Below are 144179 nucleotides of genomic sequence, written 5' to 3'. Positions count from 1 at the left end.
GTAGCAATGTGAAGAAACATTGAAGAAGGATCTGGGGGTCCACGTCCATAGATCCTCCAAAGTTGTTGTGCAAGTTAACAAGGTGGCTCAGAAGGCATATAGTGTGCTGGCCTTCATTAGTCAGAAGATTGAGTTTAAGAGCCATAAGGTAATGTTGCAACTCTATAAACCTCTGGTTGGACCACACTTGGGAGTATTGTGTTTAGTTCTGGTTGACTCATTATAGGAAGGATGTAGGGGATTTAGAGGGGATGCAGAGGAGATTTACCAGGATGCTCCCTGGATTAGAGAGCATGGAAGAAAAGAGGATGATCGAGGTGTACTTAAACAATGATGAGGTATAGACAATGTCAACTGCTAGTGCTCTTTTCTCAGGGCAGAAATGGCAAATACAAAAGGACATACTTTAAAGGTGATTGGAGGATAGTATACTGTAGGTAGAAAGTCAGATGCTTCCAGGGGCTGTATCGGCAAGGTTGCAGCACTGGAGGATCATGGCAGGAAGAGTTTTTCTTCCTTCTACCCTCTGCGTTAGATGATGAGCTATCAGGACTTTGAGACTTTTTACTGTGCCATGGTTTGCTCTTTATCAGATTACGGTATTGCTTTGCACTGTTGGAACAATATGTTATAATTATGTGGTTTTTGTCAGTTAGTCTTTTATCAATTATGGTATAGTCTGCACTGTTGTAACTAAATGTTATAATTATGTGATTTTTGTCAGTCTTTTACCAATTATGGTATTGTCTGCACTGTTGCAACTAAACGTTAACTATAACTATGTGGTTTTGTGTAGGTTTTTGGTTTGTTGGGTGGTAGTGCTGGTCTCTTGACATGGTGTGCCTGGGTAGTCTTGTTTTGTCTGATGGGTTTGGAGTTCCTTTCCAGGGAACGTGCTAAGATGATAGCACGATATTGATATGCAGCAGCCCCTCCGGACTCTGGAGTGGGAATTACCAAACGTTATGTGGTTTTTCTTGTGTGGTCTGTTTTATCGCGTGCTTTTTGGTGATATCATTCCGGAGAACTTTGTCTCATTTTTTAACTGCATTGCATTTGTGGTTTCTAAATGACAATAAACTGAAACTGAACCTGAGAAGTAGCTTTTTTACACAGAGAGTGGTAGGTGCCTGGAATACCTTGTCAGGGTGGTGCAGGAGCAGATCCATTAGGGATGTTTAAGAAACCTTTATCTAGCAACGTGGAAAGTGGCCCAAGCCGTTTGGATTGGCAACATGTCTTCCACAATCACCATCAGCACAGGTGCACCACAAAGCTGAGTGCTTATCCCCCCGCTCTACTCACTTTATATGTATGACTGTGAGGCTAAGCACAGCTCCAATGCCATATTGAAGTTGAATGATTGCAGCACAGTTGTTGGACGAATGAAAGGTGGTGATGAATCAGCATATAGGAGGGAGATTAAAAATCTGGCTGAGGGGTGCCACACCAATAACCTTTCACTCAATAATAGCAAGACCAAGGAGCTAATTATTGACTTCAGGAGTTGAAACTAGAGGTCTATGAGCCAGTCCTCATCAGCAGACCAGAGACGGAGAGGGCCATCAAGTTTAAATTTGTTGGTGTTATCATTTCAGAGGATCTGTCCTGGGTCCAGCATGTAAGTGCCAGGACAATGAAGGCAAGACAATACCTCTAATGTCTTAGAAGCTTGCAAAGATTCAGCACGCCATCTAAGACTCTGACAAACTTCTATAGACATGCTATGGAGAGTATCCTGACTTGTTGCATCACAGCCTGGTATTGAGATACCAATGCCCTTGTGTGGAAAAGCCTACAGAAAGCCATTGATAGGCCTAGTCCGTCACGGCTAAAGCCATTCCCACCATCGAGCACATCTACCTGGAGCACTGTCGCAGGAAAGCAGCACCCATCATCAGGGACCTCCACCACCCAGGCCCTGCTCTCTTCTTGCTGCTGCCATCAGAAAGCAGGTACAGGAGCCTTAGGACCGTCACCACCAGGAACACCCCCCTCAACAATCAGGCCCTTGAATCAGAAGGCATAACTTCACTCAACTTCATTTGCCCTGTCACTGAACCGTTCCCACTATCTATAGACTTGCTTTCAAGCTCATGTTTTTGATATTTATTGTTTATTTATTTATTATTATTATTTTTCTTTTCATTTTGTATTTTCGCAATTTGTTGTATTTTGCTCATCGGTTATTTGTCCATCTTGTTGAGTGCGGTTTGACATTGATTCCATTGTGTTTCTTTGTATCTACTGTGAATGCCCACAAGAAAATGAATCTCAGGGTAATATATGGTGATGTAGCATGCACTTCCATAATAAAATTACTTTGAACTTTGGATGATGGAGAAATGGAGGGCCATGGGGGAGAAAAGGATCATCTTGGAGTAGGTTAAAAGGTTGGCACAACATTGTGAGCTGAAAGACTTGAATTGTGCAGTACTGTTCTGTGTTCTATGTTCTGAATGACATACTGCCATTGCTATTCATGTCCCTCTCTGAGGTGATACACCTTTCCATTGTTTGAGGCATTTCCTCGCTGGCCTTAGCCCTTCGAAGGGCCCAAAACTGTGGGTCTCACCCAATGATGCTCCACATTGGTTGCACCAAGCCTTAGCACATACCTGTACTCCTGCAAGTCTGACTTATGCCAGTGAACAACATTCCCTTATGGACATCTTACTGTGCTGGAAGACCAACAGATTTCAGGCAGACCAAAGAGCATCTTTCATTAACTGATGATCTCCAGCTTTTCATTTTATTTCAAAAATAAACTTTCATCACAATAGAACATACATAATGGAATATACTTTATTCATAATGGAAAAAAAACAATTAAAAATGAAACACAGACAAAATGCTGGAAGATCTCAGCAGATCAGGCAGTATCTATGCAGTGGAATAAACAATTATCATTTGGGCCGAGATCCTTCATCACCCAAATATCAATTTCTTACTTCCCTTCATTAGCAAGCCAGTGGCATCCTCATAGTACTTCGAGGCAAGTGGACCTGATCTTGAATCCAATTGGCCACTAGAATGCTTTCCATCCATGGTGGGTTGAGCATCGAGTCAGCAACTTAGCCTCGTGGAAAAACAGACAGAAATGCTGCCTGATGTGCCACAAGGCGAGAAAATTAACAGCATTCTGCTCCATTGATGCTGCCAAACTTGTTGATTTCCTCCAGCATTTTGTGTGTGTTTCTTAAAAGTTCCAGCATCTGCAGAATCATTTGAGTTTATAAAAACAGTGGAAAACTCTTTAGTGTTGTTTGGTCTGTACACTGTGTTGCTGATTCAATATATAGCAGTGTTAACTCATCATAAGATGGTGTGGGGTAAGCTCCCACTACCTATTAAATGCTCCCAATGGTGGGCACCTCAAATAGCCTCTGACAACCGTCCAACTCCTGGACTTCACATGTGGCTTAGCTATTAAGCCCAGTGGAACCGTTTCTACTGGCAGGAGAAAGGGCAAAGGCGGATTATTGCTGCCTTAAAACCAGTCGCTTTGGGCAGATGGGGCTCGTCAGCCATGGTTAGGAGCTCATCTAGGAGAAGGAAAACTCTGATCTCATATCTCTGCTGCCTTGTGGCTGTACTCAGTCATGGGGAAGGCTTTGGGAGTAAACCCTGAAGGAAAAGCCTGGAGCTGCAGACCATAAGGCAGTCCCGCATTGAGTTCAAAGCTGACTGGCAACTTCTGCGATGCTGCTGGTAATAAACTGCACCTTTGGGTTCATCAGCTGTGTGTGGAGAGGAGGAGCTTGCTACATAGATAACAGCTTGGTCTCCATATCATACTGCCCAGGCTTGGTACCTAGACAGATAGGATGCAATGTCCATGATCAACTCTGACAGTTGGAGACCTCAGACTCGGACTGACTCATCTACTGGTTTTTACATAGTGCTATGTCACTCAACCCCCTGGGGTTGTACACCTTTCCATTGTAAGAGGGGCTTTCCTCATCAGACACAGCCCCCTTCATGTTCAGTGGCAGAAGGACCCTAGACTCTGGTCTTCCCCACTGAGTCTTAGCACTGGCTGAACCGAGCTTCTTCGCATCCTTCAGTATCTACTCTGCAGCCTGGACTGTGGCAGTGGGCAGCATTCAAAGTTCAAAGAAAATTTATTATCAAGGTACTTATATGTCACCATATACAACTGTGAGATTCAAACTGCGGGCTTACTCAATAAATCTACAGAATAACAAACATTACTGGGTCTCGGCCAAAAACGTCGACTGTACTTCTCCCTATAGATGCTGCCTGGCCTGCTGAGTTCCACCAATACTTTGTGTGTGTTGCTTGAATTTCCAGCATCTGCAGATTTCCTCGTGTTTGCAACGAAAGGCCACCCGGCTTGGGCATTCAACCAGAGTGCACAGGCAACAAACTGTGCAAATACAAAAAGAAATAAATAATAATAATAAATAAACAATAAATATTGAGAATATGAGGTGAAGAGTCCTTGAAATGAGCCCATTGGATCTGGGAACATTTCAATGAGGGGCCAATTGGAATTTCCACAACACATCAGCTTCGTACCATCAACATAGACTCAGGAAGTTACGTTGCAGCTATTTAAAGCTCTAGTTATGCCACACCTGGAGAATTGCATTTAATTCTGGTGGCACTGTGATAGGAAGCGTATGGAGAGGGTGTGGAAGAGATTTACCAGGATGCCGTCTGGACTAAAGAGTGTGAGCGGTTGGGTAAACATGGGGTGTTTTCTCTGGAGCAGCAGAGGCTGAGGAAAGGTCTGACAGTCGTCTATAAAATTATGGGAGGCATGGACAGGATTTCTTTTACCCAAGTTTGAGATGTTTAATAAGGATGGTTTGCATTCAGTGACTTGGGAGAATTCAAAGGGGATAAGCTTTTTACACAGAGAATGATGGTAACTTGTAAGGCACTCCCAGGATGGTGTTAGCAGTGTCTTAGACATGTACATGAATGTACAGAGAAGGGAAGAATATGGACACTGTATAAGCAGAAGGGCTTCATTTACTTAGGCATTTGATTACTAACTTAATTAGTTTGGCACAACACTGTAGGCAGAAGGACCTGTACAGTCCTGTACTCTTCTATGTTTTATGCGCTAAGGTCACTGACCCATGTGTTTTCAGATGTGCCCAGGACTCTTACACAGTGCTGTTCTTGTCAATGTAGAGCAGACAGCGAGTTTGTAAATCTGGCAGCTGCAAAAGATGTTAGGGATGATGAGGGTGGTTCGCCATGTGGAGGTGTGGGACAGGTGGTCGAGAAGGAGTGCCAGGTGTGGGGAGAGGCGTGGGTGGAGACACCAGACTTCATGGTTTATTCATCATTACAGAATGTCTCTCTGGTGCTTCCTGCTCCCTCCACTCTCTCTCTTCCCCTTTACCCAACCATAATTCCCCTCTCCCTGACCTCTTCCAACTCTCAGTCCATTATAGAATCAAGTTTAATATCATTCACATATATGTCATGAAATTTGTTTTTGTCTTTGTTGTAGTAGCTGTACAGTGCAATACATAAAATTCCAACAGTGCTGAGCAAAAGTCTTAGGCAAGCTAGCCATATATATAGCTAGGCAGGTTAGGCAAGCTGGGCACAGCAGTGTAGGTGGATCTGGGGCCACTTTTGGACAACAGTGAAAGGACAGATTTCCTTCTGTGAAAAATGCTAATAAACCAAGTGGATTTTGGATTAATCAGATAGTTTCAGGGTCACCATTACTGAGAATGAATTTACTTAATATAAAGTTGATAAAGGAGGTGCTGTGAGCAAACCAGGGAGCCAACATGAAATGGATGTGGGTTCCAGGGTGGTCTATTGACTGCTGCCTGACCTATTGAGCATTGCCATCCTTTTCTTCCTACTTAAGATTTCAAACATCTAAAGGATTCATGTTTGTCTTGGTCATGAATTATATTTCCTTGTTGCTATGACACTCTGCAAATATTTCATTTTCCTTGTCATTGTGAGTGATGGGAGCACGCTTTGTGATTTACACAGAAATGAATGATAGAAGAAACTATCTGCAGAAAGGGGGCCAACTAAACCGTTGGCGATCTGACAACTCCTGGCAAAGGAAAGTAACCCATGACAATGGACAAGGAAACAGAGTCAAAATAGAAGTGGAAAACACATTTTTATACAATGCAGTCACTTCGGAACCTATCTGAGGTTGGCTTGTAGTGCATTAAGTTATAAATATACAGCAAATGTATAAATATAGAAGAGAAATGTTCAGAAGGTCTGACAGAAGGCCAGCCATGGGAGGCTGGAGGAGCCATAAAGTCTGTTCCTGTTCTTAATTCATGTTTTATAACACGGTGCTCTTGGTAAATGAAGAAAGCTAATGGCATGCTGGCTTTTATAACAAGAGGAATTGAGTATAGGAGTAAAGAGGTCCTTCTGCAGCTGTACAGGGCCCTGGTGAGACCCCACCTGGAGTATTGTGTGCAGTTTTGAGGAAGGACATTCTTGCTATTGAGGGAGTGCAGCGTAGGTTCACAAGGTTAATTCCCGAAGTGGCGGGACAGTCATGTGCTGAAAGATTGGAGTGACTGGGCTTGTATACACTGGAATTTAGAAGGATGAGAGGGGATCTGATTGAAACATATAAGATTATTAAGGGATTGGACACACTGGAGGCAGGAAGCATGTTCCCACTGACGGGTGAGTCCAGAACTAGGGGCCACAGTTTAAGAATAAGCGGTAGGCCATTTAGAAGAGAGATGTGGAAAAACTCTTTCACCCAGAGAGTGGTGGATATGTGGAATGCTCTGCCCCAGAAGGCAGTGGAGGCCAAGTCTCTGGATGCATTCAAGAGAGAGTTAGATAGAGTTCTTATAGATAGCGGGGTCAAGCGATATGGGGAGAGGGCAGGAAAGGGGTACTGATTGTGAATGATCAGCCATGATCACAGTGAATGGCGGTGCTGGCTAGAGGGGCCGAATGGCCTACTCCCGCACCTACTGTCTATTGTCTATTGTAAGCTTCTAGTTTTAATGCATATTCCCTGAACAAGATTTCCTCTCCTTGCAAATCTAAGCCATTGTCTACTCCCAGTTCAGTTAGTATGTCATAGTTCCCACTTCACACTGACAAGAATAGCTACCACAAAGTGCTTTACAGATTCCCTGGTTCATGAAAAAGAACGCAATTTTGGGCGGTTGGAACACGTTTTATAGCGTCACTTTTTGGGATCCGCTGTGAATTTCGTAAAGCCATGGTGAAAGGTTTCTCTCACTGAGTCTGTATCAGAATAGGAAATAAAATATTTCCAGATATCCATTCCTTAAGGCTTAAACCATTAGGATGAACAATTATAAGGAATTACAGTACAGTGCAAAATTCTTAGGCACATATATAGCTAGGGTGCCTAAGGCTTTTGCACGGTACTGTAGTGATAATATGCATTGCACTGTACTGTTGCCACAAAAAAAAACAAATTTCATGACATACGTGCGTGATGATAAATCTGATTTTGATATGAGTCACTGTTTTGGATTGAGATTGGGAAGGGGCCAGGGAGAAGGGTAAAAAGGTTAGGGAAAGGGGAGGGAATGGGAAGCACAAGAGCGACACTGGCTACATCAGTGCTACTTGATTTAGAGCAGTCTCTTCTAAATTTGGTTAGCACCCTGACTCGCTGTGTTATTCTTTTATATATATCAAAGATAGTGTGATTGATTACTGAACCCAGAAGGTCCTGTAAATCAGGAATATTCCCAGGGTGAATAAATGAATAGACTCACCCCATTTTTTCCTCTCTCTCTCGTTCTCTATCTTTCTTCAAATGACATCTAAGTCACAACTGAATTAAAAACAAACAACTCTGAAATTGTTAGAAACAGTGGCTGCTGTTGGTTATTTGGGGAAAGAAATAAATGTATATACTAAAGTTATTATGAACTCCATGGAGCATGTGGGGATCTTCCGATATCCAGGCATTCTTTCTTTCTTTTTTTCTTTCTTCTTTTTTTTCTATAGGGATGCTAGGGGGGAGGGGTAATATACATTTTTTTCATACTTTTATTTTGTAACTACTTGAAATACAATAAAAAAAAGTTTAAAAAAAAGAAACAGTGGCTGCCCATTCAAATATTACACACGCCATTGTTATAAAATAGAATCAAGAATTAAAGCTGAAATTTTAAAAACAAAGAGCTCTGCAATCAAAGGAAGTCCCATTTAAACCAAACATTGCACATGCCCATGTATTGCCCATAGTGCCTATGAACTATGGGTGGGGCAACATTGTTCATTATCATGACACCATTTATCTGAGGGTTCAACTGCGAGGGAAAATCAAGGGACTATTTAATACCTTTGAAAGTCCCTGGAGTCTGATCTCTCAGACATATGACAATCTTTTGCCAAGAGTTTAAAAGACAGTTTGACAACTAGATGGGCAGAAAAGATTCAGAGTGGTATTTTCTTTAAACAAAATATACTTTATTCAAAAATAAAATTATATACAATAAACCATTCAATGACTCTCAATTCTTTACAAATGTTTCCATTACGGTCTTTACATTTTCACACTTTTCGTCACCCATGTAGCACTCTGTCATTCCATATTTACATTCCCTTGTTGAGGGGTATACACCCCACCCCTGATGCACCATCAATAACTCACACTGAGACGTAAGGCGAGATATCGGCTTTTATTGACTGGAAGAAGGAACCAGGAGTGAGTGTCCATCATACTATGTCCTGGAGACTGAGGCCGAGTGTCAGGCCTCAGATCGCCTTTATACAGGGGCCTGTGGGAGGAGCCACAGGAGCAGTCAGCAGGGGGCGTGTCCAGACAGGCACATAGTTCACCACAACCCCCCTACCCCCAACTCCCGCGGGAGAAGAACCCTAGACTGTGGTCCTTCCCCACCAGGCCCTTGCGGTGGCTGCACCAAGTTTGAATGCGTCCCTCAGCACGTACTCCTGCAGCCCAGAATGTGCCAGTCTGCAGCGTTCCCCCACGGACATCTCCGCGTGCTGGTAGACCATCAAGTTTCGGGCCAACCAAAAGAGCATCCTTGGTGCCAGTAGCACCGGATGTTGGTTTTGGTGTACGTCCCCGGGAACAGCCCATAGATCAGAGAGTCCTCTATTACACAGCTGCCCAAACTCGGGCAAGCGGGTCCAGCTCACAAAGACATCTTGGCCTGCACGGGCAAGTTGGATTGAAGGGTGGTTAGCACAACACTTTACAGTACAGGCGACCCAGGTTCAATTCCCGTTGCTGCTCTGTAAGGGGTTTGTACGTTCTCCCCATGACTGCCTAGGTTTCCTCTGGGTGATTTGGTTTTCTCCCAGAATCCAAAGACGAACTGGTTGGTAGGTTACTTAGTCATTGTAAATTGTCCCGTGATTGGTCTAGGATTAAATCAGAGACTGCTGGGCGGCACTGTGCGAAGGGATGGAAGGGCCTATTCCATGCTGTCACTCAATAAGTAAATAACTCTAATAGGGATCCTGTCAGAACTGCAGTGCACAGTGGAGTCTCTCAAAGAGTCACCACTCAGAGATCGTACAGCACTTTGCAAAAGAAGATAAGACTAATAAACTTCCATTTCATTCAAAGCACCCCTGGATAATTTTGTTTTATCTGAGATACAAAGCAATAACAGGCCCTTCCAGCCCAACGAGCCTGCCTGCACGGCCCAAATATACTCAAATGACCAATCATCCTACTAACTTGGACATCTTTGGACTGTGGGAGGAAACTGGAGAACCAGGAGGAAACCCACACAGTCATGGGGAGAATGTACAAACATTCTACAGATAGAGGCGGAAATAGCTTCACTGACTTGATCGTGATAAAGGAGTTGCTATCGTTACAGGCCTTTTTGTACAGCAGACAATTAAGATGCTTTCTCCCAAAAGACATGTTCTTTACATAACAGATCGCGTTGCATGGTCTGGGATCATTTTTCCAGTTCTCTGATTTTCTCTGACCTTTTAATTTTTTTAAATCAAGTATCTTCCACTTCACATGGAACAGGGAGGTGCGGATTTTCTGTCATGACGGGGTGCTCCTGATCATTGATCAGTGTGTTTTTGCAGGAGGTTGCTGGAGAATACGGTGGAAAGAAAACAAAGAAAGCATACGGCAGTTGTGTTTAAAAGCTCCATTGCTATTGCTCTCCCAGGAACTTTAAAAAAAATCCTGAAGTGGGAAAGGCCAAGTTAAAATAATACATACATAATAAAAGACTAATATCTCAGTCCAAGCAGATTGTTGCATTCTCATCTAAATGAAAACACCAATGCTGTTGACTTTTCTATTCCACAAGGACATAACGGAAGCCCTTGATTTATTCAATAAGCAACCCACTCCGTGCAAAATGCACGTAGTCCACTCAACTGCGTGACTCAGTCCTGCTTCTCCCACTGCACTCTCACAATCGTGGTATCTTGCAATCTGATTTCTGGTTTGTTTTGAATAGCTTAACTCAGCACCGTAACACTTGCCCTGAGGGCGACTGGGAGGGAGGTCAGGGACACCAAAAGGAACCAGATAGTCATAAAAACCAGATAGTGTCATAAAAATGTACAGTACAGAAGTATGCTTTGTGGTCATCACAATATCCTGACTTTTTTTTCATTGACGCTAATCCTAATCGTCCACATTAGGTCCTTATCTTTCTACGTTTTGCCTACTTAAGTGGCTCAGGACTTGAGAGCCTGAGCTACAGGCAGAACTTGGACAGGCTAGGACTTTATTTCTTGAAACTTAGTAGACTGAGGGGTGACGTTATAGAACTGTATAAAATCTCAAGGAGCATAGATACAGTGAATGTACACACTCTTTTTCTCAAGGAAAGGGGACATAAAACTTCGGGGCACAGATTTAAGGTGAGAGGAATGAGTTAAAAGCAAACCTGTCAACTTTGTGCAGCAGATGTTGCATTTATGGAATGAGTTGTCAGAATAAGTAGTTGAGGAAAGTATAATAACACCATTTGAAAGACTAGCTCATTCCTTGGCCATATCAGAAGGCATAATAAATACATTGTCTTTGATATTGTTCCTAGCACAAACACATCAGCTGATAGTCCACAATCTAAAGACCAGATAGTTATAGAGCTGGGAGCACATTTCAAATCATAGGATTGTAATTAAGGCACAGCAGTGAGGCTGTTTGACATATCAGTTCTGTACCAGCTCTCCAGAGAAAACGTCAGTCAATCCCATTTCTTCTGTCTTTCCCTGTAGCTTTGCACACATCACAGCTCACCAAAATCCCAGCTCAATGCCTTCGGAAGACCAGTCAGTCAGCGAGTTCCACATCCAAACCCTGCCCTGAACACAAAACAATTCTCAGTTGCCCATCTGCCATTTGCCCATGGTATTTTAAATCTATGCTCCTTCGACTTTGAACTAGAGAAATATTAGCCCAGCTATACTATTCCTATTTATCAACCCCTGATCTGCAGCTTTCTTATCATTTCCCCGTGGGAATAACTTCCCTTTATTAACTCTATTTATTGCAAACTTCCATGAAGTTTTCATTCAATCTTTATTGCCAAAACCCTGATTTTTCAATTCTAACCTTGTTGATGAAACTTCTTCTTTGTGGAGATATTCTTGTAAGTACTTTCTGACCCTCCGCCAAACCACCGTATCCTTGCTGAAGTCTGTTCACCAGAGATGGCTGCCTCACTCCATCTGTGATCTACCTTTTCTCCATAACTGGGGCCACTGCTGAGGATTTGATGATAATCCCTAGCATGGGATGAGGCTGAGGAGGAGGGATGTGAGCGGAATGTATTCATGGAAATGGAGAACCAGATCATACAACATAGAACAGTATAGCACAGGAATAAGCCCTTCAGCCCACCATATTAATGCTGACCATGTTGCCAATTTAAACTAATCCCATCTGCCTGCTCACGGTCTATATCACTCCATTATGTGCCTTTTCATGTACCTGTTTAGATGCCTCTTAAATATTGCTAACATACAGTATTGTGCAAACTTTTTATGCATATATATATATATATATATATATAGCAACTGTGCCTAAGACTGTGGCACAGTACTGTAATTGTCAACGTAGAGTATAAAACGAGTTTGTAAATCTGTCCGAAGCTGGGAATGGCAAGTGTGGAGTGCCATCCAGTGGGAGGGATGTGGGACAGGTGGCAGAGGAGTGCCAGGGGCGGGTGTAGGGGGTTGGAATGGGTGCAGACTCACCCAGCCCTGAGACACCAGGCAAGGTAATTTAATTCCAAACAATTGGTTTATTGATCATTACAGAATGTCTCTCTGGTGCTTCCTGCCCCCTCCCCTCTATGTTGCACTTTTCCCAAAAATGATACCCCTCTACCTGCCCCCTTCCCACACTCAATCGGTAATAATGAAAGAATAACCTCACAGCCCACTTACCCCCTGTACCTGATCATAACAAGTTAAAACATGGAAGGCAGTGGGATCATTGCTGAGATGTGAAGACTTAATACGTTGGCCTATCCAAGCAGACAGGATTAAAAATCTGCCCATCCCCACAAGTGAACTGTGTTTAATTATTTATTCAGAGATATGGAAGAAGATGGTGCCAGCGAGCAATGCAACCAAGGGCGACATCCTCCAGATAGTTCATGAAACTATTCCTTTCACGTCTTATACCTCATCTTTTTCTTTCACATGTGGTTCTGCTACAGTTGGAGCCTGTCATGTATGTTGCGGTGGTGTTTTTTCAGGTTCATTCAGTGACCTGGTGATTTGTTGTTTCTGAGGGTGTCTCTGAGCGAAGCGTGCGGCGTTGAGGCCGTGATCAACTCCTTTTCTTGCTGATCCCAACAATCAAAGCAACCAAGATGATTGAAATCACTGAGGCGACTGCGGGAGGTGAGTGCATATTCAGCAACGTCTACCAGCTTCTCGCCGCTACTAGAGGAAAGTGCCTGTATGTGATGGTCTTTTTCCTCTCTCGCTCACTGCTCCCAAAGAAAGGTCCCTGTGTTCAAACGGTCTCCCTCTCTCCCTCGATACTGTTAAAATGGTGCCAGAGTCCTAGGTCTTGGCAAAGTTTTAATCAATGCATTTTGTGGATTGGTCTCTATAGTTCACATTACAAAGTGTTTTTGGGTTCTGGTCACCCCATTTTTTTGGGTGAATTTTAGGCAATTTTGAATCGGGGAGGCCTGTAGACAACGGATACTGAGCTTGAACTGAATATGTCTGGACTGTTTCGATTTGGTGTTTTATATTCTGTGTTTTTCACTCATTTAGTACTGTTGCCATTTGCGCAATTTGTTTTGCATTTTGGGATGCATTTGATGTTTTTCTTTGAATGGGTTCCATAGTTTTCTTTGTTTCATGGCTGTCAGTAGGAAAGACTAATCTCAGAGTTGTATACTGCATATATTCTTTGAAAATAAGTGTACAGTACTCTGAATCTTTTTGACCCTTTGCGATACAGCACGGAATAGGACCGCTGGCCCAACGAGCAGCACCATCCACCCAGCAACCCTAACCCAGTCACAGAACAAATTTACACTGAACAATTAACCTACTAACTGATACCATATCTCTTTGGAATGTGGGAGGAAACCAGAGCACCCATAGGAAATCACAAACAAGAGAAAATCTGCAGACGCTGGAAATACAAAGCAACACACACAAAATGCTGGAGGAACTCAGCAGGCCAGGCAGCATCTATGGGGAAAACTACAGTTGATGTTCTGGGCCGAGATGTCAACTGTACTTTTTTCCATAGATGCACCCATAGGAAATGCATACTCTAATGGATAAGGACGTACAAACCTCTTACAGATGGCATCAAAGTTGAACCCTGGCACCCCAAGCTGGATTCGCATCACACTAACCACTGTGGTACCCTGTTTCTTCAAGGCAAGAACACTGTAGCTCAAAGCTCAGGTGAAATTCAACAGTTAAATCGAGAAAATGAAACACAAGGAAAGCAGCCTTTCACTGAGCTGTGAACATACCAGACAAGGTTCTTAATTAGCGTGTTTGGCAGGAGCTCAAGGTTTACATTTTTGCATATCGCTCTGTCTGGTGCCCTGTACAGTATTTAACTTGGACCAGCTTACAGACTATGGGTGAGTGAACAGCCAACTTTGTATCCCATCTGCTAAAAGAGGCTTTTCAGTCATTGTGTTTAGCCAAATAAGTTTACCAATGCATAACTGTGGGGTAACTTTAAGATAAAGACTCTCCTTTTTCACTTAGGTTACCTGAATTTGAGGTCGTCCATTGGTCGTGGTCAACCATGGATGTTGCTTCTTCTCTGTCCTGTGAGGCACAAACTAGTGCAGTCTGATATGGAGAGCAAGCTGTATTCCATGTAGCAGGCCTCCCCTCTCCATAAATCAGATGATGAATCCAAAGGAATGGCAGAGACTGATAGAGTCTGGCACCGGTGGTGTCACAGTAGTTACCAGCCAACGTAGGATTGCCTTAAGCACTCCAGCTCTGGAATTTTCCTCGGGGTTTACCCCAGAAGCCTTGCCCATGAGTGAGTGTAGCCGCAAGGCAGCAGAGGTTTGACATCAGAGTTATCCTTCTCAAAGATGAGCTGCCAGCCACTGCAGACAAGCACCATTCACTCGAAGCGTCTGGTTTTAAAATACCTTTTTCCCTTCTGTCAGGAGAAATGGTTCCACTGGGCTTAGTAGCTAAGTTGCACGTGAAGGCTAAGAGTTGGACTTGGTTGTCATAGGCTATCTGAGGCGCATTTAATAGGTAGTGGGAGCTTATCCCCTCTGGCTATAACAACCTTGAGGAACCAACATGAAATGCAATCATTAAAAGATCAGACAGGGAGACTAGGGTATTTTCAATGAAATGTTCACAAGGACTGTTGAATTGCTTCCGTGGAGAAGAACTTATCACTGGGCTTTAATATATTCTGCTGCTCAATTGTAGCTCCAACTTATCCTGAAAAGTAACTGGATAAAGATTCCTCCTGGATATGCAGATGCAAAATTTGATTTTCAGAAAGCTGTCATTAAAAAAAAAGCCTTGTTAATTATTAAAGCTTGTAGCTGTTTGATGCTTCTTGAAAATTGTTGAAATATCAGTTTAAAGATCAACTTACACTTTGTACATCTCATCCTTTTCATGCATCCTCGTTGACTGTGGAGCAGAATGGAGATCTAAGCTCCAGCCCGAACTCTGACTCCTGTGCATCTCTGTCCTTGAACCCTAACCTGAGCAGTAACTTCCCTCTCTGTTCTCAAAACCAATGCATCAAATCTAAACAATTCCTAAGTCTGAGCCACGACCATGACGGAGACCACATTTTGGCGCCATCTTGACTGGAAACTGATTGTCATATCCATGTGGGGAGCTGATATAGCCATGTGGGATGGATTGATAGGAAGACCAAAGATAAAATGAAAGTCTTTTTATTTGGTATCGAGACTAGATTATAAAATGCAGTCTACTAGAAAAGATGTTTTTGTAAAGAAGCCAAGGTCCAGATTTTGCAACATAAAGCATGAAAAATTATACTGTTCTACAATAGATTTAGGGACTTCAAAAGGCATGAAAAGAATTGGCAGTACGTCAATACTTTAATGTAGGTGGAAGTTCAAAGTCGGACTGCCACGGGTTAATATTTGGAATATGCAAAATGCTGCTTTTAACTTCAGAGGTTAACATCATTTTGAAGTTCTAATTGTTCTCACTTGTCAGATCCTCCAGGCATCAGAGTGAAGAGCAACACGGGCCTCGCAAGCCATGATGAGCTGGGAGTGCAGAAGCAAAAAATTGCTTCACGATCATGGAGGTTAATCATTTATAGAAGAGATTCTGCAGATGCTGGAGATCCAGTGCAACTCACTCAAAATGCAGGAGGAACTCTGCAGGTCAGGCAAAGTTTGTGGAGAGGAATAAATAATCAACATGCCAGGCCAGCACCCTTTATCAGGACCGACCATTTGGTGATTTTCCAAAATTGAGCGTTATTTGAAATGGTTAAATAGCACCTCGGGCTAGAATGGTAGTCAAGATAAAAACTGCACTGTGGAGACTATTCCCCAAAGAAAAACTAAATAAATCAAGAAATCTTGGCATATGTACAGTCTTTGAAAATCCACCACATTATTCCACTCCTCCCTGTCGGCTGAGAAACTGGTCTGGCTTCACACTTTGTTCTTGAATTAGTAGTATTAGTGTGCCACAAATTGCTGGAAATGGGAATTCTTTACAACATGGAATGGCAAGGGGAGCATCTGCAGACACAGTAGTTCTTTTCCTTAACAAATGAAAATTATTAATACAAGGAGAGCATGAGAAGGTATGAGAAGGAAGCAAGGGCAAGAGGATGGCAGTTAAGTGAGAGGAGAGTGTGGGAGAAAACTCAAGAGAGGAAGAAAGCAAACTGAAGAAAGAAAAACAGAACAGGGAACTTAAAATAATAAGTGGAAACACACAGCTGGAAAGATTTTGAAGGTCAGGCTACATACAGGGTAGAGAAATAGAGTTAATATTTCAAAGTTAACGTTGAAAACGCTTCATCGGAACTAAGAAGGAAACAAAAGAAGCTTGTTGAGTTGTAGGGAAGGTTGGTAAGGATATGCCCCTGATACATCTGGGACTTCAAGAGTGTAAAACTGTGGCGACCATGGTCTCCAGTTTTACCTCCTCAGAGTTTTCTCTTACATCCCTCACTGCAGCTTTACAAATTTCTTTTCTTGTCACCTAAAACGTTGACAAACTTCAACAGAAGAATTGTATGGAGTAGCCTAACTAGTTGCAACACAGACTTAGGTGGAAACGCCAAAGCCCAAGAATGGAATATCTACAGTAATTGGTGGATACAGCCCAGTCCATCACAGTCAAATCCCTCCTCATCTTTGAGCATATTTACAAGAAGTTCTGCCACAAAAATCCAGCATCCATCATCCAGGACACCCACTTTGCAGTATTTATAAACAGTTGACATTTTGGACTGAGATCCTTCATTAGGTCCCAAGGTTCCTCCAGCATTGTGTGTGTGTGTGTGTGTGTGTGTGTGTGTGTGTGTGTGTGTGTGTGTGTGTGTGTGTGTGTGTGTGTGTGTGTGTGTGTGTGTGTGTGTGTGTTTGTGTGTGTGTGTGTGTGTGTGTGTGTGAGAGAGAGAGAGACACCTTGAATCTAATTAGTTCTTAAAGAGTGGACTTTATTTGAATCGTCGAGTAAGTTTGTTACGATTGACACTGCCCTCACACAAACCTGCGAAACTGCCAACATTAAGACAACACATCCCAGGCCTGGCTAGGTCATTCTTCAATAACATGTGGGGTTGTTTGTGTTTCAACACACTGGCAGTGGTGCCAGAATTTTACTGCTGTTTCTGTCATCAGATGTGAGGATGAACAATCCTTTGCATCCTGTGCAGGACATACCGTACGGACACATTGGTTTAGCTGCAATCCCACTGTAAATTTCAGTAGCTCATTTGCAGAATGCTCCCCTTATATTGAAGAAAGTGCTTCAAGAGTATGACAGACATGTGGATTTGAACCAGAAGATCATGGTGACTTCTACAAGACAGTTAAATGAAATACCTTGCAAACGTCATGGCATTTTATTCGGACAAATTGTCTGATCCTTTCCTGATTTAATAATGTTTAAAGACAGAATGTTATTTTCTATCTTATTAGAATTTATCAGTAGCTTCACTTTTTTCCTGGAGGTACAACACTTATGTATTTATGAAAGACCCTAGATTCTCAAAGTGCTTTATAACTCAGGAATTTTGAGTTGTTAGCAGTCATGGCCTCCTGTAAGAACAAGCACGATGCCCAAAACTGTAATGTGGATGACTTATACTAATACTGTTGGCCAAGGGAGGAGGAGAATAAAGTCATTGGTCTTATCCTCTATATACAGATACACAAATTAAGGACAGGGATAAGCCATTCTGTTCTTCAGGCCTTCTCTGCCATCGAACAACATGGCTGACCCAATTGATTATTCTACTCCATTTTTCTGATGAGTACTGATGAAGGATTTCAGCCCAAAATATCAACTGTTTATTCCCTTCCATAGATGCTGCTTGACTTTTTGAGTTCCTCCAGCAGTTTGGATGCATTGCTCAAGATTTTCTGGCATCTGCAGCACCCTTTGTGTGTCCATTTTGGTGTCTCTGCCAGCAGCCTTTCACCCCTTTGAAGTATCTGCCTCTGCATTAAAATATTCAAGGACTCTGCTGCCACCATCCTTCATGTTAGAAAGTTCTAAAGACTCACAATCCTTCGAGAGAATATAAAAATTACCTTGCTTCTGCCTAAGCTACATGTTCTCTTATCCTTGAACAATGACTCCTTTTTCCAGGTTTTTCCGCAAAAGAAAATGCCCCAACGATCAAGCCAATTTAGGGCAGGGGTTCCCAACCTGAGATCTATGGACACCTTGTCACCTATGGCCCAAGTGCAGAGTGAGAAACACTGAAGCAGGTTGAATGTTCACAGACTTTAATGCGCACAGTGTTAAAGGGAATAGAAAACAACAAACACTCGGCCAAACAGGACCATTAACTAAAATTCAAGTCCACACTGCGGCTGAAAAGAACAATTAAAAATGCAACGAATACCGCTAGTCTTCAGGGTCAGTTGACTCGGAAGTCCAATTTCTCAGGCAAGGTGGAATGCAAGCAGGCAGCGAAGCATTGTTGTGTCCAAGTCTCGACAAATACTACGAAGGAATGAATAGAGTTAAATACTATCACAATGAAATAATAATTAGCTGACATGTGCGTATTTACAAGCGCAATTGCCATATCTGCTGTACTGCCGAATCTGTGGTTGGTCCATGACAGAAAGAAAATTGGGAAGCTTTGACTTGGGCCTTGCATGCTTCATTCAGGTCCCAAATTCTCTTCTGAACTCCAGCAGGTACAAACCTAGTCTAAATATTTCTTCATAATAAAACCAATCCCATTCTAGGCATTAATCCATAAATCTGAATTGCTTCCAAAGCATTAACATCCCTCCTTAAGTAAAGAGACTAATAGTGCAGACAGACAACATTCCAGGTGTTCTTTTTTCCACTGTTTTGAATTCAGTTCCCCTAGAACAGAGTGATCTAGGAGTGTAAGGACATGGTTCCCTGAAAGTGGCATCTCAGGTAGACAAGGTGGTGAAGACCAGCATGGTGAAGACATGCTGGTCTTCATCAGTCAGGAAACAAGACATAGAAGTTGGTATGTTATGTTGCAGTAGTGCAAGGCATTGGTGAGGTCACATTTATAATATTGTGTTCAGTTTTTCTCACCCTGTTATAGAAAAGGTGCTATTAAGCTGGAAAGACTGCAGAAGAGATTTGCAAGGATGTTACCAGGACTCAAGATGCTGAGCAATAGAACGTGAATGGGAATCAGAATTAAAATGTTTCTATCAGCATTCTTAACTACTCAAAAAATCTGAATGCTTAATATTTTATGAATTATACACTAGACACTCAGACCACCATGCAGTCTCTCATCATTTAGACAATATGTTCATTTTTCAGTTTTCCTGTCAAATTGAATCTATTTTCTACATTATATTTTATTTTCCAAACCATTACCTATTGACTTTACTTATTTATAACCTTTGATAGACTTCTTACATAGGGTGACACTATAGCATAGCAGTTAGCGTAACACTATTACCGCTCCTGCTGTAACAATCTTGGTTCAATACCTGCTGCCATCTGTAAGGAATTTGTATGTTCTACCCATGATTGCGTGGGTTACTTCCAGGTGCTCTGGTTTCCTCCCACATTCAAAAAATGGATTGTTAGGCTAGTGAGTTGTAGGCATGCTACATCAGCATTAAAGCGTATTGATACCTTCTGGCTGCCCAGAACAATCAATGGTGATTTGATTTGATGCAAATAATCAAGTCAAGTCAAGCCAAGTCACTTTTTATTGTCACTTCAACCGTAACTGCTGGTACAGTACACAGTAAAAATGAGACAACGTTTTTCAGGACAATGGTGTTACATGACACAGTACAAAAACTACACTGAACTACATAAAAACAACACAGAAAAAAACTACACTAGACCTACCCAGTACTGCATAAAGTGCACAAAACAGTGCAGGCATTACAATAAATAATAAACAAGACAATAGGGCAGTAAGGTGTCAGTCCAGGCTCTGGGTATTGAGGAGTCTGATAGCCTGGGGAAAGAAACTATTACATAGTTTGGTCGAGAGAGCCCAAATGCTTCGGTGCCTTTTTCCAGACGGCAGGAGGGAGAAGAGTTTGTATGAGGGGTGCGTGGGGTCCTTCATAATGCTGTTTGCTTTGCGGATGCACTAATGTACTTCCCTAATGTACTTCTCTGTATGTGTCGATGTACAAAATTTAAAGTTACAAGTAAATTTAATTTCAAAGTACATATATGTCGCCAAATAGAATCCTGAGGTTCATTTTCTTGTGGGCATACTCAATAAATCCATAACAGAATAATAACCATAATAGAATCAGTGAAAGACTGCACCAACTTGGGTGGTGTTCAACCAGTGTGCAAAAGACAACTGTACAAATACAAAAAGAAAGAAATAATAACAATAAATAAATAAGCAATAAATATTGAGAACTTGAGTTGAAGAGTCCTTGAAAGTGAATCCAGAGGTGTGGAAACATTTCAAAGATGGGGCAAGTGAAGTTGAGTGAAGTTAACCCCTTTGATTCAAGAGCCTGATGGTTGAAGGTTAATAACTGTTCCTGAAGCTGGTGGTGTGAGTCCTGAGATTCCTGTAGTTCCTTCCCATTGGCAGCAGTGAGAAAAGTGCATGGCCTTGGTGATAGGTGTCCTCGATGATGGATACTGCTTTCCTGCAACAGTGCATCGTGTAGATGTGTTCAATGGTGGAGAGCGCATTAACCATGATGGACTGGGTCGTATCCACTTCTTTTTATAGGATTTTCCATTTGTGGACATTGGTGTTTCCATACCAGGCTGTGATGCAGCCAGTCAGTATACTCTCCACCACACATCGATAGAAGTTTGTCATAGTTTTAGATGTCACACTGAACTCATAAGGAGATGCCTGCTTTCTTCATAATTGAACTTACATGCTGGGCCTCGTACAGGTTCTCAAAAATGATAACACTGAGGAATTTAAAGTTGCTGACCCTTTCCACCTCTGATCCTCCACAGAGGACTGGCTCATGGACCTTTGGTTTCCTCCTCCTGAAGCCAATAATCAGCTCCTTAGTCTTGCTGACGTTGAGTTTGTTGTTGTGCACACTCATTCTGATTTTCAATCTCCCTCCTAAATGCTGATTCATCACCACTTTTGATTCGACCTACAACGGTGATGTCATCAGCAAACTTAAATATGACATTGGAGCTGCGCTTGGCCACACAGTCGCAAGTATAAAGTGAGTAGAGCAGGGGACTAAGCACACAACCTTGTGGTGCACCTGTGCTGATGGAGATTGTGGATGAGATACTGTTACCAATCCAAACTAATTGGGGTCTGCAAGTGTGGAAATCAAGGAACCAATTGCACAAGGAGGAATTGAGGCCAAGGTCTTGAAGGTATTGATTAGTTTTGAGGGGATGATAGCATTGAATACCCAGCTGTAGTCAATAAAGAACATCCTGATGTACAGTATGCATCTTTGCTGTCCAGATGTTCCAGGGTTGAGTGAAGAGCCAATGAGATGGCATCTGCTGTGGACCTGTTGCGCCAATAGAAGTGGATTAAAGTTTCTTCTCAGGCAGGAGTTGATATGTTTCATCACCATCCTCTCAAAATACTTCATCACTGTGGATGTAAGTGCCTCTGGACAATCATTATTGAGGCAGGCTACCACGTTCTCCTTAGTCACTGGTATAAGTGAAGCCTGCTTGAAGCTTGTGGGTATTTCAGACTGCCAAAGTGAGAGGTTAAGGATCTCAGTGAACACTCCAGCCAGTGGATCAACACAGGTCTTTACTACTTGGCCTGGTACTCCATCTGCTCTGGATGCTTTTCATGGGATCACCCTCCTGGAGGCTGCTCGCAGTTTGGCCTCAAAGAATGATATCGCAGGATTATCAGGGGTTGTGGGAGTTCATGGTGGCTCCTCCATGCTTTGACAGTCAAAAAGAGCACTGAAGGTATTGAGATCATTTGGAAGCAAAGCCCTGTTGTTGCCTATGTTGCTTGAATTTACTTTATAAGAGGAGATAGCATTCAAGACCTGCCACAACTGATTCAAGTCTGGTCCAGAATTGCCACTTCACCCATCTGTGATGGATTTCCAGAGATTGTACCTGGACCTCTTGTAACATTCTTGGTCACCAGACTTAAATGCCTCCGATCTGGCCCTCAGCAAGTTGTGGATCTTATAATTCATCCAGGGCTTCTGGTTGGGGAAGACTGAATGATTTTGTGGGGACACAATTGTCTTCAGCTGTTTTAATAAACTCTGTGACAACCATGATGTATTCATTCGGAACCAGCAGATGAATCCTTGAGCATGGCCTGACCCACAGACTCAAAGCTGCTCCTCTTCCTCCTGTGACCAGCTCTTTGTTGTCCTAATCTCTGGAGATTTGCTCTTTACCTTTGCCAGTGTTCAGACAGCCAAGTGATCAGATTTACCACAATGTGGCGCGGGCATGGGACAGTAGGCACTCCTTACATTAGTATAACAGTGGTGTAGTGTGTCGGGACCTCTGGTGCTATAGATTATATGCTGATGGTAACTGGGCAGGGATTCCTTCAAACAAGCCTGGTTGAAGTCTCTGATTATGATCTGAAATGCATTGGGATGGTCTGTTTCTTTTTTGGAGTCTGCATCATGCAGCATTTCAAGCTAACGTACATGCGACAAACAAAGTTAATCTCATCTAATCTAGTCTATCCTCTTCGCAATTTACTTTTCTATTTATCATTCTGTCAACATGAAATTTGACATCCATATTTTCAGCTGGCAGCTTGGCCTTAATGTCAGATGTGAAGGAAAGGATTAACAAAATATTATGTGCTCATTTCTATGAAGTCAAATTAAATGACTTGTCCAAAAGGATTGAGTTACGAAGCCAGGGCTCTAAAATTCCATGTTTATATTCCCTTGAATGTAGAAAGATTAAGGGATGAATTTATTCATGTGGTTAAGATAATTAAAGGATCTGAAATGTTAAGTAGAAGCGATTTCGAATCCAAATGATTCACAACAGGGGAGAGAGAGATCCTTTCTTGTCTGGAAGCTTGTCTTTGCCCATCACATGGTGGAAAGTGCAAATATTTCTTCAGAAATCTGGCATTGGAGCTGTTGGGGAGAGGAGTCATAAAGTATAAAGTCATAAAGTCATACAGTAACATGCCCTTCAGACCAACTTCTTACCAACAATGATATTATTTAAGCTAGTCCCATTTTCCAGTATTTGACTCTCATCCCTCTAAACCAGGGGTTCCCAACTTTCTTTGTGTCATGGACCAACACTATTGAGTAAGGAGTTCGTGGACCCCACATCGGGGACCCCTAATCTAAACATTGAAAAAACTTTTAGTTTTGTAAGTGTTGTTTCTTGCTCCAGAAGTGTATAATTTGTGTTTATTTTATTTTATTTAATTTAATAATTTAATTTTTCCTTGTGAGTGCTGCTTAAATGATGCTCTGTTCCTGCGATGCTGCTGTAAGTTTTTCATTGCACCTGTGCAGACATGTGCTTGCCTTCATGTCGATAAACATGATATGGGCTTCAGAGCTTTCCCGTCCATTTACCTGTCCAAGTGCCTTTTAAATATATTCATTGTACCTGTCTCCGCCACTCTTAAACTGATTTTTTTTTCTCATTGTGTAAGAGCCTTAGAGTTAATGATACAGTAGAAAGTATAAGGATTGCGAATGAGACAAGAGGCAATACTCCCTCACCCATTTTCTGAGTGACAGCAACTTTAGTAATCTCTTAGACCATCATTTGTGATAAACAGTAAAGCCTGCCACAATGTCTCTAGTACATAAAATGTCTTATTCTAGTGTGGCAGTAAGTACATGACAGCTCAACTGTAAGGCATATGTCAGACATCAGACTGAGTGTTTCTCTGGCCAACCCATGTCTTCTAACTATTCCATCTCTATCTGGCCTAGAGTGTGCCAGTGTATTCCAGGCAGGAAATGAGCTTAGCCAGGGGAGTTGGGTAGTTATTCTGTATATTATGATTTTTCTTAACAGTGATTTAATATCTGAAGAGCCACAACGTTTCTCCTTCACCTCCCATCCGGTGTTCCTCTGGAAAGAGGCGACATATCACAGAGGAGACGGTGAAGGTAAATGGCCACAGGTTTGTTCAGGTGACCCTTGCACTTTGGCTATTCAGTTAATAGAAACTTGCCCTTACAAGAATTCACAAACTACAACACAAACCATTGAGACACAGAATAAAATATGGTAGTGTGGAACTTATGTAAATAAAAGTAAATTAATTAACACAATGCTTATACAAGACACGCTTCTTGATGTTTGTGTTTCAAGTTATGGAAAATTATGAAGCAACAGATGATACACTCAGTAGTCAGTTTATTAGGCACACCTACTGTATACACTTGCTTGTTGATGCAAAAATACTAATCAGCCAATCATGTGGCAGCAACTCAATGCATAAAAGCATGAAGACATGGTCAAGAGGTTCAGTTGTTGTTCAGACTAAACATCAGTATGGGGCAAAATGTGACTTCGGTCATTGGTGCCAGATGGGATGCTTTAAGTACCTCAGAAAATGATGATCTTCTGAGATTGTCCCGCATAACAGCCTCCAGAACTTACAGAAAGTGGCATGAAAAGCAAAAAAAAAGTGAGCAGCAGTTTTGTGGGTTAAAATGCCTTGTTAATGAGAGAGGTTGGAGGAGAATGGCCTGACGCATTCAAGCTGACAGGAAGGCAACATCAGCTCAAATAATCATGCACTACAACCATGGTGTGCAGAAGTGCATCTCAGAATGCACAACACATCAAACCCTAAAGTGAACAGGCTGCAGAAGACCACAAACAATCAGTCAGTGGTCACTTTAGACAGACAGACAGACAGACATACTTTATTGATCCCGAGGGAAATTGGGTTTCATTACTCTCGCACCAACCAAGAATAGTGTAGAAATATAGCAATATAAAACCATAAATAATTAAATAATAATAAGTAAATTATTCTAAGTGGAAATAAGTCCAGGACCAGCCTATTGGCTCAGGGTGTCTGATACACTGAGGGAGGAGTTGTAAAGTTTGATGGCCACAGGCAGGAATGACTTCCTATGACGCTCAGTGTTGCATCTCGGTGGAATGAGTCTCTGGCTGAATGTACTCCTGTGCCTAACCAGTACATTATGGAGTGGATGGGAGACATTGTCCAAGATGGCATGCAACTTGGACAGCATCCTCTTTTCAGACACCACCGTCAGAGAGTCCAGTTCCACCCCCACAACATCACTGGCCTTACGAATGAGTTTGTTGATTCTGTTGTTGTCTGCTACCCTCAGCCTGCTGCCCCAGCACACAACAGCAAACATGATAGCACTGGCCACCGCAGACTCGTAGAACATCCTCAGCGTCGTCCGGCAGATGTTAAAGGACCTCAGTCTCCTCAGGAAGTAGAGACGACTCTGACCCTTCTTGTGGACAGCCTCAGTGTTCTTTGACCAGTCTAAGTACAGGAGGTACTTAATAAAGTGTCCACTGAGTGAGTGTATGTTGAATTGTTACTGGCAAGCCGTGCATAATGGAAGATGAACATACTGAATATTAATGTTGTCCACAGTAACGCATGAATCACCAGCTATAAGATCAGTCACATTATTTTTCATTTGGATGAAATTACTGAATAGGGGAAAGATTTAATTTCTTGAAACGCAACACCCTCTTGTGGCATGTCAAGGAATTATTTTCTCCTGACTTCCTAAGTTAGAGATGGAGAAATGTGGGCAGATGTGAAATGCCAGATGTACCAAATGAGAAAAATATCTAACAGGATCCAGCCACTATTTGGCCTCAAAGGCTATTTGGCTCCATCAAGGCATTGGCACTGACTACAACACACACAGAATTCTGGAGAAAGTCAGCAAGTCAAGCAGCATCTATGGAAATGAGTAAACATTTGAAGTTTCAGGCCAAGACTCTTCTTCAGGACTGGAAAAGGAAGTGGGTAGATGACAGAATAAAAAGGTGGCGGGCGGAGGGGAAGGAGGACAGCTGGAAGTTCATAGGTGAAGCCAAGTAGGTAGGAAAGATAAAAGGGCTGGAGAGGAAGGAATCTGATAGGAGAGAAGAGTGGACCATAGGAGAAAGGGAAGGAAGAGGGCACCCAGAGAGATGTGATAGACAGGTGAGAAGAGGAAAGAGGCTAGAATGGGGAATAGAAGAAGAGGAGAGGAGGAATGGAAAATATTTTTACTGGAAAGAGTAATTGATCATCATGCCATTCGGTTGGAGGCTACTCTGATGGAATATAAAGTGTTGCTCCTCCACCTTAAAGGTGGCCTCATCTTGGCACAAGAGGAGGCCATAGACTGACATGCTGGAATGGAAATGGGCATGGGAATTGTGCATTGGATTTATCGTTAGTCATAGAACAGTGCAGCACAAAAACAGGCCCTTGGACTCATTTAGTATGTGCTAAACTATCGATTTGCCTAGTCTCATCGATGTGCACCTGAACCATGGCCCTTCATTCCTCTCCCATCCATGTATCTATCCAAATATCTCTTAAATATTGCAATCAAACCCATATCCACCACTACCATGGGAAGTTCGTTCCACACTTGAATCCCGCTGAGTGAAGAAATTTCCCCTCATGTTCTCCTTAAATATTTCACCTTTCACCCTTAATCCGTAACCTCTAGTTCTAGTCTCACCCAACTTCAGTGGAAAAATCCTACTTACGTTTGCCCTATCTATACACTGCATAATTTTGCACAACTCTATTAAATCTCCCCTCATTGTAATAAGGGAATTATGTCATAACCTATTCAGCCTTTCCCTATGACTAATTTTCTCAAGTCCTGGTAACATCCTTATAAAATTTCTCTGCACTCTTTCAATCTTATTGATATGTTTCCTGTAGGTAGGTGGCCAGAACTGAATTCAATACTCCAAATTAAGGCTCACCAGTGTCTTCTACAACTTCATCATAATGACCCAAGACTTGGAGGACATTATAGAGAGGGATTGAACATTGTGTGCCACATCGTATGACGTATACGATCATGTTCCTTTAATGACCATGATTGTTCGAGGCAAATTCTTCTACAGAAATGTTTTGCGTTTGCCTCCTTCTGTGCAGTGCCTTTACAAGACAGGTGACCCCAGCCATTATCAATATTCTTCAGACATTGCCTGCCTGGTGTCAGTGGTCCTATAAACCAAGATTTGTGATATGCACCACCTGCTCCCATGGTTTCACATGACCCTGATCGGGGGCTAAGCAGGTGCTACACCTTGTTCAAGCATGACCTTGAAGGGCAAAGGGAAACAGCATCTTCCACTTCCTTTGGTAGAGATGTACCTCCACTCTGCCAGATATATTGAAAAGGGTTGTCGGCTTGCAAGTCAGACGAATCGTTCCGTAAGAGGAAAAATAATAACAGAATGTAGAATATGGTGCTGCAGTACAGAGAAAGAGCAGTGCAGGTAGGGAACATCATTGTAAGAGCCATGATGAAGTAAAGAGAGATGAGGAGTTCTTTATTATAGAAGAGGTTTGTTCAAGAATCTTACAGCAGCATGGAAGCTGTCCTTGAGACTGGCAGTATGTGCTTTCAAGAATTGGGTAACTTCTACGTGATGAGTGGGGGGGGGGGGGGGCAGGAGAAGAGAGCCTGACTAGAGTTGGAAATGTCACTCTGTTGGCATCTTCTCCGAGGCAGCCAGAGTGTAAACAGAGCCAGGGGCAGAATACTACACCTCAAATACGGGCCTTGGAGTCTAAATTGTTCAGCTGAACAACTAATTCACCACACAAACCATCTAGTTCATTGTGCCATTGCAGCTGTTTGTACAAACACCCCCTTTTTGATTTACTCAACAAGTCTGACAGAGAGAATGAGGCAAGTATGATGTTCAAGGTCGGAGACCTTTCATCAGATTTCTGCGTTCTTCTAATGTTGTCAATTCTTGCGCTGTATGAAGTACCCAGAGAGCAAAATCACAGAGGAAATAGATTTGGCTAAATTAAGTCCACTGTGTTTTGGAAAAAGATAGTGAAAATGCTAAAGATTGAAATAAATAAGAAACCTATCAGTGTCAAATACGATATTGCAATTTCCCTTTGCAAGCTTTTTTGGTTAGTATCAGTATTTGCTGTTTTGATTAATATCTCTTTGCTCTAATTCTTTTTGCTGGCCTTTACTATTGAAGACTATTAACTCTTTTGCCACTGCTCCCACCCCAACCATAAAAACACTGCAATTCTCTCAGTAATCTTGCAATGTTCCTCCTGTAATATAACCTTCCAGTGGAAAAGATCCATTTCTCATCTGACTTAATTGGACCCATGTGAAATGTCCTTATTAAGTTTGATATCAAACCTTTGTCTAGATCAGCATATTTATTCCCCTTATACGTTGAAATCTCATTTAAAATTACAGAGCGGCCTTACGCTTTAGGAGGAATATTGCACAGGAATTGAAATCTGAGCTGCTGTTTTATTTTTAATGAAAGACCAACAATCATTTTTGTGGCACCCTTGTGGACATAGAGGGAAGTTCTTCAGATAGCCAAGTAATAATTGGCATTCTCAGCTGTCTACTCAAACACTGCTGGCTGGTACAACGGTAGAACCACTGAGCAACATACTTAGTAGCCACTTCATTAAGTACACCTGCTCACTAAAGCAATTATCTATTCGGCCAATCATGTGGCAGTACCTCAATGCATAAGAGCATGCAGGCACGGTCAAGAGACTCAGTTGTTGTTCAGACCAAATACCAGAATGGGGAGGAAATGTGATCTAAGTGACTTTGAATGTACAATGCCTATTGGTGCCAGATGGGGTGGTTTGAGTGTCTCAGAAACTGGGATTCCTTGGATTTTCACCCACTACAGTCTCTAGAATTTACAGAGAATGGTGTAAAAGTAAACAACTAGTGAGTGGCAATTCTGTGGATGAAATGCCTTTTAATGAGAGAGGTCAGAAGAGAATTGCCAGGCTAATTCAAGCTGACAGAAAGACAACAGTAATACAAATAACCACGTGTTACAGCAGTGGCGTGCAGAAGAGCATCTCTGAATGCACGGTATGTCAAATCTTGAAGTGGATGTGCGACAGCAGCAAAAGCCCATGAACATGCATGCAGTGGCCACTTTATTAGGTACTGATGTTATTGTTTGTATTTGTGTCTTTTGCGCATTGGGCGGCAACCTTGCTGTTTCTTTAGCGTATTTGCTTCTTATGAGTTACTAGAATGACATTCAGGTCAGCACAGATGGAAAGCAAGGAGTCAGCTGGATTTGAACCCGGGACCATTTGCCTTGAAGTCTGGTGCAGATGCCACTACATCAATGGCCAATTAGGTACACGAGGTACCTAATAAAGTGGCCACTGAGTGTAAATACTAAAGCTCCTTGGGCAATAAGGAACTCACTTGGTAAATATTAGATGTGTAGTCTGCTATTAATACACTGTTAATGCAGGCTTTGGATTTCAGTTTAATTAAATCATCAATTATTCATTTTCAGAAATGTAATACAGTATTTACAGGTGAATTATTGGCCAACTAAATTAGAAGACTAATGAGCAAACATACAATGCAGTAGAAATACAACTTGAATTTTTCTGTGATGTTTGGGGATGGAATTTAGGTTCCGGGTGAAGGTGGGCGGGGTAAAGATTTATCAATAACTGCAGACTTTCTGTCATTGAAATAGAATTTCAGCTGAAACTAAAAGCTGAAACTTAAGACCTAACTTTTGTAACGATTCCAGAAAGAGGTAACTATCTGTATTTTTGAATAAGGTCACCATAAGATATAGGAGCAAATTAGGCCATTTGGCCCATCGAGACTGCTCCACCAGTTCATCATGGCTGAGCTAATTTTCCTCTCAGCCCTAATCTTCTGTTTTCCCACCATATCCCTTCATGCCCTAACCAGTCAAGAATCTTTCAATTTCTGCCTTAAATCTACATAAAGACTTGACAACCACGGCTGCCTGTGGCAAAGAATGCCACAGATTCATGACGCTCTGGATAAAGATATTCCTCCTCATCTCCTTTCTAAAAGGATTCCCCTCTATTCTGAGGCTGATTCTTCTTGTCTTGAATTCTTCCACCATAGGAAACATCTTCTCCACATCTGCTCTATCAAGGCCCTTTACCATTCAACAGTTTTCAATGAAGTCACCCCTCATTCTTCGAATTCTAGTTAATACAGGTCCAGAGCTGTTAAACACTCTTCATATGACCAGCTGGAATTGTGGAAACATTTTCATGAACCCGCTCCAGTTTCAGCACATCCTTTCTCAGATAAGGGGCCCAAAACTGCTCACAATTCTTCAAGTAAGGCCTCACCAATGCTTTATAAATTCTCAGTATTACAGCCTTGATCTTACATTCCAGTTCTCTTGAAATGAATGCTAACATCACATTTGCCTTCCTCGCCATAGGCTCAAACTGCAAATTAACCTTTAGGGAATCTTGCACAAGGAATCCCAAGTCCCTTTGACCCTCTGTTTTCTCTCCATTTAGAGTATAGTCTACCCTTTCATTTCTTCTACCAAAGTGCATGACCATACACTTCCCAACACTGTATTCCATCTGCCACTTTTTTGTCTGTTCTAATCTATGTCCTTCTGTAGCCTCTCTACTTCCCCAAAACTATCTGCCCCTCCACCTATCTTCATATTCATCCAAATCATATAATGTCACTTACCCTTTGTTCTTCTAAACACCAAAGAAAACAAACATAAACTGTCTAACTTACATTATAGGACAACTCTCTTACCTCCATTGTTACTCTATCTTTCATTATGAAACACTCCGGTTCCATCAGCTGTGTGAGACTAGGGAAGACAATCTCCAGCCCCCGCCAAAACGTGGGAGATAGAAGCGCAAGCCCACCAAAACCCTTTGTTTGTGTGGATGCTGTGTGATTTGTTACCTGTTACAAACCAGTACCATGAAATAATAGACAGTACGCCACATACAATTAAATGGTTTAGCGTTATAGTTCTTAATTTGACTATAGGGTTAGTAAAGAAAAAACAAAAAAAAGAAAAGGGCCCATTTTAATGAAACAGTCTAACGTGCACAAGTTGGAGCTCATGGTTTGCCCTTCGCCGATCCTCCTTCGATCTCCCCGGGCTTCGTCGAATCATGGCCCTGCTGCGGGTCGAGTTCTACTACCTCTTCTCTCAGGTATCTTCTCTCTCCACCCGCTGCCAAACAAAAGACCCAGATCACACCGGTGTCCGGCACACGGCACAAAAACACACTCCCGTCATTGGACGGCTCACATTCCAAAGCACCCGTTATCTCCAACCAAAACCCAAACACTGCTGCTACAGAAAGACCATTACGTTAGCGGTGAAACCTTTCCCAGGGTGTTACAATTCAGTTACAGAACCAAAACCATTTGCAGTATTCCAGGTGTGGCCTCTGAGATTATTTCCGTTTGGATGATGGGGGAAGGGAGTAAGCATTGGGTAATCTTAAATCATTCTGAATTATCCAGGGCAGCACAGTAGTGCAGGAGTTAGCACAATGGTTTACAGTACCATCTGTAGGATTGGGGTTCAATTCCAACCGCTGTCTGTACGAAATTTGTACATTCTCCCCGTGACCACATAGGTTTCCTTCCCACATTCCAAAGATGTACAAGTTAGGGTTAGTGATTTGTGGGCATTCAATGTTGGCACCAGAAACATGGTGACATTTGTGGACTGCCCAGCACAATCCTTGCTGACTTGATTTGACACAAACAATGAACTTCACTGTTCATAGCTAGTCACATTAGTGGAGGCGTGGTAAAAGTGAAGGGGTTAAACTATGTATTTATGCCTAATTTTGCGGCAGTTCGTAGCTAGGGACCACTTAGGTTATATCTTGCTGACTGGTGGGATAATGCTCAATAATGCTTAATTGTATGTTTGCTAGTTGCTAATAAAGAATTGAAATAAGGAATTCGAATCTTTGGAGCCATTATTAGAGCTGTAGGATTTCCACATTGTGAGGAGTTTGTAAGTTCTCCCCATGACTATGTGGGTTTCCGTCAAATACTCTAGTCTCCTCGCACATTACAGAGGTTGTAGGTTAATCGGTCACATGGGCTCATTGGGCTGGAAGGTTCTGTGCCAACGGATCCACTATCCGAGGGCAGGACAGCACAGGAGAAGGCCCTTTGGCTCCTAATGTCTGTGATGCCAAATTGCCTGCGTATGTTTTTTCCCTCTCCATTCCCTGCCTTTTCACAAGTCTGCTAAACACTTCTAACATTGCCATTGAGCCTGCTCCACAACATCCCCTGGCAGCATGTTCTGGGCACCTAGGTAAAAACAAACAGTGCGTACACCTCCTTTAAACATTCTCCCCTCTCCATAAAGCTATGCCCTATGGTATTTGACATTTCTACTGCAAGAGAAAGACTTTTAAAACTTCTATCGTGGTGCTGCCCAGCCTCTGACTCTCCAGAGAAAACAATCCAAATTTCTCCACCATCCCTTTAAAGCTAATACTCTCTAATCCAGGCAGCTTTGAGGTTGACCCTCTTCTTCATTCCCTCCAAGGCCTCCACATCCTTCCTGGAATATGACAACCCAGATCTGCACACGAATGTGGCATGACTGAAGTTTTATACAGATGCAAAATTACTTGCTAAGTTTTATATTCACTGCCCTGACCACTGAAGGTGAGCATGCCTTGTTCTTTCATTACCACATAACTGACCGTGTTGCCACTTTCAAGGAACTATAAACTTGAACTCCGATCTCCCTTTGTATATTATGCCCCTAAGGGATATATACTTTCCTGTGTACTTTCCTCTTGGAGAGAGAAAACTCCGATTTCAAACCTCAGCTGCCTTATGGCTATACCCGCTCACAGGAAAGGCTTTGGGAGTAAACCCCGAGGAAAAGTCCGGAGTCGGAGTCCCAAAGGCGGCTGACTGCCGTACCCAGCTCTGGCACTGTAACTCCTTCGATGCTGCTGGCACCAAACTGTACCGACTTTCGTCGTTCCTTTGGACCTGTCGTCAGCACGGAGAGGGGGACCCGCTGCATGGGCAACAGACGGATCTCCGTATCAACCCTGCCCTGGCTTACGCCCTGGAGAAGCCACTCCCAGTGACTACCAGAGGCGCTGTACCCACGGACGACCATGACCGACGTAGGCCACGCTTTCCCCTAACAGTTATCAGGTGCAAAACCTTACGCCTATGCAGATTAAACTCCATTAACCATTTTTTCCCATTCATAATCCCTACTAATCTACATGCCTTAGAATCTCTGTGTTAAACCTAATCTTCCTTGGACATCAGTTTTTAAATATTGCACAAATATACAGACAATCCAACCTATGCAATGATTTTGACCTTGTAAGACAGAGAAGTACACTCAGAAGAATTTTATTTTGTCATTAAAGTGGTGTTGCTTTTCTAAGCTGCAATACGTTTCCACATCAGTCAACTATTGCATGCCTGGGTCATATTTCATCTGGTTTTGTTGTGATAATGGGCATTCTTGGCAGATGACTGAATATAGCTTACTCTTGGGAAATAAACCAGCATGACTTTTTAAAGTCAAAGGCCTTTGGTAATCTACATCCAAATAACAAAGGAGATTGGAAAGCATTATATTTGAGCAGTTTTATTCACTGTTCATAAGGTTAGCACTGCAATTAATCTCTCCTGACTTTGTGGTTGCAGTCTCTGAAGAGCTGGCTGCAGTCTTTTTAAAGCAGAAGTTGTGGTACTTTTGTAACCCTCTCTCAGGAACCATACAAACTGTTTATCACAGGCAACACCCTCCCCACTACTGAGCATGTTTACAAGGAACATTGCCACAGGCAAATGGCGTCCACCATCAACAACCCCCACCATCCAGGCCATGAACCCTTCTCGCAGCTACCATTGCACAGGAGTTACAGGAGCCTGAGATCCCACACCACCAGGTTCAGGAACAGTTATTACCCTACAACTATCAGGCTCCTGAACCAGCATGAAAATACTTCACTCACCTGAAATCTGAGCTGATTCCACAACCTGCAGTCTCACTTTCGAGGACTCTACAACCCATGTTCTCAGTATTTTTTACTTGCACAATTTGACTCCTTCTGTACAAGCATTAGTGATTTGTCAGTCTTTGTTTATGTATACTTTTCCATAAACTCTGTTGTGTTTCTCCACTTTCCTGTAAATGCCTGCAAGAAAACAAATCTCACGTAGTATATGGTGACATAGGCATACTTCAATAATAAATTTAGTTAGAAATTTGAAGTTTTTGAATTTTGATTGTTGCAGGGACTGGATAACCATCTTTAGATGTACCGATAAACATTGCAGAATGTGTCGTCATCATATTTACCACCAGAAGTCTAAAAAACCTCATCATAGTGTTCTCCTATAAAAGTCATGATAGTTGAGTCCACAGAAATTGTTGTTGGCTCTTCAGCACTGCTAGAACAACATAGTCTCACCCACATATGCCTTCACATACAGTATCTCCTCTGGGTACAGCTTTATTTGCTGAGTATTTATCTGTTTCTATTTTAGATTAACCTGGTCACGCTGTTATTCCTCTCTGCACCTTGTGGTGTATTAGGTGGCAACCTTGTCGATTCTTTAGCGTTTTGACTGCTTTTTACGAGGCCGAGTTGCCAGCTCAATGCTCAAACCAGCCAGGATGGAAATCTTGCGAGGAGCAGGCCGGATTCGAACCTGAAACCACTCGCCTCAAAGTCTGGTGCTGATGCCTTTACATCTCCAGCTGGCGACCGAGTCACATTCGCTTTCAGTTAAGCACAGGAGTGAGCCATCTCCAGCATGCATGGGCATTCAATGAGATTACGACTGATTACAGTTCACAGACTGCAGTTCTTTGCAGTTAATCTAATGGACCAGGATTCTAATGCCTGGACCATTCATTCTGTGATTCCAGTTCAAATCCCACCATCACTGAAACTGCCTCGATGGTAGAAATGAACCATCAATGCAAACGTAGAATAACACAGTGTGGAAACAGGCCCTATGTTCCAACTTATCCGTGTTGACCGAATGTCCATCAAGAATGTTCAAATTGCCTGCACTTGGCTCATAACCCTCTCAACCTTTTCCTATCCATGTCCCTGTCCAAATGTCTTTTAAAGGTGGAGGGGCAGGTAGTGCTGAAGAAGCAGGGAGGCTACAGAGGACTTGGACAGATTCAGACAAAGGGCAAATAAGTGGCATATTTAATACGATATCAGGAAGTGTACGGTCATGCACTTCGGTAGAATGAAACAAAACTGTAGACTATTTTGTAAGTGGAGAGAAAATTGAAAAAATCTGAGGTGCAAAGGGACTTGGGAGTCCTCATGCAGAATTTCCTGAAGGTTAATTTGTAGGTTGAGTCAGTGGTGAGGAAGGCAAATGCAATGATAGTGTTTGTTTCGAGAGGACTAGAATATATAAGCAAGGATGCAATGTTGAGGCTTAAAGTGGCACCAGTGAGGCCTTATTTGGAGCACTGTGACCCAGCTTTGGGTCCCTTATCGAAGAAAGGACATGCTGGTATTGGAGAGGGTTCAAAGGAGGCTCACAAAATTGATTCTGGGTTTTTGAAGGCTTATCATATGAGGAGTGTTTGGTCTTGTGGTTTAATTGTAATTATTGTGCCTGTCTCAACCACTTCCTAAGCTTGTTTGTTGCATTTATACACCACTGTCTGCATGAACAAGTGCCCCTCAGATTCCTGTTCCTTTTTTTCTGTTTAAACGTATGCCCTTTAGTTTTTGATTCCGCTTCCCCCGGGAAAAAAGACTGTGTTTTCACCCTGTCTATGTCTATATTTTGTATGTCTTTATTGCCAGTGATGGCACATCCCTTGAACAAATAAAAATTAATATATTACCACTGGGATAAATAAATTCCCTGCTAAAAAAAACTAATACAGGTCTCACAGTTCTACTTGCTGACAGTGTAGCAATTAATCAGTCCATCCTTATGACAACCTGCAAAACCCCAATACACTTCGATGTGATTAAAAAATATATATTTACTTAGCGATACAGCATGGTAACAGGTCCAACGAGCCCACACTGCCCACTTACACCCATGTGACCAAGTAACCTACCACACATATGGTTTCAGAATATGAGAGGAGACTGGAGCACCCAGAGACAACCCATGCGATCATGGGGAGAACAATCCTCCAATGTCAACTCAGCATAGTGAGGTAGGAGTGTGTGATTGCAAAGTATTTGCATAGGATGTAAGTGTGGAAAACATCTCACCGAGAGTCAGAAGGTATAAGCTAAAAAAAAGCAATTTAACTCAGTAATCCATTGTAAGTGAAAACCCTACAGGGATATACACGGTTAACTAAAGTTTTTCTTCACTTTACTCAGGGCTGTAGTGGAATAAAAAAAGGATACAAACAGATTTTGGGTTGAGTGGCGTGCTGAGAGTAAACTCTGCTGAGCAAAACAAGGGCCAATCTTTGTTTAAGTTCAAGTTTATTCTAATCTGACTGTAACAAAATAAACAACATTCCTGAATGCGTGTATCACCCACAATACATACAGGACACAAAATATTACCACAAATAAGTTAATAAAAAATATAATTCAAAATGCATGTGAAGTGGTCAGCACAGGTAAACAGCTCGCTCCCCTAGTGACAAGATCTCAGTAGTAGCAGGATATTAATTAATCTCAGAGGCTGGAGAAGAAGTTGGCGGTCTGGCAGTCTTGGTCTTGATGCTACTATACCCCCTTCCTGACGGTAGTGGATCAAAGAAATTGTGGGATGGGTGGTAGGGATCCTCAACAATGCTTCAGGCCCTTTGCATACAACTCTCGGTAAATGTCTAAAACAGGGGAGAGGTAACCCCGGTGAACTTTTCAGCAGTTTCTACTGTTCATGTAGGGGCTCGCAGTCCGATGCCTCACAGCTTCCGTACCACACAATGATGCAGCCAGACAGGACACGCTCGAGGGTGCTCCTGTAGAAAGCTGTTAGAATGGGGGCAGGAAGCCTTGCACACCTAAACCTCTTCAGAAAGTGCAGATGTTGCTGTGCCTTCTTGACTAGTGAGGAGGCACTGGGGCCTTTGTGCTAATGCTTCCAATCCTGAGGTACAGACTATGATAACTGCCATTAAAGCCTGTCCCTCACTAAACCCGGGTTCATCCTAACATCAAGCAGAAGGCTGTGGGGAGGTTATTAATGGATTTACAACTGACAAGGGCTGTCGTAAAGTAAACAAATTCCACAACGTAAGCTGATGATACTAAATCTGATTCTGATTCCGACAATAGACAGGCACGAGTAGAGAAGAAATGAGGGTGCTTAAAAAAGACAGGAGGAAATATTTTTCAATAAGTTCCAGGTACTTCCACTAGAAGCAGGTGCAAAAGGGAATCAAGGAGTGGGTTCAAGTAGAATCTTTACAGGAACCTCAGACTGAGTACCAGATCGGCTCAGTGTAGTATGCTTAGTCTGAGTAACTTTAATTCTACTGAGAACTAGTCATAGTTACTGAACACTACAGCACAGAAACAGGCCCTTTGGCCCAAGAACATTAACATGCAGCTCACATATATATTGCCTTATTGTCAAAAGCACTTGGTTGGAATTCTATTCAGCAAAATACCCTCTTTCCTGGTGCATTGTTAGGGTGCACCACAACTACTTCCCAGTCCTATTCTGATTGCCCCTCCAAAATTGATGACCTCTTTTCTTTTAGATTTATCCAGAGATACAACACAGTAACCTGCCCTTCCAGCCTAAGAAGCTTGTGATCAATTAACCTACAAACCCCTACGTCTTTGGAATGCGAGAGGGAATCAGAACCCCTGGAGGAAACCCTCGTGGTTTTGGGGAGAATGGACAAAGTCTTTAGAGAGAACGGCAGAACTGAATCCAAGTCACTACCACTAATTGCGAAACTACCATTCTATCTCTAAAAGTCAGCGCCTGGACAGGGATATGATCCCTGGACCCTCAGCATTTGCATTTCCCTTTCCAGCCATACACCATCTGAATCATTTTCAATATCACTGGCATATATCAAGAAATGTGTTGTTTTGTGGTTGCAGTACATTGCAATACAGAATAATAAAAGAACTATAAATTACAAGAAATACATAAAACATTAAATTAAGACGTTAAAAGAAAGCAAAAGAAAAAAGACAGTGAGGTAGTGTACATGTGTTCATTATCCATTCAGAAGTTTATTGTCAGAGGGGAAGAAGCTGTTCCTAAAGCATTGAGTATGTGTCTTCAGGTCCCTGTATCTTGGTGACGGGATAATTAATGATGGATGTTGCCTTTTTGAGGCAGCGCCTTTTGAAGATGGCCTTGATGCTGGGAAGGGTAACGCCTATGATGGAGCTGGCTGAGTTTACAACTTTCTGTGGCTTATTTCGATCCTGCGCAGTGGCCACTCTATACCAGACAGTAATACAACCAATAAAGAATGCTCTCCACAATTCATCAATAGAAATTCACAAGTCTTTGCTGACATACCAAATCTCCTCAAACTCCTTCCATCGTGTTTTCCTTGTAATTGTATCAATATGGTGGGCCCAGGATAGATCTTCAGAAATGTTGACACCCAGGAACTTGAAACTGCTCACCCTTTCCACTGTTGATCACTCAATGAGGGCTGGTGTGTGCTTCCTCGACTTTGCCTTCCTGAATCAATTCTTTGGTGTTACTGAACCTTGAAGACCTTGAAGTACTTGGGTTACAGTGTGTGCGTGCGTGTGCGTGCGTGCGTTATAGACGGCAGTTCTTTGCAGTTAATCTAGTGGACTAGCAAACCAAAGCCCGGACTATTCATCCTGTGACTCCAGTTCAAATCCCACCTCCACTGAAACTGCCTCAATGATAGAGGGGCAGGTAGTGTTGAGGAAGATTCTTCATATACATATACACAGTACTTATAAAAAGTATTCATTCCCTTGGAACTTCTCATGTTTTATTGTTTTACAACATTGAACCTCAGTGGACTTAATTTGGTTTTTTTGACACCGATCAACAGAAAAACTCTTTTGTGTCACAGTGAAAACAAATCTCTACAAAGCGATTCAAATCAATTACTAATATAAAACACACAATAATGCCAAATATAGCATTTTCATCCGATGGCCAAAAAGCTCGATTTTGATTTCATCAGACCTAGAACCTAGCTGACTTCAGAGTTTCCCACATGCCTCCTGGCAAACTCTAGCCGAGATTCCATGTGAGTTTTTTCAATAATGGCTTTCCTTTGCCACTGTGCCATAAAGCTGTGACTGGGGTGAAGCACCCAGGCAACAGTTGTTGCACGCAGTCCCTCCCATTTCAAGCACTGAAGCTTGTAACTCCTCCAGAGTTGTCATAGGACTCTTGGTGGCTTCCCTCACTAGTCTCCTTTTTGCACGGTCACCCAGTTTTTCCGGACAGCCTGCTCTAGGCTGATTTACAGCAGTGCCATACTCTGTCCGTTTCTTGACAATTGACTTAACTGCACTCCAAGGGATATTCAATGACTTGGAAACTTTCTTGTATCCATCATCTGAGATAGATAGGAGTTATCAGGAGGTAGTCACACCAAAAAACCAAGAAGTAGGCAGATGGGTGATGGTCCAGAGAGGCAGGGGGAGCAGGCAGAGAGAGCAGAGCACCCCTGCGGCCATTCCCATTAACAATAAGTATACCGTACTGGATAATGTTGATGGGGATGACCTACCAGGAATGAGTTGTAGTGGTCCTACCTCTGGCACAGAGGTTGAACCCTCAACTAGAAAGGGGAGGAGGGAAGAGAAGAGAGCGATAGTTTTAGGGGATTCTATAGTTAGAGGGGCAGATAGGAGATATTGTGGGGCAGATCGGGAGTCTCAGATGGTATGTTGCCTCCCTGGTGCCAGGGTCCGGGACATCTCAGATCGGGTGCAGGCTATTCTTGAGAATGAGGGCATGAACCCAGATGTAGTGGTCCATGTAGGGACCAACGATGTAGGTAAGGTGAGTGAGGGGGTCCTGCTTAGAGAGTTCAGGGAGTTAGGAGTGAAGCTGAAAGGCAGGACCTCCAGGGTGACAATCTCGGGATTGCTACCTGTGCCATGTGCGAGTGAGGCGAAGAATAGAATGATTATGCACATTAATACAAGGCTGAGAGCATGGTGCAGGAAGGAAGGGTTCAGGTTTTTGGATAATTGGTCTTTGTTCCAGGGACATTGGGGTCTGTTTCGAAGGGACGGTCTACATCTGAACCGGAGGGGTACTAACATTCTTACAGGAGTGTTTGCCAGTGCTGCTCGGGGGTGTTTAAACTAGATGTGCAGGGGGCAGGGATCCAGATCCAGAGGGTTGGTCAGAAGGAGCATGGGGTTAAACGTGTAGAAGGTTTGGGTGATCTTGAGAAAGTCATCAAAATTCAGGGTGCAATTAGCCCGATGGAAGTTCAAGGAGCTGGGTTAGGTAGAGTAGACAGTGTTTTAAGCAAAGAGAGGAGGAATGGGCTAAGAATTCTATACTTGAATGCGCGTAGTGTCAGAAATAAGACAGATGAGCTTGAAGCTCAGATGAAAATGGGGAACTACGATATTGTTGGGATAACGGAAACATGGCTGCAAGGGGATCAGGCCTGGGAATTGAGTGTACCAGGGTATACGTGCTATCGTAGAGACAGAAATACGGGAAGAGGGGGTGGGGTGGCCCTGTTGGTGAGGAATGAGATTCAGTCCTTAGCAAGAGGTGACTTGGGAACAGGGGAAGTAGAGTCTGTGTGGATTGAGCTGAGGAACAGTAAGGGTAAAAAGACCCTAATGGGTGTTGTGTACAGGCCCCCAAACAGTAGCATGGATATTGGGTACAAGTTGATTAGGGAGTTAACATTGGCATGTGCTAAAGGTAATGTAGTCGTTATGGGAGATTTCAACATGCAGGTGAACTGGGAGAATCAGGTAGGTGCTGGACCCCAGGATAGGGAGTTTGTGGAGTGTCTAAGGGATGTATTTTTGGAACAGCTTGTGCTTGAGCCAACCAGGAACGAGGCTATTTTGGACTTGGTGATGAGTAATGAACAGGAATTGATAAGTGATCTTGAAGTAAAGGAGCCATTAGGAAGTAGTGATCATAACATGATAAGTTTTTATCTACAATTTGAGAGGGATAAGGGCAGATCAGAGGTGTCAGTGTTGCAATTAAATAAAGGAGACTACGGAACATTGAGGGAAGAGCTGGCCAAAGTTAAATGGATGCCCTGGCAGGAAAGACAGTGGATCAACAGTGGCAGATATTCTTGGGGATAATACAAAAGATGCAAAAGCAGTTCATTCCAATGAGAAGGAAGGATTCAAAGAGGGGGAAGGGGCCACAGTGGTTGACAAAGGAAGTCAGAGATTGTATAGCATTAAAGAAAAAGAAGTATGACAGGGCTAAGATGAGTGGGAATACAGATGATTGGGAAAGTTTTAAGGAACAGCAGAGCTTAACTAAAAAAGCAATACGGAGAGAAAAAATCAGGTATGAGCTCAGTCTAGCCAGGAATATAAAAGGGGATAGCAAAAGCTTTTTTAGCTATGTGAAGAGAAAGAAGATAGTTAAGAACAATGTTGGCCCCTTGAAGAATGAATTGGGAGAAATTGTTATGGGAAACAGGGAAATGGCAACAGAATTTAATGCGTACTTTAGATCTGTTTTCACCAGGGAGGACACAAGCAATCTCCCAGATGTATGGATGGGCCAGGGTCATAAGATATCAGAGGAATTGAGACAGATTGACATTAGGAAAGAATCTGTGAGGGGTAGACTGGTAGGACTGAAGGCTAATAAATCTCCGGGTCCAGATGGTCTGCATCCGAGGGTTCTAAAAGAGGTGGCTCAGGAAATTGCGGATGCATTGGTAATCATTTTCCAATGTTCCTTAGATTCAGGATCAGTTCCTGATGATTGGAGAGTGGCTAATGTTATCCCACTTTTCAAGAAGGGAGGGAAGGAGAAAACGGAGAACTATCGCCCTGTTAGCCTAACGTCAGTCGTGGGGAAGATGCTTGAGTCCATTATTAAGGACGAAATAGTGGCACATCTAGATGGCAGAAATAGGATTAGGCCAAGCCAGCATGGATTTACCAAGAGCAAATCATGCTTGACTAATCTGTTGGAGTTTTTTGAGGGTGTAACAAGGATGTTAGACGAGGGTAAGCCAGTGGATGTTGTATACCTAGATTTTCAGAAGGCATTCGATAAGGTGCCACATAGGAGATTGGTGAGTAAAATCAGAGCTCATGGCATTGGGGGCAGGGTTTCAACATGGATAGAAAACTGGTTGGCAGATAGAAAGCAAAGGGTAGCAGTGAATGGGTGTTTCTCGGACTGGCTGGAGGTGACTAGTGGGGTACCCCAGGGCTCTGTATTGGGACCACAGCTCTTTACGATTTATGTCAATGATTTAGATGAGGGCATTGAAAACTATATCAGCAAGTTTGCTGACGAAACTAAACTGGGTGGCAGTGTGACATGCGAAGAAGACGTTAGGAGAATACAGGGAGACTTGGATAGGCTGGGTGAGTGGGCAGATACTTGGCAGATGTCATTCAATGTGAATAAATGTGAAGTTATCCACTTTGGAAGCAGGAACAAGAGGGCAGAGTATTGTCTGAACGGTGTAGAGTTAGGTAAGGGAGAAATGCAAAGAGACCTAGGAGTCCTAGTTCACCAGTCAATGAAGGTGAATGAGCAAGTGCAACAGGCAGTGAAGAGGGCAAATGGAATGTTGGCCTTTGTTACAAGGGGAATTGAATACAAGAGCAAGGATGTCCTTTTGCATTTGTACAGGGCCCTGGTGAGACCACACCTGGAATATTGTGTACAGTTTTGGTCTCCAGGTTTAAGGAAGGACATTCTGGCAATTGAGGAAGTGCAGCGTAGATTCACTAGGTTGATTCCTGGGATGGCAGGGCTGTCTTACGCAGAGAGATTGGAGAGATTGGGCTTGTAAACGCTGGAATTGAGGAGATTGAGAGGGGATCTGATTGAAACGTTTAAAGGATTTGATAGGATTGAGGCAGGAAATATGTTTCAGATGTTGGGAGAGCCCAGTACCAGAGGGCATGGATTGAGAATAAGAGGTCAGTTATTTAAAACAGAGTAATGGAAGAGCTTCTTCTCCCAGAGAGTTGTGGAGGTGTGGAATGCACTGCCTCGGAAGACAGTGGAGGCCAATTCTCTGGATGCTTTCAAGAAGGAGCTAGATAGATATCTGATGGATAGGGGAATCAAGGGATATGGGGACAAGGCAGGGACTGGGTATTGATAGTGAATGATCAGCCATGATCTCAGAATGGCGGTGCAGACTCGAGGGGCCGAATGGTCTACTTCTGCACCTATTGTGTATTGTCTATCTGACGTGCTTTTCAATAATCTTTTCAAGGAGTTGCTTGGAGTGTTCTTTTGTCTTCATGGTGTAGTTTTTGTCAGGATACTGAGTCACCAGCAGTTAGACCTTCCAGATATAGGTGCATTTTTACTACAAATTAAACACCATGACTGCACACAGATCTCCAAAAAAAGGTCTTCATTTAATTATTAATGTGACTTCTAAAACCAATTAATTGGTTTTGGTGATTTGGTGTGTCAGATTGGGGGGGGGGGTGAATACTTATGTTATCAATTATTTTGTGTGTTATATTTGTAATTAATTTAGATCATTTTGTACAGATTTGTTTTCCCTTTGACACAAAAGAGTGTCGGGTCTTTTTCTGTTGATCAGTGTCAAAAATCCAACATGATTCAATATTGTAAAAGAATAAAACATGAAAACTTCCGGGGGTGGGGGGTGGATATTTTTTATAGGTGCTGGATATATGAAATAGTTAAATTAAATAAGTCTTGCAAAAGTAGAAATTAGAAAGTAGTGAGGTAGTGTTCATGGGTTCAATGCCCATTCAGAAATTGTATGGCAGATGGGAAGAAACTGTTCCTGAATCATTGAGTGTGTGCCTTAATGCTTCTGTATCCCCTTCCTGGTGGTAACAATGAGAACAATCTGGGTGATGGGCATCCTTAATGATGGACACTGCCTTTCTGAGGCATTGCTCCTTGAAGATATCCCAGATGCCACAAAGGGTAGTGCTCAGGATGGAGCTAACTAAGTTTACTGCTCTCTACAACTTACTCCAATCCTGTGCAATAGACCTCTCCTTACCAGATGGTCATGCAGCAGATATGGGTCACAAGTCTCTGTCAAGGACTTGAATACATAATCTAGATTGCCCCTTGCAAAGACATAATAAGCTAATATCAATTTTTTGAAGTTATTATACTTCAGATGAAATATTAAGTCAAGATGCTGTCCTTATGTTGCTCAGCTGGATCAAGATCTCAAGGCATAATTTCAACAACAAGGACTCATTCTCTTCTCATCACTATTGCCAAAAAAAAAGGTCAATTTATTGGTTCAATGTCATTGTGCCTTAGAAGTGTACAAACTTATTTATTAGTTTCTTGGATGCTATTGACTGCAAATCAAAAACAAATTAATGGTAATGAGGGGCTTTCAAGTTCCAGATTTACATGATAAGGTTTGATGTGAATGCAATTTTATTTAATGGTACTTAAAAAAATAGTGTTTTAATTAAAATGGCTTCAGAAGGAAAAAGAGAACATACTTCAGAAAGCAGATAAGCGGATGACTACTGAAAGTAGAAGACAAAAAAATTGTTGTGATTATACTAACAGGCTGAATGCAGGAGTACTTATAGAGTCATAGACTCACAGAGTAATACAGCACAGAAACAGTCCCTTCGGCCCAATGCATCTATGCTAACCAAGCTGGTCCTATTTGCCCATGTTTGACTCCTATCCCTCTAAACCTTTCCTATCCCTGTATCTGTGCAAATTTCTTTGAAAGGTTGTTATTGTACTTGCCTTAACAACTTCTTCTGGCAGCTCATTCCATACATATACACACACTAGTGTGAAAAAGTTGCCCCTCTGGTTACTGGTAAAATGTTCCTCTTTCCTTAAACCTATGTCCTCCAGGCCCTATTCGAACTGAGATATACAATAAAGGAAGATAAAGACATACAACCAACTTCAAGCAGATGGAACTAAGCGTATTTAAAGGAATTAAATACAAAAAATGGATCATACTGATTAGGGAGGAAGGTACTCAATCATATTCTGATGGGAGACAAATATTGGCATGAGGTAGGTGGTACCATTCTGGGCTGGCTCAGGACTGTATATTGTCCAAGTTTAGTGAATTGCTAATTATTATTAATGCACCACAGGAATCATCCTATCTGGAAGCATAACTGCTTGGTATGGCAACTGTTCATTACGAGAGCACTAGAAACTGCAGAGTTGTGGGCACAGCTCAGCACAGAAACCCATCTCCCCTCCATGGACTCTTTGAACTTCACACTACCTTGGTAAATCAGCCAGCATAATCAAAGACCCCACCATCCCTGGACGTTCTCTCTACTCCCCTCGCAACAGGCAGATGATAGAAGTGTGAAAACTTGTACAACCAAGCTTAAGAACAGGTTCTAGCCCACTGTTATAAGACTACTGTATGACTAAGATGGATTCTTGACCTCATTTCTACTTTGTTATGATCTTGCATGTTAATTGATCTGAATTTTGTATTTTAAATTTTATTTTAATCTTACATCCACCCCACAACATGAGGGAGTAAACATTTTTGTGTTATGTCTCTGTCGCAATGTACAGACTTGTGAATTTTTAAATCTAATGGCTTGTGTAAAAAAGCCATCCCGTAGCCTGTTGGTTGGTCCTTGCTTTTATGCTGCAATACAGTTTGCCAGATGGAAGCAGCAGAAACAGTCTACTGTGGACTGGTCTACTGTGGTGACTGTCTACTATGGACTGGTCTACTGTGGTGACTGGTATCTCCAATGATCTTCCAGGCCTTCTTCATGCACCTGCTGCTATAAATGTCCTCAATAGAGGGGAGTTCATGTCCACATGTGTGCTGGGCTGTCTGTACCACTCTCTGCAGTGCCCAGTGATCAAGGTTGGTGCAGTTCCCACACCGAGTGGTAATACAGCCGGTCAGGATGCTCTCAGTGGAACCCCTGTAAAAGTTCTTGAGGATTTGGGGGCTCATGTCAAACTTCTTCAGTCGCCTGAGGTGGAAGAGATGCTCTTGTGCTTTTTTTGCCACACAGCTGGTATGTACAGTCCAGGTGAGATCATTGGTGATGTGTATAGCGAGGAACTTGAAAGTACACACCCTCTCAACTGCAGTCCCCTTGATATTGATCGAGGGAAGCTGTAATCTGTTCCTCCTGTAATGCACAATCAGCTCTTTAGTTTTTTGGGCATTGAGGGTGAGATTTACCTACAATGCACTTTCTCTGTAGTGGTTGTATTCTGCATTCTGTTATTGTTGTACCGTGTACTACCTCAATGCCTTGTGTAAAGTTTTGATCTGTAGAAACAGTAAAGTAAGAGACCAGCTTTTTACTGTACGCCAGTACGTGTGACAACAATAAACCAATTCCAATTCAAAACAGTATGGTTGTGCTAATTGTCCCTACTGTGCTGGTAAGTTTAGAGTTGGAAAGTTCTCCAAGTAGTCAGATGCAGATTGGCTGTAGTTGGCTTGGATTTGATAATGAATTTCTATATGAAACTGTCAATATTTCTCTGGAAGAGTACCAGAAATCTTGGAAATTCCATAGCAATGGATACTGCATGTCCTCAACTTGCTGTCCCCTCTTCAATAGCAATTTCCTTCGTTGTCAGACTTGTTATTGGATCCAACAAAGGAACGCAATGTTTCAGTGGTCCTGTACAAACGTAGGAGAATCTGCAGAACATGTACCGAGAATACCTGTTCCATTCATATCAATTGAGAGGAACAGCTTCATGGAAACAAAAGAAAGTCAATCAAGTGGTTTAAATAATAAGTGCTCTAGTAACTTGAATTTTTCTGAATTAATTTTGATTGTGCATTTTTAACAGTTTTAAATGCTTCTGAATATCAATGAAATTCAGAAACATTCTTAGCTTTTTAATAGCCCGCTAAGCCAAAGAGTGCAGCTTAACCAGTTGTCCAGTATTGAGAAGGAAAGGCCTAAATGAGCTGTTGCTCCTCAAGATCTAAAAAGCACAGGTATCAATGTTAGAAGTGTAGTTTCAGAAAATGCTGGGCGTGCTTAGTCGATCAAGCAGCATCTATGGAAATCTCAAGTTAATCTGAAACTTTGGTGCTGTTCCGTTCTACATTTGCTGAGTATTTCCAACCTTTTCTGTTTTTATTTCCAATTTCCTGTGTCAGTGCTTTTTTTTGATTTTCATTAGCATGGCAACCACTTTTTACATTGAAAATGCAGATTTCAAATCATCTTTTCACTGTGGCAAATTTTAAATTACCAACATGAACTGTCTTCTCCAGCTAAGTAATTTTTTTTATACATCTTGTACATTTTAGCCTTCCTCTGGGAGCAGCCACTGGATTCCAAATCCAGTTCATCCAAATGAACTGTTTGATAACTTCAGATTTATATTTGCACTGTGTCAGTAAAGTCAAAAGAAAATAAACCAGATTAAATCCATCTGTCACCTGATAAACTCTGGTGAATGGTAAGCCTGAGAACAACCTGATCCAAAAAAAAAAAAAATCTTTCATACACAGATCTCTTGAAAACCAGGGTTCTTAAAGGTATCTGCCCAGGTAAGCTAGGAACTAATCAGTAGAGCTGGTTTGTCAGTAACCTGGAACTTCTTTCTTTAGCCATCTCACATTCTATTAAATAGAAGTTATAACTGTTTGACTAATTGACAGAGTCATTCAAACCAAACTGCAATATCAAAGTTATTCGGAACCATGATTAAATGTGGCTCTGCTAACCAATGATTCAGGTGATGTAAACCTTGTGTGTTTTAGACATGATGGACTTCTTATCAGTTATTCCTTTTGAGCAGTAACTATTCAAGGATCTACAAACCAGATAACTTAGTTTCACATTATAACCATATAACCATATAACAATCACAGCATGGAAACAGGCCATCTTGGCCCTCCTAGTCCGTGCCGAACCCTTAATCTCACCTAGTCCCACCTACCCGCACTCAGCCCATAACCCTCCATTCCTTTCCTGTCCATATACCTATCCAATTTTACCTTAAATGACACAACTGAACTGGCCTCTACTACTTCTACAGGAAGCTCATTCCACACAGCTATCACTCTTTGAGTAAAGAAATACCCCCTCGTGTTTCCCTTAAACTTCTGCCCCCTAACTCTCAAATCATGTCCTCTAGTTTGAATCTCCCCTACTCTCAATGGAAACAGCCTGTTCACGTCAACTCTATCTATCCCTCTCAAAATTTTAAATACCTCAATCAAATCCCCCCTCAACCTTCTATGCTCCAATGAATAGAGACCTAACTTGTTCAACCTTTCTCTGTAACTTAATTGCTGAAACCCAGGTAACATCCTAGTAAATCGTCTCTGCACTCTCTCTAATTTATTGATATCTTTCCTATAATTCGCTGACCAGAACTGCACACAATATTCCAAATTTGGCCTTACCAATGCCTTGTACAACTTTAGCATTACATCCCAACTTCTGTACTCAATGCTTTGATTTATAAAGGCCAGCGTTCCAAAAGCCCTCTTCACCACCCTATCTACATGAGACTCCACTTTCAGGGAACTATGCACAGTTATTCCTAGATCGCTCTGTTCCTCTGCATTCCTCAATGCCCTACCATTTACTCTGTATGTTCTATTTGGATTATTCCTGCCAAAATGTAGAACCTCACACTTCTCAGCATTAAACTCCATCTGCCAACGTTCAGCCCATTCTTCTAACCGGCATAAATCTCCCTGCAAGCTTTGAAAATCCACCTCATTATCCACAACACCTCCTACCTTAGTATCATTGGCATACTTACTAATCCAATTTACCACCCCATCATCCAGATCATTTATGTATATTCCAAACAACATTGGGCCCAAAACAGATCCCTGAGGCACCCCGCTAGTCACCGGCCTCCATCCCAATAAACAATTATCCACCACTACTCTCTGGCATCTCCCATCTAGCCACTGTTGAATCCATTTTATTACTCCAGCATTAATACCTAACGACTGAACCTTCTTAACTAACCTTCCATGTGGAACTTTGTCAAAGGCTTTGCTGAAGTCCATATAGACTACATCCACTGCCTTACCCTCGTCAACATTCCTCGTAACTTCTTCAAAAAATTCAATAAGGTTTGTCAAACATGACCTTCCACGCACAAATCCATGCTGGCTACTTCTAATCAGATCCCGTCTATCCAGATAATTATAAATACTATCTCTAAGAATACTTTCCATTAATTTACCCACCACTGATGTCAAACTGACAGGTCTATAATTGCTAGGCTTCCTTCTAGAACCCTTTTTAAACAATGGAACCACATGAGCAATACGCCAATCCTCCGGCACTATCCCCGTTTCTAATGACATATTAAAGATCTCCATCAGAGCTCCTGCTATTTCTACACAAACTTCCCTCAAGGTCCTGGGGAATATCCTGTCAGGACCCAGAGATTTATCCACTTTTAAATTTCTTAAAAGCACCAGTACTTCCACCTCTTTAATTGTCATAGGTTCCATAACTTCCTTACTTGTTTCCCACACCTTAGACAATTCAATATCCTTCTCCTTAGTGAATACCGAAGAGAAGAAATCATTCAAAATCTCTCCCATCTCCTTCGGTTCCACACATAGCTGACCACTCTGATTCTCTAAGGGGCCAATTTTATCCCTCTCTATCCTCTTGCTTTTAATATAACTGTAGAAACCTTTCGGATTTACTTTCATCTTATTTGCCAAACCAACCTCGTATCTTCTTTTAGCTTTTCTAATCTCTTTCTTAAGATTCCTTTTACATTCTTTATATTCCTCGAGCAATTTCTTTACTCCATGCTGCCTATATCTATTGTAGACATCCCTCTTTTTCTGAACCAAATTTCTAATATCCCTTGAAAACCATGGTGCTCTCAAACCTTTAACCTTTCCTTTCACCCTAACAGGAACATAAAGATTCTGTACCCTCATAATTTCACCCTTAAATGACCTCCATTTCTCTATTACATCCTTCCCATAAAACAACTTGACCCAATCCACTCTCTAAATCCCTTCGCATCCCCTCAAAGTTAGCCTTTCTCCAATCAAAAATCTCAACTCTAGGCCCAGTCCTGTCCTTCTCCATAATTATATTGAAGCTAATGCTATTGTGATCACTGGACCCGAAGTGCTCCCCAACACATACATCTGTCAGCTGACCTATCGCATTCCCTAACAGGAGATCCAACACTGCCCCATCTCTAGTCGGTACTTCTATGTATTGTTGCAAAAAACTATCCTGCACACATTTCACAAACTCTAAACCATCCAGCCCTTTTACAGAATGAGCTTCCCAATCTACGTGTGGAAAATTAAAATCTCCCACAATCACCACCTTGTGTTTACTACAAATATCTGCTATCTCCTTACACATTTGCTCTTCCAACTCACGCGCCCCATTAGGTGGCCTATAATACACTCCTATCAGTGTTACTGTACCTTTCCCATTTTTCAATTCCACCCAAATGGCCTCCCTAGAGGAGCTCTCTAATCTATCCTTCCAAAGCACCGCCATAAGATTTTCTCGGACACGCAATGCAACACCTCCTCCTCTGGCCCCTCCTACTCTATCACACCTGAAGCAACTAAATCCAGGAATATTTAGTTGCCAATCACACCCTTCCTGCAACCATGTTTCACTAATAGCTACAACATCATAATTCCAGGTATCAATCCACGGGTTAAGCTCATCCACCTTTCTTACAATGCTCCTAGCATTAAAATAGATTCATTTAAGATACTCTCCATCTCCTCCTCTCTTTCCATCCCTAACAATGCATTCAAATTTATTATCCTTTTCTTTCTTCTCCCCTACATCTTCGGGCTGAGCGCATCCCTTCTCCATCACCTGCCTTTCCTCCCTCACACACTGTCTATTTACTTGCTCCACTGGTGAACTAACCTCCTCTCCCATAGTCTCCTCAAATAGTCTCCCGCCCCCCCATCTTACTAGTTTAAAATCCGCCCTGTAGCCCTAGCAAACCTCCCCGCTAGGATATTGGTCCCCCCACGATTCAAGTGTAACCCGTACTTCTTGAACAGGTCACTCCTGCCCCAGAAGAGGTCCCAATGATCCAGAAACTTGAATCCCTGCCCCCTGCTCCAATCCCACAGCCACGCATTCATCCTCCACCTAATTCTATTCCTACTCTCACTGTCGCGTGGCACAGGCAGTAATCCCGAGATTTGCGGTCCTTCTTCTTAACTGCCTTCCTAACTCCCTATACTCTCGTTTCAGGACCTCTTCCCCTTTCCTTCCTATGTCATTGGTACCTACATGTACCACTACCTCTGGCTCTTCACCCTCCCACTTCAGGATATCTTGGACGCGATCAGAAACGTCCCGAACCCTGGCACCAAGGAGGCAAATTACCATCCGGGACTCCCGGTCACCTCCACAGAAACGCCTGTCTGAGCCCCTGACTATTGAGTCCCCTATTACTATGGACCTCTTTCTTCTAACCCTACCCTTCTGAGCTACAGGGCCGTCCTCTGTGCCGGAGGCTCGGCCACTGTCACTCCCACCAGGTAGGCTGTCCCCCCCAAAAGTACTCAAACATGAGTACTTATTGTCAAGGGGTACAGCCACTGGGGTACTCTCTAGTACCTGCCTCTTCCCCTTCCTGACTGTAACCCACCTATCTGCCTCCCGTGGTCCCGGAGTGACCACCTGCCTGTAACTCCTCTCTATCACCTCCTCACTCTCCCTGACCAGGCGAAGGTCATCGAGCTGCAGCTCCAGTTCCCTAACTCGGTCCCTCAGGAGCTGCAGTTCGGCGCACCTGGCGCAGATGTGGACGTCCGGGAGGCTCGGAGGCTCCAGGATCTCCCACATCCGACACCGAGAACAACAAGCTGCCCTCACACTCATACCTCCCAAATAACTGAAAATACAAGAACTAAAAGATAAGCCTACTGTGCCCTCTTCCGCCTAAGCCCTCTGAGCCCAAGCCATACACTCTGCGCCCGGCTCACTCCGCTGCCCGCAAACGAAGCTGCCCGCTTCTTAAGGCGGCGTTCTTTATATATCTTCCCTCCTTCCCGGGCCTCCTTCACACACCTGCGCAGTCCCGCCTCTCAGAACTCCGATCTGAGAAGCAATTGGACAATTTGAAAATGGCTGCCGCCGCACTTCCTCTCAAGCCTCGCTGTCCTCTTCCAAAAGAGGACATTATCCTAAAATTAAGTAGATTAAAGAATCCACCTACCACACTCAATGGAGTGCATGTCAAACATTCTTGTCAGAGGTAAAACGTCAGGTGAAATGTGAGTAATGGAGATTGTAGAATTACCTTTCCATTGAGTCATGTGGATGCAACAAGTTGGGGCTGCACTATCTTCCATCAAAACAGTGATAGGTGAGGTCTTCTTACATTTGCAGTAGGGAGGGATCCAGTCTTCAGTTGCCCCAGAATGGAAAGGTGACAGTTCATGCAAAGATACCTCCAAGTTCTCGATCAGTGTTCAGTAATATAGAACATGAAAATCAGAGTTAACTCTTTCTTAAATCCTATCTTTGCAACTCTGCATAAATCATTAGGAAGCATGTAGTAATTTAATAGCTTAGTTTTTGCACATTCCAATTCTCAATTCTGTATGTCTTTTGAAGAAAGAAGGTACATAGTGTGAGACACATAAAATCCAAATTTTTGCTGCAGCCACACAAACTATTTATTTAGAATGTTTGTGCTGCAAGACCAAGCAAACCTCCTTTGTCAATAGATCCTGTTGATACTTGTTATACTCTACTACAAATATCAAAGTCCTCATGAACCAAACTAACATTTTGATTTGCTGATGACGACTCATGTTTGTCATGATCAAGGACAAATGATTAAATACAAGAACAGTCTACATATTGCTAGTATAATTAGAACTATTTACTGTAGATTGTGCATTGCATTATATTACATAGAAATCAGATTTCTGAATGGATATTGAACCCTTGAATACTACCTCACTACTTTTTATAATTTTGTAATTTTGCACTACTTATTTAATTTGACTATTATATATGCTTACTGTAATTCAGGTTTTTTTCCTCTTTTATTATGTATTGCTTTGTATTGCTGCTGCAAAGTTAACAAATTTTGTGACATATGCCAGTGATGTTAAACCTAGTTCTGATTCCATAACTTGACAGCACTTCACAGTACTCATCAAAGTACTTTGAGGCAGCTTGGAAAAATATAGTCATCCTATTGAAAGATGATGTAGAGCTTGTGAGAAGATTGGTATAGATACTTGTCATCAAAGTAAATGTTTAATTTATTTAAAAAGCCTATTAGTTTACTGGAATTAGCAAATCTATAATTAACGATTACTAATCAAAATGCTTTTCAATGCATTGCCAACTAGTGTGTGCTTATCTAAATGTTTCTGTTTAATGTTTGTTTTGATAAATGCTTTTGCTCTTCTGCAGCATCCAATGTACACATCTAAGGCTTAATGGTGTGTGTTCTGCTTCACAGTAAAGCCTCACATAGAAGAAAACCATGCATCATTGCATATGAACCACTAATTGGAAGTCTTATAGCTTTGGAGCAAACTGATTTACACAAGATTAACAAAATGAGACTGTAAATTACCATTCAATATTCACGTGATCGGTTTTACTGTGGGACATTTTACTTCTTTTCAAAGCACACATGTATACTGTAGGACTTTGTACTATTTTATTGCCTACTGTTGTGCTAAACTTGCATATACTGGAATCTTGCTCCTGCCAACTAACAAAAGACATACTTAGTTTTATTCATACTTTCAACTGCAAATTCAAAGCATAGTCACTTCTATATTGTATAATACAGCATTTATTAAGGCACCCGATGATTAGTTTCAGACATGAGGGAGCAAGGAATCACTGAATTCCAGATCTTAAAATTGTCACTGCTTAGAAGGAACTTTCAGAATAATTGGTTAGCAGAGCCACACTTAAACATGCCTCTCTAAAAACTGTCCCACAATTGCATTGTTCTGGGTTTTGTTAAGAACTTAAATCCTGTTCCTACGATCCATCTCTCTCCTTATTCTTTTATTCTCCTTCAATGAAATGGTGCTACCTCCATACTCCAGACAGGTCTAACCAATCTTCTCGTACTTGACATTTCTGTATGGGAGGTCCTCCTAAAGTTAATTGTTTTGGGTAATAACAGGAATATTTACAGAGGTTGAAGGCAACGTAGGACTGCCTTAGGAACTCTAGCTCCAGATAGATATGATAGGACTGATATTTTGAAGCGTGTGTATTTTAATACTGGGAGTATTGTGGGTGAACTCAGTACATGGAACTGTGATGTTGCGGCTTGGTTGAGAGAGGGGCAGGACAGGAATGGGAGCTTAATATTCCAGAATTTCAGTGTTTTAGAAAAGACAGCGAGAGAGGTAAAAGAGATGGGGGAATTGCACTACTAATCAGGGACAGTATCACAGCAGCACTCAGAGGAGATATAATGGGAAGTTCATCCAATGATCCTAAATGGGTAGAAATCAAAAATAGGAAGGGTGCAATTACTGATGGGATTGTACTACAGACACCCCAGTAGCCACTGTGACATTGAGGAACAGATATGCAGACCGATTAAGGAACAATATGGCTATGTCACGGGGAACTTCATACATCTCTAACATAAACTGGGATCTAGTTAGTGCAAGTGGATTAGATGGGACAGAATTTGTTAAGTGCATCCAGGAGGGCTTCTCAAATCAATATGTAGATAGTCCCAAGAGGAGGGGCTGTACTGCATCTGGCGCTGGGTAGTGAGCGACCAGGTGACCGACCTTTGAGTGGGTGAGCAGTAAGGGAACGGTAACCACAATTTCTTAAAAATTAAGATAGCTCTAGATAAGGGCAAGTATGGACATTACAGGAGAGTACCAAACTGGAGCAGGGCAAATTACGAGACTATTAGGCATGAACTAGGGAGAGTTAATTGGGAATAGCTATTTTTGGGCAGGTCTCCACCTGGCGTGAAGGTGTTAAGGAAGAACTGCATAAGGGACAGGACAGGTATATTCCATTCAGAGGGAAGAATGGCAATTTAAGCGAACCTTGGATGTCGAGGGAGGTGATGAATTTAGTCAGGAAGAAAAAGTATGCAAAGCTTAGGAAGCTAGAATCAAATAGAACCCTTGAAGATTATAAAACAGCCAGATAAGAACTCAAGGAGGAAACTAGGAGAACCAAAAAAGCCCATGAAAAATCCTTGGCAAGCAGCACTGGAGAATCCCAAAGCACCAGGATCAAAAGGATAAAAAGGGAGAGGTGGGAACACTCAAGGATAATAAGGGGAATATTTGCATGGATGCAGTTGAAATCCTTTTTGAATACTTCACATCAGTATTTAGTAAGGAAGATGTGGCGGGATAGGTAGATCAATACTGAAGAGTATTAATACACTAATGCATTTTGAAGTAAAGGAGGAGGTAGAGATGTTAAGTAGCATTAAGTGAACAAGTCCCCAGAGCCTGATTGGATCTACTCCAAGTTAATGAGAAGAACAAGTGAAGAGATTGCTGGGGCCTTTTCCAACCTCTTTGTATCCTCTCTAGCCATAGGTGAGCTACCAGAGGACTTGTGAGTAGCTGATGTTATTCCATTGTTCAAGAAGGGAACCAAGAATAATGTAGGTAGAGCTGTTGTTAACATGGATTTTAGTAAGGTGTTTGACAATGTCCCTCATTGGAGACTCATCCAGATTAGGATGCATGGGATCCATGGTGAATAGGCTGTTTGGATTCAGAACTGGCTTGCTCATAGAAATCAGAAAGCAGTGGTTGAAGGGACTTATTCTAGGTGGAGGTCTGCGGTTAGTGGTGTTCCACAGGAATCTGTACTAGGACCTCTGCTTGTTTGTGATGTAAATAAATGACCTGGATGAAAATGTAGCTGAGCAGATTAGGAAGTTTGCAGATATAAAGATTGGTGCTGTTGTGGATACTATAAAAGACAGGCGAAGAATACAACAGATTACAAATCAGTTGTAGATATGGGTGGAGAAAAGGCAGATAGAGTTTAATCTTGGCAAGTCAAATGTAAAGAAACAGTATACTGTTAAGGCAAGTTCAAAAATTAGTATGTTACTGCTTTATATAACTCTAATTGGAGTATTACAGTTTTGGTTGGCACATTATAGGAAGAACGTTGAGGCTTTGGAGACAGTGCGGAAGAGGTTTACCAGATGCTGTCTTGATTAGAGGGCATGTGCTAAAAGTTTGGATAAACTTGAGTTTTTTTCTCTGATAGATGCTAAAAGAAGATCTGATATTTGTAAGATTATGGGAGTAGACAGACAGCACCTTACCCTCACTCCACAGTTTGCAGTGTCTCAATCCAGAGGGAACACGTTTAAATTCGAGAGGGGGTCATTTTAAAGGTGCTATGAGTGACAACTTTAATTTTTTTTATCCTTCTTCACACCTGCTCTATAAGAGGTCCCAACACTGATTCCTGTGGAATACTACTGGTCACTGCCTTGCAGTCAGAATAACACCCCTCTACCTCTAGCTTGTATTCTATGGGCAAGCTAGTTTTGAATCCAAAATTGCTATTGGTCTCATGTAGGTTAACCCTCTAGATCACCCTACGACAAGAGAACTTGCTGAATGCCTTTTTAAAGTCTACTTATAAATATCCACTGCTCTCCTCTCATCATCTTTGTCATCTCCTAAAAAAGAAAATACAAGTTTATAAGACTTGACCTGCCCTTAAAGGTCAGGTAGACTATTGCTGATTATCCCATATTGTTTCACACATGGAAAGCATACCCAAGAATCCTCTCCAATAGTAGAGTAATTGATGGACCATTTATGTAGTGGGTCTCTCTGTGACAATTTTAAGGTTACAAGATACCTGTGATTGCATTGAAATTGAATGCATATATAACAGAAATTAAACTTTGCACAAAGTTTGTAACATTACTTTATTAGAACTCACAAACAGAACAGTTAAATTATTCAGTTCAAGTATAGGAGCACTGGTTTGCAGCAATGTAGAACATTTGTTCTTTCCTAATTTAGGATACAGAAATCACCACTCTTTGTTAGATAAAACTCGATATCCTACCTTGCTAGACTAGAATGTGTATTGCATAGTTAGTCTTAATGGTATAACATGCAGCATTCCTGAGCTGCATCATGTCCAGGAGCAGTTCCTAGTTAAAAAAATGTTAACATTCTTTTGAAGCCTCAATAAATGCAAAACATACTGGCTTTATTTGCATAGGCTTTCAGTAAACAGAGGTTCATCATTAGACAGTTTATGAATATTCTAACTTCAGATGTATTTTGTCTCAAGAGAGACCTGTAGTTTTGGATTTTCAAAAAGCTTTTTACAAATTGATGAGAAGAGCTCAGAGTTAAGTAACTCATTATCCAACAACTTGTTATTGTTCTGAAGTTGCTTCATTTGTAGGTAATAGGCACTTTCTCAGTTACATTTTACTGAGACCTTTAAAATATTGGATCCTGTTTTCTAACAGAAAAATGTAATAGTAATTGTTACATAATAACTTACACAAGGAATATACAAAGAGACAATGAGGTTTTATAAAGTTCAAGCTCACCATATTTGTGGCCTTATTCAGTTCAAATTGCCATTTCCCTAAAGTTACTTGCCTATGAAGGGCATCACTGAAGGGACCTTCCCCAATGTCCATAAAATGTCAACTCAGATTAATATAAAATTTAATCCTGAAAAAAAAGTTTTAGGTAAAAGTGGGAATACTTACAGAACTAGTCCTCAGATAAGCAAGGTCACAAAACTGAATATAGGACCTCCTGGTCTATATGGCTCAATACCTGGGCAAATAGCACAGGGCACCTGAAACATTAGAAGTTAAAAATATTCTTTGCAAAGGTAAAAATTCAGAGAGATTTCAGTCTGGAATAGTGGTTGTCTGACAAAAATACATTGTTTTCTCAAGTGGCCTGAAACAAATTACATGAAGTGCTCTTCCCTTCTATTACTAACAGCGCTAGAAATGAAACTAAGTTACTATGCTTTCAATTTCAGAGATTTATCTCCAAAACATTGTAATTTATTGCAATGCTACTGTTGATAACAATTATGCATTACCATTTCAGAATGCTAGAGTGCCTGGTATTTGTTCCCACTTTCCCCCTTCCTTTAAGTAATAATTTCCAGACTAATGTCTTGTTATAAGATGTCAATTAAATTTTTTTCTTTTTCTTCCCATTTATTCTGTTGGGATAAGAATGAGAAATAAAATATCGATAAAGCAGAATAGCAAGATCAGGCAGTCAGTAAATTTCCCCTCACAGATCAAAGAAACAGATTGCTGTATTTTCCAGGTTTTAGTACCCAAATGGCATTTTGCTAACTTGAGCTTGGTTCCACATGAACACAATAGATATGTTTATCTAGGGAAGCAAAATGGGAGATTGTTCCAAGTTCATGGGAATAATCCTCAATGGAAATCATTGTATTAACCAATCTAACTCAAAAGATTCAAAAAAAACAGTTGAATTTGTCAAAATATTAAAATTCACCAATATATCTTATGAATCTGAAGATACAGACTGAAAATGCTGTTTCCATTTCAGAAATTCTCTCAATTTTATCAGAGAAATAATACAATTCTTATTACTGGATATTTATTCATGGTCTCAACTTCAGTACTGGATGTGTCAAAGTCAGAATTGAAAGAATAGAGGAAAGAAGGCCACATAAACCCACTACAGCAGCACTGGTTTTGCAGATGCCAAGTTTGTCTAGTGGGAGGGTGAGGTCACAAAGGTTTTTAACAATGTCAAGCAATACAGGAGGATTATTCCTAAGGCATTGAAAAAGCAGCACAAGAAAAACTTTAGCCTTGATCCTTGCTATCCAGATACACTCTTTTTGCACATGATTGTTTTCCAGGGTGGTCATAGATTTACTCTGTTGTCTTCTCTGGGCAAGTGCTTCTTCTTTCACGAGCTGGACAACTTCATAGATATCTCTCCCCAGGCTGACAATCAGTGAGAAGAAATAGTAATGGTTGCATCGCTTGCTCCACTTCTCTTTGTTGATATTACTCAGTCCCGCTGCTCCTGCCCAGAGAATGTTATCACAAATATAGTACACAGCCCGACTGAGGGGAATGACTGTGAGGCAAAACCTAAGCACCGGATCTGAAATATGAATGTTCCTTCTGGCTGTCTGCACTGAATCCAATGTGTTACCCAAACGGAATACTGAAATAAAATAAAACAGAATTTAACATGAGCCCTTACTCATTATCAGTGGTTAAAATATTTAATAATGAGTCTGGGTGAGGCAGAAGTGATTTAAATTTTGACATTCTGTTTGAGTTTTCAGAAAGCAAGATTTCTTCCATTTGCAATATTACACACAGTAACTGTTCAGTGATCAGGAACAAAAACAGATACACCCATGTAAACACAGGAGATTCTGCAGATGCAGGAAATCTTGAGCAACACACACAAATGCTGGAGGAATTCAGCAAGTCAGGCAGTATCTATGGAGGGGAATAAACAGTCAATGTATTGGGACAAGGCAGGTTAGACATCCCCATGTGTTAGTATTCTTTAATGCCTGGCCAAAAAAAAAAACTAGTCTTGAGCAATTTGAACTGCTGTTTAAAAGACTTACACTGATGTCAAAGTGTATGGGAAGTGTTAAGAATATTACTGTATATCAAAAACCATTTTCTTATTGTTTCTTGTTCTAGCAATTTCTATCACATGAATCTGACAAGGATTTTATAATTAATTGAACCAAATGCAGAAATTCCCTCCAAGTGATAAACTCATATTCCTTCTTACTCACACAAACATGTATAGCTTGGATCAATGGGTAACCCTCTCACTTCACAACACAGCTGCTCAACCTCAATGAACTGGGATGATTTTCAAATTTAGTAATGAAACGCTAAATTATCTCTGTTGACCTTGATTACTATTAAATCTGACCCTGATAGTGTCATAAGAACATTAGAAAGTTTATGACAAGAACAAGCCATCAAATCTAACAAAACTTGCCAGATTGCTATTCACATAGTGTTGAAATAACTATCAAGCTTAGATTTGAAATCCTAAGTTACTATTTTCAACTACACAACTAGGTAGCTTGTTCCACATTTACACAGCTTGCTGTGTAAAGAAATGCTTCCTGATGTTAGTCTGAAATCTCGCTTTAACCAGTCTCCACCTATGGCCCCATGTCCTCGTTGATGAATTAACTTTGAAGCAGCAGATGGCATCCACCTTACTCATACCCTTAATGATTTTGAACACTTCTACCATGTCCCCTCTCATTGAGTCTATTCAGCCTAAAAAGATTTCAATCTTTCTTCATAGCTCTTATCGCGCAGAGTCTAGTCACCTTTCTCTGAACTCTTGCAGCTCAGATTTTCTCCCCATTTAGAAAATAGTCTGCATATTTATTTCTACCACCAAAATGCAAGACCATGCATTTTCCATCATTGTATTTCATTTGCCACTTTCTTGCCCATTCTCCTGGTCTGTCCAAGTCCTTCTGCAGCCTTACGGTTTCTTCAACATTGGTGTCTCTCTACCAATTTTCGAATCATCTGCAAACTTGGCATCAAAGCCATCTATTCCATCATCCAAATAATTTATATACAGTATAAAAAGCAGTCCCAACACCACGGCCAGTGGAACCATAGTCACTAGCAGCCAATGAGACAAGGATCCTTTTTATTCCCATTCACTGCCTCCTACCAAATCAGCCAATGCCAATGCTCTCACCACGTTAGCAACCTTCCTGTAAAAGTGTCATGGGCTCTTAACTTGGTAAGCAGCCTCATGTGTGGCACCTTGTCAAAAGCCTTCTGAAAGTCCAAATATACAACATCCACTGCATCCACCTTATCTATCCTACTTGTAAAAGACAATAGACAGTAGGTGCAGGAGTAGGCCATTTGGCCCTTCTAGCCAGCACTGCCATTCACTGTGATCATGGCTGATCAGTACCCCGTTCCTGCCCTCTCCCCATATCCCTTGACCCCGCTATCTATGAGCTCTATCTAACTCTCTCTTGAATGCATCCAGAGACTTGGCCTCCACTGCCTTCTGGGGCAGAGCATTCCATAGATCCACCACTCTCTGGGTGAAAAAGTTTTTCTGCATCCCTGTTCTAAATGGCCTACCCCTTATTCTTAAACTATGGCCTCTAGTTCTGGACTCACCCATCAGCGGGAACATGCTTCCTGCCTCCAGCATGTCCAATCACTTAATAATCTTATATGTTTCAATCAGATCCCCTCTCATCCTAATAAATTCCAGTGTATACATGCCCAGTCGCTCCAATCTTTCAGCACATGACTGTCCCGCCACTTCGGGAATTAACCTTGTGAACCTACGCTGCACTCCCACAATAGCAAGAATGGCTTTCCTCAAATTTGGAGACCAAAGCTGCACACAATACTCCAGGTGGGGTCTCACCAGGGCTCTGTACAGCTGCAGAAGGACCTCTCCTCAAAGAATTCCAACAGTTTCGTCAGGCAAGATTTTCCTCTCAAGGAAACCATGCTGAGTTTGTCCTATTGTGTCCTGTGTCATCAAGTACTTTGTAACCTCATCCCAACTATTGACTCCCAACCACTGAGGTCAGGCTAAATGGTCTACAATTTCCTTTCTGCTGCCATCCTCCTTTCTTAAAGAGTAGAGTGATATTTGCAATTTTCTAGTCCTCTGGCATCATGTGGTGTCCAATGATTTTTGAAAGATTATTGTTACTGCCTTCACAATCTCTACCACTAACTCTTTCAGAACCCTAGGCTGCAGTTCATCTGATCAGAGTGACTTGTGTACCCTTAGGTCTTTCAGCTTTTTGAGCACCTTCTCCCTTGTAATAGTAACTGCACTCACTCCTCTTCCCTCACATTCTTCAACATCTGGCACACTGCTAGTGACTTCCACAGTGAAGACTGATACAAAATACTCATTTAGTTCAAATGTCATCTCCTCCCATTATTATTTCTCCAGCCTCATTTTCTAGCAGTCCTATATCCATTCTCATCTCTTGTTTATTTATGTTAACATACATGACACTTGGTACTTTGATATCGTTTGCTAGTTAGCTTGCTTTCATATTTTTCCTTCTAATGAGTCTTTTAGTTGCTCTCTATAGGTTTTTAAAAAGCTTCCTAATTCTCCATCTTCTCACTAATTTTTTGCTTTGTTGTATGCCTTCTTTTCCTTTTATATTAACATTGACTTCCCTTGTCAGCCATGTTTGTACTAGTTTGCCATTTGAGGATTTCTTAGTTTTTGGAATACATCTCTCCTGTACCTTCCTTATTTTCCCAGAAACGCACACCATTGCTGCTCTGCTGTCATCCTTCCCAATATCTCCTTCCAATTTACTTTGGTCAACTCCTCTCTCATACCACTGTAATTTCCTTCACTCCACAGAAATACTGCTACATCAGACATTACTTTCTCCCTATCAAATTTAAAGTTGAACTCAATCATATTGTGATCAGTGGCTTTTAAGGGTCTTTTACTCCAAGCTCCCTAATCGCCTCAGGTTCATTACATAATGCCCAATCTAGTATAGCTGATCCCCTCATAGGCTCAATGTCAAACTGCTCTTAAAAAAAATCTCATAGGCATTCAAACTCACTCTCGAGATCCATTGCCAACCTGACTTTTTCCAATCAACTTCCACATCCCAGCTACAGTTGGGAGGCCTGTATATAATTACCATCAGGGTCCTTTCACCCTTGCAGTTTCTTAACTCAACCCACAAGGATTCAACATCTTCCGATCCTATGTCACATCTTTCCACTGATTTGATGCCATTCTTTACCAGCAGAGCCATGCCACCCCCTATGCCTACCTTCTTATTCCCCCGATACAATGTGTAACCCTGGAGATTCAGCTCCAAGCTACAATCACCCTTTAGCCATGATTCAGTGATGGCCACAACATCATACTTGACAATTTGTAATAAGTTCATCCACCTTATTTCTTACACTCCATGCATTCTGGATTGTTACCTGTGCCACACACCAGTGAGGGTAGAAACAGGGTGATTTGGCAGATAAATGCATGGCTGAGAAGCTGGTGCAGGGGGCAGGACTTCTGGTACTTGGATCATTGGGATTTCTTCTTGGGGAGGTACCTATATAAAATTGATGGGTTGCACCTGAGCCCAAGGGGGGAGGGGAAGGGAAACGATATTCTTACAGGCAGGTTTGTTAGAGCTATTGGGGAAGGTTTAAACTAATTTGGCGTAATTTGGCAGTGGAGTGGGAACTGGAGTGAAGGGACTTAGGATAGGACCAATGGTTTAAAAAAAAAACAAAGATCGCATGCAGTCTGACTGTCAGGAAGGGCAGGTAGATGACAGGACAAAATTCAGTCAGGATTCCAACATCCGGCATGAAGAATGTAAAATGGCCATTTACCACGCTAGGTAGAGCAAGAGAAAAAAAAAAGAGAATCTTAACAGAAACTTACTCAGAGCCAACGCCTCTTTTGTGCCAAAGCCTGACAATCCTGTTCCTTTCTACTCCTAATGAAGGGTCTCAGCATGAAAATGACTGTTTATTCCTCTCCATACATGATGCCTGACTTTGAGTTCCTGTGTTGTTCTGGTTTCCAGCATCTGCAGAATTTATTGTTTAACTTTCAACACAGAGGGGAAATTGGATAATGATAGTTATAACACTCGGTGTTACTATTAGGTATGTTTATAGTCAACACCATTACATTGTTGGAAGATTTTTGTTGGAAACATTGCTTCTTCAATGTGGAACTATGATTAGTTATTTCTTTCCTGAAATTGGCTACCATTCATGAACATATCAGAAATCTCACTACAGATAGAGTTCAATGGATGTCCAGTGCTTGGAAAATCTACAGATATAACAAGTTATCAAATTTATTCAAAAGTGACTGCCTATGCTTAATTTGAAATCCTACTGCACATCAGCCTTGACGATACCCGATGTGGGAAATCCTTGGAGAAAAGAGGTTCTCAGAAACAAAACTTGTAATAACAAATTAATCCATTCATTTTTAATTAAATGCTTTGAAATAACAAAGAATTGCAGAGGAACATAATAACCTGCTTTTCAAATTATTACTCCTTGTAAATGTTAGAAACATAGAAAACCCACAGCACAATACTGGCCCTTTGGCCCATAATGCTGTGGAGAACATGCACTTACTTTAGAAATTACCTAGGGTTACCCATAGCCCTCTATTTTTCCAAGCTCCATGTACCTATCCAGGAATCTATTAAAAGATCTTATCGTATCCTCCTCTACCACCATCGCCAGCAGCCCATTCCACACACTCACCACTCTCTGCATAAAAAATTTACCCCTGACATCTCCTCTGCATCTACTTCCAAGCACCTTCAAACTGTGCCCTCTCGTGTTAGCCATTTCAGCCCTGGGAAAAAAGCCTCTGACTTTCCACACGATCAATGCCTCTCATTATCTTATATTCTTCTATCCCACCATGACAACCCTGTTATTATTACACCTTTCCAGAATCTGTCTCCCTATCTACTCCTCAATGTCCCTGTTACGATTGGATGGCCTATAAAAATACTTATTAGAGTAATTGGCCCCTTCCTATTTTTAACTTCCACCCACAGAGACTCAGTAGACAATCCCTCCTCCTTTTCTGCAGCCATGACACTATCTCTGACCAACAATGCCACGTCCCCACCTCTTTTGCCTCCCTCCCTGTCCGTTCTGAACCATCTAAAGCCTGGTACTCAAAGTAACCATTCTTGCCCCTGAGCCATCCTAGTCTCTGTAATGACCACAACATCTTAGTTCCAAGTAATGATCCACAGTCTAAGCTCATCTACTTAGTTCATTATGTTTCTTGCATTAAACACATCTCAAACCATTGGTCTAAGCGCATTCCTTCTCTATCACCTGCCTATCTTCCTTCTCACACTATCTACAAGTTTTCTCTATTTGTGAGCCAATGCCTCTTCCTCCAGTTTAGTTTCCACTCCCCAGCAATTCTAGTTTAAACTCTCCCCAATAATATTAGCAAACATCCATGCCAGGATATTGGTCTCTCTAGAATTCAAGTGCAACCTATCCTTTTTGTACAGGTAACACCTGCCCCAAGAAGTCCCAATGATCCAGAAATCTGAATCACTGTCCCCTGGTCCAATCCCTGAACCACACATTTATCCTCCACCCCATTCTATTCCTATACTCACTGTCTCGTGGCACAGGCAGTAATCCCAAGGTTACTACCTTTGGAGGTCCTGCTTCTCAACTTCCTTCCTAACTCTCTGTAATCTGTTTTCAGGACCTCCTCCCTTTTCCTAACCATGTCATTCGTACCAATATGCATCACAACCTCTAGCTGTTCAACTTCCCACTTCAGGATATTATGAACACGATCAAAAACATCCTAGACCCTGGCACCTGGGAAGCAAACTACCGTACGTGTTTCTTTCCTGCATTCACAGAATTGTCTGTCTGACCACTGACCCCTATTACTGCTGCCTTCTTCCTTTCCTTACTCTTCTGAGGAACAGGGCCAGACTCCGTGCCAGAGGCACAGCCACTGTTGCTTCCCCCAGATAGGCTGTTCCCAGCCTCCCAACAGTACTCAAACAGGAGTACTTATTGTTACGGGGGACAGCCACAGGGATATTCTCTGGTATCTGACTCTTGCCCTTCCCTCTCCTGAATGTTACCCACTTATCTGTCTCCCGAGGCCCCGGTATGACTATCTGCCTATAGCTCCTCTCTGTCACCTCCTCTCCATCCCTGATCAGATGAAGGTCATCGAGCTGCATCTCCAGTTCCCTAACCCAGTCCCTAAGGAGCACACCTGGCACAGATGTGGCCTCCAGGAGGCTGAGAGTCACCTGGACATCCCACATCTGACACCCGGTACAGAACAATGGCCTCACAGACATAATTCCTGTTTCTATTCTTCACTGGTAACTTACCTTGCCTTGACCCGTTATTGCTGAAGCCCCATTGAACCAAAGCCCTCCTACTCTGCTACCCGCTCTAAAAACTATCTCACTTTAAACTCTTCCCGCTAGTCTAACTTGCTGATGTCCACGCATTTGCACAGTCGTGCCTCGATCAAACCATTAATAATCATTGTTCTCTAATGATTACCAAAACAAATATGGGGTGTGGCATTCTTCCTCCTCCTGCAGCAGGTTGGATACTTACATTTACGTCCTGTACTCAAGTTAGATTCCAGATGTTTAAGTTTGGCAGCCAGCTCCTTTTTACTGCCATCCTTGTGAATGAAGTAATTAAGTAATATGCATGCATATTGAGTGGTTCTGAAAGAAAACAAAATGCAAGCACAGAGCTCATTTCCCACTGCATGCAACAAAAAGCAAAGTAATGCTTATGGCAAATGTGCAATCCTTAATACATGGCTTGGATGAAAAAAAAGTCAGAGCATGCTTTTAAAACTGATAAACATCTGCCACTTTTTCCTGCAGCTTCCCACAGCAGGGTTTACAATAGACAATCCAGTTGAGAGTGAAAACCAAGTTTTATAGATGAAATGAAAGAAATCGTACTCAAAGAATCTTTGAAGGGTGGCAGGTCCATGCAAACAGATTAATTAAGCGTCATTGGAAATCATTAGAACTAGCAATTTAAAACCAGTTTTAAAATAGTGTGTAGATGGGCTAGAAGGAAAAACTCTGCCTTGTAGGATGACAGCCACCATTTACAGAAGAGGAAGCAAACATCTTTGTCATTAATGCATTGAGGGTGCAAATGGAAATATGTTGAAGCTGAGGAAAATCTGAGCCTGCAGGATAAGCAAGATTCATTTTTGGATAGCTTTAGTAGAAATGTCTAGTGTAATAAGCATACAGACTAGTAAACTGGTTATCTACAACAGAATGATAATATTTAAAAGCAATTGCACTGAAAAACATGAAGACAAAGCAGACACCAAAGAAATTAATTTCTCCCTGTTCAGCACTATAACCAAAGACAAATTAAGATGCTTTTCTAGACCAAATACCAAGAGAATGTAAGAAATTAACTGAACTTCTTGAGCATACACATTTCAGGAAGATAGTTGACAGGGCGAAGAATCATAGCACATCATTTGCATTACATTGCTAGATAGTAATATCTGACTGAGCACAAAGAAAAATTCCTTCAGTTTCATTAATGCCATCAGATGTACATCACTTAATCTGAATTTACACTGCTAGACTCACATCCATCAGGAATTTTAATGTTACACCCAATAAATTTGATTTGTCTATCACTTACAAAGCAAAACCATTACAGCACATTTCAGGAGGAGCATTACCAATGAAAACTTAAAACGGAGCCATTGGGACACTGCTAAAAAAAAAAAGCACAATTAAAGAAACAAAGGGAAAAAAAGCAGACAAGATGTTCAAAACTTTATCTCTAGAGTTAAACACTTGATTCACAAGTTACAGAAATAGAGAGGTTTATACATATAGGAAGAACAAAACAGTGGAACTGACAAATTTTAAAATGATTCATCTAAGACAACAAGCATTTGATAGGGTGTTTGTCATGGAAAATACAACATGAAAGATATGCTTGAAGTTCAAAGGTATAGTCCAAAATACAGTCAAACCAGAACACCCTACATGCCTAGATACTTCACTCACCTTCAATAAAATTTAAATTCAAGTAATTGAGGTCCCTGACAGTCCAAAGGATTGAGTAACTTCAAAACAAGCTTGTCAGTGCATTGGCTTTGCACTGCACCCAGTGCAAATCTACTTTCTCTAAGTTACTTAACCCCATCGAGGCTCCAAATATGGATTAACACGGACAGCTTGGTGTCAGTGCAAAGTCTGAATCATTTGGCATTCCTAACATACTTACAGTACAAAAAAACTTTGATGTGAAAAAATCCAGAAAATAAATTTTCATACCTGGAATATTTTAGTTTTACTCAACATTAAAGCATACCCTAAAGTTATATGCAGATACTGGTCTACCTCAGAACAATACAATTTAAAAGGATTTTTTAAAAAAAATTACTGTATGGCTGTATCTTACTGATACCTTTATGTGTGTGCAACTGTGTTTCGTTTGGCTGTGTTCATGGTTTTTCATGTACGGTCGAATGACAATTAAACTTGAATAGAATTGAACTGAAGTACTGTGTGAAAGTCTTAGGCATCCTAGATATTTTACATGATTTCAGATAGTATGGCCTCCACAGAACCATGATGTCAAAATCATCAAGGCGATCTGGCATGGCCAGACAGATGCAAGTGAATCAGCCAAAGTCTGCAGAAGAACTGTGGCAAGTTCAGCAAGATGCTCGGAATAACCTACCAGCCCATTTACTTACAAAACTGCATGACAGTTTATCTAAAAGAACTGATGCCATTCTAAAGACAAAATGTGGTCACACCCAATATTGATTCAATTTAGTTTTTTTTAAAAAAACTGTTGTTTATAGTAAATTTACTATTCAGAAACTTTTCATTATTTTTGAAAGCATCTTCACTTTACAGATTTTTACATGCCCAAAGACTTTTTCACAGTACTGTATATATGCCACAGAAGTATATAGAAATTATACAGCAGCATATACAAATTTTAATTGCAGATTATTTCCAACAATTAAGATAGTTCAAAGACTACAATTCTAGCAAGCTTCAGTAAGTATTTGTATATAAACTAAATAGTGACATTCTACTTTTCCAAATACTGCAGAAGAACAGGCTCTTTAAGTCAACAAAAACAAACAGGTTAGCCACCAGGCACAACTTGCACAATGTCTGCATAAAGCTGGAATTTTTGTGATTACAAACTGGATCACAATGCTTTCAATTGTCAAAAGAAAAAAAAAAGCTAGGAATACAACTAAAGGGGAAGGAAGGTAGCGAACTCAAATGAAAATACAAACAGCTCAGTTCTATATCCTGGCAGTGCATAACTATAATGTGAACATATATACCTGAAAATTTTGTCTCTTCCTTGGCTGAGGGAGGTAAACTTCACATAAAAATCCATGGACAGTTACGGGAACCAGCAGAGATCACTAGAGCTTGGGTATTTTAAGAAAACCGATGAGCCCAGGAGCTGACCCAAGAAAGACCCAAATTTCCCAAAGTAACCACAACTTCGGTCTGTAAATCAGCGGGAAGTGATAAAAGAAAAACATGGTTTTAAAAAAATAAAGTCAAATACAGTGTACCTACAATAAGTGAACTACTTCTGACCCGATAACACTGATCTCACTAACACCCCATCGACTTATTATGACTTAAGTTAATTACGTACTTAACTATTTTCTAATCAATTCTAAGGCTAGGAGAACTCCTCTCACTTCGACCTTAACCCCGATCCCCTCTTCATCAGGCCAAAGATTATTCCACACATTTTAGATATTAATCCAAATGAAAATCGCGAAGATTGCCAATGTAAAATGGGAAAAAGATTAAAATATTCCTTAAAAGGATGCAATTACCCGATTCAAAACACCGAGTTAACTAATTTTACGGCCTTTGGCTTCCTCATCTCCCCCACAACACCGGCGAGGAGCCGGCGGACGTTTTGATGGGACGGACAGTACTTCCGGTCTTGGTATCCTAGCAACGGGAGGCGTCAACGAACTTCTCTCCGCAAGCCAAAAGGACAATTTGCTTCAGCCTGAAAGTTGTGCAGGTTGGTGCATTTATTTCATTTTAATTTATTATATTGTTTATTGCTTTTTGTAAACAATTCTCCCTTAAAACAATCGTCAACTGCTATGACGAAGCCTATGGCCAGCCATTAACATAATAAGAAGCAATTTTCATTAAAGTATATATAGACTTACGGAAAAGTTTAAGAGTCTATGTATATTTCCCTTTATATAGAACTTGCTTGTTATAATGTTGATTCCACTCGGAAAACAGTCCAGGGAGTCTGGATTGAATTATTAGGTTTGAGCATTACATGTTTTATTCTTTACATTAAATTACTTAAGTGCAGTAGAAAATTGGTCATTGGCATGTTCTTGTCACCTGTATCAAGGTATAGTGAACAGCTGTTTCATGTGGAGAAGTCTATATAACAGGTGTAATTTCAAGTTAAGTTGAAGCATATTTGCAATAGGGTATTGAATGGGTGCAGATAGGAGACATAGCCTTTTCCCCAGGATCAGGGAATCAAAAATTAGAGGGCATAAGTTCTGTGTGCCTAACAGGACCGGAAATGATTGTAGGACCTCCTGACTACATTGCTGTTGGGGCAGGAGGTGCAAGCTGGGATTAGTGGTAGGTAGTTTGTGAGATGACATATTTCTTCTGCTATTCGTGCTGACTTCTGTGTACATCTGATGCATTGTTCAAGGTTCTCAATATCATCCTGAATGTTTCTTCTCTATCTTGAACTGAAAAAGGTCAGAGAGCCAATTAAGATATTGCTTTTTCTTTCAAAGAGGCTTTAGAAGCTCTGACCACCTGGTAATCTCTCTGATTAGATTGTTGTTTTTTGACATTTACTTCTGATGGTATATGGACTGTGATCATAACTAAAGGGTGTACAACATACCGATCTCAGTAAACAAGGTTCATTGTCCTGATCCTTTTTAATGTTTTTCTCATTGCAACGCTACACCTCATCACCAATGAATGGGAGAGTGGATATAATCTTCAGAATTTTCACCTGTCAAGAAGTTACAACATGGAGATGATAGCTGTATGCAGTACCATGCAAAAGTTTTAGACACTCGGTTTTTTTAATATAAATTTTATTTTAGATGTTTTAGATGTCATTGCACAACACCCAATCCAGAATAGCTGATCATCTACTGGGCTCAACCATGAGCTGCTCTAAAAAAGCCATCTCATAAACACTCTACAAATTCTACCTCCTGTAATCCAGCACCAAACTGATTTTTCACAGTCTGCCTGCATATTGATTTTCCCAATGACTGTCGTAACATTCCCCTTTTGGTACGCATTTTCTATCTCCCATTGTAATTTGTAGCCCATGTCCTTACTACTATTTGGGGGTCTGTATACAACACTCCTCTTTTTACCCTTGCAGTTCCTTAGTTCTATCCAGAATGATTCAACACCTTCCGACCCTATGTCACCTTTTTCTAATGTTTTGATTTGGTTTTTTACTAACAGAGGAACGCCACTCCCTCTGCTTTCCTACCTGTCCTTTCAATACATTGAGTACCCTTGAATATTAAGCACCCAGCTATAATCTTCTTTCAGCCTTGTTTCATTGATGCCTGCAACATCATACATGCCAATCTGTAACTGTGGTACAACTTCATCTACCTTATTCTGTATACTGCATGCATTCAAATATAACATCTTCAGTCCTGTATTCACCCTTTTTGATTTTGTCCACTTTTTATGTTGCAATTCATTCTGTTGACTGCAATTTTGCCCTATCAACAGCCTCTCCTCACTACGCATTGCTTCTGTTTGTAAACCAGCGACACCACCTTCAACACTATTATCTGCCTTTCCTACGATACTCCTTACATTGAAATATGTGCAGCTCTGGACACTAGTCGCAACATGCTCGACCTTTTGATTCCTAACTTTGTCTGAGGACTTAGCAAAATCTGCCTCCACAACCTCTTCGCTAACTGGCAATCTGTTTCCTGTCCCCCTGCAGCTCTAGTTTAAACCCCACCATGCAGAATTAATAAACCTTCCCACTAGGATATTAGTCCCCTTCCAGTTCACATGCAAACCGTCCCTTCTGTGCAGCTCCAAGTTTTCCTGGAAGCGAGCCCAATGATCCTAAAATCTTCCCCTCCCTCCTACACCAAATCCTTAGCCATGTATTAAATTGTATAATCTTCCTAGTTCTGGCCTCACTAGCATGTGGCATGGGTAACAATCCTGAGATCACAACTCTGGAGGTCCAGCCCTTTAACTTAGCACTTAACTCCCTGAACTTCTTATGCAGAACCTTATAACTCGTTGTACCCATTTCATTGGCACCAACATTGACCACGACTTCTGGCTGTTCACCCTCCCACTTAAGAATGCTGAGGATTTGATCTGAGATGTCACAGACCCTGGCACTTGGGAGGCAACATACCATCTAGGAATTTTGTTCTCATCCACAGACCTCCTGTCTGAATGGAATCCTCAATGCAGAGAAGTATATATGTTCTCATCCATCATGCAATACAATCAGTAAGGCTTCTGATCAATCCCAACTTCATTCTGCACCATGACAATGACACTAAACATACAACCAAGGTCATAAAGAACTAACTTCAGTGAAAAAAAAATCAAAGAGTCCTGTGACAGATGGTATGGCCTCCATAAAGCCCTGCTCTCACGTCATCGAGGCTGTCTGGGATTACCTGGAAACAGAGAAGCAAGCAAGACAGCCACAGTCTGCAGAAGAACTGTGTGCTAGTTCTCCAAGATGCCTGGAACAACCTACTAGCCAATTTTCTTATAAAACTACAAAGCAGTATACCTAAGAAAATTGATGCAGTTTTAAAAGGACGGTCACACCAAATGTTGATTTGGTTTGGTTTTTTAGTGTTAACATCTTCTCGTAGTAATTTTTTTGATATTTAGTAACTTTTCATTTCATTTTATTTGAAAGCATCTTCGCTTTACATGTGCCTAAGACTTTTGCACAGTGTTGGATGTACAGTATATGTATAAAAATAGTTTTTATTTGTTTTACATACTAATTCACATTGAATCTGCAAACTACTTAACTACAAACTGAGTACTGAAATCTGTGTAAGACGAGGGAGCACAAACCAATCCTCAGAGAGGGATAAAAAGTGGAGTGAGTGAGCAATTTCATGTCAATATCTCTGAGGACCTAACCTGGATGCAACATATTGATGCAGCCATAAAGAACACAAGACTTTGGCTATATTTTAAAAGAAGTTTGATGAGATTAGGCTTGTCAACTAAAACACTTGAAAACTTCTACAAATGTACCGTGGAGCGCATTCTGACTGGCTGCATCTCCATGTGGTGTGGGGGTGGGGGTCCTATTGCATAAGACTGAAGTAAGTTGCAGAAACTTGTAAAATTAGTCAGCTCTGTCATGGGCACCAGCCTCAATAGTACCTAAGATAACTTCAAGGAGCGGTGCGTGAGGAAGGCAGTGTCCGTCATTGAGGATCCCCATTACCTAGGACATGCCCTCTTCTCATTGTCATTGTCAGGAAGCAGATACAGAAGTCTGAAGGCACACACTCAATGATTCAGGAACAGCTTCTTCCCCTCTGCCCTCTGATTTCTGAATGGTCATTCAACCCATGAACACTACCTCACTATTTTTCATTTTGCACTACTTATTTTATATATATATACACACACACAATGTAATTGTTTTTCTTTATTTATTTATCATGTATTTCATTGTACTGCTGCTATCAAGTTAACAAATTTCATGACATATACCAGTGATATTAAACCTGATTCTGATTCTGTTGCTTTGTTGGCATAGTACATGAATATGTTGACCAATAGGATCACAGTCATGAAGCCTGGTCCCTGTCAATAACAGAATTGAACTTTTATTTTGCTTTTGATGTAAGGTTAGATGAACCAAATCCATTAAAGTTGTTCTACTAATGACTTTGTGCAAGGGTTGTGGTGCTTGAGAAAGGTTGTTCACCACAATCTTCTTGAGGTAAATAGAATCTATTGGTTATAAAATAATTAAATACAGAGTAAGGAAAGCTTCACATATGATAATCAAGTACTCACTTCAATTCAGTCTTATAAATGCACTCCAAGTTTAACAAATTTGTGGTTCTCACTCATCATTTTGTGGTTATACTATACAGTTATAAACCAAATGAACAAGAAATTTCACTCAGTACTCTTTGTAATCAACAGATGAAATTTTCATCCCATCTGTACATGTTGATTTAATCAAGACTCTGAAGCCGAAAGCATAATAACACAAGACTGATTTTTACAAATTGTTTCACTCTAAAAGGTAGAGAAGATTGAAACAAGTAAGAAATTATGAATTTATTTGGTTAACTGAGAGTTTAAGATATTGGAAATAAGTTCTATATTTAAGAGTATGTGTGTTAAAATCACAAACACAGGAAAATCTGCAGATGCTGGAAATCCAAAGCAACACACACACAAAATGCTAGAGATGCTCAGGAAGCCAAGCAGCATCTATGGAAAAAAGTAGAGTCGATGTTTTGGGTCGAGACGCTCTTTTCCGTAGATGCTGCCTGGTCTGCTGAGTTCCTCCAGCATTTTGTATGTGTTGCAGTGTAGTAAAATGTTTGATTCTTGGATGCAAAACAGGTAGGTACTTGAAATGGAGAAGGATTGCGGATAAATGCAGCATGTAGAGACTTAATAAATTTTCTGCATGAATCACAAAAATAGGCAGTTAAAACATGTAGTTAGAAAGCAAATGGCATTGTGGTTTTTACTCAAGAGAGTTAGGGTTTAGATTTAGGGAAGTATTGTTGTAATTGTACTAGTGTTGGTGGAGCCACACCTGGAGTACTGTACAAAGTTTTGGTCCGCTTATTTAAGGAGAAATATACCAGCATTAGAAACTGCACAAAAGAGATTCACTACTCTTATTTTTGGGATCATAAGGTTATCACATCATAGCTGAAGATGTTCGGTCTGTAATTTTTGTTTTTATAAGAGTGAAGAATGAACTTATTGAAATACATATATGATCCAGAGGAAGCACAAAAGTGTAGATGCTTAGATGTTTCCATAGGTGGAACTGTCTTGAAAGAGGTTACAAGATAAGTGTGTGGTCATTAAATCTGAGGTATACAGGAACTTCTACGTGAAAAGGTGATGAATTGTGAGAATTCTGTATTTCACAAAGTTTTTGAGGCTAATCATTCAATGGGGGTATTTAAATGAAGGGTAGATTTGTTTTTGAGAGATCAAAGAATTGAACTCAATGGGGAACTGGTGCAGGAGAAGAGCCGAAGCCTGAAGCAGATCAGTTATGATTATGTTAAATGTTGAGACAGGTTTGAGGGACTGAGTGGCCAAATCCTGTTTCTATTTTCTCATATTCTTATGTTTTTATCTTTTTAAGTGTTGAAAAACTGAAGTTGTGATACTTAAAAGAATGTCAAATAACATTATGAAACATTTGGTAATACCATCTCCTTCTGAACATAATTGGAATGACAATGATGAAAATGACTACTATCTAAAAGATCCAGAGCGACTGTTTGATGAGTTACCCCAGCCTTTCAGAATGATTGATAAATTAATTGGCCGCATTATAGAAAATTCTTGTGAAATCATTGAAAAAAGGGAAGCGCAAAGGGAAGTTGAAAGATTGAAGAAAAAAATACCTTTGTGTGAATCATCAGAGGAGATTCGGGTAAGTAAGTGTGTTTTGTAATCTATCAAATTTAACGGTTAAATTCTGTTGATATAGCATGCTTCATAAAAATGGTTATCAAATCTATTTCATTGTATCCTCCAATGAGTTAACTAATCCCTCTCTCCTACTTGTATCCCAGTTGATATAATTTTGTTTTCTCCCCTTCTTACTTCAAAATGCATCCTGTGCTGGAGTGTCCTTGAACCAAATGCTTGTCTGTTAAATGTGAGATAAATAAGGCTGAAGTATTGATATGACCAATTGCACTGGCACTTGAATTCCCTTTCTTACATAAGGTAATTATTTAACAGAAGGCTTTTAAACTCATCTATGAAATTGCGTGAGAACGTTTGGGGTAGGCTCTTTAATTTATCGAGGGAATAGACATGATAAACCAATTGCTTCTTCCTGAGCTACTGAACATATTTCTGGCTAATTAAAAAGTATATTTAATACTTTTGGGTGCACTGTGAAGAGATTTGATTATGGGAGAGAAAGAAAGGGTAATACTGATTTATGATGAGAGTAAACTTTTTAGTCATGTAAAAGGCTATGTAAAAATCAATGGTTCTGTGGTGTTCTTGGCTACTGTAATATTACTGTATCACTATCTCCTTTCCATTTTTGAGCAGGTTCCTGGCAATGTAAACTGCCTTGCAGGTTCTGTGGATGGGAGTTATATTTTTGCTGGACTTTCCGAGGGAGTAGCCGTTCTCAATATGGAGAATCACACTGTTAAAACTGTTTGGCAGACAGAGGATGTTGAGATAGTTGCAGTTCAAGTAAAGAGTGTTGGAAGCCAGCTTCATTTGCTTGCTGCCGTGGATGATATGGGTACTTATTAGAAGTGTTTATCATTTAATTTAACTGTTTCTTATTTCAGCCTCTGATTCCTTGCCAATTTCTCCTGTAATTTGTTATTTTCGATGCGTCAGTTCATTTAATTTATGAGCTGTTTGCTTGTAAGGAATGTCACAGTGAAACCATACACTGATTTTCACTTACATATAACATACGTCCTATGAGGAATTACCATACATCAGTAAAAAGAGAACATTGGCTGGATTTTCTATCTCAGACTCACAAGCAAAGGAGTCAACTGTATTAGACAATATAGAAAAGAGAAAATGATGAAGATGTTCAGGAGGTCAAGATGCATCAGTAGAAAGAGAAATAACAGGCTGAAGACTCATTGTCAGAGCAGTAATGTCTCAATCTCTTGATCTCCTGGTTCATATTGGTAATTTCACAGCGCAATTTGCTCCTTCTTGCATAATAGGTTACTTTCTCCATTTCCTTCTACACCAGTCAAAGCAGATTTTTTTTTCTGCACTATGCCACAATGAATGTGCTAAATAGTGTTTAGTGTTATGTGACAAACACAAGAAAGTCTGCAGATTCTGGAAATCCAAAGCAACACATACAAAATGCTGGAGGAACTAAACAGGTCAGGCAGCATCTGTGGAAAAGAGTAAACAGCCAAAGTTTTCAGGCCAAGACTCTTCTTCAGAAGGAAGCAGCTAGCCTCTTTCCCAATTCCCCCCCCCCAACATTTTTATTCTGGCATCTTCCCCCTTCCCCTGCAGTCCTGAAAAGTTGTCTAGGCCTGAAATATTGACTCATTATTCTTTCCTATAGGTGCTGCTTGACCTGCTGAGTTCCTCCAGCATTTTGTGAGTGTTAATGTAATCTCTGAGGTACTTGGAAGTTGGAAAGAGCCCAATAGTTCATCATTGCTACTGAACTACAATTATATCAACAGAGGTTAGAGTGAAATAATCATATTATTTTTTAAATTAATTTTTGTACAGTTTTAGAGTTAACCAACTTTTGGAGTAGAGCAACATCGATTTTATGTTTGCAATCTCCAATTTAAGTAAAAGTTATATTTCCCCCAAATATAATTGCTTAAATATGCTTTGCATTGGCCTGATTCTTAGTTCTTTGTCAAAAATTCACTAAAATTATTAATGAAGTGAGAGTACAGCATGGTTTGAAGTTAAAAATGTAATGTATGATTGATAATTCCTAGGTGTAGTTACTCATGCATATTATGATAGGAATCTGGTCATCTTTAATGCTCCTGTGCCCTTGACTTTTTATATGATATTTCTATTAATTGCTAATTACTTTCCACGTGTTATCAAGGTTTGTACTTGTGTCACAGAAAGAGGTCGTTTAGCCTCTCAAGTCCTTACGAGCTCCACAGTGGGGTACTTAGTCTAGTCCCATTCCCCTTCTTATTTCCCTGTATTCCTGCAACAAGCTCTTCCTCACAACTTATCAACTCCCTGCTAATTCTTTTTGCCCCTATGCAGTGCACAGAGAGAACTGACCAGCTCTACGCAGGTAGCACCTAAAACCAGATTCTAATAGATCATTCTTGTGCATGGTGGGGAAAACATACATTATGGTATCCCTTGCTTATTATTTCTTGTGACCAAGTCATTCCATATCATTACCAAAAGTATTCAAAACCATGTCTCCTTCTATGTAATTTGCTTCAGATCTGCCTTAGCATGTCCTGCATAATTGTAGTGACTCAGCAAGTGGAATGACCCGATTTAAAAATCCCAGGTCTGGTACTAAAAGATCCCTTCAAACAAAATCACATATAAAATTGGAATATTCTGAGTTAATTTTATTTTGACATTTGTAATGCAAATCTTCTTCAAATATTGACTAAACCTGCTGTGTAATACCAACATTTTCTGCTTTCATTATCGATTTATGGCTTCAATTTATCTTCTTACGATGATGTGTGTGTGTGTGTGTGTGTGTGTGTGTGTGTGTGTGTGTGTGTGTTTATTTATTTATATATATATATATAAAAATTACCTCAAAAAAATCACATTTTCTCGTCAAGGACATGTTTGTTGCGTTTTGTAACAACTTATTTCTCTTTCATTTTAGGTTTGGCACATCTCCTTTTTTATTATGGTGACATATTTTCCTCTATAAAAATTTTCAATGCATCTGTAAGTCTTTTATCATATGAATTGTGTAGATAGAATTGATGAAAATCCTGTACTTTTGATATGCCTTTTTTGAAGATTTGTTGATTGAATCCAGTCTATTGTAGGTATAGGTGACTCAAGCTGAAGAGGCAGCTGGTGTACAACAACTGGCAGCGTCAATCCTACCTTAGAGAGATGCAGTTCTGTACTCTAGAAATTGGATCCATTTGTCCCCAATTTTGTAAGAATTCAAAAATTTCCCAGAGGAGTTTCCCAATGGGTACAATTACACACTACAGTGGTCATGGTAGCATAGCAGTTAGTGCAGTGCAGTTAGAGCTCAGGATATCAGAGTTCAGAGCCATACTTGACACAGGTTCTCAGGTTACTCTACTGTACAGATCCTTCTATGATCAGTATTTGACACATTTACGTTTGGGGCCTTAGTACTGATGACTACCCATATGATGGTAGCTTCTTGTTGGAGCTGGAGTTTTCCAAAGCAGATGCTGGGGTAGCTGAGGCCCTTGATACATTGGTGTTGGTCTGCCTGACCCAACTGAGAAGGGTGAAGCTTCCATTCTTGTGGGAACAAATACTCCTATTGCGAGAAGGCTAGTAGGATCCTGCAGAGAGAATTGGAGAGAATTTTTCTGAAAACCTGGTGAACTCACCCAGTGTTCTGAGCTGTTTTTGAGAAAGTGCGAGCTCATCTTAGGCTGGATGTTGAACACAGATGAGGAACTGTATGGTATACCCAGTCCAAACCTGTCGTGTTATGGCCTGGGGAAGTAGCCAGAGTGATGGGAAACCCCAAATCACCTGAATGCCTGATTCTGAGGCCCTCCTGACAGATGCTCCGGAAGACAGCGAAGAGGAGTCATGCTTACCTTCTGGGGTACTGGTGAGGCCTGAACTGCAGAAACCATTGGCCGTGCACATAAACAGGATGACAGAGATTGTCAGGAACACCTCGAAGAGAGATGCTGCTGGCACGTCTTTTCCCAGTGACCATAATATCTAGCTTTCCTGTGAGAAAACCAGGATAGAGATAATTTCCTGGATCAGAAAAGTTGACAGCCAAATCATTCAACTTAGGTGACTTCCTGGTACCCAAGATGAAAAGAAGCTGACAGAGATTATGTTAAAGTTTGAGAATATCTCTTCTGCTGATGAGTTTGATGTGGGTTGCTCCAAAAGTACTCACCACACCATCTGAGTGACAGAGGACACACCTTTCGGAGAAAGGTCTTGACGATTAGCACCTGCAGGGGTGGAGGACATTCGGCAGCATCTGCGGAAACAGAAGGAAGGCGGAATTATCACTGAGTCACTGAGTCCCTGTGCATCACCCATAGAGGAGATGAGGAAGCAGAATGGAAAGGTACGAATCTGTGTTGATAATCGGACACTGAACCAGTGTACAGTCACTGTCCAGGATTCTGTTCCATGGATCGAGGATGTGCTGGCCTGTCTGAGTGGAGAGAAATGGTTCAGTGTGCTGGACCTAAGGAGTGAGTATTGTCAGATACGCATGAGTGAAACTGACAAGGAGAAGACGACATTCATATGTTCACTTGGATTCTTTCAATTTGATAGGATGCCCCAGGGCATAACAGGAGCACCAGCTATTTTCCAACATGTCATAGAGAAAACTGTTGGGGATATGAACTTGTTTGAGGTGCTAATGTACTTGGATGATCTCATAGTGTTCAGGTGCACCTTGGAAGAGTATGAGACAAGGCTACTGAAGGTGTTGACTGCCTGAAAGTTGAAGAGTTAGAACTGTCACTGGACAAGTGCCAGTTTTGTAAGACATCAATCATCTATGTCAGGCACATATTCTCATGGGATGGAGTAGCTACAGGCTACTGTGCAAATACAAAAAGAAAGAAATATAGTGATAAATAAGTAAGTAATGAATATTGAGAACGTGAGATGAAGAATCCTTGAAGGTGAGTCCATAGGTTGTGGGAACATTTCAATGATGGCAATGAGTGAAGTTATACCCTTTGCTTCAAGAACCTAATGATTGAGGGGTATTAACTTCCTGAACTTAGTGGCGTGAGTCCTGATGATGGATGTTACTTTCCTGCAACAGCGTTGCATGTAGATATGCTCATTGATGGGGAGGGCTTTACCAGTAGTGGACTGGGTCGTATCCACTATTTTTTGTAGGATTTTCCATTTATGGACATTGGTCTTTCCATACCAGGCAATGATACACCCAGTCAATATACACTCCACCACCCATCTAGAAAAAATTGTCTAATTTTTGATTGTCATGCCAAATCTTTGCAAACTCTTAAAGAAGCTGACACCATGTTTTCTTTGTAATTGCACTTACATGTTGTGCCCAGAACAGGTCCTGTGAAATGATATCACTGAGGAATTTTAAATTACTGACCTTCTTCACTTCTAGTTCCTCCTCCTGAACTAGCCTCAGTTTTTATTGATAGTTGTTCTGATGACCACTGCCTATTGATACCAATCACAAATGAACTGGATGCTCTGACCTCTGCTTCATTGATCATCCCACACCACCTGTGGCTATGCAGAACATAGGACTCAATCAAGGTCCCTGATTCCTCAGTCAAGACAAGTAATTGCTTGTGGGGGTGTCCACACAAACACAGAAGTTGGCTGAGTCACCTTTCTCCTACCTTTTCTCCCACGTCCATGCTGTCTTTCTGGTTTTACAAAGCTGTTTTATTCCTATAAGAAAAACCACTAGACACATTACTTCAATTTTTTTGTGTGTTCAAATTGATTCATACCAAGGCCATGGTGCAGTGCCTGTTCTGTACAAATAAACTCTGACTATTAAAAACATACAATGCAGAGAACCATTGATATTGTAACCACGGTAACTGAACAAGTACTTCCAAGGAATGATGAGTCAGGCAACTAATAATGGGTTCATTTAAGATAACTGACTAAAATATGTTCAAACCAGAGTTAGAAGGTCCCAATGCACTGTAAGTAAAAATTGCCGATGTCCCTTAGTTTATAAGGAAAGATTTGTCTGACACAAAATCCCTTTGAATTCCAATTTCGCTGGACCATCTTCTTTAGTATAAAACATTCAGTAAAATAATATACAGCAGGTCTGTATGTGTTTCAGATTAAAGAAAAACTGAGAACAATTTTCTGTTAATGCTCGTGATGTTTCCTGCTTGAGGGTAATGCGTGAAAACATAAACACATTGCAATCTATAACTTATCTAAATCTCTGTTCTCATTGTTTCTAAGGAGAATATAAGTGAAAGAAACACTTGCAGTAAATTTGAATTATCAGATGGTGGAGACTATGCTGGTGTGACTCTTGAAGGTAAAGAATTCTTTAAAGTTTTAGCATGTTCCTTTTCTAGTTTATGTTTCTTCATTTGGCTGCCTTTGCTGCAGTCACTAATTTGAAGCTGTAGATGTCTTGAAAAGTATAATTTTCAGCCATAAATCGTGTGTTTGAACTGTTTTGTACCTAGCATGAATATACTGTAATGGGTCACAATACTCAAACTAGAACAAGTACATTTAGAAACAAACTTGTATAAAAGATGTCCTGTAACCAGTGGTGTGCTACAGGATGAATGGTCATCTGTTGTTGATCATCTACACAATAACAATTTGGATGAGAATGTCGGTGGCATGGTTCGTAAGTTTGTGAATGTTCCCAAACTCGGTGGTATACTGGTCAGTGAAAACGGTTATCTAATATTACAAAAGGATCCAGAATTAGTTCTAGAAAATGGAAAAGTGGACCAAGGAATGGTGGATGGAAATTAGCTCGAGCAAGTGCAAAATATTGCAATTTGGAAAGTTAAAGCAGGACGGTACTTTCATAGTAAATGGTAAGGTCCTGCAAAGTGCTGTAGAACAGATAGACATAGCAGTACAGGTATAAACATGAAGGGGGTGGTGTGTGTGTGTGTGTGTGTGTGTGTGTGTGTACACGAAGTGGTTAAAAAGGCATTCGTCGGAGTACCAAGTGGTAGAGTTGAGAGGTCATGTTACAGCTGTATAAGCCATTGATGAGACAGTACTTGGAGTGTTTTGTGCAGTTCTGGTTGCCTAGCTTTAGAAAGGATGTCATCAAGGTTTAAGGTTGGCAAAAAAAAAGCATCACAAGGATATTGCCAGGAGTGGAGAACTTGAGTTAAAAGGAGAGACTGGATAGACAGGGGCTGTTTTTGCTGGAGCTTTGGAGACCAGGAGGTAATCTCTTGGAGGTTTATTAAATCTTGGGTTGCTCAGATAAGGTGGATGATCATAGTCTTTTTCTGATAGGGTAGTCTAAAGTTAGAAGACATAGGTTTAGGGTGAGAGGGGAAAAAATTAAAGGGGACCCTGGGGAGCAGAGTTTTCACACAACAGGTGGTAGGTATATGGAGCAAGCTGCAGACAAAATGGTGAAGTGGGTACAATTAAAACATTTAGAGGACCTTTAAAAAGACATATGTATAGGAATGGTTTCAAACAATATGGGCCAAACACAGGCAGATCAGACCAGATTAGGGAGTCATCTTGGCATGGATGAGTTGGACCAAAGGGCCTGTTTCCATGCTTCTGTGACTCTGTGACTAAATATGAAATACCTCTCAGGAGCAACAGCATCAAGCACATTTACATGATGATTTATGATGAATCATCTTTAGGGCTGAATGAACAGTGTTAACTCTTCCATTGTATTTTCACAGCACTATTATTACGATGAGTTAATTGTAAACATTTGGAATTAGTTATGCAGTTTCTGAATAAGCTACCTGATGAGCTAGAAAAATACAAAAATTTATTTTTAAGGCCAAATCAAGCTGTAAGTTATCCTGTGATTGGGTTAGGGTAAAACCAGGGGTTGTTGGGGGTTACTGGGCACTGTGGCTCGAAAGGCCTGAAAGGCCTATTCTACACTGTATCTCTAAATAAATAGATGGACTTCAAAAATTTGTTTTTAGAGATATAACCCTAGCCTAATCACAGGATAATTTACAATGACCAATTGGGGGATGGTGAAGCCAAACTTGCATTTCTGGCACAATTTCTCTTCAAAAGTCTTTTGTCAAAAATGGTGGCACAGTGTTTAGTGGTGCTGCCTTACTCTACCAGTGATCTGAGGTTGATATGGACCTCAGGTGTTTTCTGCATGCAGCTTGCATATTCTCTCCAGCTCTGCATGGGTTTCTTCCCACACCCCGAAAATCTGCTAGTAGGTTAATTGGCTTCTGTAAATTACCACTTATTGTAGAATGGCAAAAACAATCAATGAGGAGTTGATGGGCCTGTGTGAGAGATTAAGATACGGAGCTATGAGGAAGTTAGGAGAGGAGGAACAGGACCTATAACATAAAAGATGAAAAAGGCAAGTCAAGTTTATTGTCATTTAACTATATATATGTACACCGTCAAACGAGACATTTCTCTGGACCAGGGTGTAAAGCACAGTAGTACACTTGAAACACAGTAACTTAGGAACATGAGAGTAAAAACTACAACTATATTTTGCATAAATAAAGTAATATGCATAAATTATTATTGTACAGTACAGAACAAATTAGCTGGTGACACTTCGAATGTGATGTGGCAGGGAGTTCAGATAAAGATGTAAAGATAACAATTAGCTTTGTTTGTCACATGTACATTGAAACATACGGGTGATGCACATCAAATCAACAAGGATTGTGCTGGGTAGCCCACAAGTGTTGCAATGGTTCTAATGCCAACATAGTATGCCCATAACTTACTAACCCGAACCATTTGTCTTTGGATATGGGAGGAAGCCGGAGCACCCAGTGAAAACCCATGCAGGCAAGGGATGAACGTACAAACTCCTTACAGACATTGCCCAGAATTAAACGCCGATCTGAAAACGAAAGCACTGCGCTAACTCTATGCTGTCGTGTCACCCTCCTGAGAGTCATCATGTACCTGCTGGTGTCCTTTTTCTACCATTATAAAATATCATTGTGCTTTAAGAAGGAATTGAGGACTTTTAAGAAGGTTTTTGAAGAATTAAACTGTGGCTGACTTGGGATCAAAATTATGAAATGTAGAGGGTTTCAAACATATAAGTTAAAATGGATTAAATATTCCAAAGAGAAGAGGAAACTAACAGGTTTTTAATACAACACACCCAAAATGCTAGAGGAACTTAACGGGCCAGGCAGCATATAAGGAAAAGAGCACAGTCAATGTTTCGGGTCAAGCCCCTTCAGCGGATTTTTAAGACTGTGGATTTTGATGAGTGGCTGGATAGGTATTATCTTCCTGAGGTAGAATAACTAATCATGAAAGTTTTTAGAATATTTGAAACTTTATTAGCCGCAAAGACAACTAAAGATCACCCTCCTTCAATCGTAACTCCTATTTTGATTTATTATGTCTTGAATAGGATAATAATCTGTAGGTTAATGCTTGTATGCTGGCTGGTGGGAAGGGAGATCTGGAGTTAAGGTTCAGCTTGATAAAAGTAGAATTAATGAATGGATCTGCTGAATTCGCAATAAGTTGCCATGTTCCAGCACTTCGAGTTTGGGAGGTACCAGAATAATCTGTCATCTTACAATCTTTTATACTGTAGGTATATTTTGTCAAAAAGTGCTGTTTCCTAAGATTTGAGAACAGTCTTGGAATCTTTGCCCATCTTGATCAATCTTGGCATCTTAAAGAGTTTGTGCAAAGTGTGCACTGGCCGATTACTTACAGACTATTGCCTTCAATGGAAAAGGTCACATTCAGATTGCATAATATCATGTCAATCCACTACCACGTTGATCAAAAATAAAATATATAAATGAGGAAGCATTTTGACACTCAATCCATGTTTAGCTCTCGGATTGACGTAACACAAGATTCATGTATCCATGTAGGGAAACTGGCAGGGGAGGAGAAAGGACAAAATGAAGCGTGGGCTGACATAAATAGCACCTTACAAATTTGCCAATTTATTGAGATCAAAGCACTATGTGGGAGAAAAATTACTCAGCATTTCGAAAGTATTTCTACAAAACTGTTCCAAGAGAAATTACTAAAAATTCTGTATTTATACATTTCTTTTTAAAATTTTCACTTATTGAGAGCAAAGAGTTTGAGACATTAAAATAATTCTATATTTCTAACATGCCGTTACTTTTTCAGCAATTCAAAGCTGCTGGAACAAAGTGAGCTGGACACTTACATTATTTTGTGTGTTAGCTTCCATATTGTTATTGAAATTGAGGGCCGACTAACCCATTGGAAACTGCAGAGAGTGGCAGGAGATATCCCTGCCACTGCTTCACCACCAGGAGATGTAACAAGGCTAAGGGAGATGTGTGGTGGTCCCTGGCTGATGATCCTGCAGCCAACCTGAGAGCACTGTTGGAGGTGTGGTGGGCAGATTAGTATAAACATACAAATAAACAACTATCTACCAAGCATGAGCTTTGCTACTAAGTGATATGTCTCAAAGTTGAAATAGGAAAATTGAGGATTTAAATACTATTCCAAAATGTAAGCATGTAATCCAAGATGATTATGTACTGCAGTACAAAATGCTATATTGCACATGTTCAGAAGGGATGTTGAATTCTGATCCAATTAAATTTAAAATATTCCATAGAAATACCTAAAGAAAATTTACCAAATCTATTGGACAATATTTGTTTCTCAGCCAACTGTTCAAAGTAAATTTATTATCAAAGAACATGTATGTCACCATAAAGAATGTTAAGATTAATTTTCTTGAGGGCACATTCAATTAATCCATTTTAAAATAACAACTGTAATAGAATCAATGAAAGACCGCACCTACTCGAGCATTTAGCCAGTGTGCAAATGACAACAAACTATGCCAATATAATAAGAAAGAAATAATTATATCAAATAAATAAGTAATAAATATCAAGAACATGAGATGAAGAGTCCTTGAAAGTGAGTTCATAGGTTGTGGGAACATTTCAATGCTGAGGCAAATGTAGTTGAGTGAAGTTATCTCCTTTGGTTAAAGAGCTTGATGGTTGAGAGGTAATAACTGGTCCTGAAACTGATGATGTAAATCCTGAAGCTCCTGCACCTTCTTTCTGTTGGCAGCTGTGAGAAGGTAGCAGGAACAGGACGACGGAGGCCACTGATGATGGATTTCTTCTGACAACACTTTGTGTAGATGTGCTAAAACCACCGAGGCAGAGGTTAACGGGTGTTATTCATGTAGGGAAATTTTTTGATGTACTGGATAACATGTGGCACTGCTAATACTAATGATATTATATCAATTTATGGTGCAAGTATTGGAAGATGTCGACAGTGAGCAGAAAAATCTAATTAACATTCTTTCCACAAAACCTACCACTGGTGTAATTTCTGGTTTAATATTGCTTTTCCATTATGCACACTTCAAAATCATAAATCAAACTGGATAGAAGTTAGGTACTTAAGCCAAAGTTCAGATGTTGCTGAGAGATGGGTCATTTTAATCCATTGTTTCTGTTTCTTCACATTCAATAATAAATCTATGTTAATCAATTCCATGTGGAATAGACTCATACCAACTTGAGGTCTCTGGATTAAACCTTAATCTGATCTTTTCATAGATATGAGTGTATGAATTCTCATTTACAATACTGAAGTAAATGTAATATCTACAACTACAATATCTGAATCCAGAATGAAAATCTAACCTGGAAATGTTTGTTTTGTATTATTCAGTTCTGATTATCTTTAAAGGTGAAAGAAATCCAGGGATAATGAATATCATGCATTACTGCTTCATGTAGTGTGAAGCAGCTGTAAAGAAACCATTTCTTCCAAGTGTTGCAGTTATGGCATATTTACTCTTTCTTCAGAGCAGTAAAAGTCCCATTGAATAATAATGTGAGTCCATTGGTATCCATTGAGGAAAGGTTAGAACTTCACTTGCCTCATCATGGAGATGATCACACTGAATTGGACTCACTTTCGAGGATTCTTCATTTCATTTTCTTGATATTTATTGGTTATTCATTTATTATTATTATTATTTCTTCTCTCTGTCTTTTTGTATATTCTCAGTTTGTTTTGTTTTGCACATTGGTTCTTGTCTGCACTGTTGAGTGTGGTCTTTCATTGACTTATTGTATTTTAGTTACTGTGATTGTCCACAAGGAAATGAATTTTAGGGTTGTATATGGTGACATTTATGTTCGATGATAATAAATTTACTTTGAACTTTGGGTTAAGTATTAGCTTCTGATTTACATTCAGGGGTCACTTTATTAGGTATGTCCTACCACAACCGTTTCTGCGTGCTTTTATGCATTGAGTTGCTGACACATGATTGGCTGATTTATTAGGTACCTCCAATATCAAGCGACTGTTGAATGAATGTCCGTGCCTTTAACCGATCCATTTCAAGGTTAGACATGTAGTGCATTCAAAGATGCTCTGCTGCACACTACTGTTATAATATGTAGTTATTTAAGTTACTGCCGCCTTCCTGTCAGCTTGAACCAATCTGGCCATTCTCTTGTGAGTTATCTCATTAACAAGGTGCTTTTACCCCAGAACTACTGCTCACTGGACGTTTATTTTGAGTTTTGCACTATTCTGTGTAAACTCTAGAGACTGTTGCATGTGAAAATCCTAGGAGATTAGCAGTTTCTGAGATACTGAAACAACCTTAATTGGCAAGATCTATCATTCTCCATTCTGATGTTTGGTCTGATCAACAGCTGAATCTCTTGAGCATGTGTGCATGCTTTTATGTATTGAGTTGCTGCCACATGATTGGCTAATTTGATATTTGCAATATTGAGCAGGTGTTCAGGTATCTAATACAATGACCACAGATTGTATAGTGTGGAAAACTGCACCTCTGACAATGTATTGTTCAGTTTGCTCTGTCGTATATGAATATATTTTATTAGCTTCAAACTTTTTTCTCCATGAATATTTTTCCTTATTTAGGCAAAGGTGAGATTTGGCTAGAGGTGTATCGACTGATGAAAGACAATTGGATTCAGGAGCTAGATCAGTTTCTAAAGTTTGTGGAACTAAATGAACAAACTGAGGTAAGTGATCAGTGACTAAAGCACACTGTAGTTCATGCTTTAGGGTGCTCATTAATAGAAGCCTAAGCACAATATCATTTACATGCTCGAATTATGTGACATGTTCATTAATATTCATTGGGAAAAAATATGTTAGCATTTAGAGTTCAAGCTTGAAATTGGAATTCATCCCTTTTGGTGAGTTGAACAGATGTTGTACATAACACTAGTCACCTAATAGGCTGACCTGTAAGAGAAAACCTGTACATTATAATTTTAAAATGGCTAATGTTGCTTCTATCCCAATTCTTGTGAGAAAATGCCCTGCATAATTGTTGATGGCAGATTCCTGCAGAGGTTGCAGCTGATGAGACCGTATGGGTATGCAGTCTAAGAAGGGTGCCAGACTGTAAGAATTGTGCCCCACGGCAGTTGTGGAGCAGTTGCAGAAATGCCTGCTCCACGGGAACATCAGGCTCATACTTCCAAGGTGTGTCTGCACGTGCTCTTCCTGTGATACACTACACAGATTGAGTCCCATGCCCTGCAGGTCAAGATTGCTATATGCATATCTGCAGAGAATTAGGTGGATCAGTTGTTATAACTTATGTGCCACTTTATAATGTAATGCTATTAAAATTGATTGATAGGAACACCTAGAGGCTGACAGTGGCAGAGAACTATGCATAGATGGAATAGTGTGAATCCTCCATTCATGTCTCCTTGCTAATCTATTGCAGAGCTTAATCTTTTTCATTGTAAGAAATGCAGGTCACGGGTTATAATATTGACATTCAGCTTCTATCGATAAATGCAGAAATGGGCTCTGTGTATTGAAATGAGACTTTTAGATATATAGTACCATGCAAAAGCCTACCTGTGTATGTATATAGCTAGGGTGCCTAAGCGTTTCACACAGTACTGTATTTGTCAACGTGGAGCAGAGGGTGAAATTTATAAATCTGGCGGGAGCAAAGGATGTTGGGTTTGGTGAGGGGGGAGTGCCGGGGGGAGGGGGATGGGACATGTGGCAGAGAAGGAGTGCCAGGTTGGAAGATGGTGTGGGTGCAGACACACACAGCCCTGAGATACCAGGCAAGGTCATTTGATTCCAAACAACTGGTTTATTGATCATAACAGAATGTCTTTTTTGTACTTCCCACTCCCTTCCCTCTCCCTTACCCTTTTCCCAACCATGATTCTCCTTTCCCTGCCAACTTGCCACTCTCAGTCCTCAATAGAGACCCATATCAAAGCGGATGAGCTTAGGGCATATATGTCAAACTCAAGGCCCGAGGGCCAAATCCGGCCCGAGGTGGAATTATCTTTGGCCCGCGAGATAATATCTAATTACTATTAAAGCTGGCCCCAGTAATCGAAGCGCCTATGGCGTATGATATGGCTAATGCTGAGTTTATTCAGGTACCAGGTTTTCAGGGTTTTTAGTGTTTATTCGGTTTCCCTGGTTTATTTCCTGAATATCATTAATGAATAAATTTTTTTTCTATTAGAGCTGGCCCGCCGGTATATTGCATGCACCACTAATACTACAAATCCCACAATGCACTGCCAGTGCATTGCTCGCACTTGCCTTACTCTCTCATCAGCATCGTTACGGCGCTAGTCACGTGTGGTCAACTTTCAGCTATCCCTCACCCCAAAAATGGCTGAACGAAAGGTGGACTTTGAAAACAGGGGTTTTCAAGGCAGGTGGGAAGCAGAGTATATGTTCGCAGATATAAAGGGCAAACCTATTTGTCTTGTGTGCGGAGACGGTGTGGCTGTAATTAAAGAATATAACGTAAGATGACACTATGAAACAAAACACCACGACAAATACAAGCATCTGGACAAGAAACAGAAGCCCGCGATGTGCGGTCAAAAGAGTGGATTGGTGGGCAGGATCCGGGAGAAGATGCGGGAGGAAAACGGCGCAGGTGAGCTGACAGCTTATCACTGCATCATACACCAGGAATCGTTGTGTGGCAAAGCCTTGAAAATGGAACATATAATGAACACCATAACACGAGCAATTAACTTCATAAGAGCCAAAGGTTTAAATCACCGCGAGTTCAAGTCATTTCTGGAGGAGTTGGGTTCAGAATATAATGATTTGCCCTATCACACAGAGGTGCGATGGTTAAGCCAAGGAAAAGTGCTGAAAAGATGTTTCCAGTTGCGTGAAGAGATCTGACAGTTCATGGAAAGCAAAGGGAAAGACACAACAGAGCTCTGGGATAAAAAGTTGCTTTGTGAAATGGCGTTTCTGTGTGACATCACGAGCCATCTCAATGCGCTCAACCTGCAGCTTCAGGGGCGGGGTCGTGTGATCACAGACATGTACGCTGCAGTGAGGGCTTTTAAAACCAAGCTGCGCCTGTGGGAGACGCAGATGCAGCAAGAAAACTTGAGCCATTTTCCGTGTTGCCAAACTATGAAAGAGCAGGTTTCTACCGCAGTGTTCCCACGTGCAAAGTTTGCTGAAAAACTTAGCATACTTGGTTCCGACTTCACACGGCGATTTGCCGACTTTGAAGCCCAAAAAAGCAGGTTTGAACTGCTCAGTAATCCTTTTGCAGCTGACGTGGAAAGCACACTAACCAACATATAAATGGAGCTGATTGAACTCCAATGTAGTGACACACTCAAGGCAAAGTATGACTCGGTGGGCGCTGCACAGTTTCTACGTTTCATTCCCGACACAATGCCCCAGCTGTGTACCCAAGCTGCTCAAATGCTCTCTATGTTTGGCAGCACATATCTGTGTGAACAACTGTTCTCTTTGATGAAGATAAACAAAACATCACACAGCAGTCGTCTTTCTGATGAACACCTTCACTCAATTCTGAGGATTTCCTCAGCTCAGAGCCTGACTCCAAACATTGATGAACTTGCATCCAAGATGAGATGCCAAGTATCTGGCTTAGACTAGTGTGAATCACAGAGCGTTGGCCTGTGGAAAAATGTTTTCATTAGAAATTACTCCGGAAAAGCTGCAGATAAAGCCATAAGAAATAAATGCAACTGATTTTTTATTTACTTACTGTTCAATGCTGTTTTTGTAGGCAATAACCTAAGCTTTGTTAGTTCCAGGTTAATATGTGTAATAAATTCATTTCAATAAGTTTTGCAATAAACGCTGAACCAGTCTGGCCCTCGACTTGTACCGATTTTTAAATTTTGGCCCATTGTGTATTTGAGTTTGACACCCCTACATTAGGTCTACATTTGTGTTTGCTAATGCTTGATTTCAAACGGTTTATTAATGGAAAAGGTATGGCTCCCAAAACAATCTTAGCCGAAATAGCATCATTTCTTTCTCGTTGCCTACTTTCCTGTAATCTATGACTGTAAATTAATACTGATCATAAAAAGAATGCTTGCTAGACAATCTGCTTCATAAAAAACGAAATTCGTAAAGTGAAACAATTTTAGATATAGCACAGACTGAGACACATGAGAGCAGGTTGAAAAAATGAAGGCAACGAAAGCTGTGGGAGTGGATTCGCACGTGCACAACTGATCCGGCCCGCATGAAGTCGCATTTTTCTCAATCCGGCCCGTGACCTAAAATGAGTTTGATACCCCTGGCTTAGAGCGAGGATCAGTATTTGGAGATATGATGTGGTGACCATCACAGAGACTTGGATGGCTCAGGGACAGGAATGGTTACTTCAAGTGCTGGGTTTTAGATCTTTCAGAAAGGACAGGGAGGGAGGCAAATGAGGTGGGGGTGTGGCACTGTTGATCAGAGATAGTGTCCTGGCTGCAGAAAAGCTGGATGCCATGGAGGGATTATCTACGGAGTCTCTGTGGGTAGAGGTTAGGAACAGGGAGGGTTCAATAACTTTACTGGGTGTTTTTTATAGGCCGCCCAATAATAACAGGGATATCAAAGAGCAAGTACGGAAACAGAGCCTGGAAAGGCGTGATAATAACAGAGTTGTCGTGAGGGGAGATTTTAATTTCCCAAATATCGATTGGAATCTCCCTGGAGCATGGGGTTTAGATGAGGTGGAGTTTGTTAGATGTGTTCAGGAAGGTTTCTCGACACAGTATCTAGATAAGCCTACAAGAGGAGAGGCTGTACTTGATTTGGTATTGGGAAATGAACCTGGTCAGGTGTCAGATCTCTCAGTGGGAGAGCATTTTGGAGCTAGTGATCATAATTCTATCTCCTTTACAATAGCATTGGAGAGACAAGAACAGACAAGTTAGAAAAGCGTTTAAACAAGTAAGTGGAATTATGAGGCTATTAGGCAGGAAATTGGAAGCTTAAATTGGAAACAGATGTTCTCAGAGAAAAGCACAGAAGAAATGTGGCAAATGTTCAGGGGATATTTATGTGGAGTGCTGCATAGGTATGTTCCAATGAGACAGGGAAGTTATGGTAGGGTACAGGAACCGTGGTGTACAAAGGCTGTAATAAACCTAGTCAAGAAGAAAAGAAAAGTTTACAAAAGGTTCAGAGATCTAGGTAGTGTTAGAGATCTAGAAGATTATAAGGCTAACAGGAAGGAGCTTAAGAAAGAAATTAGGAGAGCCAGAAGGCGTCATGAGAAGGCCTTGGTGGGCAGGATTAAGGAAAACCCCAAGGCATTCTACAAGTATGTGAAGAGCAAGAGGATAATACATGAAAGAATAGGACCTATCAAGTGTGACAGTGGGGAAGTGTGTATGGAACTGGAGGAAATAGCAGAGGTACTTAATGAATACTTCAGTATTCACTATGGAAAAGGATCTTAGTGATTGTAGTGATGACTTGCAGCAGACTGAAAAGCTTGAGCATGTAGATATTAAGAAAGAGGATGTGCTGGAGCTTTTGGAAAGCATCAAGTTGGATAAGTCGCCGGGCCCGGATGAGATGTACTCCAGGCTACCGTGGGAGGTGAGGGAGGAGATTGCTGAGCCTTGGGTGATCATCTTTGCATCATCAATAGGGACGGGATTGGTTCCAGAGGATTGGAGGGTTGCAAATATTGTAACTTTATTCAAGAAAATTTACTGGATGATCTTTTAAATTTAAAACCTTTTGTTAATGGTTCTATTACCGGTATCTATAGCTTGTGATTGATTCTAGACAAGACTTTTTATATAAAATAAAAAAAGCTTGGGAGGATGACCTAAATTGTCAGATTTCTGATGAAAGATGGAAAAAAAATTCTTAAATGGGTTAATAAATCATCTTTCTGTGCTTGTCATTCTCTTCTACAATTTAAAGTGGTTCATTGAGCTTATATTTCTAAACAGAAGCTGTCCAGTTTTTATCCGAACATTTCTCCACTTTGTAATAAATGCAACTCTGCTAATGCCTCTTTAATTCATATGTTTTGATTTTGCCCTATAATTGAAAAGTTTTGGCAGGAAGTATTTCATACCTTCTCACAACTTTTTTGGGTCCAATTTGATCCAAATCCCCTTACTGCCTTGTTTGGTATTATTGCAAATGAAGATATAACTTTAAATACTCCTAACCTACAGGTTTTAGTTTTTACCTCTCTTTTAGCAAGGAGAGCAATCTTGCTTAAATGGATGGAGTCTACCCCTCCTACATATCTTCAATGGCTACACGATATTATGTCTTATTTAAATTTAGAGAAGATCGGCTGCTCAGTCTTAAATTCGAAACAATCTTTTTATGATTTCTGGGGACCTTTCCTAAATTACTTTTCCAATTTATAAAGTTTAACAGTGCACAGACTTTTATGTATATTTCTATCTTCTCTTTAAGCGAATATGTTTTTTTTTCTAATTATCCATTATCATCCATCAGGTTTTTTCTTTGGTAGTTGGTGGGGGTTGACCTTTTTTTTATATAAAAAATTTCTTTTATGATGTATGACCTATCTTTAAATTTTTGATTACAGAGTGGTATACCTTTATGTGATATGCTATAACATTTTGATCAATTTTATTACAATATATGAATGTACACAATTTATGTTGAGTTGTATCTATGTGTTGCACTCTGTTAATCTTGTTTTTTCTTCTGAATAAAAATACTGTAAAAAGAAAGAAAAGACTCTGGTTAAGAAGGCGTATGGTGTATTGGCCTTCATGAGTCATGGAATTGAACTTAGGAGCCAAGAGATAATGTTGCAGCTGTGTAGGACCCTGGTCAGACCACACTTGCAGTACTGTGCTCAGTTCTGGTCGCCTCACTACAGGAAGGATGTGGAAGCCATAGAAAGGGTGCAGAGGAGATTTACACGGATGTTGCCTGGACTGGGGAGCATGTCCTATGAGAACATGTTGAGTGAACTTGGCCTTTTCTCCTTGAAGCAATGGAGGATGAGGGGTGACCTGATAGAGGTGTATAAAATGATGAGAGGCATTGATCGTGTGGATAATCGGAGGCTTTTTCCCTGGGCTGAAATGGTTGCCACAAGAGAACACAGGTTTAAGGTGCTGGGGAGTAGTTACAGAGGCAATGTCAGGGTAAGTTTTGTACTTGGAGAGTGGTGAGTGCGTGGAACTGGCTGCTGGCAACAGTGGTGGAGGTGGATATGATAGGGTATTTTAAGAGACTTTTGGATAGGTACATGGAGCTTAGAAAAATAGAGGGCTATGGGTAAGCCTAGTAATTTCTAAGGTTGGGACATGTTTGGTACAACTTTGTTGTTGTAGTTTTTCTATGTTTCTATATCAGAATCATGTTTATCATCACTCACTTATGTAATGTAATTTGGGTTTTTTTTTTCAGCAGTACAGTGCAATACATAAAATTACTGCAGTATTGTGCAAAACTCTTGATACTAGGAAAACGACAGATGTTCTAAATTGCATTGCACCCAGAAATGGCTGGGCCGATTTATTGATGCTTTGTAATTGACTTGGAAAAATCTCTAATGTGATCTAAAGGAGAAGTAAAGTGCAATTTGCTTTCTGTCTCTTGTCTTTGTTATTTTTCCTTGCTTTCCTGACTGAATTGAGGCTCACTGATATACTGTCCTCTGAGAGCTACTAAACCTCGACTAAACTGCTGAAGAATTGCTGAAGTAGCAATTCTCCATGAGTTCTTGTTTAGTGCCCCAATATTACATTTGATTTTCCACTTTCCCATGCACAAATAAAGAACTATCTACCTTACTCTTGGTTTTTTCATGTTGTTTGTATTGATTTCAGAGGTTTTGTACATTATTAAAAAGAGCTGCTTCAATATCTTTATTGCTGCTAAATTAGCCAAAAGATTCAAATTTGAAAACTTTCTATATCTATGACTTAGTGTAATAGCCACCCATAGCTTAATCAGCATTTAATTGTCATTTCAGAAAAAAAATGTTTTTGCAATTAAGTAGGATTTAAACTAAGAGATTGAGGCTTCTTGATATCCTTTACAGCTGCTTAAGTTATTTTTCCAATATAGGTACATGTAATGTTGAAAACAATGTAATCAATGTGCATTGAGCAAGATTCCATTTATCTGTTTAATAATTATCATTTTTTTAGCATTATCAATTATGGGGTAAGTGCTTAGAGGGTCAAAGATTATTCTTCAGAATATAATTATAATAGTTTTTATGTTTGCTTGGGCTTCAGTTTAATGCCTTATTGAAAAGAAGGCAAATTGGAATCAGTAACACTTGGTACAGTGCTGAAATGTCAGCCTAGATTAGGGGTTCCCAAACTGTTTTTATGCCATGGCCCCCTACCGTTAACTGAAGGGTCCATGGATCCTAGATTGGGAACCTCTGGCCTAGATGTGTGCTAAAATCTCCATAATGGGACAACACCATAACCTTATCACTCAAAGGACAAAGTGTAATTCTTGGGCCACAGTTGAGGCTATTCAAGAGCAGAATGCACTTCATAGTTTTATAAAGTGAAATAAATTTAGAAAGTACTTGTTAGAAGGATATAGTCAAAATATTGGAAGTAAAATGTTAGAGCTGTAACTGCACAGAGAGTTAATCAACAACTTAAAAATGAAAATAAGGATTTATGTCTCGGGTGAACAGCTAATTTGTCAGGCAAATGCCCAGCTATGTGCATGAGAGAGCACATAGATAAGAACTGAACTGGTGAGGTAAGGAATGAAACATGGAAATACAAAAAATCCTTGGCAGTGAATCACAGGATGTGAGATGAAAGCATCCTGAGGGTTGATCAAAGCTTCAAGATTGTAAATCATTTGTAAAATAAAGAATGTTTGAGGAATGAATATGTGCGTTCAGAGTCCAGTTAGTTGGCAATGACAGCACCAAGCAATCAAATTTGGCCCATGTTATCCTTCAGGATAATTTTACTAGATGAGTGGCACATTTCAGAATTCCTTCAAAAAATCAATTATTCTGCTTTGCCATGAATAATTACATATAATATGAAATAAGTGTAGGAAAGTAATTGTTAGAAAGATACAGAGAAAGTATTGAAAGTAAAATATTAGAGCTGTAACTACACAGGAAGTAAGATGTTAATAGTTCAGAAAATATCGTTATTCAGAACGTTGGTGGGAGGACAATTGGTATAATTTTACTGAGCTTGTAAAGGTTGCATAACACAAGACTACTTGTACATTGAGATTGTTTCCCTGATGCAGGGGGCTTAGAACATATATATGAATGTTAAGAGGTGTCTTGCTTATTTTTCTCATTTCAACTCCCACTCTGCTGATTAATGTGCAAAAATGGTAGCTAACTTCTCAAATGATTGTCCCCATAGAAATGACAGTTCACAGCTAAAAATAATTTATAGAGTTTCAAAATGAGGGGGGATATCATTTCTTATCATTATTGGTTATATTGGATAATTATAGGTTTTATATTAGTTATAAAACATCAAATAAAATGTAGTATCGAAACCTCTCAATTTACACCACGGGTTGCTAGCATGTATACAGCACATTAGTGAGAAATCCTTCTGCCTACTGCTTTACCTTGTTTTCTTAAAGCAGAAAATTCTAACCTATTTAAAATTCATGAACTGTTAAAATTCAAACATCAATATTTCAGGGTCAGAAGTAGCATGTCAAAAAGTGGCCTATTATAATAAATACAATTTGGAATTTTTAATGTCTTAAATATTATATTCTGTCAGTTAGTATGAACAACCCTGGATGTGGATCCAAAATATACTGAGGGAGAACAGAAAAACTTACACATTAGGACTTATCATTGATTTCCCATAGCCAGGGAAACACCTTGCCAGTATCTACCCTGTTGAGTACTCTTAGTATTGTGTACTGTATGTCTCAATGAGGTCACCTCTGTTTTTACCAAACTCTAATAAATGTCTAGCCCATTTAATTTCTTCCCATATGACAGTCTTGCCAGCATGATATTGGCAGCTGATCAATGCTGAATCCATAATAAAAAATAAGAAATGAAACTAAGAAAATAATAATATGATTAAGCAATTATGTCAGCTTAAATTTGTGAATGGAAATCATGTTTGAATAATCTATTGGAATTCTTTGAAGATAGATCTAGTAGTGTTATTGAAGGGAACCAGTGAGTATGTGATACTTGGAGATTCAGAAAGATTTTAAAAACAAACCCATGCAAGAGATTGGTGAATGAAGTTAAGCATTTTGGAGGTAATAATTCTTATGCAGATTAGGTGCGGTGCAGAAAACAAAGAGTCGAAATATATGGTCCTTACAACACATTTTACTATGTGTTTTCATGTACACGTGGAAGTAAATCTGAATGTGTATGTTGACAATTGACTGAAGGCACAATCTATAACATTTCCAAGTTCCTGACAATACTGATCTAAGTGGGAATATGAATAGTAATGAGACTGCAATATATACAGTACTGTGCAGAAGTTTTAGGCACAAGACCTTTGCACAGTACTGTAATAATTTTATGTAATGCATTGTACTGCTGCTGCAAAAAAACCAAATTTTATGGCATATGTGAATGATGATAAATCTGATATGGGTCTTTATTGTAGACTGAGAGTGGGAAAGAGGCAGGGAAAGGAGAATCGTGGTTGAGAAAAGAGAAGGGGTGGTGGTGGTAGCAGGGTGCACCAGAGAGACATTATATGATGATCAATAAATCAATTGTTTGGAATCAATGACCCTTGCCTGGTGTCTCAGGGTTGGGTATATTTACACCTGCGCCTCTCCCTGCCCTGGCATTCCTTTGCAAGCTGTCCCACACCCCTCCGGTGGCACTCCATCCTTGCCATTCCCAACATCCTCCACTCCCTCCAGATTTACAAACTCACACTCCACAACAGTCGACAAATACAGTACTATGCAAAAGTCTTAGGCACCCTATCCGTAAATGTATTTGCCTACGACTTGCACAGTACTGTAGAAGCTAAGTGAGTAGTTAACATCACAGAAAATGGAATGCAATGTGTTTCTCCTTATCTCTCTGGTAATTTAAGTGTCTGTCAATCTCCAGATTTCAATCTCAAGAGAAGAAATTCTTCCTCATTTCTGTGTCCCCTTAATCTGAAAATAAGCTTCCTAAGTTCCTCATTAGAGGAAACTGTCTTCTCAGCACCCATGCTGTCAGTCGTGGAAATTTTATATGTTTCAATGAAGAGATCTCTCTTTCTTCTAAATGCCATTGAATATAAGCCTAAACTGCTTAATCTGTCTTCATGCAACACACACAAAATGCTGGAGGAACTCAGCAGGCCAGGCAGCATCTATGGAAAAAAGTACATTTGACATTTTGGGCCGAAACCCTTCTTCATATATCTCACTATTCATTCTAAGAATCAACAAAGCAATGTTTCCAATACAAGTATATCTTTTCTTAAGAATGGAAACCACCATTTTATAAGTGTTTCAATTGTGATCTCAGGAGTATTTTGCCAAATTGCATCAAACCTACCCTACTTTTATACTTAATACCTCTTGCAATGAAGATCAATATTTGATTAGCTTCCAGATTACTTGGTGTACTTTTTTGTATTTCCTGTACTAGGAAATGAGATCCTTTTGTACCACAACATTTGATACACTCTCTGAACTTAAATAATACTTTGTTTATTATTTATTATTTCTTCCAAACTTCTCATTATACTCCATTTATCAATGTTTTGTCCATTTGATTCACCTAGTCATTTCTCTTTGTAGGCTTTCAGTATCCTCTTTATAGGTCGCTAATGCACCTTTCTTTGTGGCAAATTTAACTGCACTTCACTCAGTCCCTACATCCAGCTCATAAACATAGGTTGTAAATAATTGATCTCTCTGCTCAAATGCCTAATTTGCTGCTCATCTTCACTTCCATCAACTGCTTGATTCTCTGATCTACTCTTCGGATGAATTGCTGATCCACCCTGATCTCCTCTCAGAATTGAATCTAACTGATGATCATCTACATCACCCTGTATCAGATTATCCTCTCTGACTAACATCTCTTCACTATGACTCTTCTTAATCCCCTCCCACTTCACCCCTTCATCCAGTGTCCATCTAGCATTAACAAGAAAAAAATCTGCAGATGCTGGAAATCCAAGCAACACACAAAATGCTGAAGGAACTCAGCAGGCCAGGCAGCATCTGTACTAAAGAGTATAGTCGATGTGTCAAGCCAAGTCCTGAATTCACCGGGGTCCGAATAAAGGGTCTCAGCCCAAAACATCAACGGTACCCTTTTCCATAGATGCTGTCTGGCCTGCTGAGTTTCTTCAGCATTTTGTGTGTGTTGTTCCATCTAGCATTGTCCACCAAAATTCTACTCTTCCACAACAGTAGCTCACAGATGATAGGTTTCTGAGGCTTGATATGCATGACTAGTTCTATTTTGTGCAACATTTTAAGCTTTGATACAATATTGCTCCAAGGAAAGTAAAGACCAAACAAGCAGTTTTTCCAGATGAGGGCTGCTTTAACATGCCTTTTAAGCCTAATAGAAATATAAAACTTTTTTTTAGTAAATTATTTCATGGGATGATTTAACTAAAAGTTGTTTAAAACTTTTAGATAAATTGGAATTTTGACTGCTGCCCCCTTGAACTCTAAAATTTTATTTGATGTACAGTTGTAAGAACATTTCAAAAACAATGAATAAACAATAAACCCTGCTGATAATGCAAACACCAAGTTTAAACAAATATTGATGGAAATGTACAAGTCAGATAGTAAGTAGTTCCTTGGTTTCTCTTCCTGCAGAGAGAGAGAAATAGTTAATATTTCAAATTGACAATAAATGTCTGATAAAAGATAATTCTGTTCTCTCTCCACAGAGGCTGACTGGTTTTCTGAGTATTTCTAGATTTTTTTTTTATTTTTAATTTTAAAAATATTTATTTTACAGATTACGTGATTCAAGAGCAAGGGTGTTTAAAGGCAACTGTTTTGTTCTAACTTTTTCGGGCATGGGAAATAGACAATAGGTGCAGAAGTAGACCATTCGGCCCTTCGAGCCTGCACCGCCATTTTGAGATCATGGCTGATCATCTACTATCAATACCCGGTTCCTGCCTTGTCCCCATATCCCTTGATTCTCCTATCCATACGATACCTATCTAGCTCCTTCTTGAAAGCATCCAGAGAATTGGCCTCCACTGCCTTCTGAGACAGTGCATTCTAGACCCCCACAACTCTCTGGGAGAAGTTTTTCCTTAACTCTGACCTAAATGACTTACCCCTTATTCTCAAACCATGTGCTCTGGTACTGGACTCTCCCAGCATCTAGAACATATTTCCTGCCTCTATCTTGTCCAATCCCTTAATAATCTTATATGTTGCAATCAGATTCCCTCTCAATCTCCTTAATTCCAGCATGTACAAGCCCAGTCTCTCTAACCTCTCTGCGTAAGACAGTCCGGACATCCCAGGAATTAACCTTGTGAATCTATGCTGCACTTCCTCTACAGCCAGGATGTCCTTCCTTAACCCTGGAGACCAAAACTGTACATAATACTCCAGGTGTGGTCTCACCAGGGCCCTGTACAAATACAAGACGATTTCCTTGCTCTTGTACTCAATTCCCTTTGTAATAAAGGCCAACATTCCATTAGCCTTCTTCACTGCCTGCTGCACTTGCTCATTCACCTTCAGTGACTGATGAACAAGGACTCCTAGATCTCTTTGTATTTCTCCCTTACCTAACTTTACACCATTCAGATAATAATCTGCCTTCCCGTTCTTACTCCCAAAGTGGATAACCTCACACTTATTCACATTAAACATCATCTGCCAAGTATCTGCCCACTCACCCAGCCTATCCAAGTCACCCTGAATTCTCCTAATATCCTCATCACATATCACACTGCCACCCAGTTTAGTATCATCAGCAAACTTGCTGATGTTATTCTCAATGCCTTCATCTGAATCATTTACGTAAATCGTAAACAGCTGTGCTCCCAATATTGAGCCCTGTGGCACCCCACTAGTCACCACCTGCCATTCCGAGAAACACCCATTCACCGCTACCCTTTGTTTTCTATCTGCCAACCAGTTTTCTATCCATGTCAATGTCTTCCCCCCAATGCCATGAGCTTTGATTTTACCCACCAATCTCCTATGTGGGACCTTATCAAATGCCTTCTGAAAATCAAGTTACACTACATCCACTGGATCTCCCTTGTCTAACTTCCTGGTTACATCCTCGAAAAACTCCAATAGATTAGTCAAGCATGATTTACCCTTGGTAAATCCATGCTGGCTCGGCCCAATCCTATCACTGCTATCTAGATATGCCACTATTTCATCTTTAATAATGGACTCTAGCATCTTCCCCACTACTGATGTTAGGCTGACAGGTCGATAGTTCTCTGTTTTCTCCCTCCTTCCTTTCTTAAAAAGTGGGATAACATTAGCCATTCTCCAATCCTCAGGAACTGATCCTGGATCCAAGGAACATTGGAAAATGATTACCAATGAATCCACAATTTCCAGGGCCACCTCCTTTAGTACCCTAGCATGCAGACCATTTGGACCTGGGGATTTGTCAGCCTTCAGTCCCATCAGTCTACTCATCACCATTTCCTTCCTAATGTCAATCTGTTTCATTTCCTCTGCTACCCTATGTCCTTGGCCCATCCATACATCTGGGAGATTGCTTGTGTCTTCCTTAGTGAAGACAGATCTAAAGTACTTATTAAATTCTTCTGCCATTTCTCTGTTTCCCATAACAATTTCACCCAATTCATTCTTCAAGGGCCCAACATTGTTCTTAACTATCTTCTTTCTCTTCACATACCTAAAAAAAAACTTTTGCTATCCTCCTTTATATTCCTGGCTAGCTTGCGTTCGTACCTCGTTTTTTCTCCCCATACTGCCTTTTTAGTTAAGTTCTGTTGTTCCTTAAAAATTTCCCAATCATCTGTCCTCCCACTCACCTTAGCTCTGTGATACTTCCTTTTTTTTAATGCTATGCAATCTCTGACTTCCTTTGTCAACCACTGTGGCCCCTTCCCCCCTTTGAATCCTTCCTTCTCCGGGGGATGAACTGATTTTGCACCTTGTGCATTATTCCCAAGAATACCTGCCATTGCTGTTCCACTGTCTTTTCTGCTAGGATATCTGTCCAGTTAACTTTGGTCAGCTCCTCCCTCATGGCTCCATAGTCTCCTTTGTTCAACTGCAACACTGACACCTCCAAGCTGCCCTTATCCTTCTCAAATTGCAGATAAAAACTTATCATATTATGGTCACTAATGGCTCCTTTACTTCAAGATCACTTATCAAATCCTGTTCATTACATAACACTAAATCCAGAATAGCCTTGTTCCTGGTCCCTGAAAATCTGCCTTTTCAGAAGAAAGGTGCTTTAATTTTAACATCCAATGTAACTAGGTTCCAGATTCAGCAAATGAGAACTCTCCATTGCTCTTATAAAGTAATATTCTGCTATGGGAAGTCACTAACTGGTTGCATTAAAAATGCTTCTGTAAATCAAACTGGACTAACTTGATTTTTTTCACATTTAAGTGGGGGGGGGGAAGGATTAAACACTTTACTTTTCCAACATACAGTAGTTATGTTTGTCGCTGAAATTGCAGTTGATTCTGCAGGTAAGGTTGCTTTATCAGCTGAATTCACATTGCTTGCTGTTTTGATTTTATATATACATATCTCCTTTGCCAAATCAAAATCTTCTCCACATTAAAGTGTGCAGTGTAAGCATTCCAGATTTGTTAATTTTGCACCTTGCAACTTAGCAGTGCATGAGGTTTAGAGTATTGCATATTAAAACAGATCCACATAAACAATACCTTATATGTCTTATAAGTTCTTACTTGCTGTGTCTTTACTCAAGTTATTCAATTCAAAGGATGATATTGCGAAGCAGCACAATGGAGCACTAAAGTTAAACTTGTAAGATATAGAGGATTAGACGTCAGTTATGGTGGCTCCCAACTTTCCTGAATTATCTGATTAAAGAAAATGATAGACGTACACTTTTAAAGGAAATTTTCCTGAAGCTGATTGAGGCTCATTGTTGCTTTTAACACTTTCATAGATTACCAATCATTTGCATGGTAGCCTAGTGGTGAGCACAGTGCTATTGCAGTGCCAACGGTCAATAATCGGGGTTCAATTCCTGCCTCTTACAGACAGTAAGGAGTTTATATGTTCACCCTGTGACTGTGTATGTTTCCTCCACATGCTCTGGTTTCCTCCCACATTTGAAGTTATATGGATTTGTGTTAGTAAGTTTTGGGCATGCTATATTGGTTTTGGAAGCATGTTGACACTTGTGGGTTGCCCAGCAGATATTTGAACCATGTTGGTTGTTGAAGCAAATGATACATTTCACTGTATATTTCAATGTTTTGATGAATAGGTGACAAACAAAGCTTATCTTTAAATCTTTTTGCCTCTTTAAGACCACACTGTAGCTAGTGGTCAGCATGACACTAATACAGCTTGGGGATGTCAGAGTTCAATTCCAACGCCATCTGCAAGGTGTCTGTATGCCCTCCCTGTGAAATATGTGTGTGTCTCCAGATCCTCTAGTTTTCTTCTACAATCCAGAGATGTAGTGGTTAGTAGATTAATTGGTCATGATAAACTGTACCATGATTAGACTAGGGTTAAATTGGGGGTTGCTGGGCACTGCAACTTGAAGGGCCGGAAGGGCCTCTTCCAAGCTGTATCACAATAAGTAAAAAAATCATGACTCAGACAGTAACGGTTTACTTTTGATACAGTTCATTTACGTTGATGTTTTATGCAGACTAACTTCTGGATTATAATGGGCATTCAGAAATAAGCAGTTTAATATAAACAATTAACTTGGTCTGATTAATCTATCTAGAATGCAGTTTATTTTTAAAATAGAAATATAAAAATTATTATTATAATGAAAATATTATTTTATTTTAGCAAACAAATCCTCCAAATCCACAAGATATTAAATTGACACCTCCAGTCCTAGTGTTGAAAGTAAGACCCAGGCAGATCACAGGTACATATCAAAATTATTTCCATGTATTCATACTTACAACTGTTTCTTATCAGAGTGCATCATCAAAATATCTTCATTATCAGGAATACGTAATAGGATTTCTAATGAATTTCATGTGTAACACAATGTTGCTTGATTTGTCCATTTATAAAAGGCCACGTATCTTAATAGAAAGACTTTTTTTTTTAAATTTTGAAAGAGTTGATATTAGCACAAGTTTTATTATGAGCTAGGAATGGGAATATGTTCCTGACAGCAGTCCACATATATAAATAAAACACAAGGGAGATGACTACATCCTTCAGTTTTCAGCTCTCAGCTCTGGACTTATTTCTGAGAAATTGTGAGTTGGGTGAGGTAGAGGAAAACTGACAGCCAGCACTTGCAATATGATGCAAAGTGATGTAAAATGGTGCATGCAAAAAAGACGTCATACACATGCATTTGGTAATATGTTGTGAATCCATGAATTTCTTACTGAATATATTTTAGAAAATGCACTACATATATTGTCCGATAATGTTATCATTACCTTGAATTCTCCACCTGGGTAATAGAGGGGTACCTTTTCTTCCATTAAACAAATTCTGCACTTGTTTTCTGGATAGTGTAGGCAGAAAGTTAGGCAATTTTGAATGGTAATTACTGTGTGAACCATTAATCCATACAGTTAATTAGAAACTATATTTTGAAAGTAATTCCATATTTTTTGCATTTTTCAATTTTCATTTACTGCAAAAAATAGAATCTTTAAAATGTGAATGCCCCTTCAAATAAATAGTACTTGGAGTGTGAGTTGCAGAGTCCTTGAATGTGAGTTCATTGGTTGTAATAACACATTTTTATGCAGTAGACCTCAAATGGAGACCTATAATCTTTCCATATGCTAAATTCTGACTCTGGTCCCTTACAAGACTTATGAAAATGTCCACGTTGGATGCCATTTGCTCTTCAGATTTCTCTAAATCATTTTGTCCTATTTGTTCAGTAACATTTCACCCACCATCAAACACTATATGCAAAAATCAATAGACATTATGAATCTGAAGAAAAGTGTAAGCATTGGAAAAGGCAGATTTCTTGAGGGAGAGATAGGGTTATCAGTTTAAATTATGATCTTCCACTAGAGCAGAGAAGTAATGCAAATAAAAAGGTTATAAGATGAAATAAAACCAAAGAACAGCCAAATGGAGAAAATATATTATCGATAATTAGTTGAGTGGGAGAAGATTCTTCATTCCCTTTGCATTCTTTTCCTTTGTCACTCCATTTTCATGCGTCATTTAGAAAATAAATAATGTTCCAAAGAGTGTGCAGATGGTTAAGCAGATCCTCAGTATGAGTGGGAAACAAAATATCAAGGCACACCAAGTCATAATTTCCAATCCCAAGAAAATGGTTAAATAAATGAATTCCTGCACTCTCAGCCCTTATCATTAAATACATATTATTCAACATTAATTTGATATTAATGTTTCAATTTTTATATAGATTGCCTATGGAAAAATGCATTTGATGCTCTTCTGAAGCTTGATGATGGAAACGTTATTGGTACAGGTCAAAACCATGTTATTACCAAGCAGCAATGGAATGCAGAACAAAAAGTATTTGAAGAAATGTATGAGACCTATCTATCTAAAGACACCACAGAAGAGAGCGAAGAAAAGCACAGGTCTTTTTTATTATTAATATTTTTACTTTAACATATTAACATCAAAGTAGCAGAATTAAATGAAAGGTTTGTTTTCATTCTGCACTACTTACGTCCCTTCTGGGGTTTTGTGAAGTATTTATGGCTAATGAACTATTTCTTGTACTGTTATTAACTCTGAAATCTCAGTAACATGGTAGATAATTTGAACATAGCTGGTAATTTGTAGGCAGCAAGCTCCTACAAACAACAATTCAGTAATGGTCATGTAATGAGATGGAACGGTTGTACCACTTATAGTGCTGGTGCCTCACAGCTCCTGTGACCCAGGTCCCATCCTGAACTCCAGTGCAATCTGTGTGGAGTTTGTACATTGTCCTTGTGACCACATGGGTTTTCCCTGGGTGCTCCAGTTTCATCCCACATCCCAGATATATGTAATGTTGATAAGATGATTGAGTAATTGAACTTTATATCATATACATTGGTCTGTAGTAAGAATTTAACTGCAGGGGTAAATATGTGCTAAGGTCACTTTTAATATATTCAGCAGATAATTGGATGGATTTACTTTGAACACATCTTTGGTCATTGATTGTGATTTTTGATCATTAGGGGCAATGACAGGCTGAGGGGGGTGCCCTAAAGACAAGAGAGCGTAGGTTTAACATCAGAGGTGAGAGATTTAAAAAGGACCTCGGGGGCAGCTTTTTAACACAAAGGTAGTGCCTGCTTGGAATGAGCTGCTAGAAATATTGATTGTAACCTTTAAAAGACATTTAGTTAAGTACAAGGATAAAGAGTTTAAAGGGCTAAGGGTTGAACTAAAGGCAGATGGAACAGGCTCCCTGGGCAACATAGTCAGTGTAGAAGATTTGGACCAAAGGGTCAGTTTCCGGGCTGCATGACTTGTACCGCTGTTTAAATAATTATTGCATATACGTATTTTGATTAATTTTTCTACAAAATAAATAATGTCAAAATAAATGTTTTTTATAAATATTACAGTCAACCAACATTTCATTTTCTGAACCTTGGACGGCTACTTCCAGTTGGTCTGGAGCAGAAAACTCAAGCTGGTAAGGTGCTCCTTATTCTTTTCTTGACATTATAAACATTCTCTTCAACCAAAGGGTGAAGCTCTCTTTCAGTTGTCTTCCTTTTCTCTTAACCCCATACAAAGAGAGTGTTCAGAGAGCATTGTGACATGCTGGGTCACTGCATGGTACAGAAACTGCACTGCAGCTGACAAGAAGGCTCTACAATAGGGAGTCAAAACTGCCCAATGCACCACTGGCACCAGCCTACTTATCATCATCTACAGCATATAAAGAAAGGTATCGCAAACCAGCTAGCAATATGAAGATCCCAGCCACCCTGCTCATGAACTATTTGTCCCACTCGTATTAGGAAGGAGGCTATGTAGCATCCACGCCAGGACAACCAGATTCAAAAACAATTATATTCCACAAGCAACACCTCCACCCACTAATCCACCTCTCCACAGCTTTATCATTCCCCATCCTTCACCTTATGTAAAGATACTCCTGTACCTTGCATCACTTTATGGACAAAACAATTAATCTTTTGTATACAAGCTAACTTATTTATTTATACTAATTGTTTTTTTAAAATTACTGTGTTTTTTATCTTATTGTGCTGCATCAGATCCAGAGTAGCAATTACTCTGTTTTCCTTTACACTTGGACATGAGACAGTCTTAGAGTGTAGCTTATGGCAAGTCTTAGTGATGCCTTCCCATAGTGTTTCCGGTGTTATTTTCTTCTATGCATAAGGAGATGCATGATAATAGCCCAGTTTATATTTTTCTTCAAATCTCCCAGTACAAAAAAGGCAGGCTTCTAACCTCCACCTGACCCATGCCTTAACAATTTGCCTGAGACTGGGAACTCGGTAGCCCACGTTCATTTTGCTTATTTCTTTAGGCTAATGACAACTAAGAACCTCGAAATTGTGCCTCTGAAATTGGAAGCCCAGTGGTATGGAAATCAACTTGTATTTCACCACATGATCATTTTATATTAAAATACTATGTTCTGATATTTTACCTAGCATACAAAGAGGAAAAAAAACAAGTTTAAATATTGTTTTTTCTTAATAATCTGGTCATCAACATGAGGAAAATTAGTACAAAGAGTAAGGCACCTTCAGCTGTCTAATGTCAGTACAGATGTGTAGGGTAAACTAAGATCAGTTCACAGACCCTAACTTTAAAAGGAAAAAAGGTTATTATGCATTTTTCCACACATTCTATCTGGTATCCTATGGTTTGAGTGTGATTATTTATTCATAATCAGTTTGTGGGGAGTCTGGCACAACATTACGATATGAGCCTATTCCCCATCGACATTGATTAAGATTCCTATGTGTTTTTTTCAGATAGGGCTTTTGCAGTTGGAAACTGCTTGGCTGCATTTATTGATCTAGTTCCCATGGATAATTGGTCACTGTCAAGTCAAAAAAACATCCAGTCACCCTTACTGCAAATGTGTGATGAAGTAAATCGCATCAAAACACATGACAACTCACCAAAAGTAATGCATTGTTCATCAGATCTGAAGTTCTAAAAATATTTTTGGCTGAGCACTTTATAAAGAATACCCTTGAAGGATTACTGTGAATGGGTAATTTCGTTGATGAAGGAGACTAAGAAAATGGGATGTAATGATGTATAGTATAAGAATTGATAGGCAATACCAAAGTTTAGTTTAAGAGCCACTAGGAGAAAGATAACATCATAAAGTCTAAAGCCAAATTCATTGCAATTTTATAGGATGAGCTTGGAAATACATGAAAGTTGATGCCTACATTTTGTAGCCTTGTTGAATTGTCTTCTGAATTTTCCTTCAAGGTCTACCGAATGACTTGTGTGTATGGTGGAGCGGCAGCCATGTACTATTTCATTACATACTGAAAATACCAGGATTGAAAGAAAAGATAGGTGTGTACACCAATAGTGGGGGAGAACAATATAAAACTCAATCTGTCACACAGGATCTCTGATGCTGTTTTAAGCCTACTATTAACTACAACCATATATTGAAGTGCATGCTTCTGGGTTGCATCTGCTTTGATCTGGGGACTAAAAAGTTAAAAATGCTGCAAAATGGCCTGACAAATTGAATCCAGACTTGGCTTGCTAATAAGATGTGGTTGGTGGCAGAGAAGGGTAACATTTCTGATTGGAAGTTTGTGACCATTGCTGGATTGGTGCTGGGATATTTGATTTTTGTGTTACACGTCAGTGATTTGGATGTGACTATAGAAGGCAGGATATATAACTATACAAGAAATATTGGCAGTATAGATGTAGGGATAGCAATAGTATGAAACTACATGATATACATGAAAGATTAGCTCAGAAGTTAGATAGATCAATGGCAAATGGCAAATGAAATTTAATTATGACAATTGCAAGGTGATGTATTTTGGAAAGGCAAGCAAGGTTAGAATGTACACAATAAATGATGTAACCATGGAGAATGCTGATGAACAGAGAAATTTTAGGATAGAGGACTATAGATCCCCGAAATTAGTAGCACCTAAAGTAGTTGACGTGCTGATGAAGGAATGTGGGATGTTTGCCTTGACAGGCAAAATCTAAGAGCAGGGTTATCATGTTGGTGGTTCTCCATCATGTCCGACAATGTCAGGAAACCTATGCCAGAGAGTTTTTAGAGTGGAAAAGCCATTGCACTGGGCAGTTCCACTCTCGTGACCTCAGAAGCCTAGGTCCAGTGGTACAAACAAGTGTCACAAACCGGTTCTTCCTTGGTTGCTGTAGATGGTCACGACATCTTCTGTGCCTTGTCATGCCCTTCACTCTCCATGGACCATTGTAGTACTGCCTTCCTGACCGCTAGATCTCACTGTAGATGTAATTCGCCCAGTCCACCAGCATTGAATTTACTTGCTAGGAAGGGCATGTCTCAAACTCACTGGGGTATGAGGCTGCCGGCTACCCTCACCAGGTTTAGCCCTTCTGTCGAAGCTTTGTACCGGGGTGTGTCTGCTATTGCATGTAAACAGCTACTTGGAGCCACAAGTGGAGATCAAAAGTGAGTGAGCTGCCCCAGACTGGACATGACAAGCTTCTTCCCCAGAGGTGTTACCCCTTCCCAGACTCCCCATACACCCCTGTATCATGTTACTGCTTTACTGATTAGACAACATCTTCAATCTTTTGGCTGCCAACTAGGAACCGTAGTGCTTGTGCTGGAGGGAGAATGGAGGAGATTCACCAGGACGTTGACTGGATTGGAGAATTACCGTTATAAGGAGACTGGATAGGCTGGGTTTGTTTTTTCGGGAATATGGAGAGGGCTGAGCAATAACCCGGTGGAGGTTTATAAAATTATAAGGGGATGGATAGGATAGGTAGCAAAACTTGTTTTCCTTGCCAGGTATATCCAAGGTAAGGTTTATGTTTAACAGGAGAGATAAAAGCTTGGGAGGGATCTGAGGTGGAGAGTGTGTTTTCTCAGCAGAGCCCGTCAGAGTCTAGAGCTCATTACCTAAAGATGGTGGGCGGAGGCAGATAACTGAATGACATTTACGAAGCATCTAGCCAAGTACTTGAATTGGCAAGACATAGAAAGCTATGGATCTAACGTAGGTAAATGGGATTGGTGTAAATATGTAAAAAGGATGGCATTGACAAGATTGGCTGATGAGCCTGTTTCTTTGATTCTGCAGTGACTCAATGTGGCTTTGAAATTCATTCCACTGAAGTCAATAAAATTAATTGTTGAGGCAGTAAGCAATACACTTACATAAATATGTAACACTATGAACTGGCAATTTAAAATTTTAATTTGTGTTTTTCTATCACTTCAAAGCTGTTGATCCACCAAATGCCTAATTATAACTTCCTGGATTAATTTGTTTTTATCATTTTCAATCTTTTTAAAAGGGTCTTTGGTTTTGTTTCCAATTTAGATGGATAGATTTGGCTCTATTGCATATCAAAGTAAATGTGGGCTCTTAAGATTTATTAAAGGTCTTGATTTAATTCATAAAACAGAAGTATGTAGATAATTTCAATATTTCTGCTGGTCCACAGACTTGGAGCCTAAAGCTAATATTGTCTGGCCAAATGCTTCTCTGATCACCTGTTCTGCTGGGGAAATGTGTACATCTCTCCTGGTGATTGGCCTTGCAGATGGGACAGTGACGGTATGGGACTTGTATATGGGTATGTCTTTCCTTCTTTATTTGGGCGTTTGAGTTATCAGTATTCATGAAATTATATCTGCTGTTAATTGTTTACTGATTTTAGTTCTTGGCTCTCCTGATTTAAGATGGAAGTGAATTTGATATCAAGGTACTTACATGTCACCTATATCACCATATATACCATATATCACTGTAAATCCTGAGATTTATTTTCTTGCAGGCATTCACTGTAGAACAAAGAAGTACAACAGAATCAATGAAAATTTACAAAGACTGACAAACAATCAATGTGCAAAAGAAGGAAAACTGTTCAAATAAAAAAAAGTAATAAAATAAATAACACTGAGAACATGATTGTGGTTTTAACTTATTAAAAGCAAACCCATACTTTTCTTCTAGGCATTCCAATATCAGTTTTGCCAGTTTCAGCAGACAGTGCTATCAGGACTCTGCATATTCTCGAGCCCAGTTCTTGTGCTGCTTCTGCACCACTGGATGGATTTCCAAAATCACAAATAGTAGCAACCTGCAAAAGTGGCACTGTTTACCTCATCACAGCCACTGCACACTGCGAAGGTACCATTACAACATTGCGAGGGAGGTATGTGGACGGAAGGTGGAATTTACTGATATTAATTTCAAAATGCAGAAACTCATAGTTTATATGTTGATGCTGATTTTGTGCACCATCAATGATTGTTCAAACTTTGCTGAATAAAATATGGCTTAACTTACCCTGCACTAATTCTAAAATCTTTTAATTTGGTGCTAAAAGTTATGGAGGTTGGTTTTGTTTTTTTATATATATATATAAAATTGCCTGTGGCTATGAATTCCACAGATTCACCTCTGGCTAAAGAAATCCCTCCTCATCTCCATTCTAAAAGGGCACCCTTCTATTCTGAGGCTATGTCCCCTAGTCCTAGACTCTCCTGCCATAGGAAACATCCCCCCACATCCACTCTAACAAGGCCTTTCAACATTTGATAGGTTTCAATTTGGTCACCTCTCATTCTTCTGAGTTCCAGTGGATACAGACTCACAGTCATCAAGTGCCCCTCATATGACAAGCCACTCAGTCCTGGACTATTTTTTGTGAACCTCCTTTGAACCCTCTAACCAGTGTCAGCATATCCTTTCTCAGATAAGGGGCCCAAATCTGCTCACAATTCTTCAAGTAAGGACTCAACAGAGCTTTATAAAGCCTCAGCATTGCATTCTTACTTTTATAGAAGAGTCCTCTTGAAATAACTGCTAATATCGTATTTGCCTTCCGCACTGTAGACTCAACCTGCAAATTAACCTTTAGGGAATCCTGCACAAGGACTCCCAATTCTCTTTGCACTTTTTTGAGTTTCTGAATTTTCTCTCCATTTAGAAAATAGGCTATCCTTTTATTTCTTCTACCAAAGTGCATGACTGTGCACTTTCCTACACTGTAATCCATCTGCCACTTCTTTGTCATTTTTACAAACCTGTCTAATTCCTTCTGTAGCCTCTCTATTTCCTCAAAGTTACCTGCCTCTCCACCTTTTTTGTATCATCCACTATCTTTGCAACAAAGTTATCAATTCTGTCATCCAAGTCATTGATATATAACATTAAAAAAAAAGCAGTCCTAACACAGACCCTGTGGAACATCACCTGTCTTGTTAAGCACCCTCATGTGTGGCACCTTGTCAAAAGCCTTCTGAGACTCCAAGGGCACAATAGCAACAGATTCTCCTTCATCTATCCTGCTTATTATTTCTTCAAATAATTCCAACAGATGAGTCAAGCAAGATATTCCCTTGAGGAAACCATGCTGACTACGGTCTATTTTATGCGCCTGCAAGTACCATGAAACTGCATCCTTAACACTCGACTCTAACATCTTTCCAACCATTGAGGTCAAACTATATTGCCTATAGCTTCCTTTTCTTCTGCCTCTCCCCCTTCTCAAAGAGTAGAGTGGCATTTGCAATTTTCCAGTGTTCAGGAACCATTCCAGAATCTAGTGATTCTTGAAAGGTCATTACTAATGCCTCCACAGTCTATTCAGCCACCTCTTTCAGAATCCTGGGGTGTAGTCCATCAGATCCAGGTGACTTTACCTTCAGAACTTTCAGTTTCCCAGGAACCTGCTCTATAGTAAAGTAACTTCACACACTTCATGACACCTGACACTCTCGAACATCCAGACTAATGCAAAATATTTATTCAGTTCATCCACCATTTCTTTGTCCCTCATTACTATGATAATAAATGAACCTTTGAATCTTTGTACTATCTCTCTAGCTTCATTTTCCAGCAGTCTGATATCCACTCTTGTCTCTCTTTTATGTATCTGAAGAATCGTTTGGTATCCTCATTAATATTAATGGCTAGCTTACTTTCGTATCTTATCTTTACCTTAATGACTTTTTAGTTGCCTTTAGTTGGTTTTAAAAGCTTCCTAATCCTCTAATTTCCCACTAATTTTTGCTCTATTACGAGGGGTGATTGATAAGTTCGTAGCCTAAGGTAAAAGGAGTCAATTTTAGAAAACCTAACTCCCAAACTCCCATCAGGGTGTTTTTACCCTTGCATTTCCTTAGCTTTTCCCACAACAATTCAATGTCTTATGACCCTATGTCACCTATGTTTTCATCACCAATCCCTTCCCCTCCCCTCTTTTATTCTTATTGAGTGTTTCTACAACACAGAAAAATGACAGGCCACTTGAAATGCTGGGCATTTCCCTGAAATGAGTCACTTGATGTCATGAACTGAGTGCCTCACAGCTGCTCTCACTGCACTTCCGATTCCACTTCATTGCATGATCCCACTCCAGCTTTCAAACCTTATTTGTAGAGGACCAGAAGTGGAGGTAGGTGGGCTATGAATGCTTGCGAGTTCCTACTTAAGAGAAACTAGACACACAAGATGATCCTGACATGGATATATCACAACAAACCAATTTACCGATTTAAAAGCACAAAATGGTGGAGGAACTTGGCAGGTCAGACAGCATCTATGGAAAGGAATAAAGAGTCGATGCTTCAGGCCAAATCCCTTAAACAGGACTGGAAATGAAATGGAAGGATGCCAGAATAAGGTGGGTGGGGGGGGGGAGTTGATCAAATACATTTGTTGCGAACCCCGTAACTGGGTCATTTACCAGCAAGGATAGAGAAGTCCATTGAAGTCTGATAGTACTATTTTTAACAGTATTTATTAGTAAAAATACACAAAAATAATATCAATGCAAACATACAGATAATATACCTCATCAATACTAAATCTAAAAGTGCGGGTATAATAATAATCAATAAGAAATAAGCTCTATCGTTGTCTAGTGGATAATGTCTTGTCCGATGGAAATATAAAAGTCACTCAGTTCATTCAGGCCGCAGCCTTTGGTCGGAGTCGAGAGAGATTTTTAGAAACTTGCCAGCTTTTCCTTTTTATGATTTTGATCCTTCGAGAGTTCCGTTGGTTAGGCCGGTCCTTTAGCTAAAGCTGTTCTTCCGTGGCGAGGCCCCAATCCCAGGCAACGGGAAAGGATGCACGCGAGCCCCCCACCAGCTATCACTATTAAACGCTGTCATGGGATTTCTAGCGTTTCTCCTGGTGCGTCTGAAGGGGTTGTTCCCCCAGACCCTCTTTTATCTGTACTCACGGGGTCTCAGATGTCAATCAGGTTGGGATGATGCAATCCCTCAACCAGCCCACTCTGGTCATCCCCTGAGGGCTTCAATGAATGGGACAGTACTCAATACACAATTCCCTCTCCAAGAGACAATGGCCTTATCCGTGGCTTTGTCTTGCGGAGGCCAGGACACATTCCAAAAACCTTCTGGGTCCCAGACCGGAATTAATAGCGATCTTGTGATTCTCAAGAAGGAGGGGACGACTGTATCCTTCAGCCCCTCAGAGTTGCTGCACATTCCTAACACATTCACTCCGTCCACAGCGAGCATGATTTCATAATGACCAAGCATTTTATTTACAATCCTCATTCCCATTCTGACATGTCAGTACATGGTCTCCTATACTACCTCAATGAGGCCACTCTCAGGTTGGAGGAGCAACACCTCATATTTTGGTTGGGTAGCATCCAACCTAATAGCTTGAACGTCGATATTCCTCTAACTTCTGATAATTTCTGCCGCTCCCCTTCTCTTTTTTTTCCATTTCCCATTCTGGCTCCCCCCTTACCCCTATTCTTCCTACTTCCTACTTTCCCCTGATGCCTCTCCTCCTTCCCTTTCTCCCATGATCCACTCTCTCCTCTTATCAGATTCCTTTTTTTTTCAGACCTTTTACTTTTTCCACCTATCACCTCCAAAGTTCTCACTTCATTTCCCTCCCCCACCCACCTATCTTCCCCCTCATCTGGCTTCACCCATCATTGGCCTACTTTTGTTCCTTCTCCTCCCCTCCCGCCTTCTTATTCTGGCTGCTTCTTCCTTCCTTTCAAGTCCTGATGAAAGGTCTCAGCCCAAAACATCAACTCTTTCTTCCTTTCTATTGATACTACCTAACCTGCTGAGTTCCTCTTGCATTTTGTGTGTGTTACTCTGAATTTCCAGCATCTGCAGGATCTCGTGTGTTACAACGTTTTGCCTCCAAGATGTGTGTCAATGTAAAGTCTGACCATTTACTATTTTACTTTGTACAGAAATGAAGAGCCAGGAAGTTTCATCAGTGCAGTAGCACTTGTACCACAACTCTCAAGCCAGGTAAATATTAACTTTTATTTTAGAAACACACAATCTTTACAAAATGCAACAGAGGGGCCAGTGATTTATGCTTTCATGAGGTAATCAATAAAATTACAGGACTTGTGAACAAAGCCACAGTAGGTGCAAATTCAATAAGAACAGTAGCTCAAACTTGAATTCTGTACTTACGTGTTGGTGCTTTTATGCCCACCAATGGATTGAAAATCATTTGCTGATAAGCACAGAAGCAGAAAATCTTTTTCAAATTTATTCAGTTATTTTGCATATATTTTTGTAAACTTCTCTCCCCCTTTCCTCTCTCCCCTCTCCTCCCTCTCCCCTCTCTCCCCTCACCCTCACCCCTCTCTCTTCCCCTCTCCCCCTCCATCCAATACAATCCATGTTGTCAAAAGAAAATTACATATAAATTTTGTTCCAAATGGATAATGGCACATGATAAATATTTTTTTTTTCTCTGCAGTTTGGACAAACTGTTGTTTTACTTCCTTAATTGTCAGTTTTTATTGTACCTAAGTTTTATCAGAAGTTAGATTTTTGTAAACAAAACAGTATTCAAACCAATAGGTGTATTAAATTAGCCTAGAAAATTACACAGTGTAGCTAAATGTTTTGGGCATTACATGATTGAATTTCGTCTAAAAATCAAAGCTAGTTGTGTTTACTTTAGAGAGCAGGTCTCATGGTTATCAATTCATGACATAAGACAATGATGTTAATTCTGATTCTGGTGAGTCCAAGATCTGTGTATATATGCTGCATAACATCACTTCTGCAATAATTGGCTTGGAAGTAAGAACACTCAAGATACGCTTCTACACTTCTTAAAGATGAAATAGCTTTGTTTCCATGGAGTCCAGTGAGTACTTTATCTTGGAAATCAGTGTTTACTATTTTAACATCACTTCATAGAATGTAGAAAACCTACAGCACAATACAGGCCCTTCGACCCACAATGCTGTGCCGATCATGTAGTTACTTTAGAAATTATGTATGGTTACCCATAACCCTCTATTTTTCTAAGCTCCATGTACCTATCCAAGAGGTTTTTAAAAGACCCTATTGTATCCATCTCCACCACTGTCGCCAGCAATCTATTCCAAGCACTCACCACTCTGTGTTTTAAAAAAAAGACAACTTATCCCTGATATCTCCTCTGTACCTACTTCCAAGTACCTAAAAACTGTGCCCTATGCTAGCCATTTTAGCCCTGAGAAAAAGCCTCTGATTATCCACACGATCTGTGCCTCCATGGTTGGGGATGGTGGTTGGGAGGGAGATAAAGGATTTGTTTTGTTGCTGTTATGTTGTTTGTGTGTTTGCAAATATGGAGAGCATACTATGTGGTTGGAATGTGTGGTAACACTTGTGGGTTGCACCAGCACATCCTTTGGTTCTGTTGGTTGTTAATGCAAATGATGCATTTCACTGTATGGTTCCATGTATAAGTGATAAATAAATGAATTTGAAATCTGAATTTAAGAGAAGGGAGGTTATCCTGCAAATGTACAGAGTTCTATTGAGGTCACACTTGGAGCACTGTATGTAGTTCTGGTCTCCTTTCTTGAGGAAAAATGTACTGACTTCAGAGGCGATGCAGTGAAGGTTCACCAGGTTGATTTCTTATGTGAGGAAGTTAGCCTGTGTGGAGAGATTGAGTAATCTGGGACTATACTCTTTGGAATTCAGAAGAATGAGAGGATATTATATTATGAATATGATGAAAGAGATGGATAAGATAGAAGCAGGAAATATGTTTTAAGTTGATAAGTGAGACTAGAACTAATGGATATAGTCTCAAAATATGGGTAAATAGATTTAGGATGGAGGTGATGAGGAACTGTTTATTCCCAGAGAGAAGTGAATCTGTGGAATTCTCTGCCCTGGAAAGTAGTAGAAACTACCTCATGAAATATGTTTAAGACACTGTTAGATATATTTTTGCATATTAGAGGAATTAAGAGTTATGGAGAAAAGGCAGGAAGGTGGAGCTGAGTCCATGGCCATATCAGCCATGATCTTTTTGGATGGCGGAGCACGCTGATTGGGATAGATAGCCAACTATTGTTCCTATTTCTTGTATTCTTATGTTCTTAAGAAATTTTTGCATATTCCTCCCAACCTTTTGTGTGATTCAGAAAAATAAAACCTCTGTAGCACGGGGTTCCCAACCTGGGGTCCATCCATAGACCCCTCAGTTAATGGTAGGGCTCCATTGGCATAAAAAAAAGGATAGGAACTCTTGCTCTATACGCTGAATATCTGAAACAAACATGGATTTAAAGTGAGCAGTTGACCGACGCAGGAGAGAACAAAAGTGGATGGAATGGCAAGTCATCTCAAGTAGGTCAAGGGAAAAGGGATTGTACATCAAAGAAAGAGCTTATTTCGGATAGATAGCTTTAAAAAAGACTAAAGGGAACACCCACAAATACTCTGAGAAAAGGAAGACAATTGATTTAATAATAGTGTTTACACGAGAGATAGTAGATAGACTCATGAGAGACCAGCATGAGACAATATGAGGCATAAGTTGACTAATCAAATAATATAAAGAATAGTAGCATGTAAAACTGATACAGCAGATCAAGTTCGGATGCTTTTATAATTGCCTAATCTGTGATAAAAACATATCAGACATAGGACTGGTATCAGAGACTTGGGGGTTGGGTGTGATGGCCAGCAACATTCAATCATCCTATGGAAGAGTAAACTGAACAGAGAGAAATTAACATAGTACTGAAGACAAAACTCGAGGAAGCTGCCCAAATTGATGTCTTGTCTGAAAGCATTCAAAATGTGTTGTTTGAATTTCCAGCATCAGCAGATTTCCTCGTGATATGTTAGGAGAACCCAGATTGTCAAGGTGCAGACTTTGCAAGCCATGTGTCTGCTCTTCTTTGCATTCCTACCTTGATATCCTGTTTCCTCCATACATTCTGCAAGGAAAGATATTTAGTATGTTGAACATAAGAAATCCTGTTGTATACTGTACATTAGATTATGAGATGAAGGAGTGTATGGTGGTGCATCTGTTTCATTGCCTGGTGTATATGGGAGAGACGTATTTTGATTAGCATTGTTCCTGTAAAAAAAAATTATTAAAGTTGAGCTCGTGTTATGAATTTGAAGAATGAAATCCTACACAAAAATACTTTTGTTCTTTTTAGTTTCTTCTCATCCTTAAAAATGGCACAATGGCATTGATGGACAGCATCCATGGGGATACTTTGTGCCACTATACACTCCCTTTTCCACATGCGGTGGCGTCACCCTGGAAGCCAGTATTTGCTTTTGACAAAGACGGCAGTTTCTTCCTTATCAAAGGTGAGAAATAATGCAGATGTTGCCTTTCAGAAACTGTTCACATAAACGATGAAATAGAACATAGATGGTAGAGCACAGGAGCAAACCCTTTGGTCCACAATGTTGTGCCAAACCAATTAAATTAGTAATCAAGTGGGCAACTAAATTAATCCCCCTGCCTACATCATGTCCGTATCTTCTATTTCTCTCACATTAATGTGCCTATCTAAACTTTTCTTTAAAATTCCCATTGTATCTGCCACTACCACCACCCCAGGCAGCCCAGTTAAGACACACACCACTCTCTATGTAAAAAAAGAAATACCCCTCACATCTCCTTTAACTTGCCCTCACTCACCTTGAAAGCATGCTCTCTGGGATTAGACATTTCAACCTTGTGAAAATGATACTGGCTGTCTACTCTTATCTATGCGGATTGTAATCTTATAATCCTGAATCAGATCTCCGCTCAGCCTCTGCCGCTCCAGAGAAAACAACCCAAGTTTGCATAACCTCTCATTATAGTTCATACTCTCTAATTTAGGCAGCATCCTGGTAAGCCTCTTTTACACCTTTTCCAAAGCTTCTATGTCCTTCCTGCATTGGAGGTGATCAAATATTAGAAATTAGAATAAATTTGTAATGCAGTATTTACCTTTCTGGTTTAGAGCTTCTGACCTGAACCATGTACGTTTCAGACAGCTGTGGCACAAACAAAATACACATATAATGTGATTGACTGGTAATATCAAAGGTTTGAATTGTACGCAGAGAAATGCAAACCTCATGATCATGCTTGATACCAGTTCTGATGAAAGTTTGTCATCCCCGCTACATTAACAGTTTATTCTCTCCACAACAATTCTCTGTACTACCATCAGGTAGGAGGTGCAGAAACCTGAAGGCACACACTCAATGATTCAGGAACAGGTTCTTCCCTTCTGCCATCTGATTTTTGAATGGACATCATACCTAAAATCACTACCTCACTACTTTTTTATTTCCTATTTTTTGCACTACTTATTTAATTTAACTATTTTATATATATTTACTGTAATTCACAGTTTTTTCTTCTCTCAATTATCATGCATTGCATTTGTTACATTCTCGTGACACATGACAGTGGTACCCTTGTCATGTGACTGGGGTTGAAGCTATACTGGACTTGAGGTAATGGTCTTGTGATGGTGGAGTGACGTCATTTTCCCGCCAGTAGAGATCATGTGACAGGTTTTTTTTACAGGTTATAAAAGGAAGACCCCACCCTGTGAGGAGGGGCAGTTCGTTGCTGGATTTGCCAAGTTGACTTCATGCCACTGCGTGTTTTAAGTGATGACGCAGTTTAGTTGAAGAATGAAGTTTTTATCTAATGCCTAAAGTTTAAAAGGTCATTGCCAGCAGGTTCTTTATGATTCTGCTAGTTCGAGGAATCAGTGGAGAGTGAAGATTGAAGTTCAGGAGTTAAAGATCGAGGAGAATCGCTTTCTACGGTGAAACGGGTTTCGACCTTTGTTTGATCCTTATTTGGAAGGATTTCATTGACTATCTTCGCATTAATTCCTGGGTTTTACCAGAAAGGATTGAGGATAGTGAGGAAGGAAAGGTCAGTGCCTTTAAGCCATTTTGTTTCGTAAATTCTTCGTGGGAAGTTCGACGTCGGGGATCGAAGCCAAGTGACGTGAAAGAGAACTTACATTGTCTTATAAAGTCTCTCCTTTTAAATGGACTGAGAGCATATCGAACTTTTGGCAATACCACTTTAAAGAACTGTTTTTGCAATATCGCTTTAAGAACCATTTGAGCTGCCGCACTGCAGTTGATTTCCGGTTACGTTAGTGTTTGTTTACTTTTGGAGGGTTTGTTTTCTGTGTTTAATAAACGTGTTGTTTGTTATAAAAAACCCTTGCCGAACTCATATATTTATTGTTGCCTGAATACGTAACTTTAAATATGGGGACTGCGTCTGGATTGGATCATTTGAATTTATATGCTTGCTGACTTTTGAATCGGTGTTTTGGAAAAGGGGAATACTTGATTCTTTTGTGTGATTGGCTTGTGAGTGGTATTCGGCAACAATGAATATTGATGAGTTTCTGGCTTCGCCAGGTGCGGGGTTGTTGGCGAAGGCGAAAGAAACTGAGGTGTTTAAGATAGCTAGTAGATTGCAACTTAAAGGTATTTTGCAGACTGCATCAAAGGCTGTGATACAGAGAAAAATCGCGTCACACTATGTGGATTCGGGTGTTTTTGATGATTCGGTTTTAGAGTCGTTTCCAATAAGTAATCTGGAGATGCAGTTGCAAATCAAACAAATGAGGTTGGAACAGAGTAAAGCTGATTTGGAGAGGTGTAAATTGGAGGCAGATCAGAAAAAGAGGGATTTTGACTATGTAATGGAGGAATTAAGGTCTGGAAAACAGTCTTCTGGTTCAAGAAAACTGTTTGTTGCTAGTCAAGAAATTAAATTGGTCCCTCCATTTAGTGAAACAGAAGTGGAAAGATATTTTCAAAATTTTGGAACTATTGCTCGGATGTCAGAGTGGCTGAAAGATAAATGGTCAGTGTTGTTACAGAGTGTAATTAAAGGTAAAGCACAACAAGTTTACACAGCTTTAACAGCTGCGCAAGCACTTGATTATGATATTGTGAAGAGGCATATCTTAAATGCATACGAATTAGTCCCAGAAGCTTATAGGGAAAGATTCAGAAGTTTGAAAAAGTCTGTGGAAAAAACATGTGGAATATGCCTATGATAAAGCTATGTGTTTTGAGAGATGGGTTTCTTCTAAAAATGTAAATGGGGACTATGATACATTGAGAGAGCTGATTTTAATGGAAGAATTTAAAAGAAGCATTCCTGTTGAAGTAAGGACCTACTTAAATGAGAGGGGTACTGATAAATTGCAGGAGTGTGCTAGATTAGCTGATGAGTATGTTTTAATCCATAAGAATAAATTTCCTCAGGGCAGAAATTTTAAGAGGAAAAATAACATGGAGACTCAAGGTAAATCAGAAATTAAATCAGAGGTTAATGAGAAAGGTAAGGAGGAAGGGAAGCCTGTGAAGGAAAGACAGTTTGGTCTTATTTGTAACTACTGTAGGAAGCCTGGCCATGTAATAGCTAACTGTTTCAGATTGAAAAAGAAAGAGAAGGAAGCAGTTCCAGATGCTTGTGTGCAACATACTGAAGCACCTGTAAAATTACAGGGTTTGATAAACACAAATGAGGCTTTGTTAGAGTCTGACCAAGTTAAAAAGGGATATGATCATTTTATAACTGAAGGGTTTGTATCCTTGAAAGAAGGATCTACTCTGGTGCCAATAAAAATCCTTAGGGATACTGGTGCTTCTCAATCACTGATGTTAGACAGTGTGTTGAAGTTTAATGAAGAGTCTGATACTGGTGAAGTAAATTACGTAAGAGGTGTTGGGAGTGATTTTATGCCTGTATATTTACATAAAGTAAATTTAAAGTCAGGGTTAGTTACAGGATTTGTTAAAGTAGGATTACAGCATAGCTTACCTGTGAAGGGTATTTCTTTATTGTTAGGTAATGACTTGGCAGGTGGACAAGTTTTTCCTGAAGTGCATTTGACGATGGAGTCAGAGGAACCAGAGTTGAATTCTAACACAGATTCTTCCTGTGTTGTGACTAGAGCTATGGCTAAAAAGATTGATGCGCAGAATGAGTTTGTTACTCAGGACTGTTCAACTCAGGATTCGAGTTTTGAGGATGTGTCAGAGACTTTCTTATCTTCGTTGTTTGAACAAGATTCTGGGAGTAAGTCTGACTATAAAGATTTATCTCTGTCTCGGAAGGAGATGATAGCAGAGCAGAATAGAGACTTTGAGATTATAAAATTAAGAGAGCAGGCTTTACTAGATAGTGAAATTGAGAAGGTGCCAGTAGGATATTACTTGGAAAAAGGAGTGTTGATGAGGAAGTGGAGATCGCCTACAATTCCTGCAAGTGAGGATTGGAATGTTGTTTACCAGGTAGTTGTCCCGAAAGTTTATCGAAATGAGATTTTGACTTTAGCTCATAGTGTGCCTTTAGGTGGACATCAAGGGGTAAGGAAAACTGTGGACAAGATTTTAAAACATTCTTACTGGCCTGGTCTAAGAAAAGATGTGGCGATGTTTTGTAAAACGTGCCATACTTGTCAAATTGTAGGTAAACCAAATCAGGTTACACCAGTAGCTCTATTACAACCTATCCCAGCATTTGGTGAACCATTTTCTAAAGTTATTGTAGATTATGTTGGTCCATTACCAAAGACAAAAACTGGTTATCAGTATTTGTTGACTATCATGTGTACTTCGTCTAGGTTTCCAGAGGCAGTACCACTTAGGAATATAAAAGCTAAAACTGTGACAAAGGCCCTTTTAAAATTGTTTACTTATTTTGGATTACCTAAGGAGATACAAACTGATCAAGGCAGTAATTTTATGATACAAACTGATCAAGGCAGTAATTTTATGTCTGGATTGTTTCAACAGATAGTTTTTTTAAATTGGGAGCTAAGCAAATCACTTCGTCTGCATACCATCCAGAATCGCAAGGTGCCTTGGAGAGGTTTCATTCTACCCTCAAGAATATGATTAGGACATTTTGTGTGGAAAATGAAAGTGACTGGAATGAGGGTATAAACTTACTTTTATTTGCAGTAAGGGAATCGGTACAGGAATCTTTAGGTTTTAGTCCATTTGAACTTGTGTTTGGGCATAGAGTTAGAGGACCTTTAGCTTTATTGAAAGAACAGTGGATTAGTAAGGAAGTACACACTAATTTGTTGGACTATGTTTTGAAATTTAAGGACAGGTTACATAAAGCTTGTAGCTTAGCTAAGGAAAATTTAAAGTTGACTCAGGAGAAAATGAAGACTTGGTATGATAAAGAACCTAGGATGAGGATGTTTAAGCTTGGAGATAAGGTGTTGGTTCTTTTCCCAGTGCAGACAAATCCTTGACAAGCTAGATTTCATGGTCCTTATGAAATTGTGTCTAAAATCAATGATGTGGATTACGTGATAAAAACTCCAGATCATAGAAGGTCAACACAACTTTGCCATATAAATATGATAAAACCAATTTTTTGAGTAACAATCTGATACTGTGATGGTTGTGGTTAGTGAGAATGAGTTTGATTTAACTAGGACCATGATAGATGATTCATCTGACTTTCATTCTAAATCTAACATTGTTTCTGTTAGGTTACCAAATTCAACTATTCTGGAAAATATTGATGAGGTATTAGCACATTTACAGCTAGAGCAGAAACAACAGATGAAGGGGTTAATTTTTAAATATAAGGAGTTGTTTCCAGATGTTCCGAGAAGGACTACTATAGCTTCACATGATGTAGATGTTGGAGATGCCAAACCTATTAAACAACATCCATATAGGATGAACATGGAAAAATGTGAACTTGCTGAGAAAGAAATTGAATATATGTTAGAGAATAATATCATTAGACATTCTAACTCGAATTGGAGTTCGCCATGTGTTATGGTGCCAAAACCAGATGGTAGTATTAGGTTTTGTACGGATTATAGGAAGGTGAATGCTGTAACGAGAACAGATGCATATCCAATTCCTAGAGTAGATGATTGTGTAGATAAAGTTGGAAAAACAAAGTTCCTTACAAAGATTGATTTATTGAAATGGTATTGGTGTGTTCCATTAACTGACAGAGGTAGAGAGATTTCAGCATTTGTAACTCCATCTGGGTTATATGAGTATAATGTTCTTCCATTTGGGATGAAGAATGCCCCAGGTACTTTCCAGAGGATGATTAACTCTGTGATTCAGGGATTGAAAGATACTGATGCTTATGTTGATGATTTAGTGACAGGAAATGATACTTGGGAAGCACACATTATTGCGATGGAGAAATTGTTTGAAAGGCTTTCAAAAGCTAACTTAACTATTAATTTAGCTAAGAGTGAATTTGGACATGCCACTGTGACTTACCTTGGTTATGTTGTGGGTCAAGGTAAGGTAGCTCCTGTTCAGGCAAAAATTCAGGCAATTTTAGAGATTTCGACTCCAACAGGGAAAAAAACTCTCAGAAGATTTTTGGGAATGGTAGGATATTATCGAAAATTTTGTAAGAATTTTGCTAATGTTGCCCTTCCATTAACTAACTTTCTGCAGAAGAATGAGAAGTTTGTATGGACAGTGCCTTGTCAGGAAGCATTTGAAAAATTGAAAACATTGATATGTCAACAACCTGTGCTTAAGGCACCTGACTTTGAAAAACCTTTTTCATTGGCTGCGGATGCTAGTGATGAGGCTGCAGGAGCAGTATTAATGCAAAGGAATAAGGGTGATGAAGTTGATGATCCAGTAGCTTACTTTTCTAAGAAATTTAATAAGCATCAAATAAACTATTCGACAATAGAGAAAGAATTGTTATCTCTTGTTTTAGCTTTGGAATATTTTGAGGTATATGTTGGTACAACTCAAAAACCACTTATTGTTTACATTGATCATAATCCATTAGTTTTTCTGAGTAGGATGAAAAACAAAAACAGAAGATTATTAAATTGGAGTTTGATGTTACAAGAGTACAATATTGTGATAACTCATATTAAGGGTAAAGATAATGTGGTTGCTGATTGTCTATCTCGATGTTGAATGTACACTGTAATTTTTTTTATGGTGTGGTTTTTTTTTCAACTGTAACACTCTTACTGTATTGTGAGTTATAAGCTGTTATATGATGGTATTGTATATTGTGTATGTTATAAAATTTATACCTTTGTTTTTCTTGTAAGCAATTGTTAAAAATTTTTGTTCTTGTCAGACCAAAAATGTTTTTTTGGAGGGAGGTGTTACGTACTCGTGACACATGACAGTGGTACCCTTGTCACGTGACTGGGGTTGAAGCTATACTGGACTTGAGGTAATGGTCTTGTGATGGTGGAGTGACATCATTTTCCCGCCAGTAGAGATCATGTGACAGGTTTTTTTTACAGGTTATAAAAGGAAGACCCCACCCTGTGAGGAGGGGCAGTTCGTTGCTGGATTTGCCAAGCTGTCTTCATGCCACTGCGTGTTTTAAGTGATGACGCAGTTTAGTTGAAGAATGAAGTTTTTATCTAATGCCTAAAGTTTAAAAGGTCATTGCCAGCAGGTTCTTTACAATTCTGCTAGTTCGAGGAATCAGTGGAGAGTGAAGATCGAAGTTCAGGAGTTAAAGATCGAGGAGAATCGCTTTCTACTGTGAAACGGGTTTCGACCTTTGTTTGATCCTTATTTGGAAGGATTTCGTTGACTATCTTCACGTTAATCCCTGGGTTTTACCAGAAAAGATTGAGGATAGTGAGGAAGGAAAGGTCAGTGCCTTTAAGCCGTTTCATTTCGTAAATTCTTCATGGGAAGTTCGACGTCGGGGATCGAAGCCAAGCGACGTGAAAGAGAATTTACATCGTCTTATAAAGTCTCTCCTTTTAAATGGACTGTGAGCATATCGAACTTTTGGCAATACCACTTTAAAGAACTGTTTTTGCAATATCGCTTTAAGAACTGTTTGAGCTGCCGCACCGCAGTTGGTTTCCGGTTACGTTAGTGTTTGTTTACTTTTGGGGGGGGTTTGTTTTCTGTGTTTAATAAACGTTTGTTATAAAAAACCCATGCCAAACTCACATATTTATTGTTGCCTGAATACGTAACACATTCTACTGCTGCCACAAAGTCAATAAATTTCACAACATATGCTAGTGATATTAAATCTGATTCAATTCTGCATGATCTGAGTGCTTCCAGCATTCACTGTCTATAGAAAGTTGGAAACTCATAGTGCGAATACGGTGCAACAGAAGGGAGACAGAAACTAGTATAAATTGAAGATGAATGTCAGGAAAATTACACATGATTTAGGTCTGATAACTTACTTTATGTCTGCTTTTGTTGTTTCCCAATCACCACTTAAATACTACAGTAGAAGTATTTTTGAGGATGTGACTAAACACATTGATGCTCAGTTCTAGTCACCTCACTACAGGAAGGATGTGGAAACTATAGAAAGGATGCAGAGGAGATTTACAAGGATGTTGCCTGGATTGGGGAGTATGCCTTATGAGAATAGGTTGATTGTCTTCATCTTTCCTCCTTGGAGCAGCAGAGGATGAGAGGTGACTTGATAGAAGATAAGATGATGAGAGGCATTGATCATGTGGACAGTCAGAAGCTTTTTCCGAAGGCTGAAATGGCTATCATGAGAGGGCACAGCTTTAAGCTGCTTGGAAGTAGGTACAGAGGAGATGTTAGCGTTAAGTTTTTTTTACGTAGAGCAGTGAGTGTGTGGAATGGGCTGCCTGCAACGGTGGTGGAGGCGGATATGATAGGGTCTTTTAAGAGACTCTGGATAAGGTACGTGAGCTTAGAAAAATAGAGGACTAAGGGTAACCTTAGGTAATTTCTAAGTAAGTACATGTTCGGCACAGCATTGTGGCAGAAGAGCCTGGATTGTGCTGTAGGTTTTCTATAAGTTTAAAATATTGTTGTAGGACTTCAGGCTTGTTTCTGTGGAATTTATGATTCTGTTCAAAACTGTACAGTAACACTGTAGCATAATACACAGTAGCTCAGCTATTAGCATAATGCTTTATTGCCACAGCTATAAGATTGGGATTCAATTTCCACTGCTATCCCCATTCTTGTTTAGAAACCTAGAAACATAACAAACCTACAGAACAATTGAGGCCCTTCGGCCCATAAGCTGTGCCAAACATGTACTCACTTTAGAAATTAGAATTTACCTATAGCCCTCTATTTTTCTAAGCTCCATGAACCTATCCAGGAGTCTCTTAAAAGACCCTATCGTATCCGCACCCCTTCTCATCCCTTCTCTTCTTACCCGCTCATCACCTCCCTCTGGTGTTCTTCCACCCCCCCTTCCCTTTCTTCCACGGTCTTCTGTCCTTTCCTATCAGGTTCCCCAGCCGTTTATCTCTTTCACCTATCAACTTCCCAGCTCTTTACTTCATCCCCTCCCCCCTCCCTGTTTCACCTGCCACCTTGTACTTCTTCCTCCCCTACCCCCACCTTCTTACTCCGACTTCTCTTTCTTTCCAATCCTGATGATGGTTCGGCCCGAAACATTGACTGTTTACTCTTTTCCGTAGATGCTGCCTGACCGGCTAAGTTCCTCCAGCATTTTTGGGTGTGGCTTTGGATTTCCAATATCCGCAGATTTTCTTGTGATTGCTAAAAATAAAAAGTTTGTACATTCTCCCCATGACTGCATGGGTTTCTTCTAGGTGCCCTGGTCTCCTCCCACATTGCAAAAAGTGGGGAGTTAGGGAGAGAAGATTGTGTGTATGCTATGTTGGTGTTGGAACCATGGCAACAGTACATTCAGCACATCCCACACTCTGCTGGCCATAGACTCAAAACAATGCATTTCACTGTATGTTTTACTGTTGTGATATAGATGTGGCAAATAGAGCAAATTTTCTCATCTTATAATTCCAGCAAACTGCTCTCAAATACATTTACTCCCTAAATACCTGCAGCAAAGATGCATTCTCTTTAGATCCCTCTTCCATTATATAACAGCTTGAACTGCCTGCCTTTTCCTTTTCTCATCTTTCCTCCTCTTGACAACGCCAGAGCCTTTAATTTAGCAAATAAAAACAGTTCGACATCTTTAGACCAATTCTGTACCCAGTGAACTTTTCCAAAGGTCATGTCCTATCTTGTAGAATTACAGCAAAAAAATCTAGCAAATGGCCTAATGATTGGTTTCATTTGTGATATGCCCTTGTTAGTACTGAATTTATTTCAGGTATGTGAGAAGTTAAGAAAGGTTAACGTCTGGATCACTGAACTCCAATACATTGATTGCATGCAATCACTCAGTACATATTGACATCACAACTTGCCTGATCTGTGTGATTTTGCAGACATTACGTACATGGAATCAAAATCAGGTTTAATATCACTGACATATGTTGTGAAAATAGTTGTTTTGTGGCAGCAGTACAGTGCAATATATAAAACTCCATTTTCTAACTTCTGGAGCAGGGGTTCCTAATCTGGGGTCCACAGACTTCTTGCTTAATAGTATTGGTCCACGCCACTCAAAAGGTTGGGAACTCCTACTCTAGAGGCACAGTTCATTTTGTATGAACATCATTTCCAGTACATAAGCTTTTATATAATTTCCTGCATGGGTTAATTTTAATTTGATTTAAAGCACATGGTGGAAAGACATCCATCTCCATCCTCTGAAGCACACAGTGGAAAAACTGGAAAGATAATCATTTCTATGCTCTAATTGGCCTTGAAATAACAATATCTGTGAGTCCTAAGTTCTTGTTAATATTGCTAGACATTTAGTAGATATATTTTGAAGGAAGTATTATAGTTATCATTATTTTGATATCATTGCACCACAAATTTCCTCTTGTTTGAAATAATTCAGAAAATGTGTGGGTTGGGTTGGTTGATTGTTAGGCTGAGTTGTTCTCTGATCTTGGCAATTTATTTGCAAATGTTTCGTCACCTTATGAGGAGACATCATCAGTATGCTGTTAATTGTGGTGAGTCTTCCAAATGCTTGGCCTTTATATATTTATCAATCAGCCGATTGGTCATCATTATGGACACTCAATTTTGATGTAGGAAAGAAATCTCTTTGCTGATTGGTTGCGTGGTGAACTTCATGCATTGTGGTCTGGAATTTTGCCCACATTGGCTCATAAATAGGATCAGGATCAACATGTTTGTTTACAGAATTGTTTGTGGAAAAACATGCTCCTAGGAATTTTCTTGCACACTGTATTTGCTTGTATCATTACTTTTGTTTACATGACATAATTATGGAATATTGTATGTATTACCTTGGTTAACACCAGTTATGAGAGTAATCGGCAGTATTAGTATATTCAGGCATGTGTATTTACTTTAATACATATTTTATTTAGGTTTCTGTAGTTTCACACATTAGAGATCTCATTAAAAATCCCAAAGAAAACTTCCATCTCAGGTGATTTTTGAGAAAATGTTTAACTCACTGCATGGATGTGTACATATGTACTGCAAGAACACTAGACGACAAATTACAATAAGAAATATATATATTTTAAAAAATGAAATTAAATAAGTAGGGCAAAAAGAGAGCCAAAAGTATTGAGGTGATGTTCATGGGTTGGTTCATTGTCTGTTCTGAAATCTGATGGAGAAGGGGAAGGAGCTATTTATGTGTGACTTCAAGCTCCCGTATCTGCTCCTTAATGGTAGCAATGTGGTCCTTAATGATGGATATTGCCTTTTTGAGGCATTGATTTTTGAAGGTGTCTTCAGAGCTCGTACCCACCATGAATCTGGCTGAGTTTAGGACTTTCTGCAGCTTTTTCTGATTCTTTGCAGTGGTCCGTCCATACCAGATGGTGAAACAACCACTCAGAATGCTCTACAGTACACCTGTAGAAATTTGTGAGAATCTTTGGTGATATACCAAGTCTCATAAAACTCCTAATGAAATATAAACCATAAGACCATGGGACATAGGAGCAGAATTATGTCATTCAGTCCATCAAATCTGCTCTGCCATTTCATCATGGCTGATTTATTATCCCTCCCAAACCCATCGTCCTGCCTTCTCCCCATAACATTTGACACCCTGACTAACCCAAGAACCTATCAGCAACCACTTTAAATATAATTTTAATAACTTGGCCTCCACAACCATTTGTGGTAATGAATGCACAGATCCACCAACCTCTGGCTAAAGAAGTTCCTCCTCATTTATGTTCTAAAGGAATATCCTTCTATTCTAAGGCTGTGCCCGCTGGTCTTACCCTCTCCCACTATAGGAAACCTCTGCACATCTCTCTATCTAAACCTTTCAATATTCAATATTCGATAGGCTTCAATGAGATCCCCCTCATTCTTCTAAGCTCCAGCAAGCACAGACCTAGAGCCATCAAACTTCCTCATACATTAACCCTTTCATTTCTGGGATCATTTTCATGAACCTTCTTTGGATTCTCTCCAATGACACCTCATCCTTTCTCTCCAATGACACCTCATCCTTTCATGTTTTACTTGCTGACTCACTAATGCACTAACCTGAAAAAGCTTCGGCCTCTCCTCAGCGCATTTAAGTTGTAGAACTAAAGACACATCAAATCTGTACCTTGAATAGTGCCTACAATTCTATCAGTATTTATCTTGAATTTTCATTTTGCTACAGGAGATAAAAGCATAAGCAAAGAGACCTCAGACTCAGAGGGGAGCAGCAGCTTGTTATTTGCCTTCTCCTTGCTTTCTTTTTTTCCACTGAGTGTGTGCACAAAGAAGAAAGAGCCTCCACAGGCTCCCACACCAACTACCTGGGAACTGAGATGTGAACAGTTTTTACAGGAGAGGTAAGTGTTTTACTTTGTGCATAAGGTTGCACCCAAAACAACACATTTTGATAATAGATGAGACTACTTACTACATATACCTGTCTGGGCACGCCTCCTGCTGACTGCTCCTGTGGCCCCTCCCACAGACCCTGGTATAAAGGCGATTGAGGCCTGAGCCCGGCCCTCAGTTTCCAGGATGGTATGGTGGTCAACTTCTGCTTGTTCTTTCTTCCTGTCAATAAAAGCCGATATCTCGCCTTCATGTCTCAGAGAGAGTTATTGATGGTGCATCACTACTCTTTAAGGATTAAATTCTACAGTGTTATGTTGAGAAATAAGGCAAACTTGTTTAGGAAATAGGATAGCAAGTAAGAATATAAAGGCTCTTCAACTCTGAACCACCATGAAGGGGTATCATGCCTAACTAGTGACTTATTTCTATATCAATGTGTTTTAATCTCTTATGATACTTTTAGTTTCCAAAAAAACATCAATCTCAGACTTACAGCAAGGAGGCAGGGGAATGGGGTTGAGAGGAAAAATAAACCAGCCATGATTGAATGGCGGAGCAGAATTGATGGGTTGAATGGTCCAATGCTGATTTTATGCCTTGTGGTCTTAAAATTCACCTAACATTACCTAATATTTGTGAAAGTGACTTGCAAATTCCTACCATATAATATTCTGGTAAATCTGCATAATATTCCCTCCAAGGTCAAATGAACCTTTCTTGGTAAATATAAGTAGCCTCAGTATAATTATGGTACACCTTCTACCTTTCTAGTCCTCTTAGTATTAAAATTCAACTTTGTTTAATTCTCTTTTCTTGTAGGGTAATCAAGGTAGGGTATGAGATCATAGTTACTGACTATTCTATAACCACCCAAATGTTTCTGCTCAATACCTGCATGCAGTCAGAATAAACATTGGCTGATAGAAATTTAAAATTGATTACACCAAGAAGAGTATCTTGAACATTTTACATATGGCACACATACAAATTTTTAAAGTCCATCTGGGAATATTAAAACTATTACACAAACATTCTGACTGCCTGAAGATATATTCCATGTCCTCCTAACAAAAGATCAGAATAGCTAACACTGCATGTACTAGTGATGGTATTGGGAGCAGACTTAGTCTAACAGACTCTATATTATACAGGCCAGTAGTGGTATTTTTGAATAAGTTGTAAAGAAAGGCTAGCACCAACTCCTTCATGGACACTAACCTACCATCATTGAAGACATCTTCAAACAAAGATGCCTCAAAAAGACAGGATATATTATTAAGGACCCCCGTCACCCAGGAAATTCTCTCTTCTTATTACTACCATCAGAGAGGAGATATAGGAGCCTGAAGACATACATTCAATGTTTTAGGAACAGCTTCTTGCCCTCTGCCATCATATTTCTAAACGGACAATGAAGCAACCCATAAACACTACCTCACTATTTTTGCTCTCTTTTTTCACTACTTCTTTAATGTAATTTTTAATACATATATTTCTTATTGAAATTTATAATTTTTAATGTATTGCACTGTACAGCTGCCTCATAATAACAATGTTCATGACATATGTTAGTGATATTAAACCAGTTTCTGATTGTGAAATATTTTTACTCTTGTCTTTTAATTTTTTTTCCATTCAAGGTTGGACTCAGTGATGAGGAGAAATGAAGAAATGACAAAGTGTTGGAATCAGCTTCAGCATCATGCTATGTTAATCGTAAAGGGAGAGAGATCTAAAGAAAGACAGCATGTCCAGTAAGAGAGATTGCCTCAGAACGATATGTCCAATATGATGGAAGTTTTCTGTTCATTCCTATTTGCTTTATGACTTCTAAAATGAAGTTTCAGGTAGGATATTAAACAAAGACACTTGAAAATGGAGACTGCATGGTTTAGAGGAGGAGGGGCAAAAGGAGGTGTTGCTTCTCTTGGCGGTTCTTTGTTTCAAAATACTTCACCATTATGGTACAAAGAAAACTGTAAGTAAAGATACATGAAATGGAAAAATGGAAATAATTATACAAAACTGTACAGTTCTAAAGTTCAAAGTAAATTTATTTTTAAAGTACATATATGTTACCATATCTACCTTGAGATAAGTGACTATGGATTGGAAGGTCTTTGCTATGCACTTGTCAGAGATGCTCCAGCTGGTCAGCAGAATTTTCAATGCCGTTGTTTCTAACTTTAATGCAAAAGACATTATTTTGTTTTCTCTTCCTGTTGGATCGTGCCAGGAGTACAATTCACCATTGTGCTGGATCATCCAAGCTAATGTTCTCCCACCACTTACCTATTACTGGGAGCCAAAACATTCATTGCTCGGGGGGGAGAAAAGAAGGGCTGCCAAGCACTCAGCTGAAACAAAAATGGAAAATGACCAAAGCCCTCAGGTTAGGTAGCATCATTAGTGGGAGAACAACTGATGTAACAGATCAATGGCATTGCTAAAAAAAATTTTGAGAACTAGGGAAGAATGGAAAGAACAGAAGGAATAACTATGGTAAAATGAAAGCTGAAATCCAAACCTGAGATTGATTAATTTAATCTGGATATGCCTGTTTCAATTTGTTCCTTAATTTCTGTGCTGCCTTTACCTACTTGGTTTTAAAGCAATAGTTACAATGTCAACTTTGCTTTGGGACAGGTCACAAGTATTCCCTCTGCTTTTGCCACCCTTCCTTCTCTGTACAATTTAAATTACTTGTTTTCTTACTTTTTCAGTTCTAGCAAAGGATTATTGACTTGAAATATTAACTCTGCCTGACCTGCTGATTACTTGCAATGTTTTCTATTTCCAACATCCACAATGTTCTCCTAAAATTCTTGATATAAGAGTTCATCAGGCTGGCCTTGGCTTATTATGTGTAACACACCAATTGTCAACACATGGGAAAAATTGCACCACTATCCTCCTTTTCACCGATGATAAACTTGGGTAGAAGCAGATTCTTATGTTTGTGTCCTTTCTGGGCCAGGAAGTGGCTTTATCTGATACCTCAATAAAGGGCATTGCTGAGAATTAGTGCTAGGGTTCTATGTAAATCATTAGAAAAAATGTGTTCAGTATGTATTTTTAAAATGTTGCGACCAGTTCTGCCATCAGTTAATTGTTTATCCAATGTGCCCTTCCATCTGTTTTTTTGGGCTAATACAGTAATTACCAGAGTACTGCTTGCAAAATTAACTCATTGCTCATTCTCAATCCCCACCACTGTTCTCTCATTCAGCATTCTCACACAAAAAGACAAACACCGTGTGTTTGGCTAGGACCTCACTCATTTTAATGTGAGTTGACCCAGTCAGCAAACCGCTTGCAGCAAAAGATCTCAGGGGAGCTGGTTTACAAAGAATAGCGCATGCCGGTTCCTAGCCACGCAGTGAGGCTTCTCAACCTTACCACAAGCCCACAGATAGGTGACCAGATCAGCATTCAACAGAACTCTCCATCAGTCCCGCTACCTATCGAACAGAACGTCAGCACAGGAGTTATTCCAGTAACTGTTGTCAACAGGTTGGACACTCTGACCAATCTTTGTTTGAGGCTTTTACCGATCTAGCAAAGAAATCCTTTTTCAAAAAATTGAATGAAATGAGTTTCTATTAACATATACCTATATCATAAATTGATTCTCAGCTTTCTGAAGTGACGGGCAATGCATTCTCAGTCATAAAGTAATAGAGTAAGAAGCAAGCCCTCTATCCCACTCAGATCATGCTGGTGACAATCATGCATCCACTTGTACTAATCCCATCTTTATCCCTTTTTTTATCTGCCCCACATTCTCATCCTTTCCTCTAAGTTTCTACCACTCACCCAGAGAAACATACAGTAAGGATGTTCCTCTTTGGAATATAGGAGGAAACCAGAAACCTGCAGTCACAAGGGATAACTGCAGAATCCAGCAGCTCAAAGCTGAAAGGTAAATTTATTATCAAAGTACGTAAATGTCACCATATACATAGTGACATTCACAGTGGAACATAAATTAATGAAAAACTACATATGTATAAAGACTGATAAATAACTAACGTGCAAGAGAAATGATGACACAGAGACTCAGAGTGTTCCATTGCCTCTGCTGGTATTACAGCTTCTACTGAAATTTGTGCAGTAGAAAAATAACCTCCAAAGATGAGTTAAGTGTTTTTCAAGTAGTTAATTTCACCATACTTCCCTGGTCTAAAATATTAGTAACCATGTATTTATAATAATATTACCCAAAGTCTATGGTGCTTCATTTTGCTTAATAATCTCTGACAATGTCCAAGGCCAACTGGTTTTATGAAACTTTAAATTGTTCTACCTTGAATGTGAATATCAGAAAAGCTCACAGAATTCAATAACTAAGAACACACACAAAACGCTGAAGGAACTCGCAGGCTAAACAGGATCTATGTGTAACTCCCTGGGTCGCCTCAGGCTCGCTCAGCTCGTTCTCGTCTGGGGGGAGCAGCCTCCGGCCCCGCCAAACTGGGTAATCAGCTGGTGTGGATGCTGTGTGATGTCCCCGCCTCGCCCAAAAACAGACAGTACACCATATGCGATTAAATGAGTACAATTTATAAAGGTTACTATAACTAAGTGATTAATAACGATACAGTATATATGAAGAGAAAATTAAAGAAAAGGCACCAAACTTATCAAAGTCCAAACCACTTCATGCACAGCCGTTGGAGCTCAATTACTGAAGTCTTCTGGCCACCATTCGATCCCCTCCGAACTCCTCGACTCGCAGCTCAGGACCCTCCGAACTCCTCGACTCTCCAAATAGCTCAGGACCCTCCGAGTGGTCAACCAAACACATCTAGCTTCATCCCCCCCCCCTCGGAGAATCTCCCGGCCTCGGACCCCCCTTTGGGGTCCGATCTTCGCCCAGCTTAGAGCATTGCGTCCTCTCTCTCGACCCCCTCGCGCCTATCTGCCCAAAAGCCCGTCAACAAAAGCTTACAGACTCAGAAGAAAGAACATTAATCCCCATTTGGTTTACAAAGGAATACCATTCTTGTTATCAGTAAATTAGCATTCCTGCTAGTTAACAAAAAGAAGAAACCCTCTTTACATATGGAAAAGAGTAAGCAATGAACTTTTCAGGCCTGGAAGGACTGTTTTGGTGAGGACAAGAGGAACCCTATCTATCTCTCATGGGGGAGAGGGAGGATGGGGTGAGGGCAGATGTGCGCGAAATGGAAGAGATGCAGTGAGGGCACCATTGATGGTGGAGGAAGGAAACCCCTTTCTTTGAAGAAGGAGGACATCTGATTAGTTCTGGAATGAAAAGCCTCATCCTGAGAGTTGTTGCAGTGAAGGTGGAGGATCTGAAAGAAGAGGATGGCATTTTTACAAGCAACAGGGTGGGAAGCGGTATAGACAAGGTAGCTGTGAGAATCAGTGGGTTTGTAACAGATAGCAGTAAATAAACTGCCTCCAGAGATTGAGAAAGGGAAATATCAGAAAGAGACCAGATAAATTTGAGGGGAGTGTGTAAGTTGGAAGCAAAGTTGATGAAGTCAACAAGCTCTAAATGGGTGCAGGAAGCAGCCCCAATGCAGCCATCAGTGTAGTATAGGAAAAGTTGGGGAGTGATACCGGTGTAGGCTGGGAACAGAAACGGTTCCATGTAACCAATAAAAAGGCAGACACAGCTGGAACCCATGTGACTGCCCATGGCTACCCCTTGGGTTTGAAGGAAGAGGGAGGAGCCGAAGGAGAAATTATTGAGAGTAAGGATCAATTCTGCAAGACAGAGGAGAGTGGTGGTAGAAGGGAACAGGTTGAGTATGTTATCTAGAAAGAAGTGGAGAGCTTTAAGGCTCTCCTGATGAGGGATAGAGGTAAATAGGGACTGGACATCCATGGTGAAAATGGGATGATTGGAGCCAAGGAACTTGAAGTCGTTGAAAAGATCCAGAACACGTGAAGTGTCAGGGATGTAGGTAGGAATGAACTGAACCAGGGGTATAAAACAGAGTCAAGATATGCCGATATACAATGCCTATAAAAAAATATTCACCCCTCTTCCCCCCCCCCCCCCGGAAGTATTCATGTTTTATTGTTTTAAAACATTTAATCACAGCAGATATAATATTAACAAGAGAAGATCTGAAGATGCTAGAAATCCAAGCAACACCCCCAAAATGCTGGGTGAATATCAACAGGCCAGGCAGCATCTATGGAAAAGTCTACAGCTGACGTTTTGGCAGGACTGGAGAAAAAAATGCTGAGGAATAAGTTAAAAGGTGGGGGGGTGGAAGGAGTGCAAAACACAAGGTGATAGGTGAAACATGAAGGGCGAGGGATGAAGTAAAGAGCTGGGAAATTGATTGGTGAAGGGGGAGTCTGGTATAACAAGACAGAAGGCCATGAAAGAAAGAAAAGAGGGGAGAAGCACCAGAGGGGGTTGATGGGGGGACAAGGAGAGAGGGAAAAGGGGATGGGGAATGGTGAAGGTTGGGGTGAAATTACCAGAAGTTCGAGAAACTGATGTTCATGCCATCAGGTTGGAGGCTACCTAGCGTGGCCTTATCACAACAATGGAAGAGGCCATGGATAGACATATCAGAACGGGAATAGGAAGTGGAATTAAAATAGTTGGCCACTGGGAGATTCTGCTTTTTCTGGCAGACAGAGCGTAGGTGCTTGGTGAAGCGGTCTCCCGATCTACGTTGGATCTCACCGATGTACAGGAGGCCACACCAGGAGCACCAAGCACAGTGTATGACCCCAACAGACTCACAGGTGAAGTGTTGGCTCACCTGGAAGGACTGTCTGGGACCCTGAATGGTAGTGAGGGAGGAGGTGTAGGGGCAAGTGTACCACTTGTTCCACTGGCAAGAATAAGTGCCAGGAGGGAGATCAGTGGGAAGGGATGGGGGGGTGGGGAATGAATGGACAAGGGAGTCACATAGGGAGCAATCCCTGCAGAAAGCAGAAAGTGGAGGAAGGAAAAATGTGCTTGGTGGGTGGATCCCATTGGAGTAGGTTAAGAGGTTGACACAACAATGTGGGCTGAAGAGCCTGAATTGTGCTTTACTATTCTATGTTCTATGTTGTAGAGTAATGGAGAATCAAGAAAGATGCAGCAGCAAAGCTGGTCTGCTGAGTCAGTACCATTTGTCAAGCACCCACTTTACACAAACCACACCCAATTACATTCTATTCTCCCATATTTTCACATACAACCCCCTGTCCTCTGATTCTACCCACTAGGGGTAATTTATGGAAATTAACAACTTACCAACCTCTACATCTTTATGACACAGGGGAAACCAGACCACCCAGAGAAAACCCATACAGTTATAGGGAGAGTCTGCAAACTCCACACAAAGAGCACCAGAGGTCTGCATCATACCCAGGTCATGAGTAGCCTTACTGATTGTGCCACTGTATTATCCCTGCTCTGGTATTAACTTAAGGAAGGTACACCTTTCAAAGGGAGTCTTTTGATTAAAACAGATCTATCTGTGTAAATCTTGATTGTAAGCTCAAATCGTTATCAACTTAACTCAACTGAAATTGCTGATATTTTTAGGCAACAATTAAATGAAGAATGTGGGTCTCATCCCTTGACTTTCTGTGTGACTCACTGAGAGAACAGCTGTAGCATAAATTTCAACTTGGATTCACAATATTCAGAAATATTAGGCTGGGAGTTAGCATGTATCATGCTATCATATAATTTGTAATTCTATCATAAGCCATAGCTGATGAGCCAATGGTGGAACACATTGCCATGGAATTGAATCATAAAAATGAACAATCAGGAATGTCGTAGACAATAATAGGAGGAGGCTTTTCAATTGATCTCAGTACTCCTGTAATTAGAGTCATAGAGCAATAGAGCATGGATACTGGCCCTTCAGTCTACCCAAGTTGACCATGGTGCCCTCCCAATTAGTTCCAATGTTATACGTGCAGTCTATATACTTACCAGCCCCACCCCCACTGTGTACCTCTTCAAGTGTTTCTTAAATTATACTATTGTACCTGCCTCAACCACTGCCTCTGGTAGCTCATTCACCGAACTGTGCATGAAAACGTTGCCCCAAGGAAGAAGCCTTTTTGGTTCAATAATCTGCACTTTGTATAGAACTCATTCTACAATCTTTAACTTTCTGAAGTTTCATGTCATCCAAGTAGAGAGCCTAAAAGTTGTATAACTTGCATCAGAATACTGTTATTTTCTTCTTGACCAAAATTGCTCAAATTATCTTGGTTATACATCACAGTTAGGCACTGATTTGTTGCTTAGGTCAGAAGAATATAGTTTGGCAATTAGTAGTTTAATTGGCTTTGGACCTTAGTTAATGACACAATGTGGTACGGTCATGCAGACTGGAAAGAACTCCAGGTTTAATCTGTAAGCTTTCTGTTCCATTAGCCAATCTATCTACAAGATAGTGTACTACTTGATCTTCATGCTTCGTCACTGATTACACGATGGAAGTTGGTAAGTGGAAGTGGGAGTAGTGAGAGATGAAAGTATTAAATTGAGTCCCATATATTTAGTAAAGTAGGGTGAACTCTGAATAAACACTGTAGTGGGCTTCATTCTGCTCCTATTCTCAATTAAAGTCACATTTCAAACATGCACTCAGTGGCCACTTTATTAGGTGCACCTGTACATCTGCTTGCTAATACAAGTATTTAATCAACCAATCACGTGGCAGTAACCCAATGCATAAAACATGCAGACATGGTCAAGAGGTTCAGTTGTTGTTCAGATCAAATATAAAATGGAGAAAAAAATGTGATCTCAGTGACTTTGACCATGGAATAATTGTTGGTGTCAGACAGAGTGGTTTGAGATTCTCAGAAACTGCTGATCTCCTGGAATTTTCACACACTACAGTCTCTAGAGTTTACAAAGAATAGTGTGAAAAACAGAAAAAAAAACAGCAGTTCTGTGGATGAAAATGCCTTGTTAATAAAAGAAATCAGAGGAGAGTGCATGTTTGAACCTTGAAGTGGATGGGCTACAGCAGCAGAAGATCATGAGCATACACTTAGTGGTCACTTTATTAGATACAAGAGGGATCTAATAAAATGGGCACTGAGCATATATATGAATAGCCAACTGATTAGGCTTATGGATGTCTTCAGACTTCTATGGACCCGCATCCCAATGTTTGATGTAATGGCTGTGCAGATGTTATTAAGAAAGATTCTGTTGCATTTCCCTGAATTATAAGGACACCATGAGCATCTTATTTTCAGAGCAGCTTCTTGCATTAAGCATCTCAAAACCATGACAATTACTGCCAGTGGCTAACTGCAGCAGTCATTTTAGCACATTGTACCATCGAGTAAGATAAATAACCGATGAATCAGTCAGGTGAGACCTGACAGGATTGGGGACTGCTTTGCTGACACATTCCACCCTCAACAAGCAAGATTTCCCAGTGGCCAATCCCAATCCTCATTCCCATTTCCGACATGTTCGTCCATGGTTTCCTTTACTGCCATGATGACGCTACTCTTAGTTTGGAGGAGCGACACATCATATTCCATCTGGGTAGCTCCAACCTGACTGATTCCTTTTTATTTCTGGTAATTTCTCTCCCTTCCCCTTCTCTCTTCTTCTGTTCCCTATTCTAGCTCTCTTCTTACACCTTCTCCTCATCTGCCTATCACTTTCCTCTGGTGACTCTCTTCCTCCTTCCCCTTCTCCCATGGTCCACTCTCCTCTCCTATCAGATTTCTTCTTCTTCAGCCCTTTACTTCTTCCACCTATCACCTCCCAGCTTCTCACTTCACCCCCTGCCCACCTTCCTATTTTGACTTCTTCCCCCTTCCATTACAGTCCTGTTGAAAGGTCTTGGTCTGAAATGTCAACTCTTTATTCTTTTCCATTGATGCTGCCAGACCTGCTGAGTTCCTCCAGCATTTTGAGTGTGCTTCACTGGACTTTCAGCATCTGCAGAATCTTTTGGGTTCATGAATTAATGCTTGTTACTTTCAGCTAAGAAAGGATGATGGTTGAGATATTCTGTTGTGAAACCTGCTGCTTTTGAAGGATGTGCATTTGATTTTTAGTTCCAACAGCCTGATAAAATGCAGGAACATTAGTTGAGATTAAAAGAGACTAAGGGATTATAGAAGATTCTGATAATGCAAAAGTATGGAGTGCTTCGCAGTTGGCTTTCAGACATCACTATGCTGGAATAGTTTTCGATAAAAACTTTCAGATGAAGAAAGTTACATTAGCACATTTGTCTAAAGGGATAAAAGTGCTTTATTTATTCCCAAAAGCATATAGTGATCTTTAGTTAGAAATCCTTTAATTATCCAAGGAGATAACGCTGAGAACTTTCTTTAAGTTCTTCTATGAGCCACTGATGTTAACCAGTAAAATAGAAACTTCTGAATCTTTGTCCTCAGTGCTCATACTGTGTTTATTCTTGGATCATTGCTGTTATCTGTAAATTTGATCTTTTCAGTTTTCCAGTGCAACCCACAGAATACATCAAAGGGCAAAGTTTAATCTAACTTGAGTTTGCACAGATTAATGGGCATTCAAGCTGCACTAGTCTGAAAGGTTTGGAGGTTGAGACAGCCCTCAGTTGAGGTAACTGCTCAATCTTCAGTCTTTCAACTCAGCAGCAAACTCCTGGCATGCTGCTGTGAAGAGAATTGCCTTATTTATACAAGGAGGATCAGAGACAAGCACACAGCTGCTTTGAATTTTTATTAACCACCTATAAGATTGTTTGAACTTTGAGATGATTTGGTATTTGCGTGCTGCTGGGAATTGTCATTGCCTGTACAATTTCACACCATAAATAGTAAACACATCTGCTATAACAGAAATAATAGAGTACCAGACTCGCAAGAAGGTCAGAGTTTATTTGGACCTCTCAATCACCCTTTTTCAGGCAGTTTAATTAAACATAATATTTGAATATTCTATCTCCAACATCCAGAATCAACAGTAATTATAGGTGAACCGGAGACTGCAAATTCATTTCATATCACCAACCAGATTTTTAGTATGCAATGTTTGTCAACACAAACTGCATATTGGATGACTGAAAAACATCTTTAGGGATGACTCTGAGATTCCATGTGCCTGACACCTTAATTCTCTATCTCACTTCCACGCTGATGGCTCTGTTGATAGTCTCTGCCATGTTCCAGAAATCCCCAATGTAAGTTTGAGCAACAGTATCTTTCTCTTGTCTAGGCATGCTGCAGCCTTCAAGTTATGATCCTGAATTTGGCCATTTCAGATAACTAGCCTTTCCTGTTTGTGTCAGGACTACCCTGTTATGATGTTAAGATATGCACCTGTACCATTCACTCAGTTCTCTCTCCACAGTCACTGCTTAAACTACTAAGTATTCGCAGTATTCTCATTTACTAACAATATCTAGCAAATTTCAGAATTCTAGGGTAGTTTGCTAGAGATTGCAGATGGCAGAACCTGGAGCAACAAATGATCAGCTGGAGGAACTCAACAGGTTGAGCAGCATCTGTGGAAGAGGAAAGAATCGTCAAAATTTTGGGTCAAGGACTCAGCTTTAATAAATCCTGGCTCATCCCTCCTCACCATCAGGAGGATCTACATGAGATTCTACCTCAGGAAAGGAACATCCATCATTAAAGATCCCCACTGTTCAGGCCACACCACTTTCTTGAAGGCACAATCGGACAAGAGGTACAGAAGCCTGAAATCCCATACCACCACATTCAATAATGCCATTACCCTCACTTCAACATTCAACCATTTGGTTCCTGAACTAACTAGTACAATTTACTAAAATTTAGCACTTTGATCACCTTAAACCAGCGAGTTGTTTATTATGTCTCCCCTTTCACTGTGAAACAGAGACATCTCTTTCTCCCTTATTAGGGAAAGAGAGAGCCTGTGGTATGTCAAATACTAGGTGAATGCGTAGTCTTTGGAGTTTTGCAAGTCTGTGTCTTTGCTGTTGCTTTTGCTGCACACTTGAGTGCTCAGTGGTGGGTGCCAATGCTTTTTTTTTGCAGGTGGGCAGAAGGATCATTGCTTGTTGCCGCTTATGCACGGAAGGGAGGGTAGCTGGGGGAGCTTTGGGGTTCTATCATTTAATTGTCATTCATTCTTTGGGGCACTGCTCTGTTTTGGTGGATGGTTGCGAAGAAAAAGCATTTCAGGATGTATATTGTATATTTCTCTGACATTAAATGTACCTTTGAAACTTTTGAAATTAA

At 40.2% G+C, this 144179-nt stretch overlaps 2 protein-coding genes across 3 annotated transcripts; one reads left to right on the top strand and one right to left on the bottom strand.

Annotated features, from left to right (window-relative positions):
* Nucleotides 1–57055: 57055 nt before the first annotated feature.
* Nucleotides 57056–69731, bottom strand: pex11a (peroxisomal biogenesis factor 11 alpha). Of its 2 annotated transcripts, none has more exons than XM_059952913.1 (4): nucleotides 69616–69731; nucleotides 69103–69274; nucleotides 66348–66463; nucleotides 57056–59382 (listed from the first exon to the last, which is right to left on the bottom strand). In XM_059952913.1, the coding sequence occupies exons 2-4, from the start codon at nucleotides 69156–69158 to the stop codon at nucleotides 58805–58807; spliced, it is 750 nt and encodes a 249-aa protein (XP_059808896.1). In that variant the 5' UTR covers nucleotides 69159–69274; nucleotides 69616–69731; the 3' UTR covers nucleotides 57056–58804. The 2 variants fall into 2 exon arrangements, with proteins under 2 accessions (XP_059808896.1, XP_059808897.1); XM_059952914.1 differs by lacking the exon at nucleotides 69616–69731 and adding an exon at nucleotides 67422–67496 and having other exon boundaries at nucleotides 69103–69215.
* A 5-nt stretch (nucleotides 69732–69736) lies between these two features.
* Nucleotides 69737–138807, top strand: wdr93 (WD repeat domain 93). Its single transcript, XM_059952912.1, is given in 18 exon segments — nucleotides 69737–69812; nucleotides 73982–74103; nucleotides 75177–75470; nucleotides 76106–76307; nucleotides 78387–78451; nucleotides 81683–81761; nucleotides 88346–88449; nucleotides 104675–104756; nucleotides 106248–106428; nucleotides 107416–107486; nucleotides 109280–109369; nucleotides 111491–111622; nucleotides 112003–112204; nucleotides 116246–116306; nucleotides 119477–119633; nucleotides 131818–131992; nucleotides 133628–133712; nucleotides 133714–138807. Coding segments are annotated over 16 exon segments (2013 nt in total). The 5' UTR covers nucleotides 69737–69812; nucleotides 73982–74103; nucleotides 75177–75209; the 3' UTR covers nucleotides 133780–138807.
* The last annotated feature ends 5372 nt before the right edge of the window (nucleotides 138808–144179 follow it).

This window comes from Hypanus sabinus, chromosome 28, assembly GCF_030144855.1.
Source record: "Hypanus sabinus isolate sHypSab1 chromosome 28, sHypSab1.hap1, whole genome shotgun sequence".
Taxonomy (NCBI): Eukaryota; Metazoa; Chordata; class Chondrichthyes; order Myliobatiformes; family Dasyatidae; genus Hypanus; species Hypanus sabinus.
This window is presented reverse-complemented; position numbering and strand designations above follow the sequence as displayed.

Excerpts from the sequence above, each read along its gene's own strand:
- pex11a (XM_059952913.1), bottom strand. The coding sequence starts at position 69,158 with ATGGATTTTTATGTGAAGTTTACCTCCCTCAGCCAAGGAAGAGACAAA. Across the intron at positions 66,464-69,102 it reads GGAAGAGACAAAATTTTCAG|AACCACTCAATATGCATGCA; the intron begins GTATATATGTTC and ends GTTTTCTTTCAG. Across the intron at positions 59,383-66,347 it reads CTTGAGTACAGGACGTAAAT|TATTCCGTTTGGGTAACACA; the intron begins GTAAGTATCCAA and ends ATTTTATTTCAG.